The 117,500-nt window shown below is 39.4% G+C and overlaps 2 protein-coding genes and 1 long non-coding RNA gene across 3 annotated transcripts; 1 reads left to right on the forward strand and 2 right to left on the reverse strand.

Annotated features, from left to right (window-relative positions):
* Positions 1-19,211: 19,211 nt before the first annotated feature.
* Positions 19,212-66,090, reverse strand: Nme8 (NME/NM23 family member 8). Its single transcript, XM_036188892.1, has 15 exons — positions 66,058-66,090; positions 65,923-65,980; positions 65,645-65,751; positions 63,603-63,674; positions 59,858-59,974; positions 59,180-59,246; positions 57,697-57,770; positions 50,636-50,728; positions 48,330-48,526; positions 47,156-47,331; positions 32,667-32,811; positions 31,838-31,945; positions 30,947-31,098; positions 20,368-20,512; positions 19,212-19,449 (listed from the first exon to the last, which is right to left on the reverse strand). Exons 1-15 carry the CDS (start codon positions 66,088-66,090, stop codon positions 19,212-19,214), a joined length of 1,782 nt encoding a protein of 593 aa, XP_036044785.1.
* Positions 66,091-69,574: 3,484 nt separating this feature from the next.
* Positions 69,575-76,801, forward strand: LOC118583433. Its single transcript, XR_004944937.1, has 3 exons — positions 69,575-69,761; positions 70,293-70,374; positions 76,772-76,801. It is a non-coding gene; the product is annotated as an uncharacterized LOC118583433 (long non-coding RNA).
* Positions 76,802-101,636: 24,835 nt separating this feature from the next.
* LOC118583782 (probable G-protein coupled receptor 141) lies at positions 101,637-102,524 on the reverse strand. The gene has a single exon (XM_036187444.1). The coding sequence runs from the start codon at positions 102,522-102,524 to the stop codon at positions 101,637-101,639; it is 888 nt and encodes a 295-aa protein (XP_036043337.1).
* Positions 102,525-117,500: the final 14,976 nt, after the last annotated feature.

Consider the following 117,500-nt stretch of genomic DNA (forward strand, 5'->3'; position numbering starts at 1 on the left):
GAAACCAATATGGTGGAAAATTGGAAAGTAATCTACTTCAACACACAGCTGTATCACTCCTGGTCATATAACCAATGGATGCTCCACCATACCACAAGGACACTTGCTCAACTATGTTCATAACAGCTTTATTTGTAATAGCCAGAAACTGGAAACAACTTAGATGTCCATCAACCAAAGAATAAATAAAGAAAATGTGGCACATTTCTACAATGGAGTATTACCCATATGTTAAAAACAATGACACCATGAAATTTGCCAGCAAATGGATGGATCTAGAAAAAAAAATCATCCAGAGTGAGGTAACCTAGACCCAGAAAGACATCCCCCACCAGAACAAAGCTGTAGGCATTAACTGACTCTGACAGCAGGTTACCTTTCTCTTCAGAACTATAATACTTCTGAGTATTGCCTGGCTTATAATGGCCAGGATACCTTTCCCTCCTGAAACTATTGTGTTAGTTTTGCTATGAGAAAACAAAGGAATCCCACATCTTAGCCTTGCCCAGTTTCCTCTGCTTGAAAATGATAGAAGACTGAACAACTAAAATCTGCTCAAGCTCAAATATTTTAGGCTACTATACAAAAATAAATAAAAGAACACAGTAAAGATATATCAATCAATAAATATTTGCTCTAATCTACTCTGCTAAAATCTTCCTCAAATGTATCAGTGCAGAGCCTGGTCACCCTTTATGACAGGGTGTAATTCCTGTTGAGGAAGGATCTCAGAAGACCTCTCCTCTCCTGTCCTAGTCCCTCCAAGGAAACTGGGAAAGAGAAATGTTGGCCACTAGGTGTGGGCTACCACCATACATTAGCCCAAAAGCCACCAATGACCACCCATTCATGGAATCTACTGAGAACCATGATGTGCTCTGATGACCAGTCACCACCAAATCAAGAAAAAAAAATTCATTTCTCCCTATTGTTTACCTTCTTTCCCTAATTTCTGCAGGCTTTCTGGCCTCTTAGAAAACTCTCACCTGTTACCATATCACCTCTTCCTGGTTGGTGGCTTAAACACTGAGAGAGCCACCACTTCCATTCAGGATGCAGAAGGATATGATAGAGAAAATTCAGAGCACATGAGTAGGTTTGGAACTGCGTTACTTCTGCAAGACTACTAGACTCAAAGCAGGGCATTTGGAAGACATGATATTCCACAGTAAGAAGGGTGAAAGCCTTAGGTTCATTGTTGGTCAAAGTTCAAAGGTGAAGTATTAGTGTCATTGGCCCCTAGAAGTAGATATACCACAACATATACAAAACTCCTAACCAGACTGTCAAACATATGCCCACACCCAGCATTTAAACACTTTGATCATGCTACTGACTGTGTGGGTTGTATCCCACCAATTTCCTTTGCAGTCATTGAAGGAAGGGCTGAAACAGTTCCCAGCAGTATGAGAGTGCTGTTGGCCTCCAAGAAAAGCCAACAGGAGGACAGTCTGAGTGATAGACATTGTGTCCTTTCTGAGCCCTGGAGACATTACAGTACAGCTGCCACCTAGTGGCCATCTAAAAGCTGTTCCCAGCTTCTGGTTAGATAGTATAAATACCAGAATTCCCTGCAGGATCCTTAGAACTGAGTTAGCCAAATTCACTACAAATTCACTACAAAGCCCTGGCATCTCACTTTTACATTACATCTCAGAATCGGGTACAGGAATCATTTTTTATTTAATTTTTAAAAAATTTTTTAAAATTATTTATTTATTTATTTATTTTTTATTTATTTATTTATTTATTTATTTTGTGAGAGCTAGTGAAGACCACACACTAGGTCATTGAGAGTCTCTAAATACTACCCCAGTATTTCAGGCAGATTTCCCCCCAAATCCCCAGGAGATGCTTAAGCCCATTATAACATGTGGTAGAGAAGTGATCTACTTCTGAAAAGGAATGTGGTCTCCAAACTCTACTCTTTTTTTGTCAGAGTTGTAGTCCAGAGGTCAAACGTACTCCAACACCTCAGTTAACCACATCAGTTGGAGGGTCCAAGGCACATAGCCTAATCCCATAGCAAAAGAAACTCTGCCCTTAGCCTATGGTGATATTTTATCTGAGTCCCCCAATAAAGTTTATCTGAGGATCAGGGGGAAAAGCCAGCCACTATAGTAAACATAGAAGTCAGGCAATGGTAACACACACTTTTAATCCTATCACTCGGATGCAGGGATCTGCCTGGATCTCTGTGAGTTCAACGCCACACTGGGAACAGAGCCAGCAATGGCAGTACATACCTTTAAGCCCAGAACTAACCCTGAAGGTTTGGAGGTCTGTACAGACAGACAGGAAGTGAAAGAGATGGGCAGGAAGAGGAAGTGATATAGCTGGGCAGAGAGAGAAAATGTGTTGGCAGACCAGAAAGGCATATAGGTGTGGGTATACAGGAAGTAGGTCTCTTTGGAAGCTGCAGAGTTGGTGAGGTGAGGTTAGCTGTGGCTTTTCCTATTCCTCTGATCTCTTAGATTTTAATCCCAATATCTGGCTCCAGGTTTTTTATTTTGTGTTACATTAGCCCTTCTTTGACCCACATTCAGAAGGAAGCTGTCTTAGTATGGCTTTCATGGTGAAGATGTAGAGACTCAAGTGTGGAGTCCATCTGGCTCTCATGGTGAAGACTCAAATGTGGAGTCCATCTGGCTCTCATGGTGAAGACTCAAGTGTGGAGTCCTTCTGGCTTTCATGGTGAAGACTCAAGAGTGGAGTTCATCTGGCTCTCATGTTGAGGACTCAAGTGTGGAGTCCTTCTGGCTCTCATGGTGAAGACTCAAGTGTGGAGTCCATCTGGCTTTCATGGTGAAGACTCAAGAGTGGAGTTCATCTGGCTCTCATGGTGAGGACTCAAGAGTGGATCTGTCTGTAGATCACCAGGAGAAGGGAAGCACCAAGAACTTGCTGCAGAGATACAGAAAGTCACCCAACATGAAAGCCCTGATAGAGGACAGCTCCCTAACGCTCAGGAGAATGAAGCAGTAGGATTTTGGGTTTGAGGCCAGTTTGGGTTATATAGTGAGAACCTATCTATAAAAACAAAATAAAACAAAAGAGCAAACACAATATTCTGTAGAGAGAGAAAAATAATTAGTGTGACAGGGAGTTTAAAATCCATTCTTGTTGCAAGGAAAAGCTTATAGAAAGTGTGTGTGTTGGGGGTGGAAAAACATGCATGCAACGGAGGGCTGTAAAATCTCTATAGCTGGTTCTGGCTGCTGTCCTAGAAGTCAAACTGCAGAAACAAGAGGAATAAAAGTTCAAGGCCAGACTAGGCTTAATGGCAAGTTTCGGCACAGCCTAAGCTGCATATTGAGATCTTGTCTCACAACAACAGAATGGTTTTCTGCAGTGGATAGCTGTTCCGTCTATGACCTTGAAACACTGCCCTTAGAGAAGTAGCAGGTAACTGTCCTCACTACCTGAGACTTTGAAGTCCCCACCCCTAGAGCATGGCTCAGGGCTACCCTTAAGACCTGAGACACGAGCAAGCTGCTCTTCTCCCCCTGACGGGTCTTGGATGCTGGGACAGTCTCAGGTGGAAGAACTGTGTAGGACCCTGTCTCACCTTTCCAGGACCTTATGACAACTCCTCTCTTCTGTCGTGTGTGAATTTTCCTTTCTTAATAAATCCCTTTGCCCTTTAAGCAGACTCCATGGATTTCTTGCTTTAGTTTTCTTTTTCTCTGCCCCAGTATTCCCATTCACACACTCAAAGGAAATAATCTGTACCCAAAGGCTATGTAGTCAATGAGTAATCTCTGAGTCCTTAGAGCTCAGGGTCTCTATGGAACACTAAGGAGCATAGCGGAGGTGGGGGTGGAGTGGAGGGCAGCTACAAGCACTGCACCAGTCCAGTTATGATAGGGAGGGACTGAAGCTTCCAATTTTCCAGTAAAGTCAACCGAAGAAGACCTGATTCACTGCAAAGGCTCAGCCAATAGATCTTCCCAAATGGATCACGTGTGCGCAAAAGAAGACTCTGGGAAAAGCTGCTTGAGACACTGAGCCCGATACAGTTCTATTTACATACCTGGTGAGAAGGGAAGAGGGCAATCAAAACATTTCAAAAGTTATAAAAATGCAAGTCAAAATCCAATGGTGAACTGACAACACGAGACATGGAAAACACAGGGGCTACAGGCAGAAACCTGAGAGGTAATAACACAGAGCAGGCACAAGGGAGGGCACACACAGCCTATGTGGTCTTTTTTTTCCACAATAATTAGATGATTTTATTTATTAAAATATACAGTTGTGTATTACATAACACTTTTAACCAAGAAATTTTGTATATCCAATGGTAGTCCCATAACATTACAGTGCATAGTGACTGTTCCAATTAGTATAAGGACAATCTAAGAGATTCTCATAGTACCTAAACCATCTAATCCCTGGGGTTTTCAGCCTTTTGCCAACAGAACTCCCTTCCCCCTAGCAGGAGTCCTCTCAAGGCCCTTCCCTAAGAGCAGGACCCAAGGCCAGCATAGATATTACAGGGATCCCAAAAGCAATGTGGCTCCAAAGACAAGGTCACATTTCAGTCCTGCAACAACCATGAGGGGGTTGCAGAATACAAGCAGCATGGGGGAATGAGTTCACTTCCCCATTAGAAAGTGAGCAAGCTAGAAGACACCTGACCCACAGATGATGTCTGCTCATATCAGCTCATGCTGTTGACCAGCCTGGTCATGGCTTCTGCTGGAGACATCCCTATTACCCCCTCAGGTAGTCTTCTATTCCTCAGGAACATTCTGCGCCTTTGGCTTTAACTCTAATTAGTCCAGCTTGAACCTGTTGGGATGCCCAGAGCCCTCTCCCTCTCCTCTTCTTACACTGCACAGTCAGGTATGCTGAGACTGATGGGAAGCACCCCAGGCTGTTGCTAGTGACACAAGTGTCCTGCCCAGCATCCCCTGGCTTCACCCTGAAGATGATCAGTGTCCTGTCAATCAGGGTCTGCACACTAAGTTCAAGTCACTGCATGACGGACAAGCAGGTAAAATGAAATCACAGCTGCTGCTGGACTCCTTCAAATCCTCGACCTCCACTAAAATTGAGGCTGCATTTTCACCACGCCCTCACTTACAGGCACTCCAATGCTGGCACACAAGTGCTAAGCTTTAGCTTCTCTCTATGACTCCTTCAGTCCCCAGGTCTCCACTGTTACTGAGGCTGCATGTTCATTAATGGTCTCTCTTGGCCTCTCATAGTGCTGCTCTGCATGACCCATTAAATCCTGCAGCTCTCCTGTCACCAAAACTCATACATATCACCAAGTTTGACTGCTGGCTTGAGATGCAGAATTGATTGGTCCTCTCTAGACAACAGCTCTGTGCTGACCCTGAGGAAATACTTCCAGATTTTTTCAGCTCAGTGATGCTGGTCTCTTGTTAATCATACTGGGTTTTTCATCGCCAGGTAACCAGCAACAATCATCCCTGTAAAGCAGAGGTCTTGCCCCAGTGGTTCTGGGGTCTTACTAATTATAACTAATTCTTCCCCAGCAGATCAGAAACTGCTGTACCCACTTGTGAAACAGGACAATGCCCCTCAGTGAAGGCTGAGTCCATGTGTCAGCAGTAGAGAACAAGCTCAAGCCAGAAAGGACTCTCCACCCAGGAGAAAGCAGAGTAGGGTTTATAAAACTACAACTATATGCCATAGCAGGGGCAGGCCAGGGAGATGAGAGTTTCAAAAGTTCCCATTAACAAAGATTTTAAAAGCTTTAGTTGGCTCAAGCAATTTGTTTTATGTTGTAAAACAATGGATCTCTCAAAACTGCAGATAGGCTGCATGAGAATGTTCTGCTCAAGATGTGGTTAGCTGGGCTGGGGGACTGGGAGGAGGAGGAGGAGGAACTGGCACAGAGGCCAGGGAGGGATGCTGCTTGCTACATTTCTCTTCCATGGATTACTCAGCTTAAATTTTTATTCCACCTATGACTACCTGTCCAGTGGTCACACTGCCCACAGTTGCCTGGGCCCTCTCACATCAATCATTAATCAAGACAAAGCCCCACAGATTTGCCCTACAGGCCAATATGATGGAGGTCTCTTCTCCAATGGGGATCCTTTATTTCAGATGACTACTTATTTATTATAGGCATAAAACTATAGTTTATTTAAAGTTGACAAAAACAAAACAAACAACAATAACAAAAGCAAAGGGAAAACCAAAACAAAAATCCCACACTAATGGCACAAGAAGAAATGGTCTTTCTCTCTATGTGCTGCATATGAAGTCTTTGTACAGAAAGAGCCCTGTAGATACTCAACTGAGCATAGCTTGCCATCTGCTGGCAAAATGCAATAGTAATTTTAGGGAAGCTCTCATATTTTCAAAGTTCTGGAGCACCTTTTAGGCAATTGCAGTATGACACATAGCGGGATCATGTAGCAGCAACCTGAGCATATCCAGGCTGTTGGAAACAGAGGTCAGTGGAGTCCAGTGTGATGGAGTGTGTGAAGGAGGTAGTGAAGATGAGATTTTTACTAGACTTGTTTCTCAGCACAATCCGCAGACAACCAATGGTTGATTTACATTTTTTTTAATATACTTGGTGATCTGGAGGGGTGGTTCATCAGTTAAAATCATTTGCTGCTTATTGCAGAAGAAATGGGTTCTGTTCCTGACACTTGTGTTGGGAGACTCTCAGTGACCTGTCATACTAGCTTCAGGGCATCTGATACTTTCTGGGAGCTCATCTGGGCCTCCTTGGGAACCCATGTACATTCACATACACATTAATAAAACAAGTATTTTATTTATTTATATTTATCTCTTTCAAGACAAGGTTTCTCTGTGCAGCCCTGGCTACCCTGGAACTTGCTCTGTAAGTCAGGTTGGCCTTGAACTCAGAGACCCACCTGCCTCTGCCTCCTGAGTGCTGAGATTAAAGGCATGCATCACCATACCTGACTAAAACAAATTGTTTAAAATGCACATAGGGCCTTTTTCCATTTGAAGTTGATTTTTGTGCAGGGCAATAGATGTGGGTTTAATTGCATCCTTCTACATGTAGACATACAGTTTTCCTAGCACCATTTGTTGAAGATGCAGTCTTTTGTCCAGTATGTATTTCTGGCATCTTTGTCAAATATCATATAGCTTTAAGTGATGTATACTCACTCTTGGGTTATATTGATCTACATGTCTGAATTCCAGTTCACTTCATCATCATGCTTAACACAGCAGTTCTGGATCCTTGAAAAGGTTGATTAAAATGCTGTGCTTGCAAGTTCATATTTCTCACCATGTCATAAAAATTTATTCATTAACTTGTTCCATTATAAATGTTTGTCAATTGCTTATCTGTTGGATTTAGCAGCCTATGAGTGGAAGACACTCTTTTCCAGCTATATATCTGAGAGAGGATTAATAATATACAAAGAAATCAGCAAAGGCTCAAGAAAATGAACAACTCAACTAAAAAACTAGCTACATTCAGCTGGGCGAGATAGCAAATGCTTTAATCTCAGCATTTGGGAGGCAGAGGCAGGCAGATCTCTGAGTTCAAGTCCATTCTTGTCAACAAAGTGAGTTCCAAGATAGCCAGGGCTATATAGAGAAAGCCTATCTCGAAAAACAACAACAAAAAGACTATAGGTCAGAATAGAGTGTAGTCAAAAGGAAAAAATGGCTAAGAAATACCTTTAAAATGTGCTCCAAATCCTTAGCTGTTAGGGAAAGGCAAATAAAAACTGTTTTGAGATCTCATCTCATTGTAGCCAGAGTCCTTTAGATTAAAAATAAAATAGACTCCAAAATGCTAGCAAGGATTTGGTAAAAGGTGTTTTGTCACTGACTGTTGGTGGGATTGCAAACTGGTCCAGCCATTCTGGGTATCAGTATGGAGAAGTCTCACCAAGCCAAAAGTAGATCTACCATATGACCCAGTGATATATAACCCAGAGGACTCAGCATCCTATTTCACAGATACTTTCTCAGCCATGTTCATTTCCACTCTATTCAAAATAGTTAGAAATTGGAAACAACCTAAATGTCCTCCGAGTGATGGACTGATAACGAAAACAGAATGCATATACACAACGAAATACTATTCAGCTATCAAGAAAAATGAATAATGAAATTTGCAAGTAAATGATGGAACTAGAAAACATTACACTGAATGAGGTACCCCAGATCCAGAAAGACAAACGCCAGATGTTCTGTCTTATTTGAGTGTCCTAGCTATGCTGGTTAGTTCTATGTCAACTTGACATAAGCTACAGTCATCTCAAAGGAGGGAACCTCGACTGGGGAATCGCCTATATAAAATCAGGGTGCAGGAAGGCCTGTAGGGCGTTTTCTTAACTAGTACAGGAGGAGGAGCTGTGGCTTCTTATCAAGCCATGAGGCGCGAACCAGTAAGCAGCATTCTTCTACGGTATCTGCATCAGCTCCTGGCTCCAAGTTCAAGCCCCATTTCAGTTCCCTGCTTTGGATTCCCTCAGTGGACCATTATTTAGGATCTATAAGCCAAATAAACCCTTTCTTCTACAAGTTACTTTTGGCCATGGTGTTTCAGCACAGTGATAGTATCCCTAACTAAGACGCTGGCTCCGTATCTTTAGATATAGCATATAACCTGGAGTAATTGAAGAAATCAGGGAAGTAAAAAGGGACCAAGGGATAGTAGGGCACAGGTGCTATGATGGGGGGAAGGAAGAGGGCATTTTCACTGGATGACAGGAGGGGGAATAATGAAAAGGGGCAGGGAGAGATGAAAATAGATAACACTAGGGATGTTTGGGAAAGCCGCAGGGAAAATTATTTTATGTTTACTTGAAAATATATATCTATAAATTAGTGTGTGTATACATATATATTACAATATATACATATATTTAAATAAAATTATAACACTTGGAATGATAATGCTTCCCCCAAAAGCCATCTAGCAAAAACCTCTGTGCCAGATATGAGAAAACATCCCTTCCCATTGTGATCAGGGAAGCCCAAGAGACTCCCAAACAATGTAGATTATTGTCATTACCCTTGGTTAGCTCCCAGAAACTTGAAGGTAAGACCCTAATGCTGAAGAAACCACTTGAAGGAATTGAGCTGGAACTGACCTGAACACCTCCTCCCTGAGGACTCTCACAGTATCTAAAGGTGCTGTTAAGCTGTCAAGGATGAAAACTAATCCACAGACCCATCTCTAAGCCTATGAACCACAACAATGACCAACACAGCAAGGCATGTCCAGGAACGTGATAGTGGTACTTATATCTTGGGGGTAACCAATAGTCAACTAGTTAAACTTAAATCCCACTCAATAAGTGGGAATTTATGCTTGCTACTATAAACCAGGTCAAGAACTTGGAGTTGGACAGGTCACAGCCTTTAAAGGAGAATCTATTATTGCCACTCCCCCAAGTCAATATACTTCCTAACTGCATTCTAAATACTTACACTTGTGCACATAGATAAGTGGACTTGTTACTCCTCATCAATGAATTTTGTTTTTGCAGAAGATGGAGACCATTGCAGAAAGCCACAACTAGTCAAAATTCAGAAAACAAGCAATGATGGGTGCCCAACACCAACTGATACATCTGAAACACAATCCCTACACCTAAGACTCCAGGAACATCTTGTAAAGAGATGGAATGCTTGTTAAGGGTCAAAGGACCAGCAACCCCTCTGGAAGACTGCTGTGGATATCGCTCTGTGTAAATAAAGTTCTGATTGGCCAGTGGCCAGGCAGGAAGTATAGGCGGGACAAGAGAGAGGAGAATTCTGGGAAGTAGAAGGCTGGGGAGAGAGACCGCCAGCCGCCACCATGAGAAGCAACATGTAAAGACACCGGTAAGCCACAAGCCATGTGGCAAAGTATAGATAAGCAGAAATGGGTTAATTTAAGATAGAAGAAGTAGATAACAAGAAGCCTGCCACGGCCATACAGTTTGTAAGCAATATAAGTTTCTGTGTGCTTTCTTGGTTGGGTCTGAGCGACTGTGGGACTGGTGGGTGAGAGAGATTTGTCCTGACTGGGCCAGGCAGGAAAACTCTTAACTACAGAAGACTATCTTTTATATACAGCAAAGAATCCATATCCATGAAATCACAATACGGTCACCTAAACTAGGTCTGAAAAATGACACCAACTGACATGCCAATATATATGGGGGCATGGATCTCACAAGCCCTACCCTGGGTAAAGAGCTATGTGAATTTAATGGCTTTCGGGAGAAGGGGATTCAGTGTTTACCAGGAACAAGCACCCTGATGTATTATCCAATCTCAAGTGGTCAGGCCCAAACACATATACATCAAAGCAATACCAAAATGGAACCAGCAGTTGTAGGTTTTTTTTTTTTTTTTTTTTTTTTTGTGTGTGTGTGTGTGTGTGTGTGTGTGTGTATGTGTACAACTAAAGAAGAGGTCATGAGTTTGAGATGGAATTGGACTAACATGAGAGGCATTGGAGGCAGAAGAGGAAGTAGTGAGAATGATGTACATACAATACTCATGTGATAGTCTAAAAAAAATAAGTTAAAAATTCACTTGTAATTTAAGAAAAATGAGAAATGTTTTCCTTAACAATTCTCATGTAACCAGAGTGTACATAATCAAGTACCACTCACAACCATCATTCAGTTCCATCGAGCAGTGTTGGAGCACTATAGTTTTCAAGAGAGTAATCTATTACTAACATCAGATGGGACAGGTCATAGAGTTCTAACTTCCTAGCTCAATTGCCAGAGTACAGTCTTAAGTGGACTGAGAAGGGGGTGACATCTAGTGGCTGGGAATTGCACATGAATCTGGATGTTGAGCTCAGGAGTTCTTCACTGCAAGAAATGTACAGTTTCACCAGAGAGAGGAAAAGCTAAAACTCAATGAAAACTTTTACTTACTTCTGTTGCTTTCTCTGCAGATAGTGGCAGCATCATCATACCTTCAGGGAGCTAGCAGCAGGGTCTGCACAGTCCCATAGTGAGATTGCAAATTAAACAAGTCTCTGGCTGGGGAGATGGCTCAGGGGTTAAGTGCACTTGCTCTTGCAGAGGACCTGGGTTTGGATCCCAGCACCCACATACACCTACTTATAACTCCAGTTCTAGGAGACCTAACACCCTTTTCTGACCTCTGCAGGCACCGAGCAGCATATACATGGTGCACATACAAGTATGCTGGCAAAATGTGCACACACATGACATAAAACAAATATTTTTAAAATTGGGGTGGAAAGTGTTTTTATCCACATTCTACCTTCTTAGATTTTCTGGCTGGTAAATTTATTGTCAGATCTAATATTGTCAATTCCAAATCTTGTAAGTCTTAGAAGCTTGCAGTATTCTCTCCCAAGTCACTCCTCTGAAGGCTGCATACACACTAGACTTCTTTCTAGCTCGTGTTTCTCTTCACCTTTTGTCATTTCTTGCCTCCATCTGTCCTTGCTGAAAAATAGACATATGAACCTGTTTTGAGGGGTGTTATGGATTTTATTGTTACCATGCATAACCATGCAAGTTTTCATCTTGACATGTCTTTTTCTTGGAGGAATTTTGGTTACTGCTTTTCATAGAAGGCTGTGCCTTGTGGTTTTATGTTGATGAATACTTCCTCATTACTGTCCCAAACTTCTGCGAAAAGAAAAAACATACACTTCATAAGATAAATGGCAATGTTACAGACTAATTTTAGAGCAGTTTGTTTGGTTATAAGATTGGAGGTCTTTCATACCCCTTCATTGTGGTCGACTCTCCCTCCCCACTCCATCTCCACTATCCTCCCATCCTCTTTCAACTTAAAAATTTCCAACCCCAGTTGCCCCCCTGCTTATGTATTACCTAGGATCTGATCTACTATCCTATCTCTCTTAAGGCACCCCTTTTCAGTGGTCTATTCCAAACTTCTGTCACCTATAGGAACTTTAAATTGAATACACAAAATAATGGAATAAGGCTGAAATGCACATATGGGAGAGAACATGCACTTGTTTTTCTTGCCTGGGTTACCTCACTCAAGTGCAGTTTTTTTCCAGTTTCACCCATTTGTCTGCAATTTTCATATTTGTTAATAGCTGGAAAAAATTCTGCTGTGTATAAATACCACATTGTCATTATCCATTCACCAGTTGATGGTAATCTACAGATTCTATTCCCTAGCTACTTCGAATAAAGCAGCAATAAGTGTAAATGAGCAAGTGTCTGGGCAGTAGGATAGACAGTCCTTTGATATATGCTTAGGAGTGGAATAATTGCATCTTATGGTGGTTCTATTTTGACCTTTTTGAGGAATCTCCACACTGTTTTTCATAGTGGCTGGACCAGTTTGCCTTTCTATCAAGAGTAAATGAGGGTTCCTCTTTTCCCACATCATTGCCAGAATTTGCTAAGATTTATTTTATTGATAATAACCTTTCTGACTGGGGTGAAATTAAATTTCAAAGTAGATTTAATTTTAAAATGGTTACATCTGTTTAACATTTTAAAAAGTGCTAACTAGCCACTCATATTTCTTCTTTTGAGAATTCTTTGAATGAATCTGCAGCTTTTTTTTTAATTAGGTAGTTCATTTACTTGTTTTTTTTTTTCTCTAGATATTAATCCTTGTAGCAACCATTCTTTCAAACTATTTTTGGATCACCAGCCCCCAAATAATGACAGGGAAACTTCTTATTAGTTATAAAAGATTGGCCTTTAGCATAGGCTTGTCCCCAACTAGCTCTTATAACTCAAATTAAGCTGATTCTATTAATCTACATTTGGCCATGTGGCTTTTACCTTTCCTCAGTATGATATGTCCAACTTATTTCAAGTCTGCTGGCGAAATCCCCATGCCTAGATTCCCCTCGAGTTTCTTCTTTTCTCTGCAAGTCCCACCTATTCTCTCCTGCCTATCTATTGACCATTTGCTCTTTATTAAACCAATCAGAAAGCACCTTAGGCAGAGATACATCTTTATAGTCTAAGCAAATATTTGGCAACAAATTCTCAGTCAGATGTACAGCTAGTGAAGATTTGCTCACATTTATATCCTCACTTATTGTTTCCTTTGTTGCACAGAAGCCTTTTTATTTCATGAATTATAATTTGTTAGTTGTTGGTTTTATTTCACGAGTACCAAGAGGCCTAGTTAGAAGATTCCTTACTCTGCCTATATGTTGTAGAGTGCTCTATATCCTTTCTTCTAGCAATTTCAGTCTTAGGTTTTACATTGAGGTCTCTGATCCACTTGGATTTGATTTTTGTGCAGAATCAGAGTTAAGACTCAAGTTTCATTCACCTCCATGTAGACCTTTAATTTACCCAACATCATTTGTTGAAAAGATTCTCGACAATTGGACTCCTGGAGCTCCACCTGGAGCCTGGCCGAGGATCTCTTCATCCACTTCCATCAGTTATTGGATGAGAGTTCTAGCATGACAGTCAGGGTGTTTGGCCATCTGAACACCAGACTAGTTCAGTTCGGGCTTTCTCTCGACCATTGCCAGTAGTCTACAATGGAAGTATCATATCATTGTGGATTTCTGGGGACCTCTCCAGCACTCTGCCTATTCCTGTTCTCATGTGGTCTTCATTTATCATGGTCTGTTATTCCTTGTTCTCCCTTTCTGTTCTCGATCCAGCTGGGATCTCCTGCCCCCATAAGCTCTCTTTGCCTCGAACCTTGCCCTTCTTTACCCCCACTCACATCCAGGTTGTTCATGGCCCCAGGTGGAGCTCCAGGAGTCCAATTGTCAAGAAAGATGAGGGACTGTCAGAGTGTGGATGGTTGAGACTAAGATTGGAAAAAGCACAGGGACAAATAGCCAAACAAATGAAAACACATGAATTATGAACAAAAAGCTGTGGAGCCCCCAGCTGGATCAGGCCCTCTGGATAAGTGAGACCATTGAATAGCTTGAACTGTTTGGGGGGCACCTAGGCAGTGGGACCCGGACCTGTCCTTAGTGCGTGAGCTGGCTATTTGGAACCTGGGGCATATGCGGGGACACTTTGCTCAGCCTGGAAGGAGGGGACTGGACCTGCCTGGACTGAATCTACCAGGTTGAGCTGAATCCCCAGGGGAGTCTTTGCCCTGGAGAAGATGGGAATGGGGAGAGGGGGTGGGGGGAAGGCAGGGGCAGGGTGGGGGGGAAGTACAGGGGAACCCATGCTGATATGTAAAATTAAAACACAAATATCCGTATGAAAAAATAAAATAAATATATTTAATAAAAAAGAAAAGATTCTCATTCCTCCAGTGTGTATTTTTGTCAAAAATAGGTTTGCTGTGATCTCTTTGGCTTAGTCTGGATCTACTATTCAAATAATATATATGTGTCTGGTTTTTTGTGCAAGTACCATGCAATTGTTTCTTTTATTAATATAGCTGTGGAGTACAACTTAAGACCAGATATAGTAATAATGCCTAAAACATTGGGTTTTTGTTGTTGTTGTTGTTTTTGGTTTTTTTGTTGTTGTTGTTGTTGTTTTGGCTATCTGGGGATCTTTAGTATTTCCATGTGAATTTAAGATTGTTATTTCTATTCTGTGATAGCTAGTAAGGAGACTTTTATTGGAATTTCATTGAATATATACACTGTTTGAGGAAAGATGTCCATTTTTCACAGTATCATTTGTATTAATCTATGAGCATGAAATGTCTTTCCATCTTTTAATGTCTTCCCTGATTTCTTATTTCTCAGTTTTAAAGTTTTCATCATAGAGGTCTTTTACTAACTTGATTAGCTTTTACCATAAGGTATCTTTTTTTGGGTATTGTAAATGATAGTTTCTCTGATTTCCTTATAATTGAGTTTACCATTGGTATATAGAAAGGCCACGTATAGTAATTTTGTACACTGCAGCTTTGTTGAGTTTCTCAATTCTAAGAGTTTTCTTTATCTCTGAGATAAAGCCAACCTGACCATGGTTTGATCTTTTGGTATTTGTGTCTGTATTTCATTTTTATGTACTGTCTTGTGTGTTCATCAGGGACAGTGACATGTAACTCTCCTTTTTTGTGTCTTCACATAGTTTGGGCACAACAGTTAAGACTGGCTTTGTAAAAGGAGCTTTCTATTTTTATATTTTGGAATTTTTGAGGAGTAGTTGTAATTCTTATTTTTTTATTTCTTTCTTTCCTTGAGCCTTTTGTGTGTGTTTATAAGAACCATTTATTCTTTTGAGTTCCATGTCTTGAGTTTTGTCTGAATTATGCTTGTTAGAGACCATTACTATAAGATTGGTAGTTTGTCGGGGGACATATTATCTAGTATTTTCATATTGCTTATGTTTTTGCCATGGGATCTAGGCATTTGGAATTAGGTTGTTGGTTGTGTCTTTGATGTGAGTTTTTATCCTGTTGGACCTGGGATGGGGTGGTGACTTGTTGGTTGAGGGTCTCTGCAAAAAGTGGAGGGATTTGTTAGGAATGTTTTTAATCTGTAGATCACTTTGGTTAATAGTTTCATTCTAATAATAGTAGTTTTTTGAGTTCACGATCATAGGATACCTTTCCACTTATCTATGTACTTTTTTTTTGGATTGGTGAAAATTTACTTTGTATTTATCAGTTTGTCATTGATAAAAGCCAGCTTCAACAACAGCAACACAATATCTCTCCATATTTACAGATTAGTTTTGTACTTAAATGTTTTTTAAGACATTGACACTTTTGCTTCTATAAATCAAGACACTTATACTTTCTGCTTAAACTGAGTGCACACATCAGCCAGCGGTGAAAATTTAGGACTTCCATGTCTTTCATGAGCATGTATACTGCTCTGGGTATCTGTAAAATTTATAAATCCCCCAATACATACTAGCACTCTTGCATGCTATGATTTCCTAAGGACATTTTCCTTTAACCCCTTTCTGACCTCAGACAATCTATTATATGCCTTTTAGCCCTAATTTTCAGCCACAAACTGTGGATTTCTTAGTGAGCAATATTTCCAAGCAATACTCCCACTTTTCCAGTTGACTGGTTTTCAGCTTAGGTGAAATATACATGTAATTATTATTCAGCTGGCATCTGGAAAAGCAAAATCAGGCAAACACAATACTTTATAAAATCTCTTCTTTTGTCTTTGGAACCAGAGACTAGGGTCTGACATTGGGAACTCAGCCTAGTGTCTTCCCATGGTCATTCTCTTGAGAAGTCAATATAAGTGAAAATACCACAGCATTCTAGACCATCTTACGTTGCCCTTATATTGAATCATAATTTTCCAGGTTCCTGAAAACCTTTACTTCCAAGATTGATGAAAAATCTCTTTCTGACCATTTCTGGTAATGTTCTTCTTATGTCCCATGAGTAGGACAGGCACATGCTCCAACATTGTGTTGATATCACTGCATTGGGGATCTTCTAAATCTCTCTAGCTCCTATAACTTGATTTATCTTCAATTGTGGATATCATCTACCACATATGACCAACAACATGGTGTTTTCTAAATGACTTCTCACTTTTGAATCTTCTGTCTGAGAATTATGATCTTACTTACTCAGTGGCTGAAGCCAGAAGAATGTCTCTTCTCATTTCTTTGATACTGCAGCAGCCAATGATCAAATCCCCCATGTGCACTGCAGCCTTTTAAGAATCATTTTTATGATCCACCCATCCTAAACTCACTGTTCCCAAGTTAGTTCAGGCTTCTGTAATACTTTGCATCAATTATTGCCAAGTGTCCTGCCTGGGTAATTTGTATCTCACTTCTTCCTGCTCTACTTCCTATAAGCATATGCTAAAATCACTGTTGTTTATTTCAAAAGGCCTAGGACACATGGCATTTCCTATCTTCTGTTCTTACTGTCATAAACTCTTTCAGAATAAAGAATTATGTATACCTAGCTCTGCAGCATCTAGCAAGAGTTGAAAAAAATGAATCTTGAATGTCTAAAAGAGACTCATAATACTCCCCCCATAGTAATTTGCATAGCCACAGCACAGAAGGCACAGCAATGCAGCATCCAACAGATGATCTTTACACACTAGCATCACGAGAGTTTGTGTGTGTAGGTGTGGGTGGGTGTGGGTATGTATGTGTGTACTTAGAAACTTAAAAAGAAAACCTGAGTTCCCAAATTCTCTTTCTTGCCTCTTTATCTCTGACTTTGAAATTCCAGCCTACATTTCTGGGTATATTTCAATATTATCTTGTCTGGTTCCTACCCATGAAACATGTATACCTCACAGTCCTGCACTGAATTATACACTAAATGGAAATCTCCAAATAATGCTGCTCCTGGTGCAAAAGGAGGGCAAATACAGTTAGGAGAAAGACTTACTCTCAACAGAAGCTATAAGCTGAGTGTAGGTCTGCTAAGAAGTCTAGCTTCTGCCTTTTACTCACTTTTCATTCCATTGGATTTGCATTTGTCTGCAGGAGCATGCTTAATTCAACCATAGCTCAAGTCATATATACAATTCAGATTTCCAAAACATGAACATCCATGCCTTGATTTATAGAATTACTTTTATACATAATACTTTGATTCAGTGTTTGAATGGCCAAATAGAACATGGAACAGTGTGCTGGAAAATTTTTATCTTAACTTGATACAAGCTAAAGTCATTTGAGAGGAGGGAACCTCAATTAAGAAAATGTCTCCATAAGATCGGGCTGTAAGCAAGTATGTAGGGCATTTTCTTAATTAGTGGCTGATGGAGGAGGGCCCAGCCATTATGGGTGGTGCCATGACCAGCCTGGAGGTCCAGGTTCCGTAGAAAAGCAGGCTGAGAAAGCCATGAGGAGCAAGCCATTAAGCAGCACCCCTCTATGGCCTATGCATAAGCTCCTGCCTCCAGGTTCCTGCCTTATTTGAGTTCCTGTCCTGACTTCCTTCAGTGATGGACTATGATATGGAAGTTTAAGCCTAATAAACCCTTTCCTCTCCAAGTTGCTTTGGTCATGGTGTTTCATCACATCAATAGAAACCCTAACTAAGACAAATAGTATGCTGTTCTATCCCGGAGGGGCCTTCCTGTAAGATTTTCTTTTCTTCACAGTTTCCTCAGTTTTTTGTAGACACTGAACCTCAGCTTGGCCAAGGAATGTGATGACAACATTTCACACATAGATTGATATGTTATTGGTTATCATCTTTAAGGCTGGATTTAAGACCTGCTTAACAAGAAGGAAGCGATGCCTGGTATTGGAAACCTAGCTAACTGTTCAGTGCTAGTGAAGCCATGGTTATTGAAAGAGAATCTATAACCATTAATTTACTAAATCAGCATGATCCCTAACAACAATTCTATAAACACTTGTTTTTATACCCACAGATAAGTGTAGTCTTCACCTCTCATCAAGGAAAGTTTTCTTTGCAATAAATGTGTGTAAAACAAAGTGTTAAAGGTCTTATTAATAAAAACCCAGAGCCAAATATTGGGGTAAAAAGCTGAGAGATCAGAAAATCAGAAAGAAGCCAGCCACATTCTTACCCGCTTGGAGATCCTCTGCCAAAGAGACCTACTTCCTGTATACCCACGCCTATATGTCTTTCTGTTCTGCCATCTCATTTCCTCTCCACCCAGCTACATCACTTCCTCTTTCTACCCAGCTCTGTCACTTCCTGTCTGACTGTACAGAACTCCAGACCTTTATGGTTAACTAGTGTTGAAATTTGAGGCATGTACCACCATGCCTGGCTCTGTTCCCAGTGTGGCTTTGAACTCACAGAAATCCATACAGATCCCTGTCTACTGAGTGATAGGATTAAAGGTGTGTGCTACCACTGCCTGACTTCTATGCTTACTATAGTGGCTGGCTTTTCCCCCTGATCCTCAGATAAACTTTATTGGGGGTCACAGATAAACTATCACCACAGATAGGGACCAATGCAGAAAACCACAACCAATCAAAATGCAGAATTATGGAGCCTAGACACAATGGGTATATCTACTAAACACTGTTTGAACTTAAGACTTAGAAAACATTGTGAAAGAGGAAGTAGAGGATCAGGGAGTTTGCTGTGAGGTTGTGTCTCACATCAATTGGTTGTCCAGTGCCAAATGATCAGCCCTGAAAACATATATACAAGCAGTATTACATGGACTAAACAGCTTACATTTAGGAATATTTGTATATACAAATATGCATGCAATAACAGTAGGAAAAGAGGCCATAAATTTGAAGGAGAGTCAGAGTAGGTATAGGGGATGGTTTGGAGGGAGGAAAGGGAAGGTGTAATTATATTATAATCTCAAAAATAAAATTAAAAAAGAAAACAAAAGTCATTGAAGTGTACACTTCATAGTACATACTCTAGTGTTCTTCCACATCCTCCTCATTTTCCTCTGTGAACATATTACTGATGGTGGTTTCTGCTTCATATATGTTAGTTGCCCCATGGACAGCATTTTTCAAAATGTCTATTCCATATTTGGCTCGGAGGGAATCTGGGGAGAGTAGTTTTGCTTCTTCTGGGTCTACTGGACCTATCATACGTCTCCATTCTGCAACAGCATTCCACTTGGTCAGAACCATGATTATAGACATGCCCCTGAAAATAGCAATTCTTTTAGAAGGCCAGCTCCTTCAAGGATTGAATACAGGGCTAAGGAAAGAATGCTTCTGGTCTATTCAGAACATTTTCCACTAACAATATGATCCTGTGCTTCCTATAATTTCTCCCTTTTCAAGAAATTTTGTGTTATTCTAGTGCTGTAATTTAATTCTAAAGAATGGATGTGAATGGATTTATAGTTTTATTACTTTGGAGACCACACAAACATTGTCATGGACCCAGGACTTTTGCTTCAGGTCCACCCTTCAGGCTCTAGTCCTATAGGGGTTGCCTCCATTGCAAAAAAGCATCCTGCACAGACTACCCTCCTTTCCTAGATGTGCTAGTGCAAAGATGTCTTACCTCAGCTCAATGCAAAGCCACTTGTACAGCCAGTCTAATTGGTCATCAGAAACTTTGGTCATCTGTAGAGCACCCTGACCTCTTCCTCCTGCCCCTCCTGCCTCTCTGTCCTGCCTCACCCTCACACAATTCTCTAAATACATATTCTGAATCATGAACTCTCCCCAGATGCATCTGAAGCTTTACTTTCTTAGTGTTCATGGTGCAGGTTCTCAGTCATTTTCCCTTCCTGTGAAGTGGGTCTCATGGTTTCCTCTTCATTTTACAGAAAAGGAGATTTAAGCATAGTTCTGAACTGGCTAATCGAGAACCTGAACCCTGCCAGCCTCTACACGTAGTATGTAGAACTAAAGACACAGAAAGAGGGAGGGACAGAAAGGAAAGGAAGGAGGGAAGAAATTGTAAAAATAAATAAATTTTAAAAGTTAACAAGGTGTCTTTTCATGAGGCAGATTAGACAGAAAGCTGTTAAAAAATAATTTGTGTTTCCCAGTTTCTAGAGTGTACAATTACCACTTCTACAATACAAACAACCACATTTCAGAAACTTACGAAGATAAGACTTCCAAGACATTTTTATAAAAGTCTTTTCCTGTTATTTTGAAATAAACTTTGTTTGCATGCTCTGGAATCAGGTGCATTTCCTTCAGCAAGGTCAACTCAAATCCTGCCTCTTTTATGGTCTTCAGGATCTCCACTAAGGAAACAAACATTAGTTAACATTGTAGATCATTCACTCCATGTTCATGGCATATTCAAGATCAAAATACCAGAGGAAAATAATTGTTCAACTTGCATCTCATGGTTTATATATATACAAAATTGTGTACAATTAAAAGCACCAAATTAACAGCCAGAAGACCTTCAGAATTTTAGCATGAATGTCTTGCTTTGATCAACTGATGTAGAATCAAAGGGAAAAGGAGATCTGCTGGCATGCTAAGCATGAAGACATATTTTCATCCTTAGGTCCCAAATTCCCAAGAATGTCTTATATGATCTGTACTGGGGAAGAGCCTAGGTGAAAATTCTTGTCTGAAGTGGAAAGGTGTGCTGAGTGCATTAATACACTGAATCCTGCAAGAATCTCATCAACAGTCTGAGCATTGAAGTCACATTCTCCGGACCAAGGAGAACCAACAGAAAGACTTGGAGCTTTCTAGTAAAGGAAGAAGAAGGGTGGGGAAAGACCGGATTCAGGAGAAAGAGGGCAGGGGAAGGGAAAGACACAGCTGAAGGAAGTGTACCTGACTCCAGAACATGCAAAGGAAATGGGAAAGAAATGATTTATTTTATTTACTCCAAGTAAAAACACTCAGAGATGCTGGGCTGGGAGGAAAGGTGAGTGAGACCTAATCTATAGAAAACCTGAAGAATGCTAGCCCTTTCTTGCTGGCAAGAAGACAGCTAGGATGTACCTCAGGAGACCGTCTGATAACAAATGTGGGAGTCCAAAGCATACAACAGAAATGTGCCAATCCTGTAAGTTTATCATAAGAAAATGATATTATACAGAGTAATGTGTATGTTGCTAAGCCACAGTCTAAGAAACAATTATTTCTGGATTCTCAGGGATTCTTAGTTTTAGAAATGTTGATTTTTGTGATAGGCCTGAACAGAGCAAGCTACTGTCACAAAGCAGTGTGTCTTAGTTGGTGTGTTACTGCTATGATAAAACACCACAACTGAAAACAACTTGGGAGGATAGGGGTTACTTCATCTGGTTCTTCCACGTCACAGTCTATCATTGAAAGAAGTTAGGGCAGGAATTCAAGAGGCAGAAAATAAAGCAGAAACCATGATGTTGTGCTTCTTACTGGCCTGCTCCCCATGGCTTGCTCAGTCATGTTATAGTTCTTAGAAAACTTAGGACCATATTCCCAGGAGTGGCACTTCCCACAAGTTAGGCCCTTGCATGTCAATCATCAATCATCAATAAAGAAAATGTCCTCCAGATTTGCTTGAAATCCAATCCATTGAGGGTATTTTTCTCAATTGAGGTTCTTTATTCTTAAATGAATCTAGCTTATTCAAGTTGAGAATACATGTCAGTACAATTAACCACTTGCCAACTTGACCCACAAAGACATCACTATCCAACCACAACCTTCCTGGTCCACAAACACATCACTATCCAACCACAACCTTCCTGGTCCACAAACACATCACTATCCAACCACAACTCTCCTGGTCCACAAACAACACATCACTATCCAACTACAACCTTCCTGGTCCACAAACACATCACTATCCAACCACAACCTTCCTGGTCCACAAACATCACTATCCAACCACAACTTTCCTGGTTCCTTCTGTCCTCCAGATGTCATGTTAACATTAATATCACAATGTCAAACATCACTACTCTTAAAACACCCAGTCTTCAAAAACTCAGTCTTTAAAAAATATCCAGAGTCCCAGACTTTAAGCCTCTCTAAAATATCCTGTCTCTCTAAGACTTTAAAGTCTCTCTAAACTCCAAAGTCTCTTTAAAAGTTCAAAGTCAACTGTGAGCACCTGTCAAAATTTTAAAAATGAGGTAAATATTTTCATACTACAAGAGGGAAGCATCAGTTCACAGTCACAGTCAAATCAAAGCAAAACAAAGTTTCATGGTGTAGAAGTCTCAGTGTTTGATGCCTAAGACCTATTCACAATCCTCTGGGCTCAAAAGAGACCCATGCCTTCAAATTTGCTGTTTGCGGCAGAGGACAGCTTGTCTCATAGGCTCAGGCCCACTCCACACCACACATGCTGCTGTACTTGGTTGTTGTCCCATGGTACTGTCATCTCCAGAATTCTGAGGTCTCTACTGCAACTGAGCTTCACCTTCACCAATAGCTTCTGGGCTCTTTCAGGGACTCTGACCTTGCCACATGGTGCCAAACCTCAACTTCTCTCAGTTATTCCTTCAATCCTCAGGCTTCTACTGCAACTGAGGATACACTTTCACCAGTAGACTGTCACTATGTCCAGCCTCAACTATTCTTCATGACTCCCTTCATAACCTTCAAAATCAGTAATACCTGGGAGACCCTTACACATTATCAAGTTCAGCTGCCAATACAAGTTTCAGCCTTGGCCACTATTGGATCATGGCTTCTATGTGCTGACCCTGTAGAAACACCTCTCAGAGGATTTCACCCAGTGACGCTGGTCTCTTCTCAATCACTGCTAATTTTGTAGCACCAGCTAACCAGCACTAGTTGTCCCAATAAAGCAAAGGTTTTACTTTCATGGTATCAGTCTCTAATCAATTACAAATGATTCCTCAGGAACAGCTGACCAGATACCACTGATTCTTAATACAAAATATCATACAAACAGTCACAGCAGGGTCCTTGCTTTCTCCTGACACTTCACAGGCCAGACCTCCAACATCTACATTGCTCTCAACATTCTTATTTGCCAAGATGCCACAGAATGGACCATTAAGCTCTGAACTTTTGATTGTTTCTCCAGCCCAAAGCTCTAAGGACCTTTCACAATCCTTCCCCAAATATGTTGGGTTCTGTCAAACCAATAGTCCATTGTCTGGTACCAATTTCTGTCTTAGTTGGGGTTGATTTTACTGCTATAAAAACACAATAAGACACAGCCAGTCCTCTCCCACCCAGAAAGTCCTTCCTCTAAGACCCAGGCCCTGGGACATAGCCAGTCCCCAAGAACCCCCACACCTCTCTGCCCCAGGTGTTGGCCAGCAGGGAAAACTCCTGGGACCAATCTTCCCCACAAAAACCTCCCATTGGACCCTACAATCTACAAGACCCATGCCCTACCCCAATATCCATCTGCCTGAGACCCCAGTAACTTCTTGAGACAAGAAATCCACCAGTTCTCATTGGACCAAGAATGACTTCCTGAGCCACAGAATCCATCAGCTCTAACTGGACCAAGAGCCCTGAAAAGACCAAGAGCAGCTCCCTGAGTCACAGAATCAACTAGCTTGAATTGAGCAAAGAGCAGCTCCCTGAGAAACAGAATCTGCCAGCTCCAATTAGATCAAGAACTAAGATTGGACCCAAGGGGCCCACTGAGACACAGAAACAACAAGCACAGAGTGGACCAATAGCAGCTTGCTCAGACACAGACACCTCCTGCACCTATTACAGAAAAAGATAAGTGGACATCAGTGCAAAAACACATACAACAACATAAAGAGCAATATGGTATCACCAGAACCTAGCCCTCCTACAACAGCAAGACCTAAACATCACAATGTAGAAGAAGCAGAAGAAAGCAACCTTAAAAAGAGCTTCATGAAGATGCTAGAGGCCTTGAAAGAATGAAAAATTCCATTAAAGAAATTGAGGAAAAGACAAACAAAAAATGGAAGAAATCAATTAAAAAATTGAGGAAAAGACAAAAAATTGGAAGAAATCAATACACCCCTTAAAGAAAGGCAAGTAAACCATGAAATAGCAGTAAAACATGTGAAGGAAACAGTTAAAGATCTGAAAATCGAAACAGAAACAATGAAGAGGACACAAACAGAGGAAATGCTAGAAATAGAAAATCTGACTAAATGAACAGGAAACACAGATGCAAGCTAGCCAACAGAATAAAGGAGATGGAAGACACTAGAGGATACAATAGAGCAAATAGATTCATCAGTCAAAGAAAACATCAAATCCAAAAAAGTCATAACACAAAATGTCCAGGAAATCTGGGACACCATGAAAAGGCCAAATCTAAGAATAATAGGGATAGAAAAAGGAGAAGAATACCAACTCAAAGGCACAGAAAATATATTCAACAAAATCATAGAAGAAAACTTTCCCAACTGAAAGAAGGAAATACCTATGAAGATACAAGAAGTTTATAGAACAACAAATAAACTAGCCCCCCCAAAAGTCCCCTCCCCACATAGTAATTAAACCACTAAACATACAAAATAAAGACAGAATATTAAGAACAGCAAAGGAAAAAGGCCAAGTAACTTATAAAGGCAGACCCATCAGAATAACACCTGACTTCTCAATGGAGACTTTGAAATCCAGAAGGACCTGAACAAATGTAATGCAGACACCAGGAAATCATGGATGCCAGCCTAGACTAATATACTCAGCAAAACTTTCAATCATCATAGATGGAGTGACCAAGACATTCCAAGAAAAAAAACAGACTTAAACAATACCTATCCACAAATCCAGCCCTACAGAAAGTACTAGAAGGAAAATTCCAACCTAATGAGGTCAGGTACATGAATGAAAACACAGGCAATAGATAATCCCCAGCAGTAAATCTCAAAGAAGATAAATATATTCACACTACCACCAAAAGATAACAGGAATTAACAATCACTGGTCATTAATATCCCTTAATATCAATGGACTTAATTCACATATAATTAGACACAGGCTAACAGAAATGATACAAAAGCAGGACCCATCTTTCTGCTGTATACAAGAAACACATCTCAACTTCAAAGACAGACACTATATCAGAGTAAAAGGCTGGGAAAATCTTTCTAATCAAATGGACTTAAGAAGCAAGCTGGTGCAGCTATCTTAATATCTAACAAAATGGACTTACACTAAAACCAATCAAAAGAGATTGAGAAGGACATAACATACTCATCACAGGAAAGATCTACCAAGATGAAGTTTCAATTCTGAAAATTTATGCCCCAAATACAAGAGAACCCACTTGTGTAAAAGGATATTACTGAAGCTTAAATCACACATCAAACCCCACACATTAATAGTGGGAGGATTCAATGCCCCACTCTCACCACTGGACAGATCTGCCAGATTGAAACTTAACAGAGAAATAAGGGACCATACTGACGTTATGACTCAAATGGACTTAATTGATATCTAGAGAACACTCCACCCTAACAAAAAAGAATATACCTTCTTCTCAGCACCCAGTGGAACTTTCTCTAAAATCAACCACACAAATGGTCACAAAGCAAATCTCAACAGATACAAAAAAATTGGAGTAACCTTCCGTATTGTATTGGAACCCCATGGCTTAAAGTTAGACTTCAACAACAAAAATTACAGAAAGCCTACAATCTCATGGAAACTGAATAATGCTCAACTGAATCACCAATGGGTCAAGGAAGAAATAAAGGAAGAAATTAAAGACTTCCTAGAGTTCAATGAAAATGTATGTACTACATACCCAAACTTATGGGACACTATGAAAGCAATGCTAAGAGGAAAATTCATAGCACTAAATGCCCGCATAAAGAAGTTGGAGAAATCTCACACTAGTGACTTAACAGCACATCTAAAATCTCTAGAACAAGAAGAAGCAAAGTCACCCAGGAGGAACAGATGCCAGGAAATAATCAAATTGAGAGCTGAAATCAATAAAATAGAAACGAAGAGAACAAAGAATCAATGAAACAAAGAGTTGGCTCTTTGAGAAAATCAACAAGACAGACAAGCCCTTATCCAGACTAACCAAAGGCAGAAGGAGAGCATCCAAATTAACAAAATCATAAGTGAAAAGGGAGACTGACAATGAGGAAATTCAGAGAATCATCAGATATACTTCAAAAACCTGTACTCCACAAAATTGGAAAGTCTAAAAGAAATGGACAACTTTCTGGATAGGTACCACATACCAAAATTAAATCAAGACCAGATAAACTATTTAAATAGTAACTACTAAGGAAATAGAAACAGTCATTAAAAGTCTCCCAACCAAAAAAGCCCAGGACCAGATGGTTTCAGTGCAGATTCTACCAGATTTTCAAAGAGTTATAACCAATACTCTTCAAATTCTTCCACACAATAGAAACAGAAAGAACATTACCAACCTCCTTTCATGAGGCCACAGTTACTGTGATTCCCAAGCCACACAAAGATGCAACAAAGAAAGATAATTACATAACAATCTCCCTCATGAACATTGATGCAAAATTATTCAATAAAATACTGGCAAACCAATTCCAAAAACACATCAAAACATTATCCACCATGATCAAGTAAGCTTCATCCTAGAGATACAAAAATGGTTCAAAATACTAACGTCTGTCAATACACCATATAAACAAAATGAATGAAAAAAAAAACATTATTATTTCATTAGATGCTGAAAAAGCCTTTGATAAAATCCAACACCCCTTCATGTTAAAGGCCTTGGACAGATCTGAAGTACAGAGAACATACCTAAAAATAATAAAGGCAATGTACAGCAAGCCAACAGCCAACATCAAATTAAATGGAGAGAAACTCAAAGCAATTCTACTAAAATCAGGAATAAGACAAAGTTGTCTGCTCTTCCCATATTTATTCAATATAGTACTTAAAGTTCTCCCTAGAGCAATAAGACAACAAAAGGAGATCAAGGGGATACAAATTAGAAAGAAAGAATGCAAACATTCGCTATTTACAGATGATATGATAGTATTCATATGTGAACCCAAAAATTCTACCAGGGAACTCCTACAGCTGATAAACACCTTCAGTAATGTGGCAGGATATAAGATTAACTCAAAAAATTCAGTAGCCCTCCTATATACAAATGATAAATGGGCTGAGAAAGAAATAAGAGAAACATCACTCTTTACGATAGCCACAAATAATATAAAATACCTTGGGGTAACTCTAAGCAAGTGAAACATCTGTATGACAAGAACTTTAACTCTCTGAAGAAAGAAATTGAAGAAGATATCAGAAAATGGAAAGATCTCCCATGCTCATGGGTAGGTAGAATTAACATAGTAAAAATGGCAATCTTACCAAAAGCAATCTACAGATTCAATGCAATTCCTATCAAAATCCCAAACACAATTCTTCACACACCTGTAAAGTATAATACTCAACTTTATTTGGAAAAACAGAAAACCCAGAATAGCTAAAAGAATACTGTATAATAAAGCTACCTTTGGAGGCATCACCATCCCTGACATCAAGCTCTACTATAGAGCTATAGTAATAAAAACAGCTTGGTATTGGCATAAAAACAGACATGTGGACCAATGGAATTGAATTGAAGACCCTGACATTAGCCCACACACCTATCAACACTTGATTTTTTTTTTTAACTAAGAAGCCAAAACTGTACAATGGAAAAAAGAAAGCATCTTCAACAAATGGTGCTGGCATAACTGGATGTCAGCATGTAGAAGATTGTAAATAGATCTATATCTATTGCCATGCACAAAACTCAAATCCATGTGGATTAAAGACATCAACATAAAACCAGTTACACTGAACTTTGTAGAAGATAAAGTAGGAAATAGTCTTGAATGCACTGGCACAGGAGACTACTTCCTAAATATAACACCAGTAGCACAGACACTCAGAACAACAATTAATAAATGGGGCCTCCTGAAACTGAGAAGCTTCTGTAAGGCAAAGGACATGGCAAATAAGACAATACAACAGCCTACAGAATGGGAAAAGGTCTTCACCAATCCCACATCTAACAAGGTCTGATCTCCAAAATATATAAAGAATTTAAGAAACTAGACATTGAAATAATGAACAATCCAATTAAAAATTGAGCTATGGAGCTAAACAGAGAATTCTCAAAGGAAGAATTTCAAATGCCCAAAAGACATTTAAGGAATTGCTCAGCATCATTAATTATCAGGGAGATTCAAATCAAAATGGCACTAAGATACCATCTTACACCCATCAGAATGGATAAGATCAAAAACAATGATGACAGCTTATGTTGGAGAGGATGTGGAGCAAGGGGAACACTACTCCACTGGTGGTGGGAGTGCAAACTGGTACAACCACTTTGGAATCACTGTGGCAGTTTCTCAGAAAATTGGGAATCAATCTATCTCAAGACTCAGCTATACCACTCTTGGGCATATACCCAAGGAATGCTCAATAAAACCACAAGGATACATGCTCAACTATGTTCATAGCAGCATTATTCATAATAGCCAGAACCTGGAAACAACCTAGATGTCCCTCAACAGAAGAATGGATTAAGAAAATGTGGTACATTTACACAATGGAGTACTACTCACAGAGAAAAAGAATGACATCATGAAATTTGCAGGCAAATGGATGGACCTAGAAAATATCATCCTGAGTAAGGTAACTGAGACTCAGAAGGACAAACACAGTATGTACCCACTCATAAGTGGATACTAGTTATAAAGCAAAGGATAATCAGGCAACAACCCACAACTCCAGAGAAGCTAACTAACAGGGAAGAACCAAAGAGGGGAGCATGGAATGCCCTGGAAAGGGGAAATAGATGAGCTCTCCTGAGTAAACTGGGGATGAGGAGAGGGCAATGGAGGGTAGGAGATAGGGGAAGAAAACATAAGGGAATGGGATGGTTGAGCAGGAACAGGGAGGGAGGGGGAAAGCAATGAAAGAAAAACCTTGGTAGAGAGAGATATCATGGGGATAGAGAGAAACCTAAGGTGCTAAGGAAGTCTCCAGGAATCCCCAAGGATGACCCAGCCTGGACTACTAGAAATAGTAGAGAGGGTGCCTGAACTGAACTGACTTGCCCCAGAGATCAGACCAGTGAACACCCTAACTGTCATTACAGAGCTTTTTTCCAATGACTGATGGAAGCAGATGCAGAGATCCACAGCCAGTCACTAGACAGAGCTCCAGGAGTCCAGTCAAAGAGAGAGAAGAGGGATTCTATGAGCAAGTGCATCAGGATCATGATGGGGAAACATGTAGGAACAACCAAACCAAAGTAGAGGGAAATCATGAAAGTTGGATCAATGGCTGTGGAGCCTGCATGGGACTGAACTAGGCCCTCTGCATGATGAGACTATTGTATAGTTTGATCTGCTTGGGAGGCCCCCTGGCAGTAGGAATTAGAATCCATCTCTGGTGCATGAGCAGACTGTTTTGGAGCATACTACCTATTATGGGACACCTTTTGCAGCCTTGAGGCAGGGGGAAGGGCTTGGACTTGCCTCTACTGGATGTGCCCCCCCTATGGGAGGCCTTCCCTTCTTGTGGATGGGAATGGGAGGTGGGTTGGGAGGGGGAGGCAGGGAGGAGGCAGAAGGAGGGAAGAGGAGAATCTTTGATTCGTGTGTAAAATGATTTGAAGAATTTTCTTAATAAAAAAAAATGAAAAAAAAACAACCACAATGATTGAAAATAACTTGGGGATAAAAAGATTTATTTCATGATATACTTCTGCATCACAGTCCATCATTGAAGGAAGTTAGGGTAGGGACTCAAAAGGCAGGTTTGAAGTAGAAGGCCTAGAAGAACATTGTTTACTCACTTGTTCCCAATAGCTGACTCATGATCCTCTTTCTTATACAATCCATAACCATCTGCCTAGAGGAGGCAACACTCACAGTAAACTCATCCCACTCACCTCAATAGTTAATCAAAAAAGTGGCTCTTCATGCATGAGCCATCTTTCTTGGCCTAGTTCCAGACCCACAGCCCAAGAACTACCCTTCCTAGTTAAGTCTTTGAGCCCTCTTTGTGCCAGGGCCACCTTTCCTGGGAAAATCACTTCTTCCAATTAGCACCCCTCAAACCCTCTGCCATCTGCAAACCAACAATCCTAGTTCCAAATCCGTATTTTTAAAGCCTTTTTATATGTAAAATCCCTTTGCCTGGCCTAGCTCTATATCCATGGTTTGGGAACCAGCTTCCTGATCCAGTTAAATAGCTCATCAACTGGATTTACCTGGCCTAACTCAAGTCATACATCTCCTGTACTGGCCCAATCTAAGGAAAGCTAGACTATTATATCAGATACACAACCAAAGGAAGAATTCCACATGCCTGGGTTAGATCATTAAAACAAAACAAAAACAACACAAATAGTCAAAGCAGTATGTCCCCCATCAGACCTACTAGTCCTGCAGAAGAACCCAGGAGGCAGAATTTAAAAGAATAATCATAAACTTCACCAAATAACTCAATGAATTTAAAGAAGATATGAATAAACACTTCACTTAAGTCTATATTGATAAGAATGAGTACTTGGGTAATGTCCAAGAAAATATAAATACACAACTGAATGAAAGAATAGAGATAAGTCAGGGTTTGAAGACTGAATTCAATAAAGAAAAACACTGAAGGGAACACAAGCCAAAATAACAATAAAATTGAAAAACTTAATATCTCAATTAGAAAATTAAGGGGGAAGAGCTTCTTGTAGAATGAATCAAACAGAAGATAAAACGTCAAGACTTGGTGATATAGTAGATGCTTACATCTTTGTTCCTGAGTCACGTGAGGCTTTATCAAGGCCAGCGTGGCCTGAGGAGGGAAGAACTCCTCTATTTCCTTCGCTGCTGCTGCCTTTGAACTGCTTCCATAGAACTGGTTGATAGGAAAATTTCCTGTGGCAAACTTTACACAGAGGCTTTGAAAAAGAGGCGAAGTCAAAAATGGAATGTAATATAGCAATGTAATGTAATAGAATACTACTCATTTAATTTGCTTTAAAAAAATCATGCAACAGCACCCATTCCAAATCCACGTACAGTGCAAAAGGAAGTAATTAGCCAGTGACTTGGATATACTATATCCTTTCAGGGAGGTAGCAGATATTAGAAAGGAAATACATGAACATTTAAATCCCATTGTTAATGGGTATTACCAAGGAAAACTAGAAGAACAGGATCCCTGAAGTAAAAAGAGACCTGGACTAGAATCCTGGCTAGCTCCATGACCTCACTTGGTAAAATTAAAGTTCTTTGTATAGTGGTGTTAAGGTTAATCTTGATTTTTCTCATCAAAATTTCAAAACTCTTAGGATCAACTAAAGACGTTGTAGCTATGACCACAGCTTTAATCAGGGTCATTTGTCACAAACTGTGGTTATAGTAGATATTTCTTTCAGTAAGTGAGATGAACCATTAGCTGGGTTCTTAGTTTCCAGGCCCACATCAAACATCCCACCTTCTCTTGCAAAATTATAGTCGTTTTCAAGCTTATATTAAACCAGATCTGTACAATAAGCAGTCAATTACTCCACCAGATACAGGAGCTTTCATGAGTATCCCTCTCAGACTAACACTACGCTTCCTGTATCTTCAACTTAAAGAGAAATTAAACTGCATTGCATGAAAAAGGGTAGGGAGCCATGGTGTGAGCAATACCTCTCTGGATGAGATGCAAAAGCTTCCTCAACAGTTTTTGGTCCCATTAACTGTTTCCAATGTTCCACACTGTTTTCCCTCAATAGAACAAGGGCATAAGATGGATTGCTGTTAGGAAAAAAAAAAAAGAAAAAAAACAAAGGTTAATAAAAGAATCTCTTAGTAGCTAGTGATACACAGAGAACACAAGTATAAGTGTTGTTAAACTGACTGCAGCATGTCAAACAATCTACAAGGAGTCCAACATTAATATATGTTGGAATCCACACAAGAACATACTTACATGAACTGGGAAGAAAGACAGAGAGGGAAGGGTAAGACCCCAGTTCTTTAGAGTGGTTTCTTCCAGGCTGCCATGTTCTGGTTGGTTGATGGAACCCTGCTGGGTTTTTGATTCAGCTGCATTTCAGTTACTCCTCTAGAAACCAGGCAACTTTCTAGCATCTCATTTCTTCTCCATGATGTATGATATTGAAGGTTATCAAAGCCCCCAAAGGAGTAATTAGACTTGCTCAAGCAGTCAGACAGTTCTCAGTTTGGACTTGGGAGATGTTGTCCACTCTGGAATTCTGCACCCAACTCTACTGGAAATTGATATGTGTCTGTGTCCATGGGAATTATTATTTACCCTAACAATGTTTCAGGAATGGAGAGGAAACAGATATTTGAGCAGAGAATGAGTACAGTAACAAGATTGTCGAAGACATAGACCAGGAACTTGTTTATAGAATTTAGAAGTATGCCAAATCAATAAAAAGGTAGCTTAAGAAAAGGTTGAAATGAGTGGGAAGTAGATCACAACTCTTTCTAACTCTGAACACTGCTTTACCTGCACGTGAATGCCATAAGTTTGTTAAAATACTCTTCATTCTCATAGTTCTTGCACACTGTTCTGGCTTCTTCCTCTGATAATGATATTTGTCTCTGCATTAGTATGGTGAACCCTTCATTCTGAATAATTTTCAAAACGTCATCTAAATAAGAACAGTCATGACAAAGTAAGTTTCAAACTCACAGATTTCTGGCTATAAAAACAATTCATGGTGCAGCATTGTGAGGTATCTTATGTGTCTAATTATCTTGGGAAATGTAAAAGTTCACAAAAACAGCTTCTTAGGTTTCAAGATGAATGACCCTATTTTTTCCTTTTTTTTTTTTTTTAGATAGGGATTCTCTGTATAGTAGCCATGGTTGTCTTGGAACACACTTTGTAGACCAGGCTGGCCTTGAACTCACAGAGATCTGCCTGCCTTTCCCTCCTGAGTGCTAGGATTAAAGGTGAGAAAGAGGAGGGACTGTAAGAGTGTGAGACCAATTGTTGAGACCAAGATTGGAAAAAGCACAGGGACAAATAGCCAAACAAATGGAAACACATGAATTATGAACCAAAGGCTGTGGAGCCCCCAGCTGGATCAAGCCCTCTGGATAAGTGAGACAATTGAATAGCTTGAACTGTTTGGGAGGCATCCAGGCAGTGGGACCTGGACCTGTCCTTAGTGCATGAGCTGGCTGTTTGGAACCTTGGGCTTACACAGGGACACTTTGCTCAGCCTGGAAGGAGGGGACTGGACCTGCCTGTACTGAATCCACCAGGTTTAAATGAATCCCCAGGGGAGTCTGGGCCCTGGAGGAGATGGGAATGGAGGGGAGGGTATGGGGGGAAGATTGGGGTAGGGGTACGAGGGGGGAGGAGAGGGGAACCTATGGCTTATGTGTAAAATTAAAACACAAATATAATAATAATAATAATAAAGAAAAAAGTGTGTGCCACTACTACCTGGCAAAATGGCAATTCTTAATGTATCAATTATAATGTTGCTTCAAATTTTCCTAGCACATAGTAGTTACTCACAAATACTTACACAAAGGAGCCTCAGGAAGTAATTTCTTTTGCTTCACATGTGTCATATATATGCAGATATGTGATGACTTCAGTGAAAACGGCCCCCATAGGTTCATATATTTAAATGTTTGGTCCTAAGTTTGTGGAACAGTTTGTGAAGGATTAGGATGTATGTCCTTGTTGGAGGAGGTATGTCACTGGGTATGTGTTTTGAGGCTTAAAAGCACATGCCATTGCCAGTTAGTTCTCTCTTTCTCTGCCTCCAACTTGAGGAAGGATGGAAAATAAAACATTTTCCATCCTTCCTCATGCACAGTATAGAAATGAACCCATATGTGGTATATGACATGTAAAAAGAATATGCTGAGATGTTTCTGAAAGAGGTACCTAGGAAAAATCTTCCTGCTCTGCACTAGTTTTCTGCTTTGCACAGCTTAGGACATGATGCTGGAACTTGTAGACACCACTGGATAAGCCAAAAATACAAAGCTCAACTCAGAGCCCAGTCATTATTATGCCTGCTTGATAACTTTTTACAATCAGGTTCAAAGAGTATCAAACTAAGGAAGGCACACACTAGGACAGCCAACTACTACTCCAAGTAAGCATAGTTTCATTAGTTTCAGTAGCATGATGGATTGCCACTATCAACTGCCAATCATATAAACCTAAACAGGATCAAAAATTGAGACTAGAATCAAACCAAGGACCAGAAGAGTAGGATTTCTGAGAAATAGTTTCAATTTTCTTTCCCCAGTTTATCACCATCCCAGCAACTTTAAGCAGCACTAAGGTCCCTGAACCATGACAGCAAACTGTTAGTATCTTAGCTTCTATTAAAATTCATAAAGGAAAGAAAACCGATTTTGTTTAAGCAAAAACATTTCATATACTCTTCAAAAAGATGAGCTTTATAGCATTGACTGGGGTATATTTGCTTTCTTTAGAAAAATGGAAAGAATGTATCAGTTGTCCAGTAATGGGAGTCAGGAGCTGAAATGCAGTCCAAACCAAGGCATCTGATGTAGACAGTGAAATCATGTTAAACATTGTTGAGTGAGAGAGGGAGGGAGGAAGGGAGGGAGGGGGAGGAGAGAGAGAGAGAGAGAGAGAGAGAGAGAGAGAGAGAGAGAGAGAGAGAGAGAGAGAGAGAGAGAGATTGACTTGAATTTGGGGCAAGTCTGCCTAGGAGACCTGGCAGAGCACACATGGGAGGAGGAAGGAGTCGGAAAGTTGAGAAGCTTTCAGACACAATGAACAATCTGTTGAAGAGGTGTCAATGCAGGGGAACAAAGAAGCCAGGAACAGCTAAGGGTACTAAGATCCCATGGAGGTTTTTGGTTTTATGAGTATGTCACTGAATTATGTTAATTGATGTGTTGGACTATATCCCTGCAGTAACCAGGAAGCTTCACTCTTGGGGGAGAAAGCAATGTTAGGAGAGAATAAGGGGCATCTGCAGATAGACAGTCTGTGATAAGCAGAGATGGCATACATGGAATAAAAAAGGGCTAGGGATATGATGAGTCATATACAGCAAAGAGTTATCTCTTTCAGCCAAGGATGATGCTTTTTCATTTACAGAGTAATAAGGGCATGAATAAATGGAAACTCCCTCAGCTTTTTACTGCTACCACTATTCAAATCTGCAAGTCCTGAGAATCTTTCTCCCACTGCAGAAGAAATAAAGTCTTCTCTCAGAGGCTAATTCTCACACCTCTGCTACAGAAGTCATTTCTGCCTGGCTCTATTCATAGTCAGTCCTTCAGCTAATTAGTCACATGGCACAATTCAAATAAAAAAGACTCAAAAGTGTAGCTCTAAGATGGATGATATGATGGGGAGCAAGTGATCCTGGTGACACACGCCACAGCTTTAGCTAAACTCACAGCATTAATCTCCTCAGAATAGTCCTACTACCTAGAAGAGTATTATTGGCCAAATGCCAAGCTGCTGAGTGTGTCTTGAACATATACATATTTTATTGATTTTCCATAAACAAACCATAAAAAATAATTTACATAGCATTACATATTGCAAGTCATATAGAGATCATCTAATATACACAGTGGAATGGATGTATGTCACAAGCAAAGGGTACACCACTATGTATGGGGTTGAGTATCCTGGGATTTAACATTCAGAGCAACTCTGTAGCCATGCCCTGAAAACGCTGAGGGGGGAGTGACCTCAGGAAAGAACATTTAACCACTGCCTGAGCAAAACAAATAAATAAACGAGGTGGACTTCTGAACGTTAAATTGTGTGGTATGAAGATCATATCATATCTTTAAAAAGATGCTCTAAAATATATTCAGGCTACATTTAGTACTGCCTTGATTTTTTTGTTAAACTATTTATATTTTTTGAGGTTATTGTATAATTATATTTCCTTGTTTGGGGTTTGGAGGAGGTATGCTTGGTTGGTTAGGTATTCTGATTTGTTGTTGTTGTTTATAGAGAAAGCAAAAGAAAATGAATTTGGATGATGAAGGAGGTAGGGAGGATCTGGGAAAGGTGGGGGAAAGGAAAGCATATGATCAAAATACATGTGTGAAAAAAATTAAGCCAATAACAATAAAAACCTCAAAGAAAATGAAATACTTAGGTGATTTTTCTGGGATTATTTTGTCTTCTGTCTTTCAGATGAAACAATTGAACATCAAAAGTCAAGACAAAACCAAAACCAAAATGCACTGGAGACAGTACTGACTGCCTGTCAGGACCAAAGTGAGGTCTGCCTAGGCTCTGGGAATAAATAACTCTTTCCTCACAAATTCTGTCAGATGAAACTAAAATCACACTATGTTTCCGTGGAGTGTTCAATATGCATACACGCAATACTGGTGGGAACACATAAAAAGCCTTTGAAAATGACATGCTTGCTTTTAGCATTATTCTATCTCAAGTAAGAAAATATGAACTGTTGGTCATTTTACTATTGTTTTATATGTAATCTATAGACCAATCACTAAAAGAAATATATAAATTGTACATACATTCTTACAGTTAAATTAATATGATGCACTTAAAAATTGTGCAAATTCTAAAAGAAAGCAGGAAGGAGGAAACCAACAATTCCAAATTGATAATGACATTTAATTTAAATGCCATAAACACAGCAATTATAAGACAGATGCTCAGACTTAATTTGGTTCTAAGACTATATTCTGTGCTAATTACTGGTAAAGAGACCACATGATAATAGAAATGGTTGACAAGGTTAGGTACAAAATGTAGAGAAGGAGCTATGATATCTTCAAGGAAATAAAAAGAAACAATAACATAAAAAAATGCTGCTACCATTGATGTTACTGCACTTGCCCCTGCCACCCCACCCTTAAGGAACTCTTCCTCAGATCCTCAGCTGTGCCACTCTCCTCCAAGCATGACATGGCCATTGCTGTCTCAGAATCAGAGCACTGTGGTCATCATTAAGACTGGAACAGGGGAAGTCTCATAAAGCTCACGAGATCCAGCAGGTCCACAAGATATGAGATCCTGCTCCTAACAGGTTCTATTACAAATAGTTACAAATTCAAGGAAGGGAAATTCTACCTTGGTATAGACACATATGCATTGCCTCTTCTCCTGTAGCTAATGCCAATAAAAGCCACTGATGCACCAAGTTAGACTTGGATGTAATCATTTATTCTGTCTGTAATTGGTGTCTTTACTAGGGACAAAGGGAAATAGAATGCTTAGCAGAAGTCATGCAACACCAGTGTATATCTGAAACCTTAGGTACAGCTGAGCCCTGTATATCATTTCCTACATGTATACACATAAGAGAATAGCAGATATTAATTGTAAAATAGAACCAATGTATTGGGGGAAAGTTTCTGAGACAGTTTCACTTTATAGCCCATGCTGGCTTTGAACTCATGGTAATCTTTCTGTCTCAGGTTCCAAACTGCTGAGATTTCTTGAGTTAGCTACACCACCCAGCTAAAATAAACAAAATGTTTAACAACTTATTAACAGTGGTATAAATGTTATTTATAAATGATCTTTCTCTGAATACATCTGTGTGCAAGGCTCACTAAAACACTCCAACTGATATCTGAGATGGCCACTGAAAGACTAGATGGAAGGCAGAAAGCTGAATGCATCAAAGTATGCCCAAGAGGAAAACCAATCATTTTTTAAATACAACCAGAAAATTCTCCAAAACTAGTTTTGTTTTTTTTTTTTTTACAGGAAACTAATTTATTATAGACTTATCCAATCTAGGGAAAGGGCAATCAAGCAACTGTAGCATGTTCTGCCCTCCTTGTCTCACATAAGGAAAGGTTATGTCTAAGAAAGACTTTGAATTGTTCAGTCCAGGTACTCAGGTCCAATAGCATCTTAGTTTTTATTAGAGGATGAACAAGTGTTCCTCCTACCAAGTTTAATAACAGTAAAGAAATTGAAGTAATTTTAAAAAAAGGAGAAGGGAAGTCTAAAAAGGAAAAATCAGAGGTGAACTGATACACACATGATTTAGAGGCATCAAAGGATCAATAAAATTGGCCGTTTTGCCACAAGCCGAGATGAATCAGTGAATTAATGATACATTAACAAGAACTCTCCAAACTGAAATGTGAAACAAATGAAGTAGCAGAGGACAATGTACAAGAACTGTTGACCCAAACCCATAATGACTGTACTGGAAGTAAAGAACCAGAAGAAAGAACTAGAACCAAAACACGAGAAAATTATAATAGCTAAGAATTATGTTTAATTAATGATTGAAAGCTGAAGAACACAGAATGTGATAAATTCCAAAATGCTTACACCTATGCATACTGTCTTCCAACTGTGGAAAAATAAACATAACAAGAAAACCTTGAGGAAGGATCTAAAATAACTTACCTACAGAACAGGGTAAGAATTACACTGTTGTCCTTGGATACTGTGACAGTAAGATAGTAGAGACTGTCTAAAGTTCCGAAAATAATGTACTAACCTAGGATCCTGGGTTTGGTGAAATTAGGCATCAAAAGTAAAGTACAAATAAAAACATTTGTATACTGTGGGATGTTTATTTACATTGTGGGAAGATGTGTCATTATGACTGGTTTAATAAAAAGATGCATGGCCAATAGCTAAGCAGGATAGGCTGGGCAGGACTCTTGTCAGAGAGAGGAACTCACAGGGTCAGAATCTAGGCATGTGGGAGACACCAGCAAGACACTGAGAAAGTTGGACATACATTATAAATGAAAGGTAAAAAGCCCCATTGCAAAATATGGATTAATAGAAGCAGGTTAATTAAATTATAAGTTATTTGGGAACAAGCCTAAGCTAAAGGCCAAGCTTTCATAAGTAATAAGTCTCAGTGTCATTATTTGGGGGCCGGTGGCCAACAAGAAAGTCTGACTTTATTCTCAGACATACAAACACAGACAGCAGGTTTCATGAGTAGGTAGGACTGGAAGGAATATTTAAGGAGAAGGAAAATACTGTATTAGGAATTTAAGTACATCTACACTAAAAAGGAGAGACATATGAGAGTAAAAGTGAAGTGCAATAACAGCTGGTACTTTTCAGATTCTCCACTCAGGGTCGGCATTCAGCGCAGTATACTTATGGTCAAGAGGTGAACAAAATGAATTGCTTCCAGGTTAAAAGGGGCAGAACCACCTTGGGATTCTCTAATATCTGAACTACCTATCAAAAGTATAGTATTATATCAAGGATGGGGAAATAGCTGAACAGGTAAGAACACTTGCTGCTCTTGCAGAGGGCCAGGGTTCAGTTCCTATCACCCACATTTTGAGTTATGATTGTCTGTAATCATGTAACTCTAGCAACCAGAAAGTCTAGTGCCCTCTTCTGGCATTCATGGATACCAGGCATGCACATTGTGCACAAACAGATGTGCAAACAAAAAAACTCATATACATAAATTATAAATCAATTTAAATTTTAAAAAATGGGCATAGCTGAAAGTTTTCCTGTCGTGGGTGATATCGTTCTGTGTGCTGTGAATATGTGTTGCTCTGATTGGTTGATAAACAAAGCCATTTGGTCAATGGTGAGGCAGAATAAGGTTAGGAGGGACATTCTAACTAGAGAGGAGGAAGGAGAAAGTCAGAACAGAGGAGACATGCCAGCTAGCTGCCCAAGGAGCAACACGTAATGGATGCAAGTAATGCCACGGAACATGTGGCAAAACATAGATTAATAGAAATGGGTTAAGATATAAAAGCTAGCCAGCAAGAGGCCTGCCATAGACTATACAGTTTGCAGATAATATAAGCCTCTGTATGTTTACTTGGGTCTGAGCATCTGTCAACTGGTACCCTTAAATTTCCATGAGGCCTAAAAGAGTGTAAAAAGGGCTTCTAAACACACAAAAATGGAGTTAAAAACAGCTCCCTCGTTGTGTCTCTCAGGCAAGCTGTGAGCTACAGTATGACAGGTTCACAGAGGCATGTGGGCTTGACTTGCAGCATGGCAAATTACTTCCACAGTACACAGAGGCATCTCCTAGTCACGCTGTATGCTGCATGATGGATTTAGCTTTTGCTAGTACAGACCAAAAAAAAAAAGTTTTCTGGGCTACACGCTGCTTTAATGGAGACAGACCCACTGCTTCTGAAAGCTGATGGTACATATAGCCCGGAGTTGGAGGTGGATTACCTCTGCCATGTTGAAAAGCTGAAGTGGGTGGAGTCACCAGCCAAGGCTTTTTGTCCTGGCTATGCAATTTAGCAGTTTAAAGTCTCTTCTGGCCAGAAAAGAATTATACATTCAGATGAGATAAACCCTAAACAGTTTACAATGTATGTAAAAATATACATAGGCTTAAAAGAGAGGAGAAAAGGAATATAGACAGTTATATAAAGAAATAGAAAAGTGTTTAAAATAAAGCCTTTATAGAGAAAGTAAAAGTAGCATAAAAATAAGCCATGTAAAGATGGATATCACAGAGAGAGTCTGGATTATATTGTCTTTAGGATTTTTAACTGTAGAGAGACATTTGATTGTAAACACTGCTGGGTTAAATCAATATATATATATATATATATATATATATATATATATATATATATATATATATATTTAAGACAGGGTTTCTCTGTGTAGCTTTGTGCCTTTCCTGGAGCTCACTTTGTAGACCAGGCTGGCCTCAAACTCACAGAGATCTGCCTGACTCTACCTCTTGAGTGCTGGGATTAAAGGTGTGTGCCACCAACACCCGGCTCAATATGTATATTTTAAAGATATCTCAATTTCAAAATTTATGTCTAAGGATACGTTGCTTTGGAAAAGAGGTTCTGCTTTTGTTTCCACAGAAGATGAGACCTGTGGATTGCTTCTAGGCTAATATGGTTTGACCAGCCAAGACCCCCTGAAAGGCCTCCAATGACACCATGGCCCAGATGATCCAATATCCAGAATGGTTTCAAGGCAACTGGCTCAGACAATGCAGCCTCACATGCTATTCCAGTCAGGAGTTGACCATAATTCTTAATTTTCTCAGGATTCCCATAGAATACAGTGCCCTTTATCAGCAGGAAGTAGCCTAAAAAACTATGCTCACATTCCCAAAAAATGGATCATGGATGTTTGTCTTTGTTTAGATTGTTGGTTACAAGTTGTTATTGGTCATAGTCAATATCTTTTTAAAAGAAAAAAGGGGGATATTATATAGAAATATATGATAGAGATATGATAAGATACAAGAATGGATTGTTGAACTTACTTTTAAAGAGCAATGTGTTTAAAATGTTTTACATTGGTATAGATTTTAATTTATTGATACAAATTTAAAGTTAAGTTTGTTATACTGTATGTATATTTCTACTCTTGTTTAGGGTATTATGTTTGTATAAATCATTTAAATTGTAGTGGATAATTAAGAAATACATAGTAATAATTAGTCATCTATGATAATCAAACTTATAGTCATGTTAGTTAAGTTTTCTAGGTATACATAGATATATTTCAGTTAGGTAGGTAATCTTCAAACACTTCAAAGACCTACAGAATATGGCATTTAAAATGTTTTAACAACATAGACTTTCCTAGACAGTGAGACACATCTGCTTCTAGCAGCAACAATTTACTTCATAGAGAAAGGTGGGCATCAAAGACACTCCATACGGAGTTTATCTTCTTCTTGGCAAAAGTAGCCATTTGGGCAAAAAACTGTTCTTGCCTAGACTGCTTGACAAAATGTTGAATCAACTGGACATGCAGGACCCATAAGAAGGTGACCACTGAACTTTGCAAGGCAAAATGGTCTTTCAGGTTCCTGCTTTGCAGAAGAGACTCCCAGAGATTCTACAGGACACAGAGAGAAGTGACTAAGAGACTAGACCTATCAGCTGAAGATGAATGTCCCAATGCTGCAAAGGAACTTTGGATAACTGTACAGACAGGCAGCTGTCACTGTCATTTCCAGAGTTTTGGAAGTTGTTTACAATGCTCTTCCTGTTTACTGAGGTAATATTATATCCTTCACAGGTCTTAATGCAGTTGAAGACTAGATAGTTATAATGGTGGTTTTCCTTGGTTATGATAAAGATGAGTTAGATATGAAACCTTGGACTCACAAATATAGGATAAATAAAATATTTTCTTTACATTTGCCAAATACAAAGAGACTAGATATTGTAACTGTTTGATAACTGTTTTGTTATATATAATTGTTACTATGTCAAAGTTAAAACTTCCTTTTTTAATTGAACAGAAGGGGAAATTCTGTGGGATAATGCTTTTGTACACTGGTTTAATAAAATGCTGATTGGCCAGTAACCAGGCAGGAAGTATAGGCAGGATAAGCAGACAAGGAGAATTCTGGAAAGAGGAGGGCTGAGTCAGGAGACACCAGCCCACTATCCAGAGAGAGCATGTAATGGTACCCAGGTAAAGCCACAGAACATGTGACAATATATAGATTAACAGAAATGAGCTGAGTTTAAGTGTAAGAGCTAGTCAGTCATAAGCCTGAGCTAATGGCTGAGCAGTTTTAATTAATATAAGCTTCTGTGTGCTTACTTGGGTCTGAGCAGCTGCGGGACTAAGGGACCATGGGGCCGTCAGGCCACAGGGCCATGGGAGCCAGGCAGGACCAGGAAACTTCAGCTAAAAATGAGCATAGTGTTATTTCAAGGTAGACTTAGATTAGCTATCGATGAGTATTTCAAATTTTAAGGTAGCCATTAAAATGTGTTTAACAAAACATATTTGAAATGTGCACTGGTCAGCTTGAGGTGCTGTGAAAAATATCAGAGATTCAGTGGATTTAATGACAGAAGTATATTTTCTCATAGTTCTAGAAGTTCTTGTAGAAGTGCAAGATCAAGATGCCAGAAAGTTTGATTTCCACTGAGGTCTGCCTTTCCAGCTTAGGGATGTGTACACTTTTCCTGTGGACTTGCATGGTCTGTCTTGGGTATGTGTGGGTGGAGGGGAGTGACTTATCATGCCCTATCATACCATGACAGCATTTTCTGTAGAGCCCTGACATCAATGCCTGTGTAGACTCACCTTTATGATATCACTTCACTTGAACAAATTTCTTAAAGGCTCTGTTACCACATGCACTCACTTTTGAGGTGAGAAGAATAAGTTTCTTAATATATGCAAAGAAAAGAGGCAAAAATATTTTAATGCTCATTTAGAATGAAAGAAGACAGAAAAAAAGACATAAAAGGGAAAGAAGCCAAGAAAAATTGCAAAGAATAAGAACCAATTACAAACATAATACCCATTCATCAGCTTTATAATAATGTAAATGATGGTAATGTGCCATTTAAGTTGGACTATATTAAAATATTTTTCTATAAAATACATTACTATCAATATCTTCAAACAAAACCTCAGAGAAAAATATAAGCCACATATATGAGAAGCACTTAGGCTCAAAATATACAAAGACATCAGAAAGTTTAATAATAAGAAAACAAAAAATACAAGCTAAAAACCTAATATAATGATTAAATTAGAGCATTTTTTATTATTTGAAATATTAAGCATCTCATTGTGGTCAGGCACATTTGATATCCACTCCTGTAGCTAATATCAAAAGATCTAAAGAAACGCACTATAAAGGAAGATATAGGCATCACTAGTATGCATCTCAAAAAATGCTGAGCCACATACACATTATGAGGAACTCTCAAATAAGGACAGCAATAAAGTATCATTGTTTGTCTACTAGCTCAGATGAAAAATGACATGACAAAGGCTGACAAAGATGCAGGCTAAGAAGAACTCTTAGCCATTGATAGTGGGATAGAAAATTGTATGGCTACATTGAAGTGCACTCTGGCACAGTTAAAATACAACTTTACACATAATCCATGAATCATGGTCCCAGCTATTTTCCTAGTTAAATTCAAAGCTTGTGTCAATACAGGAACCTCTGTATGAATGTCTATGGCAGTTCATTCGTGAATGTGAAAGAAACTAAAACGGGGCAGAATGCCCTTTAATAAATCACCCGAAGAATCCCACTGCATTCTTCCAACTGAATATTATTCAGCAACAAAAAGCAATGAGCAGAATCCTAGTGGACACTGATAATTGGAAGAAGTCAGTCTAAAAGGAATGTATGCTGTGAGATTTCAATGGCATTGTCCTGGAAAGTTAAAACCTTCCTTTTGAATAGAAAAAAAGAGGAAATGATGGGAATATCTATGATGATATTTTATTTGTATTGAAGTGTGATTTTATTTGTATATTAATAAAGTTGCCTTGGGGTCAGAGCAAGCCATAGCAGAAGCTGGGCGGTGTTTAGTGCATGCCTTTAATCCCAGCACTTGGGAGGCATAGCTAAGTGGTATCTCTGTGTGTTCAAGGATACAGCCATCATGGAGACACACACCTTTAATCTCAATACCAACCATAGAAGACCTGGAGGTCTGTACAGACAGGCAGTGATGAAGAGGTCATGTGGTTAGGTTTACAACCAATCAGAAGGCAGAACAGAAAGTCTATAAAAAAAAAGAGAGAAAAACACAGGAAGTAGGTCTCTTGTGGGGAGGAAAGAAAGAGCAGCAGTGAAGGGTGAGGTTTTCAGCTCTCAGCTATTGCTCTGACCTCTTGGCTTTTAACTCTGCAACTGGCTCTGTGTTTCTTATTTAACAAGACGCTTACATCTACAAATGTCTTTCTGTGTGCTGTGAATATGTGTTGCTCTGATTGGTTGATAAATAATACTGTTTGTTCAATGGTGAGGCAGAATAAGGTTAGGTGGGACATTCTAATGAAAGAGAGATAAAAATAGAGATAGCAATAGATAGAGATAAAGATATAGATAGATAGATAGATAGATAGATAGATAGATAGATAGATAGAGGAGAAAGACAGAGCAGAGGAGATGCCAGCCCACTCCAGAGAGCAGAATGTAATGGCACATAGGTAAAGCCACAAAAAAATGTGGTGACATGTAGATTAATAGAAATGGGCTGTGTTTAAGTGTAAGAGCTAGTCAACAGTAAGCCTGAGCTAATGGCTGAGTAGTTTTAATTCATATTAGTCTCTGTGTGTTTACTTGGGTCTGAGTGGCTGTGGACCAGAGAGGACCAGGAAAACTTCCAGCTACACAAACAGAAAAGACAGCAAAGAGCTCAGATCTGGCAAAGTGTGCACAAGAAAGAAAAGCACAGTGACTTTCAGGCCTGAGACTCCATGCAGACCTAATCTGCAAGAGAATAAATGACATCGTGCGTTTCTCTCCACACCTGGATTGTTTGCAACCAGGAATGAAACTTCAAACACTATGAACGTTAATTTAGGTGTAGTAATAATATTGTGGCATTAATTACAACATATAATAATACAAGATGGCTACAACAAGACAAGTGGGGCAGAAGCACAACTCTGCACATGGGAGCTACAGGGTAGGTTAGTGGTTTGCTAAAAGTTTTTCAAAGCATTAAGTCTATTAATTTCAAAAAGCAACATGGTGATGATAAAAAATCCAAAAGGAAAAAAGTACAAAAAAAAAGTAAAACCTCCCAAACAGAAAATCCCAGGCACAGATGACTTCTCTATCAAATCTCAGAAAACATTTAGGAAACATTTGAAGTAAATAACATTCTGTCTCTTCCAGAAAGCATGGGAGGAAAGACTTTCTTTTCCCTCATTTTAGAAGTACCACATTATTTTGACACCCAAACCAGATTATCATAAATGAAACCACAAATATCTCCCACATATACAGACACAAAAGTGCTTAAGAACACATAAGAAGCAAGCAGGGTATGCAAAGATGGTTCAATCTTCAAAACTTAAAGTAATCTATCATATTATCAAATATAGAAGAATACATAGTTGCAGTAGATAAATAATAAATTGTTTATAACATGACAACACTCATTTACAGTAAGACATACTATCTACTCAGTCTCCAGCAGTGCAAAATAAAATAAACATAAAAGCATTAACAACAAAAAAATAAAATTCACCTTAAGCCACTTAATATGTGAAAAATTTTCCTTAATCAATAGCTAACAATGAAATAAATGTTACAAAAACTGAACCTTTTGCCTTAAGATATGGTGTCTCACTACTCCTTTTCAATATTAGCTCCTAATCAGCATCACACAGACACTTCAGCTTATACAAGGAGAAAAAGCAAAAGAAACCAAGGCACATGGATGTAAAGAAAGAATGTGCATGTCCCCCAAAGCAGATGACTTAATGGCATTTTCAATGATTCTGAGTCCTGTTCAGGGCATTTGACAATCAATGTCTAGAGACATTCACGTTGTTACAATTTAGCTTGGAAAGGATGCCCCTGATACCTAGAGGCAAAGAGTGATGGTAAGCATTTGACAATGTAGCATATGATGACCTATGTACCCACACACTCAAAAAGAAAATTACCTGGCTCAAATATTAATAGAGCTAGGGCAATACAGTATTCTATGATGGTATCTCTAATACCGTGTCAAAGCTTTTATACAAATGTTTCAAGACATCAGGCATAAAAAATGAGTGAATGAATGAATGGTATTATCTAGGACCTCTATTCTCACTTTGAGGCATTTGCTATGCTGCATAACAATGGATCGGGTTTAAAATGTCCAGCAATTAGAGATGTGGCTGTAGCCCATTATTAGAGAGCTTAGCTACAAATATGAGAGTCTGAGCTTCACCCCCAGTACTGAAAAACAGAAAAGCAAATAAAAACTAACACTCAGAGTCCTAGGCACTTTGTGCATGCTTGCTCATCTTAGCCTTTTGATTTTTACAAATGAAATAGACCTGGTACAGTATCTGACTCAGGTCACACTACAGATCAGCTTTTCCCAGAACTCTATCCTGAGCTGAGGCAGTGCAGTCTTGGGGTAGTTGTCCTGGCTCCTTGTTTCCTTTACGGCCCTGACAATGGTGAGATAGACTCTAACAAGTCACAGACTAGAAAGTACTTAGTAAGCTCTTCAGCTGTTTTATCCATTATCATTGAGTACGCGATAACAACATTCAAATCCTACCCACCAAGCTCTTATTTTGTGCTTCATCCCTACCTTTGCTTTCCTCATAGACATCCGGCCGCAGTAACGCCAGGGTCTTTTGTATGTTCTTGCTTTTCATGGTTTTGAAATCAGGAAATAAGATGTCAATCCACTGAGAAACCTTAGACATATCATCCTCAACATCGCAAAACTCAGCTATGTGTTGTCGTTCCAAGTAGTCTTGCAAACTGTTGAAATCCAAAATATAACCTAAGATTATTGTAAGTTAAGATATAAACTTGTATGAAACCATGTATGATAATGAATTAGAGCTTAATAACATATACAAAACTTCTTTCTTCCCATACATTATCACTCTGAAAGTAGCTCCCGCTGCTTCCAAAGCCCTTTAGCATCCACTGAATCCTCTTTTATGTTGTTCTGTCCTTTAAACTAAATGACATCATAACCTTGCTCAGAGGTACAACACTTGGGTAACATGCAGGCTTTAGGTTCTAGACCCAACAATACAATAGAAAAACAAATTCTAGAATTACCTGCTACCTAAGAAATATGAAATGACCAGAAACCACAAGAAAAATTCACATTTTTGAAAGCAAGGAGGAAACATCTTGTGATTCCCTGACAGAAGCTGCAATAGCATTGGGACATGGAACAGCAGAGGACCTAGCCACAGAGCCTTCTACTCACAAAACTCATTCAGGCCCATCCTGCAAAACTGTTGGATCAAACTACACCTCTTAGTCTTTAGCAGAATAAAAGTCATGGACAGAAACACATAAAAACAGCGTTCTGAAAATTGCTTTCTCATTTAGAAATATCTAGAAATCTATTACCAAAATATACATTTATTTTGTTACCATCAATTTTATACCAGTAAGAGTCTTAAGTAAAAAAAAGAGTCTAGAAGATTGAAGAAAGTGTGCAGTGTTGGAGGATGGGCAGGGTTGACTAAGTCAATGCATGGTTCTGGTGTCCCCTCTAGGCCTGAGACAATGAGGCCAGATGGTGTGCCAGGCTTAGAAGGGTCAGCAGGGACAGCTTTTCCCTTTCTAATTTTCTTGGCATAAACCTTCAGGGAAATCCCCTATTTTCTGAGCATATAGTATTCTAGGTTGGCTGAAAGGAAAGCTTGTAGTACCTACATAAGAATATTAGGTTGTGAGACATTTGGGCATTATGCTCCATCAGCTAATGACACATTGTAATGTCTGGCCCTAGCTACCTGTCCCGTTTCTTCTTTGACACCATAGGTGCAAACTTAACATGAGTCTCTTCTGGATACTCAAATGGTTCTTCATCTTCTGCATCAGACTGAGGTTGAGTTTCTTCCAGAAAAACCTCTTCTTCTTCTCCTTGAGATGTAATGAGCACACAGCTCAGGCCGCTTGTTACAAAAGATACAAAGTCTTCAAAGTCGGGCTACAAAAGAAGATAAGAAACTGTTTCCCTCTGGATCCCAGTGCTGGATCCCAGTGCAGGGGCATTAAAATGGTGGCCACTGTGAAAAAGCAGTGAAATCTTCCCCTTCATGGTCATTAGCAATGTTATGTTACCCTTCTAAACATTCTATTTTCAGGAACATTTTTGCACAATACACATTTACAGCCAGCGGAAAATGATTTGAAATCGTGTATACAACTACTTCCCAATACTAGAATGTTGCTAATTCATCTGAAAGGTTAGTTAAAACACCTTTAGCTGCCTATATACTCTTGGAAATGAGCTTTCTCTGGAGCATGATCCAGAGGTCCAGACCTTAAAGAAAATCAATTCTCTCCCCACAGCTGTCATTGCTAATAGCTCCCTAGCTAAGGGTGGCACTTTGTGCCCACCTCCCCCATCGCTATGCTAGGATTGTGTCTGGCTTAAGCTTGAAGAGTTCCTATGCATGGTGTCACAGACAAACTTGATGGCTTTTTTGTTTTATTTTGTCTTTTTTGGTTTCGGTTTTGTTTTTTTTTTGAGACAAGGTTTCTCTGTGTAGTTTTGGAGCCTGTCCTGGATCTCGCTTTGTAGACCAGGCTGGCCTTGAACTCACAGAGATCCACCTGCCTCAGCCTCCCAAGTGCTGGAGTTAAAGGCTTATGCCACCACTGCCTGGCTTTTTTTTTTTTTTTTTAATGAGGACACAAGTTAGGTGGGTAGGGTAGAGGAGGCAAACCTAGAAGGAGTTGGGAGAAAGGAGAGAAATGAATAAATATGTTGTCAAAAATCCTCAAAGAATATATACAGACACACATGTGCGCACACACGCGCACGCACACACACACACACACACACACACACACACACACACACACACGGTGGGGGTAGAGAGAGGAGATCTTTTGGTGCTCAATCCCAGGATCTAATTCAGTAGCTGTCATGGTTGATCCAAAATGTTCCCCAATGGCCATGTGCTAAATAAAGGCTTGGTCACCACCATTTAATTGCTTCTGAAAGCAATGAAACAATTAGGCGGATGGCCGTTCAGTTACTGCGTATTTTCCTGAAGCAGTTAGCAGGGTTCTGATATACTCTCAATCACTCTTTGTTTTGTGTCTTCATGAAGTGAGCAGCTTTCTTTCGCCATGATCTCCTGAATGGGATGCTCTGCCTCACCACAGACACTAAAGGTATGGGTCCAGACCATTATGGAATGAAATGTCTTCAGTCATGAGCCAAAATGAAACTTTCTTCCTTTTCAGTTGACTTTCTCAGGTATATTTGTCACAGTGATAGAAATCTGACTGACATAATAGCTTCTGAGTGACATTCCTAAGATGTTTTTTTCTTAAAAGTTCCCAAGTATTGGTGACACAACTGGCCAGAATCTTTATTTTTTATATGTGGAAACTAGGGCCAAGAGAGATAGCTGGAATGATCAGTAGAGCTTTCTGTATGAGTAACACACTCAGGATTCTCTAACAATCTTCCTGGATATGCCTATCGAGCACCTAAAAAGCGGATCAATTTCTAAATGTTATTTAGTTTAAGTGAATTTAAATTCAAATAGCCACATGTATTTACTGTCCATCACATTGGCAGAGTGCTTTTAGAAGACAGGTCTCCCTTTTACAGTCACACCCACCCTCTTCGTTAATTTTTTTTTTTTTAAACACTGTCTTTACCACATTCTTCCAGAAAGAAGACAACTCGCTTGAGTATATATAGCCTTAGATGCAGACAAGGAGTGGGTTACAGCATCCCTATGTACCAGATGAAAAGGAGTACTTTCAGCCAGCTCTGAAAATTGATGAGAGATGACTGGCTCTCCCAGAGAACATAGCAGAAAGAAGTCTTCAACAAAATAAATGATTTGATTTTGCCTGGGTGCTACTGTTTCCACTGGAGATATTCCCAGAGCCACCATCATTGGCATCATCAAGATATGGACATCATCAAGGCACCAAAAGTTTATTCAGTTGGTTATACTTACTAATTTTCTATTCTATAATGTAAACTTATAGCAAACACTGCAATTGAATATAAATGTGCATGTATAAATATGTAAATGAATACACGGTGTTTTCTTAAAAGCCTTCTTACCTGGTCTGCATTATGAATATAGAATTCCCTCACTAGCTCTTCAGGGAGAAACATGTTGTCATGTGCTTCTATGATAAATCCTTCTTTGACAATCTTCAATTCAGGTAAGGTCAGAAGCAAACATGACACAGGAAAACATGTAAAAGAAATGAGGGTTGTTTACTTCAGAACTTAATAACTACCTAGTTTTAATCTTTTCAGGTAAAGACCCCAAGAAAACCTAAATTTGAAGTGGCTCAGAAATGCATAAAGGGGTTCCTTTGATACCCCCTAGATGTCCATGTTTTTAAAACTTCAATAGAAGATTTCAAAATATTTTTATTACAGTGGACTACCTCAAAATTTGAAATACTAACATAAAGGGATGTGGAAAATAGGAACATAATTCTAAGAAAATACACACACATACACACTTCATATAATCTTTCTGAATTATTCATAAAACTGAAATTTAAAAATACTTTTCAACTATGTTGAAAACTATTTTAGCTTCTTTTGTTTCCGTGTTTCCATTTTTGAAAGCTAACTCAATTGAAACACTAGATCCCATGATATATTGTCTCCAGGAAACATACCTTACTAGTAAAGGCATCCACAGACTGAGAGTCAGATGATTAGAAACAATCTATCAAGCAAACAGTAACTGAAAATAACCTGACATAGCAATCCTGATATCTGATAGGGTATATATAAAGCAAAAAATAGTAAGAATAGATTTCTTAAAGACATTACATATTTAAGAAGGTGATTATTTGGCAAGAATATAAGCCAATAATAAATATACATGCACTGAATGTTCAGCCTCAGATATTATGGAACAAACACTAATGGAGTTCAAAGGTCAGTTTGATCATGATATAGGTGATTTCAGCATCCCACTCTCAATTTCAGATTCAGCATTCAAACTGAAAATCAACAATGAAACCTCAGAGCAAACAGCTATGCAACCGTGGAGTAAGCAAGGAGAAATCTGGGAAGAGAAAGAGCAGAGTCAGGAGTTGCCAGTGAGACACAGAGGAAGCAAGATGTGAAGGCAGAACTGAGAAAAGGTACCAAGCCAGATGGCTAAATATAGATAAGAATTATGGGTTAATTTAAGTGTAGGAGCTAGTCAGTAATAAGCCTGAGCTAATGGCTGAGCAGTTATAATTAATATAAGCTCCTGAGGAATTATTTTATATGCAGCTGAGGGACTGTGCAGCTGGGTGGGACACAGAAAAACTTCCAACTCCAATTGGCATACCAACATGGGGCTGTTGAATTTCCACAAGGCCTAAAAGAGTTTTAAAGGGGCTTCTAAATATACAACAATGGAGCTAAAAACAGCTTTCTACTTCATGTCTTATGCAGGCTGAGATATAGAGACGCCAAGGTACAGTATGGTGAGTTCATGGTATGCAGGCTGAAATAGCATGGCAGATTCCCACCATGGTACACAGAGGCATCTCCCCGTCATGATGTATGCTGCGTAGTGGATTTAGCTTTTGCTAATACAAAAACAAATGAAATGACAACAACAAAAGAGGTTTCTGAGCTAAATGCTGCTTTAATGGAGGCATAGACCTGAGAGTTGGTGTTATGCATGGCTCCCAGAGCTGGTGGTAAATGTACCCCTGCCATGTTGAAAAGCTGAGGTGGGTGGAGTCAACAGCCAAGGCTGCCACTTCTGTTCTAACCATTCTTCAGTTTAAAGTAATAGATTCACAATAAGACAGATTCAGATGGGATAAACTCTAAACAGTTTACAGTGTGTGTAAAAATGTACATAGGCTTGGAAGAGAGAGGAAAGGGAATATAGACATTTATATAAAGAAATAGAAAGTTTTATAAAAGAAAGTCTTTAAAAAGAAAGTAAAAGTAATATAAAAGATAAGCCATGTAAAGATGGAACTCACACAGAGAGTCTGGATTATATTGTCTTTGGGATTTTTAACTGCAGAGATACATTTGATTGTATAGGCTACTCAATTAAACCAGTATGTATATTTCAAAGGTATCTTGACTTCAAAATTTATGTCTAAGGATATGATGCTTTGGAAAAGAGGTTCTGCTTTTGTTTCCACAGAAGATGAGAACCTATGGATTGCTTCCAGGCTAATATGATTTGACCAGCCAAGACCCCCTGATGATCTCCAATGACACCATGCCCCAGATGATCAAACATTCAGATTGGCTTCAAGGCAATTGGCTCAGACAACATAGCCTCACAGACTATTCCAGTCAGGACTGAACTATAATTCTTAATTTTCTCAGGATCCCCATAAGATTGCCAGCACCCTCAACCAGCAAGAGGCAATATGAGAAGCTATGCCTAAATTCCCAAAATATTGCTCATAAATGTTTATTTTTATTTAAAGGAGGTTTATTATAAGTGCAATCTCTTTCTAGAGAAGAAAAGAGGATACTATAGATATTATAGGATGAAAGGGTAGATTATTGAACCTACATTTAAAGAGCAACAACTTGTTTAAAGATGTTTTATATTGCTAGGGATTTTAGTTTATTGATATAAATTTTAAGTTAATTTTATTATACCATATGTGTGTGTATATATATATGTATATATATATATATATATATATATATACTCTTGTTTAAGGTATTGTGTTTACATAACTCATTTAAATTGTAATGTATAATTAGAAATACAGATTAACAATTAGTCATCCATGATAATCAAACTTGTAGTCATATTAGTTGTTATCTAGATATACATAGATATATTTCAGTTAGGTAGGTAATCTTGAAACACTTCAAAGACCTACAGAATATGGCATTTAATATGTTTTAGAAAATTAGACTTTCTGGACAATGAGACACATTTGCTCGTGGCAGCACCAAATTACTTCAAGGAAAGATGATGGGCACCAAAGACACTCCTCTTCATGGAAAAAGTTAGCCATTTGGGCAAGAATCTTTTCTTGCCTGAATTGCTTGACAAAATGTATCGACTGGACATACAGGAGTCACCAGTCAGACACATAGGAAGCACGATTTGAAGGCAGAACCAAGCCAGGTGGCTAAATATAGATAAGAATTATGGGTTAATTTAAATGTAAGAGCTAGTCTGTAATAAGCCTGAGCTAATGGCTAAGCAGTTATAATTTATATAAGCCTCTGTGTGCTTACTTCAGGGATGCAAGTGGGAGAGATCTGTCCTGGCCAGGACACAGGGAAACTTCCAGCTACACATGGTCCCATCAAATTTGAAACCCATGGTAAGAAAAATATGGTAACTACATAAATTCATTGATACTAGACAATATACCCTTGAATGTTAATGACTCACTGAATCAACCAAATAGGAAATTTGTAAAATTCCTGAAAATAAATGATGGTGAAAGCGCAAAATCCCAACATCTTTGGGATATAGCTAGGACAAGTATAGGTGAAAACTTTATAGCTATGAATGTTTACAATACAAGTATCTGGGGAAGAGAGAAAAAGAAATATCTGAGAATTCTCAAGAAAATAACTTACAGTTGGACCTCATGCACAATCTATATGAGAGTAAGAAATAGTAAGGATCAGGATAGATATCATTAAATTGGAGACTATAACAACAATATATAGAATCAATCAAAGACTCATTTGTCTGATAAAATAATATGGGAAACCAAGATAACTAAGAGAGAGAGAAGACCTAAATTAGTAAATAAGAGATGGAAAAGAGGAATTTACTACAGATGCCACTGAAATGTAGAAAAGCATTAGTGAGTTCTTTGAAAATTTATATTTCAACAAAGTGGAAAATTGAGAAGAAATGAATAATTTCCTAGATATGCATTACCTATAAAAATTCAATCAAGAAAATATGAAAACTTAGATGAATCTATACATCAGTAAGATTGAAGTAGTAATAAAAAAACTGCTCAACAAATACAAGTTCAGGTCCAGATAAATTCTACCAAACCTTCAAAGAAGAGCAAATATTAATGCTTCTTAAACTGACGCTTAAAAGAGAAATGGAAAGAATATTATCAGTAAATTCACACTCTCTGGGGCCAGCATTGCCCAGATCCCAAAGCAGGATAAAGATACAACAAAGAAACAAATCTACAGATCAACTTACCCAGGGAATATAAGCATGAATATTCTCAAAGTCTTGCAAACTTGTAGTTAGAAGTTTTCCTGTGTCTTGGCCAGCCAAAGGTTGGGACAAATCTCTCCCATTTGGGTCCCCCAAGTATACACACAGAGTCTTATATTAATTATAACTTCTTGGCCATTAGCTCACACTTATTGCTAACTAGCTCTCATACTTAAATTAACCCATAATTCTTATTTATGTTTAGCCATGTGGCTTGGTACCTTTTCTCAGTGCTGCCTTATAATCTTGCTTCCTCTGTGTCTGGCTGGTGACTCCTGACCTTTTCCTCTTTTCAGCATTCTCCCAGGCTGATCACCATGCCTATACTTCCTGCCTGGCTACTGGCCAATCAGCGTTTCATTAAACCAGTGTTCAAGAGCATTATCCCACAGCACAAACTATATTCAAAAATACGTTAAGAAGTTCATACATCATGACCAAGTAGATTTCACTGCAGGATGCAATGTTTATTCTACAGACACAAATCAATAAGTGTAATTCAGCATCTAAATAGAAGAAAGGACAGAAACAACATGATCATTTCAATCAGAGTAAAGAAGGCTTTGACAAGCTGAATATCCTCTCATAAGAAAATTCCTGAAGAGACTAGAGATAGGAGCACATCCAAGCATAGTAAGGGATATCTATGAAGAATCTATAGCCAACACTATGCTAGCCACAGAAACAATGAAAGCATTGCCTCTAAACTTTGGAATAACACAAGAGTATCCACTATCTCTACTCTTATTTAATGTAGTGCTAGACATCTATAGCTAGAAATCTTAGATAAAGCAAGAAGGCATGAGAAAAAACAAAAGGAATTCAAGTAGGAAGGAAGATATGTCATCCCATTTGTAAATGGCATGACCTTATACTTAACCTTGCAGACTCTATTAGAAAAATTAGAGCTAACAAACTCCAACAAAGTAGCAGGGTGCAAAAAAAATCAACATAAAACTATCACTAGCATTTCTACACACTGATAATAAACCTGCCCCTCCCCGTGCACCCCCCCCAAAAAAAAAACACCCAGAGAAAACCTTATTAAAACAAAAAGAAAACACCTAGGACTAACCTAACCATACAGGTGAAACAATATCAATACAAGGAATACCTTAAGACACTAAATTTAAAAAACTAGAAAGAAGACACTAGTCACTTTGACTTTTTATAGGAAATATTTGCCCATCTGCATGAGAATCAATTACACATACATCTGAGGAACTATGAAAATTGTATCTTATAAATATTTCCATATAAGGCATACTATAAATTACATTAATGTAAAAATATACTTTGGGTCTAAAAGAAAGCATTGAATGGTTTCTTAAATTGTCATGCATTGAAAAGTGCCATTTGTTTATAAAATACAAGAAAAAAGCAAGTTAATGTGAGTTTATAACAACATTGTATCACTAATAGCTAAAGAAAAAGAACATTTATAACAGTACTATATAGCATCTAAAATCTTGAAAGTTTCTGTAGGGTGGTAGTAAGGCAGTTAATTCAAGAAAGATACAGGAGGAGATGAGGTCCTATGCCAGCAGCTGTGTCAGAGGAGCAGCAGGTGGCAACTGAAGCTCAAGGTATCAGCCTGCTACAAGGAAACTCTCTCATGGGTCAACCTTGGTTAGGCAAGGCCATAAGACTACAGACTACAGAATGTCTTTTACTCATGCTGTACCTTTACATGTTTGCTGTGGCTATCTTTCTCTGGTACATGGCATGGAAAGGGTGTGGAGAGATCCCCACTGCTTGTAATGTAGCATGTTCATCCCATGGAAACATCCCATTCTACTGGGCATTTTAATCTGTGGATTATGATGAAGATGATTCCTCCCTAAGTTGTACTGTGTAATTAATAATAATAATGATAGCTAATGCTGAGTTTTGATGAATGGAAGTAAATGCAAGGAAATATTATACAGCTAGGGCCTATAAGTTTTACCTAAGGAGCTACATAGATCACAGTTCAGGAGCCAAACTGGCTCTAATTCTCTTAATACTGGAAAATGCAGTCACAGGTTTTGGTGTGCATCATTAGGTGAAACAAAGCTTCAAAATAACTTCAGCTTAGACCAGATGCTTTGATAATAGTTTTAAGATGAATAACCCCAGAAAACATTCTAAAGTTCACAAGGACACATAGCTGAGTTGTCTGATTCATTAGGCTAAGGTTGAAAATACAAAGCAGCCCGATAGCTGCTAGCTGGCATACTTTTTTTTGCTATGACTGGTTGATAATCAAAAGTGATGAATAATTCCTTTTACCTATTCCTGACCTCAGTTTTCTGATATAAGAAACTATTGATGAATGGTTATATACACTGAAGATTCGAAATTCAGCTGACTAACTTTTTTATGTATAAAAGTTTAGGTTTGTGACTCCTTTAAAACTCTTTATAATTACCTGTCAAGATAGATATTATGTGATTGATCCTTTCATTGTAACCACAATGGCTGAAGAAGAGTGATCCTTGCTTGCTCATGTTCTATTAATCTATAACAAGTTACTTAGATGTATGGGTTATTGGGATGACTTTGTTTTTAATCATATAAGTGAGACAAAAACATGTTTTACCTATATTCATTATAGTTATTCACTTGAAAAATGGGATGTAACCACATTGTGATTCATGTATTGCCTGAAAGATTTTGTGAAGGTATATAAGCTGTAGAGGGAAAGAAAAAAAAAGAGAACAATGGAGAAGAATAAAGAAGGAAACCATCAAGAGAGTATGTGAGTGTTTTTTTCCCTAACCTCCACAGATAGAAAAGTCTAGTACACACTGACACTGTGGATTTCCCTTTGAGCCCTGTGCTGCCTGGAGGCTGGTCCCCCAGGCAGCAATAGTCTTTGTAAGACAGAATACGCAAACTCATTTAGTGGGAGCTAGGAAGAACAATTCAGTGTTTTCATAAGGTATTATTTTGCAATTAATTTAAACAACTTTTGGTAATTATTGCTTACCTTTTCCTTAATTTCTATATGTTTTCTCCTGAGTACAGCATCAGGTTTGATAATAACCATATTATAAAATTCCCCTAAGAGAAAAACCAAATGTTAATCTTCTTGGTTCAGAATTCAAGATAATGAAAGATCTGACAATTAGAAATATGAACTGATAATATCTGGATTTCTAAGGAGACATGATATGAGTATATGGGCACTATAGTTTTGACACAATTTTCATACATTAGAATCACACCTGTGGTTCCTATCAGTCAGTATTAACAGTGAGTAAAGCTTCAATCTTGCACTTTGCAGATACAAATCACAAACCAACAGAGCTACCACATAAAAAATGGACTCTTACTACAAACTTCCTGTGCTGGTTGTCTTAGTTACCTTTCCTGTTACTGTGGTAAAGTGCCTAACAGAAGTGACTTTCAGTGGAAAGAGTTCATTCTGCCTCACAGATCAAGAAAACTGTTCTCCATGGTGGGGAAGCCAAGATAGTGGAATGTTGAGGCAACTGGTCATATTACATCCCCAGTCGAAAAAAAAGAGTGATGAATGAAGGCTGTTGCTGAGCTATTGGTTCCATTTTATGTTCTTCAAGGTTCAACACTGGTAATGGTAATGGTACCACCTACAAGTGGGCAGGTCTTCCCACCTCAGATAAACTGAATAAGGTGATCCTGCACTGACACCCACAGACACTTCTATTCTGGGTGATTCTAGATTCTTGCAAACTGACAGTTAACATTACCCATCACATCAGATCACTGAGTGTAAGTTACTCTTTGCCTTTACAACTCCACAGAGAATGAATACACACACTCATGTGTATATGTGCTAATGAGTATAACACAAGCACATGAGTATTTGCACACACATGTACACAGTCAAACAGATGCATACACAAACACATAGAGCTGTGGTTCTCAACCTTCCTAATGCTGTGACCTTTTAATACAGTTCTTTCATGTTGTGGTAAGCCCCAATTATAAAATTATTTTCGTTGCTACTCCATAACTATAATTTTGCTACTGTTACAAATTGTAATGTAAATATCTGTGTTTTCTGATGGTCTTAGGAAACCTCCATGAAAGGGTTGTTTGACCCCCAAAGGGGTCATAACCCACAGGTTGAGAAACACTGACATAGAGACTCCAGAAAAGGCATGGCATTTTCAACTGAGATTAAATCAAAAATACTGAATTCAAAGAAGAAATTACTTTTGCAAGGCCTGGAAGGTGAAAGATGAACTGGAAACTGGATCCCAGATCAGTTGCAGAAGATAGGAGCACATGCTCCTGGGTAAGAAATGAAGCATCTTTAATCAGAAATCAAAGGCATAAGGCAAGGGGAACCAAAGATATGAGACATTATGCAGAGGAACAGCCCTGCACTGTCTCTCACTGATATAGCAGCTCTTCATTGCTACCATAATGTAGTAAAGGGGCACATGTGCAGAAGAGGCACTGGACTCCCTTACTCTATGACTTACCAACACTTTCATACTGTCCTTCTCCCAGCTCGTCTTCAGATTCATCTACTAGTGGAATTTCCACATACTATGAAAGAGAAATGGAAATAGAACAGCCCCCTTAGTCTGATAGTCAAAGAATGCCAGAAATTTTTTTGATAATAAATAAAAGCCAGAGCGAATAAAAGGTAGAACACAAAAGCTCCTGTGATTTGCAGTGACAACATGCTTCCCAAGGAAGGGGTATTATGTCAGCCCCTACCTAAGTATGGGGCATTATAGTTCATGTACAGTGCCCCCGAAGAGCCATATATGAGAGGCTAAAGCCCAAGTCTGTGTTGTTAGTGTGAGATGGTGGACAATTTTTAAGTAAGGCCTAGTTGGAGCAACACGGTTCATTTGAGACATGCCCTTGAAGGATCTCTTCCTCTCCTCTTTCTCTTTCATTTCCCAGCTCCCATGAGTTGAGCAACTTGTTTCACTACCAACTGCCTTCCCTGATGTGCTGTCTTGTCCTAAAGCATCAGGAAGGAAGGACAATGGAGTCACAGGAGCCTAGCCATACCTCTCCGCTTTATAAGCCAACTGTCTTGGGTATTTTATCACAGTGACATAAAGTAGCCTGCCACAAATGCTGTAAGAAAACATAAACTAGGATGCATTTCAAAAGTTACAATAGCCATTCATCAATAGTATTACCTGAGGAGGGGCCATTTCACCTGCTATAACTTTCCTCTCTTCTTCTATCAAGCCAATGACCTTTCTATTGATAAGTGGTGCATTTGCACCCTGAATCTTTGCAACAATTTTACCATTCTACAAGAGAAAGGAAAGTATAAAGAAACTTTTCATTTTCATATGAAGTCAATAATTAACATTTACTCTGGACTAAGTTCCCTCTCCTTGATCCTATTTCCCACCACCATCCTTTGGATACAGTTCACTTTGATTTGGTACCATCAGCAATTAGAGTTCCACACTTTGTCTGTCCTCTATACAAGGCATGGCTGCATCCCTACCTCCTTGCAGCATCCTTACTCTACCACCCAGGTCTGCAACCCCACCACCTACAGCACATCACTGCCCTATACAAGCACTCACAGAATACCTACCTCATTCATCCTTGCTTTAAATGTGAGGGATTCTAGACAGGGCCTTTAATTTGATCTAATGATGTTCTAATTTTCTTTATGTGGCCATGCACACTGACCAAAGGCAATTTGGGAAGGAAAATGTTTATCTGTGTTATGCTTCTCTACCACACTTCATCATTGAGGGAAATCAGGGCAAGAACTTGAAATAGAACCCATAGAAGAACTCAGTTTGCCAGCTTGTCCTCAAGCTTGCTGTGGTATGTTCTGTATGTTACATGTGTTACTCTGATTAGGTAATCAATAAAATACTTATTGGCCAGTAGCCAGGCAGGAAGTATAGTCAGGACAAAGAGAAGAGAATTGGGGGAAGTGGAAGGCTGAGGCAGAGAGAATTGCCAGCCACTGCCATGACAAGGAAGATGCAAGGTATCAGTAAGCCACGAGCCACATGGCAAAGTATAGATTAATAGAAATGGGTTAATTTAAGATAGAAGACGTAGTTAACAAGAAGCCTGAGCCATTAAGCCAAACAGTTTAAATAATATAAGTGTCGGTGTATTTATAAGTGGGCTGTCAGATTGTCGGGGCTTGGCAAGACCCAGAGAAAACTCTCCAGCTACACAAGCTTTCTTATACAGTTAAGGACTGCATGCTTAAGGATGGTGCCACTTACAGGGGGCTGGGCTCTTCTACATCAATTAATAATCAAGCCGGGCATGCACAAACACATTCACAGCCCAATCTGATTTAGGAAACTCCTCAATTAAGACTCTCCTGTTAGATGAATGTTGTGTCTGGTTGACAATGAAAACTAAGACAGATGCCACACCCCTTCGTGTTGAGCCACAGCAGCTGGAAAAACAGTAGCCAGCCCCTGCATCTCAGCTTGCCCTGCACCCCCTGCCCTCGATGTAAGAAGGGATTCCACTGGGCTAAGGGGTGGTAGAAGAGCTTGGGGAACTCAGCTTTAAGCAATTGTTCCACTCTCTTTGGTTTTGTAATTCCAGCAACTGGTCCTGCACTTTCATCTGTCTTTCACCTTATATAAACTAAGCATCTGTTTATGGACATAGAACCAGGCATGATGGCATGGAATGAGAGGCCTTGTATCTAACCCTATTAAATAACAAACAGAAAACCAGAAGACCCACAAAAGCACAGACACGTGGAATATCAACCCCATAGGTACCAATAAGGGAGGTTTAGAGCACCCAGAGCATCTACAAGGACTTGTTTGTAGATCAGCTGAGATACTACTCAATATCAGGAAGTGTTTCTTGCTTTAAGATATGAAGGATGATAAGAGATCATGAAGGGGGAAGTAAAAGACAGGAAGTACACTATGCAGAAAGAATAACAGATGCAAGGGCATAGGCTTTGCTGGAGACATGGCAAGTGAGAAAGCCCTCTGGGAAACTGAAGCTGAACCCAGTATGCATGGTCTCAATACCCAGAGAAATCCAGACCATATGGAGCCTTGGGCACCTTGGAAGGAGAAGACATCTCTCCCTCAGTCAAAAATCACTAGAATGCTACACTACAGACTGTGCTCACGATTAACATTATTTTTTTAAGATTTATTTTTATTTTGTGCATGTATTCATGCATGAATGTGTGTGTGTGTCTGTGTGTGTGTGTGTGTGTGTGTGTGTGTGTGTGTGTGTGTGTGTATACACATGAGGTCAGCCTGGAGCTGGAGTTACAGGTGATTGTGAGACACTGTTGTGGGTGATGTGCACTTAACTGCTAAGCCATCTCTCTAGCCCTGCAATTAAAATTCCAATTGTGAAGTTTATTTTTCCGGCTTTATAGAAGACATTGGAGGGAGCAAGAGAAGATGTCTGTCTGAAATTCAGGTGTAGGTCTAAGGATTCTCAGTCCGATACCAAACTGACAATTCTCTTGAATAGAACTGTTCTGGCTGAAACTTGCTAGAAGGAAGTTTTCGTCAGCTGAGAAACCTACCTGATTAAAGAGGTCGGGATTGGGAGTGTTTAAGTAACAAATGGTCAGCTGGAGGGCAGTTTTGTAAGTAGGGAATATTATTCTTCCCTAAGTGGTTTTGATCTGGTGTGTTCAGAGAAAAAGTGCCTGAAGCATGACCACGAGTGGATGAAGTATGCTGGGAGGAAGGATCCTTGATGGAAAAGAGACTAGGAATTCACAAGCCAGGGCAGAATGAGGTGTCAACATAGGTAATGAAACCTGGAGGGGACAGGGGAACCTGGGTTTGAAAATCAGACTTTGAACCACACGCCAAACTGTGACATTAGGAGCAGAATTTACTAAGATCTGAAGTGACAGAACTGGGGTGGGAAACTAGAAAAGTGATCAAATTAGTGGATTCTAACAAACAAAGGCAAATAAAACAACCGAAGTATGAGTGATAGGAAGGAAGAGAGACATCTACTTTGCTCATGGTCTGACAAAAATCTGAAGAAAACAGAAGTCACCACTTCTCGGCTTCAGGAAGAATGTTCCAAAGCAGCAAACCTTTCCTCTGTGAAGTTTCTCATCCTGACTCCTTAAACTGCAAATAGGCTTGGTGGCATCAAAACTATCACTCTAAACAAAGACCATACTGCTTCAAAAGCTGAAAATACTATCCATCAAGAACATGATATATTTTTCTTCAACTAAATCAATAATTTGCTTGAAATAGTTGCAAGAGCATTATTTAACAGAATTTAGAGCTTGTATTACAAGAAGCGCTATTAGTAATTATTTCTATATGGAAAACTAAGCACCCTCACCAGAAGGTTCACCAAGTGGTGTTTACCTCTGCCCATGGTTCTCTTGATGACCACGGGATTGAGGGCTTAACTGTAGACTGGTTTTTGGAAATGACGTTTATTACATTGTTTTCTGACTGTTGCAGTTGTGAGTCCAATGCAAAATATAGGTTAAGTACCGACAACTGTAGAGAGGAAATAAGCTCACCCCGCCTCCCCCTGCATAGAAAGCAAGGAGAACAACTTGGGAGTAAATTTTCTACACTATTTCTAAACATTTGTAAATACAGAGATGGGAGCAAAATGCAATAGAGAGACTGATTAGTCAAATGCTTTCACAGAAATCCATGAATACTTAGAATCAATTCTTTCCTGCAGCTCATCTGAGAACAGTTACTCACTCCAGTAAATGCCGACTTGTCTCTTTTCTAATCAGCTCAGTATGTGATAATCTTAACAAGCTCCCCAAAGGCAAATTATTAAATTTATTACCAGACAAACAGAGATAAGGCGAACATTGTGCAATGACTAGCACCAGCAAACAGCCCCATGGTGATTTTCCCTGCTACCTACTCCTTCACAAGAATCTGACGAGGAGATGATGGATGCTATACTTACAAGACTAAAGAGGAACACAGGCTCACATTTATCTCTAAATGGCTGCAGAGTCACAATGCTGTCAGCTTCAGCCTGGAGGATAAATTATTTTATACAATAGCGTCAATATTTTATACAACAATGAGAAAGCAATATCCACACTATTCTGGGTCTTACGTTCAAATGATATAGAGATATACACAATTTTCTGGAGCTGCACCATTTTCTGGTTTTGTAATAGTTGCATTAAGGACCAGACTGCACGCATTAGCAACTCAAGCCTGTGTTATTTTGGTGCCTACAGTCAAACTCACCTCTGTTTCTACCTTCCTCACTGCCTGGTCCTGCCATTACTCTTCCAATCCAGCCCAAGTGTCCTTGATCCAAAGAATGTCTCTTCCTCCCTCCTGACAGGTCACTTCTGGCTCCATATTGTACTTGACTGTCCCTCACCCAAGGCAGACTGTCTCTTTCATACTGTACCACAGGCAAGTGTAGGCCTGCCTCACTTGCTTTGTTAAGAAAGCAATGATTTTCCAACTACATGTAACTCCAGCTCCAGAGGATCCAACACCCCTGGCCTCTTGTACACTCACACTCAACATACATGCACCCATACACAGACACCCCCTCACACACAGTAAAGACACAGACACAGACACACACACACACACACATACACACACACACACACACACACACACACACACACACACGCATGCACACACACGAGCACAAAATTAAAAATTATGAAGAAAAAAGGACAGAATGTTTCTACAGAAGGGGGCGGCTAGTTGAAACCATGTGAGGTCAGGAAGCAAACTGACTCCAAGGTGTGTTGAAGGGCGGGGAAGGTCTATGCTCAAAACATGCAGTGGATGGAGGTTTCATGTCTGCTCAAAGACTATGTAGTTTAGAGATCTGGAGTACACTGTTTGGGCAGTTTATACCTGGCTGACTCAGGTATGCATCTGTCTATTAGAAATGTATTTTAGGTTCTCTGGTAGTCCCATAAAAGAAACAGGTGAAAATAAAGTAATAAAATATTTTCCCTAACTCAATATTAGTTCAACATGTAGTCAATGTAAAAGTATTAATAATGTTTCATATCTTTTTCCATAATAAGTCTTAAAATATATTATTTTATAAAAATTATATTTAAAGCATATTTTAGTGATTAATATTCAATGAATAATTAATCAATAATTGGCCTCTAATAAAAAGTAGATTCACATAGCATATTACATTTCACAATAATTTAATTCTGTAATATCAATTTTTAAATTTTTTAAATTTATTTGTGTGTAAGGGAGAGAGAGAGAAAGGCAGATAGACAGACGAGAAATAGAGAGATTCTGTCTCTACTTTCATCATCTGAGTCCCAGAGAGCAAACCCGTGTCATCAGGCCTCTCAGCAAGTGCCTCTATCCACTGAACTAGTTCAACAGCCTTTAGTTTTAAGATTAGATTAATTAAAATTGAAAATGCATTTCTGTAATTGGTCTAGATAGATTTTCAAGTGTTCTGTTTAAACGCTAAGGCATATTGAACAATAAAATTCTAACCAATTGTTAACTGGATATAGAGAAATTGAATACAATCTGGTTAAATGAATTTGACCATAGTATTTAATCTCATCATTTTTTATCACCGACAGGTAAAAAGAGAAATGATTTCCTCTGAAACATTTGTGCATACACACGTATTTCTGGATCTACTCCATTGACACCCAGGACATAGCTTCCCATCTTCTTAACCTCAGGCACATATATTAACCATGTCGTGAGGTAAAAGAAATGTCAACAGATATATGTCCATTTTTATATTTTTCTAAGTTTTGCAGTCATGATGGTTTATCTCAGTCAGCACCCCAGGAATTAGGTAAAATCATACTAATTCTCAAACTGGAAGAACTAAATATATAGTAAAACTGCCAAGCAAAAATTGTTTGTTTAGAGTGAAGACTGACAGGTTGCTTAAGTTAAGATAATACTTGAAGTACTTGGGAGTCCTTAAGGCCCTAATGTAACAGTAAACAAGTTGAATGGAAATGAAAAGCTTACAACTGCAAAATGAAGAATCTCATCCTCATTCAGTTCATTTTTCAGTTTTCTGAATAAAGCTTGCACGGCTTTGCAAGGTCCACACCAGGCTTGGTAAACATCAATCACTAGAAGATGGTGACATTTGTCAAAAGGCAGAGTCAAAGGAGCTAGAGGCTGGGACAGTCCCATCCCAGGTGAGGAGGAAGGCAGCTTAGCAACACAAGAGTTGAATTCTGCAAGGTGTCCCCGGTGCTTGGGGACAAAGCCTGGATGCGGACAGCAGAGAGCCCCGGTACCTGTTAGGCCTTTGTTCAGCAACATGTCATCCCACAGGCTCTGACTATTGATGACTGACTGTGAAAAGCAAAACACTGTAAGATGTGGCAAGTGTCACTGCACCAGATACAGACCCGCTCGCGGGACAGACCCACCTGTAGCTGGATTTCACGCTTTTTGCTTGCCATTTATCTACTTCTGTGAGAAAAAGGAAGAGAAACATGAAACACGAGGGAATTTGAACACTATTATCTTTGTATACCCAAACAAGGTCTTCATGTACGTTCCAATTTCCCTTTAGAAAATACTGGCCTGCTCAGACTGGCCTCTAGAGAGGAGTCAGTGTCATAGGCAGACTAATGCATGCTGGGAACGGATTCTTCCAACAAACAAAAGAATGTAAGAATGTTAGGGGGTTCTGTTTAAAGTTATAGTCTATGTGTGCGTGTGTGTGCTTGCACATGTGTTCGCTGTGTATGTGCTATATGTGTGTGTGTGTTTAACATGTAAAGTCATACCGTGTGTGTTGTATGTGTGCGTTTTAATATTGTAAAGTTATACTATGTGTTCTATATTTTTTTAAATATTGTGATGGTCTCTTGCACCTTCAGTTGAACATGTTAATTGGCTGTGTACATACTCTTCAGAGCTGCTCACTCCAAGGTTATTGAGTTTTTAGAATAAAATCACGAATGTTCTCCAAAGCACATCATGACTTTTCCTTGCGTGTTAACACCAAGGATGGGTAGTAGGCGTTAAGGTGAAAGAAAGGGATAGCCTCTAAGACTACTTCCCAACGAAGGTGCTATGTACCATAGCAAAATGGGCCCTCTCAGCTAGACTGGGGCCTTAAAGAACATTTAAATTGGCTCTCCGTTTGGAGTTTATGGCCCTTGCTTGGTAGGAAGAGCCCCTGAAATTCAGTACCTAGACTGCTGAGTCAGGCCCAGGCTGAGGGTGGTAGGGCTCCTACTGTGCCTTCTTCCCCAGCAGGTCCAGCTAAAGGAGGGGATGAGGGATGCCTGGTATCACCCCCTGAAAGATGAAGAGCAAAGATGCCAACGTCCAGTCCTCGAGGCCTGGTCTGCCCTTTCCTTCCTGTGGTGGCGGCTCGAGGATCCTGCTCACAGCAGGTAGAACTGGGCACCAAACCCAAGAGCAGTTGGCGTCTAAAAACCCTTCACCACTCCTGCGACAGCCCCGGAAATATGATTTCCATCTCCTCAAGACCCCTCTTTTCGCTGCTTCCTGCTGAGCTGCTGTATCTGAGCCTGTCCTGGGTGTCCCCAACCCACACATACACACCCCACCCCCGCACTCCTCAGCATTTCTGGTTTCCAGGGAGGCTTCCGAGCAGACCTGACCACCTCTCTCCTGGCCTTTGGAGCCTTTGGGACTGGCTACGCCTTGCAGTGAAGGACACAACTTCCTCAAATTGGAGCAGAAGATGCGGGCCTACCTGCTACTCTGACTCTCCACCTTTGCTGAATCTACCCTCGAGTCCGCTCCTTCTCCACTTCCCACCTAGGAATCAGGCTCACAGAACTGTTTGGACTATTTCAATTTTTAGACTTACAAATATGTTGCCAAGAGGCTAAAAGCCACAATACAATTACCAGAAAAACAAGGTCCATCAATCCAGCAATCACTTACTATGTATACTTTATCTCAAGTCTGCAGTTTCTCTACCTATGCAGCTTTCTTTGGACTAGGATCCAGTCCACAGCCCATGTACTGTCAAGGAAGCATGTATAAACTGCTTATTCCGCCGGGCGGTGGTGGCGCACGCCTTTAATCCCAGCATTTGGGAGGCAGAGGCAGGTCGATCTCTGTGAGTGAGTTCGAGGCCAGCCTGGTCTACAGAGCGAGACCCAGGAAAGGTGCAAAGCTACACAGAGAGAAACCTTGTCTCAAAAAACCAAAACCAGAAAAACAAAAAACAAAACAAAACAAAATAAAACCTGCTTGTTCCAACATTCCCAACAAGAGAAGAAGAGTGAATGAAACATGGTATGCCTGCATTGCTAAGTATTACACTGATGTGTATGTAGGGCTACATACTGCTATTGGTATCTACAGGTGCTGACACAAACACACAAAAACTGCCAAGTTAAATTTTTAAACAAGAAAAGAAGACAGTGAACAGTGATGAGAATAATGACATTTATGTGTAATCAATCTATATATTTCCAAACCTTACCTATTTCTTTAGAAAAGTGTGTTATTTATTTGTGCACTTATTTTCTCAATACTTTTTCATATTCCAGGTGCCACGCAAGTCAAAATATAGTTAGTGTAAAATGTAACTATGTGTGTTTAAGAGGAATACAGTTTTCATCTGGGGTTGCAGCAAAGTTGTTAGGTCAGAAAAGCTGTTACATGTGTCTGCTGCATTTGGATACTGACACAGAAAATTGTACTATTACTTGTGTAATCAAACACATTAACTCTAAAGAAATAAAGCAAAAGCAATGTAAATGATGCAGAAAGAGAAGGTGATACTGAAGAGTGCCACGTTGAAAGGTGGTTAAAGATTGCAGACATGGTGTACACACTGAAAATATATTGTCTGTTTCTGGTGTGGTCATTCTTGCATTTCCATTTATTCAGTATTTTATGTGAATGTATGTCTTTTTGAAAAGCAGTGGAAGGCATACCTATGAAATGTCTATCTTGATATTATCTCCAATTCTTTTTGATTGTCCATGAATTCTTTTCCAGATTCATTTTAATTTCAGGAAAGTGAACTTTATCTGTTTTTTTTTCATCTACATTCACTTACTTTTCCAGGATCTCTTTTCCCCCCTAAGTTAATAACCTCCCCCTGCCCCCCAAAACATCATGGTGTAAGCCTTTCCTTTACTAGATGACTCAATTTTCTTCAAAAGATATTTTCTTCTCTATCTTTGGCAAAACAGCACAAACCTTGACACTGAAGGACTCAGAGTAAAATGTCAGCTTTACATTTCCCTTGCAGGCTGACCTGAGAGCATGTCTACACACTCCTTCCAATACTACTTCTCCCAAGCTCAAGTGACTGCCATGGCCATGTGTTTTGAGATCCACACTGTAAAAGACTAAAGCAAGAACTTTGTTAAAAAGTGGGCGTGTGTATGTGCACCTTCCCTATTTCCTTTGGTTGTTTCCTCTTGAGACAAAACTTGATAACAGTGTAGGATTTCCAAAGATAGAAAATGTGCCAGGAGGGCCATAGCCCAGCAGAGTGCTTGGCACACATGCATAAAGCCCAGGCTGCATCTCAGTGCAACCAAAAATCAGATATACCAATTATTGGGCTAGCTGAAAGTGAATTTCCTAACAAAACTTTCACAGAAATTCATGGATCCATAATTCCTAAAATACTAAAAATAGTAAGAGCTTAGAGAATATTCTGTTTGCTAATACTATTTAACTTATCCAATGAATTCTTGATCTTTTCACCTGAATGTATTCTTCCTGAAGTCCTTATATGAATTTTTCACTTTTTTATGTTTATAAAAACATTTTGTTGTTTATTGTCTCTAGTTGAAGCTCATGATTAAAAACGCGTAGTTGCAACTTCTCAGGATGTCCATCAGGTGGCAGTATACACTTCTGCGGCCATGACAAGCTGTGCAGGAGGAAATCGCACAAAAAAAAAAAAAAAAAAAAAAAAAAAAAAAATCTCTGATCAGGTGCTGCCTCCAGGGCTCTGAAGCTTCTCTTCCTGTAGTACACTGAGGATCGACTGCAACCTGGGACTCTCGGCTCCTACACCAGGGCTTTGCATCAATTATCCTGTCGTGGATTATTTTACCTCCCTGTAATAAAAGGACACCAGTTGGAGGCAGCAGGGCATTCCAGCCATTAACCTTCCCAGGTGACACTGAACCCCATGGTCCCAGGTTCTGTTTGCTTGCTTGCTTGCTTGCTTCCTTGCTTGCGTATTGGAGAGAGAGTCTCACTGCATACTCCAGGTTAGCCTCTTCTTGGCACAGTCTCTTTGTGTCATTTCTCTCTTCAAAATATGCAATAAACTGCACACTCAGTGTTTAAATACATTATTATGCATGCGGGTTTATTTAGAAATGCTTTTCTTCTATTCGATCCGACTGCTCTTAGCTCACCTTTCTGCAGTGCATTGCATGTTCCTAAAGCAAGAATCACTTTCTTGATCACAATTTCTAGAAACTCACCACCAGTTAAAGTAGCTTAAGGTGACCCTTATTGGGTTTCCTTCAAAAGCAATTATGCTCAATTGTTCCTCATGCCTATATAACCACAGTTCTTTAAGCCAGCTTCTAAGCCCTGGGAGAATTGAGCTAGTAACTTGAATGAATTGAGAATGCATTTTTGAGTGTGAAAAGATTATTATCCTGAATCTATGCCATTGCTGTTGATGAATTCTCAGGAAGTCCAAAGAACTTCTCATCTTATGGTTGTGGAAATTGAGACCCCAAACTGACAAGACAATAGCCCAAATAATAGACCAGGTAGGTGTGTCTTCCCTCACATGTCACCTCCTGCCTTTCAAGTTGAGAAAAACTGCTGCTGAGATGCACAGTACATTGCCTTCCCTCAGGGTCCCCACAACTGTGACTCCATTTTATTTATTTTTAATTTTGGTAGAGAAACCAGAGTCTTCATGTTACAGCCTTCTTTTTTAATCGTTTATTTTTATCTCATGTGTACGGGAATTTCACGTGTATGTATGTCTGTGCACCCAAAGCATATACTTCCCGCAGAAGCCAAAATCCCCTGAAATTGGAGTTACAGATGGTTCTTAGCCACCATGTGGGGGCTGAAAATCCAGCCCAGGTTCTCTAGAAGAGCAGCAGTGTTCTTAACCACCGAGCCATCTCCTCAGTTCATGGCCTATCCTTCTCAGTCACACTGGGAATTATGCAGTTATAGTAGCTTCACAGGCCATATGACAGCTAACCAAATAAGAATGGCCAATCCGATTTTTTTCAACTATTTATTGAGCATTGTACTTTATCTTTTAATAACTGTTCTTTCCATGCGCCAATTTAGTGAGTAGGTTGATTTTGGGTGTTTTAATTTTTAAGGTTCTATATGCATCTGGGATATTAATATACCTCTAGAAATTAATATTCTGTCAGATATGTATGATGAAGATCTTCTATAAATCTGTAGTCTATCTCTTCGCCCAGTTAATTTTTCCTTTGCTATAAAAGAGCTTTCTCTATCATGTAATCCCTTTAGTCAATTCTGGTATTATTTTCTGAGCTGTTAGAGTATACTTTCAGAAAATCTTTGCCTATGCCTACCTAAATCATGAACCATTTTCATCTGTTATTTTTAAGAAGTTTCAAATCTTGCTTTAGAGTATTTCATTTACTTCGAATTTGTTTTTGTTCAAGGTGAGAGATGGGAATCTGATTTCATTCCTCTGGGAGGATGTGCATTCCTCATCTCATTTGCTGAAGAAACGCCTTTTTCCAGTAGTATTTTTGAACCTTTGTGAAAAACAAATGGTTTTAGCTGTTTACATTTATTTCTGGGCCTTTCTTTCAATTTGATTGATATATGTGTGTGTGTGTGTGTGTGTGTGTGTGTGTGTGTGTGTGTGTTTATATGACAGTTTCACATGGATATTTTTCACTGTGTATCTGTAGAAGAATTTGAAATCATGTATTTTGAGATAACCAACACTATTCTTTTGCCTTTAGATTACTTTGGCCATTTGGGTCTTCTTTATTCTAAATGGAGTACAGGTGTGTTTTTTAGCTTCTGAAATTTAGTGTCTTGGAATTTTGACAGAAATTTTACTGACTCTATATTGAATTTGGTAACATAGCCATTTTCATAATATTAAATCTTCTTTCTGTTCCACTAACATGAAAAAAAAGAATGGCCAATCAGAAATGCTGTTCATCTTCTATACATGTTTATACAGTCATGCTCCTCCCACATCATCTCTTTTATTCACCCACTTTGGGAACCATAAGGCAGAAGGAGTTCTGTTCTTATATCAGTGGTTTTTGGCTTTTGTTTGAGAGACAAATCTTTGTGTGTTCAACCACTGGAATTGCATATTTTGCTTGGTAGATGAGAATTTTCTAGTCTAGCCTGATTAGTTCATTTGTATAGAAAAGTACATTCTCATCCCAGCAAATCTAAGATTTAAAAAAAAATCATCATTTTGCTGCTTAATAAACCTTCCCCCTTACACACATACAAAATATTTGAACATGTATCTAAAAATGAGGGCCTATATTTCATAATAACACTTTTCTGCATGTAACATGAAAGCCAAATTTTAAAAAATGTTTAGTAGTTTATTTTTCTAGGGGGAAAAAGAAATGCAGATGTAGACAGTTTAAGAAAGATGGCTTACACCCAAAACACCATCAAAATCCTGCCTATTAGTGATTCCTGTTCCCTGGGGTCTCCTGGTTTCAGTACCTTTATCCTTGATTAATTATAAAGGAAAATGTCAATAAATATGATGTGGTAGGGCCCAGGATAGGTGTTTTCCATAGATACTGTGGAAATGGAGGCTCAGGGGAGGCTTTCTGAAGGAAGCCAAGGGTGTTTCAGTGGGTCCTGGAAGGTAAGGAGACCTCACATAACATTTCCCTGCAGAGAACATGCATGTCCTGAAGACAACATGAATGTTGAATCACTTCACTGGGAGGCCAGGCCATGGGGTGCAGCTAGGTCAGCAGAGTGATTGTCTCCAAACAGGTAGGAGCTCCTCTGAGGAAGCGAGAATGAACCCCAATAGAAGTGAACCCAGTGAAGTATTACGCAGTGATGTAATGATTTCTGTAGTTTAAAAATCTACTCTGGCTAGGAACCAGAAAATGTGTTGGAAGCGAACGGGGAGAAATGAAGAAAACACAGCCAGGGAAGGCAGAGGAACAATCAATTTGGGAGAGAATGCTCGCTGTGAGGTAACAAGGAAAGGTAGCAGAAAGCATGGGTACTACCAGAGGATGGGGAGCACTTGATAGGTGTCTGGTGTGCCCCCAGCTGCTGCAATGCTGGGATGCCATTCCAATTCCAGATTGCTCCAATAAGGCAAGCTACTGGAATTTTGCCTTTGTTCTCCAAAGTAAATATAATTATGTTTATATTGTTGTTTATTAAACATGCAAAGTATTATGTTTTTTAAAAACAATGTGTATAGCTTAATTTAAGATACCTTATTGCCAATAAATGCTAATGTTTCCTTGTAACATGAATTTTATGGGAGTATCCAGCCACTTTCTGATTGGGTTTAAGGTCTGACCTGTGAAATGGGACCTGTGAAATATCTGACATTGTTGAAGGATACAGGTGACTAGATAACCCTAGGGAAAACCCCAATTCTATCATTATGCTAAATGAACATCAAATTAAAATGATTCCTAATGACTTATTGCTACACCTGCAGGTCAGAGCATATCTTAACCCTTATAGGAGAAGCATTTCCTTGCATTAGATGGCAGTTAACTCAGAAAAACCTCAACTGGTCAATGTACAGACAGTAAGGGACTGTGAAATGCTCAGCCCTAAATGGGACATTAGAGTCACACCCCTATCCCAAGTCTCAGGAGTCTTTGTAGAAGAGGAACATATTGTAAGAGATGGAGGTATTCGATAACATCAAAGATATGGCATTTTCCATCCACAACAGGACAGGTGCCATGTGCACTCATAATGATCATGACAGCATGCACAAGACCTGTACAAACTCCAGCCAGGCAAAAACCTCAGCATAGAGTTGGGGGAAAGTGAACCAGAAATCCCACCAGTAGCTGAACAGCTGGTATTTTTGGCTTCTGGGTGAGGAAGGTCAGTTTTCTTTAATGATGAGATCCCTTGTAAGATGACCACACACCAGTGCTAACTATACTCCCAGTACTATGTGGGCAACACAATTGGGAAAGGAGGAAGAGGAGGAAGAAGAGAAGGAGGAGGAGGAGAAGAAGAAGGAGAAGAAGGAGAAGAAATTTGAAAGTTGTGGAAAGGATGGACGGGATAGGAAAGTGGGAAGGCTAATTAATAGTGGAGATTGCGGGGGGGGGGGAGCATGTTTTCAGAATACATTGTATGGAATGCTCAAGTAATTAATGAAATTATTGGGGGGGACTGACCACAAAGGAGTAGACAGATCCATAGAACAGAAGAAAGCACTTAGAAATTTTTTAAGAGCTAATGGTATCTGGAGTATTAGAACAATTGCACAGACAGACCACACGAGATTGCTAAAACCTTCAATTTGGAAAAAAAAGAAAAAAGGAAAGTTATTTAAGCATGTAACTCCAATTAGATGGGTAGATTATGTAATTTATTACTGAGAAATTCTCCATATAGGAAAGACTAAATAAAAACAAACATTTGGCCAGATGTGAACTGATTAAATGAGTAAATACTTCATCTTATCTAATTTTCAAGTTCAAAATATTTATGGGTTTCTTAAAATATTTAATTTTTTTGTGAAGAGATATGCTTTTTTCCACACTTGTAGGGTGTAATAGCATCGGTGTTTACAAAGTATAGTATTATTAATTTTTAATAAAGAATGTAATTGGATGCTTGTTTTTAAAACATTGGCTTAATTTTTGTGTAAGAAAATTGCTCATGGGCTGGAGGATGGCTCAGTGGTTCAGAGCACTGGCTGCTCTTCCATAGGACTCGGTTTCAATTCCCAGTGCCCACATGACAGCTCACAGCTGTCTGTAATTCCACTTCTAGGGGATCTGACACCTTCACACCCATGCACATAAAATAAAGTTTAAAAAATATTTTTTAAAAAAGGAAAATTGCTCAAATGTCTGGATAAGCTTTTTAAACTTATTTCAATGCTGAAAATACTTCTTCACATGAGACTATGACTTTCAAAGGAACAGAAGAAAGGCTGTCTGTGTTCATCCTGTCACAATATAGAAGATATTCCATGTCAGGAGACTGTTCTGTGTTCTTTCAGTGTCTAGATCTCAATTGGTTTCTCTACTCAATTAATCAGGGTACTTTATAGTTAGTGAATCATGGTGTGTGTAGGGGATCAGAACATTTTGGAATTTTTTTTTAACAGAATAAGAAAACTTGTTCTAAAAAAAAATTCTTAATTACTTTTAAAAATTATTCATCTCATTTGCTTGTTTGTGTGAATGTGCATTCACAGTAGTGCCAAGGTCCTGTGTAGAGATGTCAGTTAGAGGACAACCTGAAGCATTTGGTTTTTTCCTTCCACTATGTGCATTCTAGGGATCAAACTCAAGTCAGGCATGGTGGCAAGGACCTTTGTCCACTGAGCCATCTCACCAGCCTGAATATTTATTATTGAAAGCATTTTTACTTGTCTACATTTGATATACTTCATAAGTTGATCTCATCCCTCTTATGCTGCTGGAGTAGAATACCACACACATACTAGTTAATTTGTGAAGAAAATAAACTTATTTTCTACAGTTTGGGAGTCTTGCTAAATCAATATCAAGGTGCTAGCAGAGGGCTAGGGGCTTTCCTATGGTAACCACATGGTTGATAAGGGAGAGTGTTGGGGACACAGAGGTCCTTGCACTCACAGAGAAACACTATGAGAACCAGGAATGTTAGTCATGCAGGTGGAGGGGTCTCCTTAATAGAGGAGATACAAACCAAATACCTGCATTCCACCCAGAAAGCTGAGAGAGGAGGTTGTTAACGACTTGGTGACCTTTTGGCTAGCTATGGAGGCAGACCTCACCCACCTTTTGCTATAGAGGAAGACCTCATCCAAATTTCCAAGAATGATTATTCCAGAATCTTCCCTTGCTAGACCATTATTCACCCTTAAGGGAGTTGTCACACGTACTTTATGGCATACTGGCCTCTGTGCTTTCTGTCAGAGACCACACTAGTTTCCAGGTCTTTTAGCTGTAGAACCAACCCTCATGGTCACATGTACTGTGTAGAAGAGTCTCTGTGTAGTCACACCTTAAGATTTATTGTGAATCTGGATATTGTGGGATATTTGTTTTGCTGTGTGAGTATGTACCTTTACCAAGGCACCTTCTGATTGGTTTAATAAAGAAACGAATAGCCAATAGCTAGGCAAGAGAGACTAGAAAGGACTTCTGGGCTAAGAGCAACTCCAGATGAATCTAGGGGCACAAAAGAGTTACCAGCCAGATGTGGAGGAAGCAGAGTGGGCAGTATGGAGATGAGGTGACCGAGCCACATGGCAGAATGTAGGTTAACATAAATGGGTTAATTTAAGTTATAAGAACTAGTTAAGAACAAGCCTAATCTAAGGCTGAGCATTCATAAATAATAAGTTTCTGTTTCATTATTTGGGAACTGGCTGTCAGTACAGAGAAAGACTTGCTGAACCTGGAATTGGACTGATTATACTGATTTTTGCCTGGAAACCTTTTCCCAAATTGTACTGTTTTAAATATGCTGACACTGAGTCACCTGATATTAGACTCCCTGAAGTCAGATCCAGGTTAACGAAGTCAATCTGCACTGGGTTTTCCCTCTTATTTCTTTGTAGGATTCACTTCTCTGTATGACACCTGCAAGGACCCCCTCAGGAGAGCACGAGCAATCACAAGCCCATAGGCCTGAGGGGAAAGGAGTTAACCTAGCCTTTTGTAGAGAACCATCCCAGGTAACACAAGGCCATGCTTGAAAAAGAACAGAAGTCAATTCACCAAAGCTGGCATTCTCAGGAACTTATTACATCTCAACACTGTCACATTGGAGGTGGACTTTAGTCCTATACATAGAACTTGAAAGGACACATTGAAACTACAGAATATCTAAGGTCCATTTTCATTAAGTCATGATTGACTAACACTAAGGAACAGATTGAAGATGAATGATATTCTGTATTTAGGGGTCTGTGATTTGTTAAAGGGTGCATACAAGTGAATACCCTAACTGTCATCACAGAACTTTTCTCCAGTGACTGATGGAAGCAGACACAGAGATCCACGGCCAAGCACTATACAGAGCTCCAGGAGTCCAGTCAAAGAGAGAGAAGAGAGATTCTATGAGTAAGTGCATCAGGATCATGATGGGGAAACATGCAGGAATGACCAAGCCAAACTAGAGGGAATTCATGAAAGTTGGATCAGTGGCTGTGGAACCTACATGGGACTGGACTAGGCCCTCTGCATGGTGAGACTGTTGTGTAGCTTGATCTGCTTGGGAGACCCCCTGGCAGTAGGATCAGAATCCATCTCTGGTGCATGAGCAGGCTTCTTGGAGTCCACTACCTATTATGGGACACCTTTTGCAGCCTTGAAGCATAGGGAAGGGCTTGGACTTGCCTGTACTGAATGTGCCTCCCCATGGGAGGCCTTCCCTTCTTGTGGGTGGGAATGGGGGGGGGGTTGGGAGCGTGAGGCTGGGGGGGCAGGAGGAGGGAAGAGGGGAATCTTTGATTGGTGTGTAAAATGATTTGAAGAATTTTCTGAATAAAAAAAAAAGAATATTCTTCAGAGTGGTTTAAAAGCAAAATCTGCTTCATCAATGCTCTTAGTTTTTGTTTATCTGAATTTTTAACATGAAGGATATTTTTCTCAGATATGAACTATGTTAATGCTGGTGGGATTTGGCGTTGGCTTTTCCTAGCAAATTGGAAGAACTCTCTGGCCTGGCTTTCACAGTTGTGTTGTCGGTGTGGCTTCCCTGTCTCTAGTTCCTTTAATTTGGTTGTTTTTATGATCTTTGTCTTAAGACTTCTGCAGTTTTTCTAGCATATGCTACAGGATTGATTTGTTTCCTCTGCTAGGGTTTAGAGTGCACACTGATACCTTTCATCTTGTTTGAAATAAACATTTTGAATGTTAGAAAAAGGGTGCATACAAATCTGTTATCATTACTAGAAGGTGGTGATAATTAATTTAGTTTGGGTATTTATCACCTGGTTTTGCTGGAACCAAGGATGAAGAGGGTTTGGGGCAAGGTGCACAACTGAGATATGTCTGTATAACCAGCTCCTGATGAGAGACACTGAGTAGCTTTGCACACGTACAGTGTTGGAAGAGCTTGAGACAAGTATGCTTTCTATTACCCAGAAATGGAAGAACAAAGATGCCAAGAAGGACATTACTTATAATGAATATGTAATTAAAGGTATTATGTATTTCTTGTGTTTCAAATAAACGAGTGAAATTAATGCCAACATTTAATTTTTATTTATTTTATTTTATATGTATGTGTGTTTTGTCTGCATGCATGTCTGTATACTGCATGCATACTTAAGTGCCCACGGAGGCCAGAAGAAGGTGTTGAATATCCTTGAAACGGAGTTAAAGATGGCTGTGAGCTGCCATGTGGGTGCTGGGCATTCAACCCTGGTCCTAAAGAAAATCATCCAGTGCTCTTAACCAGTGAGCTTTTTCTCCAGCCACCTAACTTTCTTTTTTTAACTTTATAGATTGGTTTATATGCCCAGAGAATTTGACGAAAGCATCTATACAAAACTGAAAATGCCAGACTGAAGTTACAGACTGCATGTAGTCAGCATGTGGGGGCAGTAGAATACACAGCCCAGCAGAGTATATAGTTTGAGAATGAGGACATCCAGGAACATCAATATTTAAGAACAGGTAGAATCCATAAAAGTTATACAAGAAAACTACAAGAAATCACCAAAACCAGCAAGAGGAGAAGATGTCAGAAGTCATAGAATGATGCAAAAAGGCAGAAAACTTAAAAAATGGGCCAGTCTTAAGTGTAGTCATTTATAGCATGATCCATGAAGCCTGAGCAACAAGGTCACAGAGTTGATATGATCTCAGTTGCAGCTGAGTCACATGGGAAGATTGCCCAAGAAGTGAATGTAAAAGTAAGAAATGGAGCCAGAACGAATAGTGCTTTCTAGAGTCTATGGAGTGAAGGAAGGAAGAGTCAATTGCCGAGGAAATGAGGTGGTAGAAGGCTTGTATAGTGTTAATAAGGTGGCATCAGTTTGACTATTTGAATCCGATTTAGCAGTCACTGGAGGAGAGGTTGGTGAACTGGGAGACAGATGAGAGGGCACAGATAGAGGGGACAGCCTCAGGTGAGAGGAATAGCATTTCTTCCAGCAAGATCCAAAACAGCAACAAACAAACCCAAAATCTCTCTGTGGTCTATTTTCTTCATTGTATTCATTTCTAGTATATCTATGCAAATTATTTCTATTAAAAACACCTTGACAGATCCTTGTGGTGGACAAATGCTACCAATAAAAAAAAAAAATCCTGTATGCTGGGCAGTGGTGGCACACGCCTTTAATCCCAGGACTTGGGAGGCAGAGGCAGAAGGATCTTTGTGAGTTCGAGGCCAGCTTGGTCTACAGAGTGAAAGGCACAAAGCTACACAGAGAAACCCTGTCTCAAAAAAAAAAATCTGTGTATAAAGGCTATATTGTATCTAGTTCAGTCTATAACCCCAATTATTTAAAATTGAAAATGCAAGATAAAAAGATTAAGGCATCCACATTATGCTCAGATAAATACCAAATAAAAATAACATATTATACATGCAATTCTTAGACAAAATACTCCCAGACATCAGTGAATATAGCTAGTCATGACTGTCAGTTTATAATTTCATTCTCCCATGCTCCTATCTTCTATATTCCTATGTGCATATATTCTTTGCTGCATATGTTTTATATATATATATATATATATATATATATATATATATATATATATATATTTCTCTGTACACACATCATTTATCAGGTGAATTCACTAAACCTTTATGTTTGTGTCATTTTGGTAAAAACACAAACAAATATTACTAATAGAAAGTGACCTGTTGAGTTTTGCCCAGATAGAAATTAAGATGCTGGGGTTGGGGGGATTTATTTCTTTTGTCCATAGGGAATAATGTCAACAAATCAGTCAACTTCCATGCATTTATGGCTGCTTTTTGATAGTCCTTTGCCCCAGGAAATGTTTCCTGTGAAGTCTCCATGAGGCCATATGGATTAACCATGGTCCCTATTGGCTTGGCCAAATTTCCTGATTTCCCATTCCACCAATGTTTTTGCTGCAGATTAAAACGTTTTAGTTGAAGACTTCTGTAGAGGTTAAATGATAGAAATTTATAATCCCTGCTTATGGTGAATATTCAGTATAATATTCAGTTGTTAACTATTTCTGTGCAGAGATATTACTGTAAACAATTTTTCTTAGTGTTTCTGTGTAGAATTATATTCCTTTTAAAACTTGCAAAAGCATCATTTAACAAAAGTCTCTATCATCAATTAGTAAAAGTAGAATGGGGGGAAAGCAGCAGATGGCCACTGCTGCTGTCCTCTGTCACTGAGTCATTGGTCACTAAACAAGAAAACAAAATTTGACTACAGCCTTTGATTTTAGGTCATCTTAACACCACTATGTCATCCGAGACAAATCACTCTTTCCACAGAATAAGAAAGGTCATGAATACCCGTGGCATATTGTTCTGTATTAAATTGTTGTGCTCCTCACAGAGATATAGTAACAAAGTTGATTTTATTCTCTGGCCTGACACAATAGAAAAAATAATGAAATACAAGAAACAATGATTTTAAAGACATTAACTAGCCATAAGCAAAGAAGGGTGGTGATCAACAGGCAATAGTAACCAAATGAAATGAGTTCCTCCTTCCACACTCCCTCCCCCCAGGGAACTGCTTCCTCCTGGACTCCTCCCCCCCAATTCTCCTCCCTTCACTTCCCCCCTGAAGTTCCACTTCTGCTGTTCCCAGCAAGTTGAGGAAAGGAGAATACAGAAGTACAGCAGGAACTCTGTTCGGTGTTCACAGAGTTGGGAGTGGCACATGATCCTACCAGGCATGTTGAAGTACTTAACGTGGTGAGTGTTGGGTGGAGAACTCAAAAATCACTGGCTGAGTACTGGGAAATTAATCACTGAGGTTGAACACAGCTGTGAACAACCTGGTTAATGAATCTTAGAACTCCTAAAAGGACTAAACTATATTCCAGGAAAAAAAAAAAATTATAAAAGCACCAAACAGTCAATATCCAGCCATGTAGAATTTCCACTAGATGCCATTGAATTTTTAAAAAAAATGACAGATACAGGGCTGGAAGGAGGACTCAGCAGTTAAGAGCACTTACAGCTTTACCAGAGGACTAGAGTTCAGATCTCTTATCAGGAGGTTCACAAATGTCTGGGACTCCAGCTCCAGTGGATCTGACATTCCCTTCTGGCTTTCATGGGCCATACCTCCACATGCCATATGCCACACATGTCCATACCTCCCCTAAACACACACACAAAATCCTTTAAAAAAATTATAGATGCATGTCTAAGCAGGAAAGGAACATAATGAGAAGCAAAGTCAATCAAGAGAAGCTAATTCAGAAGTGACATTGATTCTGTGCTGTGGGATGTTCTGTATGTTAAATGTGTTGCTCTGATTGGTTAATAAATAAAACACTGATTGTCCAGTAGCCAGGCAGGAAGTATAGGCAGGACAAGCAGAGAAGAGAATTCTGGGAACAGGAAGGCTGAGTCAGAGAGAGATGCTGCCAGCTGCCGCCATGACAAGTGAGATGTAAATCACTGGTAAGCCATGAGCCATGTGGCAACTTATAGACTAATAGAAATGGGTTAATTTAAGATAGCAGAACTAGATAAGAAGAAGCCTGACATGGCCATACAGTTTATAAGTAATATAAGTCTCTATGCTTTTACTCAGTTGGGTCTGAGCAGCTGCAGGACTGGCAAGTGAGAGAGATTTGTCCTGACCAGAAAAACTCTAGCTATAATTCTGAGACAGCAGACAAGGTCATTCCTGTAGTTTGGATCTTAAATGTCTCCCCAAAGCCCACCTGTTATAAAGTCTTGACCTCCAGCCAGTGTTACTGGAACCTTTAAAAGAAAGCTGTCAGGTTACTGACATGTACTGAGGGTTGTCAGTGGACTAAAGATCACACCATCCCTTCAGCATGATAGTGGACCCCACCCTCTTAGCATCCCCTTCACAGTTCCTGCACAAATAGAATGTAAGCTGCCTCTTGGATTTGTGAACATGCAGAGCTGGCTGTGAGTAACCACTACATATTTCCTCACTGAATTCTTTTAGGTGGAAACTGTCTTGAAACTGAACATTATGTATCGCCACTAAAGTACTTGTTGGTGTTATAGGCTTGAGCTTGTGTAAGAAAATAGAGGGGAATAAAAGGAGAAAAGTAGACTGGTAGTGAGAAAGTCTTTCTAAAAACAAGAAGGTGGTGAAGGGAAACCTTTAAGAAGATGTAATAAGATCACACTACAGGAGACCAAACCCCTGTAATATATTCCATCTGAGCCGCAAGAGCTACAAAATGAGCTCATACAGAATTCCAAAGAAGTGTATTTTTGTTGTATATTCAATGATTTACCTAGTCATATAGAAATTATCCACCATTTTTAACATCACACCATTTTACTTCACAACCAAAGAAATGGTGCAATTATTTTGTGTATTTAATCTCCAGTGATTCTGTATGCTCTCAATATTTCCAAAAATTCTTAGACAATGTATATTCTAAGTTCTATGCTTCACAGAATTGTCATTGTTCCTGTCCTCTCTCCATCCCACTTTCCTATGTTGCATTTATTTGCCTAAAGTAACAATAACCTGAGATCTTATAACTTTAAAATGCTTCCAGGCACTTACATAATTTTCACCTCACAAGAATATCCCATGACAAAATATGTATGTAATTGGCCTCAACTTCTAGACTCTAAAACACAAATACAGTACTCAGAGATATATTGACTGCTTAGCCTGAGATAGGTCTACTCATTCTAGCCTTAGATTGAATTCTGAAGCCCTGTATGTCAACAAAGATACCACTACAGAGGCTCAAGAGACCTTATTTATCTTTGTAGGTAATTGTACTTCATTTTATTTTATTAATTTATGTGTGGGGGTATTTAGCCTGCATTTATGTCTGCATACTTCTTGTGTGTTTGGTCTCTTTAGAGTCTAGAGAGGATGTCAGACTCCTTCAAATTGGAGTTATGGATAGTTGTAAGACAACATGTGGGTGCTGGCAATCAAATGGGGTCTTCTGGAAGAGAAGTCAATACAGATCAGTCTCTAAAGTCTTGCAGGTCTTTTCTTATTGGTGAAATTATTCCTATCAAAAACCTTTTCTAGAAAATTTTGCCTTTAATTTCAACTGATCATGATATACATAGAGGACTTTTCCCTTCAAATTGAGCAACTAGACTTTAATCATTGGACTTTGAATGAAATCAAATTTTACTATGTAGTCAATATGTTTTATCTATCAAATGCATGGCCTATGACATTTGCTTTCATCTGTCTCTCCAAGCACTGGGTAAAGAAAACTAAGAATCTGTGTGCGTTGAAGAAGACTGTGTCATTCAGGAGGCCACCCTTTGTCCATTGCCACAGGCTAGCCTTAGAAAACACCAAGGCTGCTGTGTTTTTAAAAATTCCTATGCCAAATACAGTATTCATGAAGAGGAGTCCCATCAAGACACAGAATAGAGGAAAATTGAAAGTAAAGGTAAGGCTCCTGTAAGATACTAGACTGTCCTCACTATGGCCTAGGAATGCCAATTTAGATGATCCCAAATTCCATTTTCCAACATGGTAACAGTTTGATGAATTTTTGTAGTAACAGGACAAAGAAAGTAATAAATGAAGGCACCCTTTCAAAACATGGGTGGATGGCCAAGTGAAGAAACCTCTATTATAGGTCCCAGATACTACCTAGATAATCTTGGTCTTTGGGTTGTTGGAAACTAAGGCTTTGTTAAGTTAATATATTTCACTAACTTTTATCTGTTAGTCATAGATACTGTATCCAAAACAAAGGTGGGCAAATGTCCTATAATAGTGTCCAATAGGATTGAAACATTCCATCCTACAGGAAGTTCCTTAAGCAGGAAAGTAAAAAACTTGAAATAGCTTCAGGAAGTCCCTGAAACTGACCAGATTCACAAGGCCCCTCCCTGACAGAATAAGCAGAAAAAGCTGGAAAAACCCCTCAGAGGAAGGGAAGATAGTGGCAAAGGAGATTCTTAAGAGGAGAAAAGCTGCAAAGAAGACTCTGAGTCCAGGCCAGCTGCCTGGAAGAGGTTTAGACCAGAGTCACTTGGAAGGAAACTCTCCAATCTATTGAGCTGCCTTTAGTTTGTGCAGTGTCATTCAGGTTTCTTAGCTTTCATGAGCCCTGGCCCATGCTAGGGTGGACCTTGGTGATGCAGCTGTCCTTGAGTCATTTCTGTTCCTGTAAGTCACCCCAATAAAACTCATTGGTTTACCAAGCTGGACTTGGTGCTGTCCATATTTTGTTCAATCGTGGGATCCCTATTGGGGGTGAGTAGATGTGTGTTGCATCTCCTGATGAAAGATCTTATCACACAACAGCAAGTAATGCTATTTAGTGGTTAAAGATAGTCCAAGATAAACTGTAATTAGGATCTGGAGATGCAACATTCCCACCTCACCACAGTAATCAAAATTCTAATCGGTTAACTGACCATGCAGAAGGTTCAGTTGAAAGTGTAATTTCTTTCTGAGAACTTTAGTTCACAGGAGAAAAGCAGATGATGTACAGAACTGAGGAGCATGGTGGAGTGTATCCGCTGTTATGGCTACATAGAGAACAGTTTCAAAGTAGGTGGAAAATCCTCAGTCTCTTTCTATCCATCTATCCCTCTCACTCAGTCTTGGACACAGAAGTCCTAAAAAAGAAAAATCAAAACCAAACTAGATTTCTAAAAACCAAAAGCACTGAAATAGAATTGAAAAAAAAAATGTCTTTGATAGCTAATAACTATACTGCACATGGCTGAAGAGACAAGCTGGAATACATCTCAACAGAGGCTCCAGAACTTACTTAAACAAGTAAGTCCAGAGCCATAGCCCTTCTCTCTCTCACATACATTAACTCAAAATAGACCACAGACCAAAAGGTAAAACACAGAAATAGAACCTCAAAAGTGAGCAGAAGAGAGAGGTCAGGCAACCTGGGATTGATGGTTCCTGAAGACAAGAGGAAATAACTCATAAGGAATGATTCCATTAAAGTAAAAAAAAAAAAAATCTACTTTGAAAGAGAATAAAAAGACAAGTAGACTGGGAGAAAATATTTATGCTAGATATAATTGATTAAGTATGCATATCTGCAATATATGAAGAATCTTTAAAAATCAACAATAAAAATATTTTCAAATGAACCCAAAATTTAAACATGTATTTCATAAAAAGATACATAATATTACAAGTTAATTCATAAAAAGATGTTCTGTGCCACATGCTAACCTGAAAATGCAAATTAGAGGAACCAGAAGGTACCAGGACACAGTAAGTATGATGGCCAAACTCCAGAAGTCCAAACAAAGAAACTCCTGCTCATTGCTGGTGGGGGATAAAATGATACAGCCTCTTTCTAACTGCTAACTGCAGAAATTGAAGGCATTATAAGCAGCTCATTACAAAATAAAACTCACTCGACCCTATGATACAGCAATCTGCTTCCTTAGTATTTCCTCTGATTAGCTGAAAGACCACAGCCACGTAAAAGCCTATATGGAATACTCATAGTAGCTTGGAAAGTGATTTTTCTCCAGAACATGAGTAGATAGTCATCAAAGTGTCAGAATAGTGTTTGATACTAAAAAGGAATGATAATACTTACCATAAAAAGATACTAGGAACACTTAAGCTATAAGGCTGTATGCTTCATAGTCCCAGTCATATGAGTCTGAAAATTGTACTTAAAAAGATAAGTGGTCCAAGGGTTAGGACAAGGGAGGGATGGATCCAGAGAGCCAGAAGATTTTCCCACTTACTTTGAAACTATTCTCTATGCAGCTGAAACAGTGGATGGTACCATCATGAAGTTTCAAATCCTCTGGCACATATAAAACCAAGAGTGAACTGTAATAGTAACTGTAGGCTTTGAGAGGCACGGAGAGCAATATTGTTACATTGATGTGGTGAAGGTACCACTCGAGGAAGGATGCTGGTGTGGTGTAGGGGTGGAAATATGTGAGGGTAAGAGGTAGATGGAACTACTATACTTTCTCCTCAAGCTTTCTGTCAACTGGAAACTGCTCCCAAACAAGTTCCCAAGTGAACAAATAAGATTTATGCCAGGCAGTGGTGGCACACGCCTTTAATCCCAGCACTTGGGAGGCAGAGGCAGGCAGATCTCTGTGAGTTCAAGGCCAGCCTGGTCTACCAAGCGAGTTCTAGGAAAGGCACAAAGCTACACAGAGACACCCTGTCTCAAAAAAACCAAAAAAAAAAAAAAAAAAAGATTTACATGAAATGAATATCCCTGTGTCTCATGGATCACATGTTGTAACTGTCCTTCTCACAGGCCTATCATTAACAGCACTGCAGGTGCCTCTCCACTGAGTAGAGGTGGTCACTAGCTTTGCTTTCCTGTCCCTAAATCCCTTCTGAAATTTTCAGAGGCAACATTCAAATATCTGCTACTTACAACTTCATCTAGACTAACTGAGGAAGCCAGCTGCCTTCTTTATCACAACCTTTAATCAAAATACTTTCCTAAGCTAAGATCATTTGTTCCCTTAAGAGAAAAACGTTTTCATAGAGAATAATGTCATTGCTAGAAGTCTTCTAGAATGAAGGGTTTCATAGTATCCTACCATATATCCTCCTTTGAAAATTATCAAGCAATTACACTAAGTATATTAATTCATATTTAGGTCTTCATGCTAGCGATAGCCCACATATATAGCATCAGTACTATGCAATTAGCTTATTTTTTGTATATAAATAGAAAATTTTCCACTACTGTTACCAGACTTGTTAAGGTCAGAACCTGAGCCTTGACAGCCCTACAAGCCAGTCTGGCTTACATCCTCAGTAGGCCAATTAGAGGAAAACAGAAAAGGGAAATTTATTCAATGCAGCCACATGAGGAGGAGCAAATAGAGATTGGGTGACTCCATGTTTACTGTCAGAGTCCTGATATAAGGCTGAGGTTTGAATAGAGGACAAGAAGTATTTACAACCAAGCAGTCCTGTTCACAGTGTGGTCCTGCTCGCCACTGACTTATTATTGTCTGAGCTCCAGCGTCTCCTGCAAGATGGTCGAGGAGTTGTCAGAACTGTGTGAGATATCTTTCAGAGAGACAGGTTCTTCTTCTGGCTGGAACAGACTTCAATTTCTTCCTTCCCTCAGCCTGATGTTCCTGGGTAAATTTCAGTGTCTTGGGGACCATTGCTTCAATAGTCTGGCCATTTAAAGTAAGGACACAAGTGTCTTCCTTTGTAATGTCTTTGCCCTGCCTTGCTACTCCCTCGGCATAGCAACAAATCATCCTTTTGTATGCTCCCATGTTCCATGCAACAGGAGTGTACTCCTGTGCTCCATGCAACAGGAGTGTAGTGTTGGCTGTACTGCATGCTGCTCCCGTGCTCCATGCAACAATAGTGTGGTGTTGGCCATACCACATGCTGCTCCCGTGCTCCATGCAACAGGAGTGTGCTCCCATGCTCCATGCAACAGGAGTGTGGTGTCGGCCATACTGCATGCTCTGCTTTAGGCCCTGCATGTTTTTCTCTTGCAGTTTCTCTCATTTCAAGCAACCTATGTGATCTTTCTGCTTGATGAGCTCAGTGGAGAGATCTTATGGCAATCAAAATTCTAAATCCACTTTCAAGGTGGTACATGCACATTTGAAATGGTGGGTGCAATAATTTGTCTTTTTAAAAATAAATTTCCTGTTGTTATTTTCACTGTGTGCATTTATGTGTGGAAATATTACGTGGGGGTGGGGGAAGGGGCCAGAGGTGCCACCTGATGTCAATAGTTGGACTCAAATTCAGGTCCTCTGCAAGAGCAGTGCTTGCTTTTAACCTCTGAGCCATCTCCACAGCTCAGCAGAATGTGTGATTAGCCGTCTTCAAAACCAGAGTGAGTTATAAGAATATTCTCTAACTGTAATTTAAAGGGACCTCTTATAAAGTAATAGTGAAAAAAAGGGAAATTGTACTCACTGCATGAACTAAGCTATGTGGGGATATTTGATACTCAAAATGAAGAAGGTTGCTATTTACGAAAGATGAGCTTAAATGAATTATAAAATAGATGCATATTTTTACAGTAAAATTCTGGCAAAGAAAGAGAAATTTTTTTACTCATTCCCTGTATTTGTTAGAAAAAAAAAGAACTTGAAAGAGGAGTGCGGACATGTTAGCAACAACCAGAAGTCCCTGCTAGATTCTCAGTGCTCTGGAGTTTACACCGGAATTGAAGCCTTATAAGTCTTGTACAATGGGGAAGGGGAAGAAATAAGTGAGTCCTCTTCAAGGCAGGCATACCAGACCATGCTTATCTTTCATCTAGCACCAAGAGTTTGTTTCTACTGAAAACTCAGCCTCCTCTCCCTGCCCTGTTATTTGTTTAGATACAGTAACATCACAAAAGCCTTTCCTTCATGAGAAGATGAAGATCATGCACAGATGGAGAGAGTGTAGCCTGTTTCTCTATTCCTTCTGTCTTAAGGCATAGGTTTAAGCTCTATAAAATTCTAGTGAACTTCTTTAAAAGAAGTAGAATGCAGGCTGTATTAGTAGTGTAACCTAGATGGATAAACTTGAGGATGCTGTTCTTTCTAGAAATGTGGGCAAGAATAGGGAAGTCATTAAGGGACATGATGTACCTAGAGATTAGCACTACCTGATCTGCAGAGGCAGTACAAAACACAGTGGCAAAAGAATCTAACGAGAGCCAGGCTGCCAGCAGGAACAGTTTTCTGGGAAGGATGCAGGCAGCTGCTGAACTGTAATGAGAAGGAAGGGAAGAATTCTCAGTCTCTCTCGTCCCACTAGATGGCACCTCCTGACAATGGTCAAATCCAACAAGATGCCAGATAGCAAAAAGCCACTAATACAGGCATTGAGGCCAGCCTATTGCTTAGAGCAAGGCAAGGCAGAAAGAGTGCTGAAAAGATGTTATGGAGGAAAGAAACAACACTTATGATTAGAAGACTCATAATCAGAAATATTCAAACACATTCATCAAGAGACTGACTGAGATTCTGCCCATGGGATAAAGGTCTAAAGCTAACGACCCTGAAAAACAAGCTCATGGGACTCCTGGGCCAAACAGAACTGCTTTGGAACTCAGCCAAGGAGTTTGCAAAGGGGAACTGTTCATCGGGTTCCTCCTGTGAATCAGAAGCTAGTGGTCACTGAGATAGCTGCCTCACATGTCTTTTCTTTGTGTAATTCCCTCTTCTGGCTCCACATCCTCCTGTGTCCCCCTCAAGAACTCCTCTCGAATTTGTGGCCTCTTTTATAATCATTATTTTTACAAATACACACACACTTGTATGTGCATGGGTGTGCCTGTGTGCGTGTATAATCTATAGCTACCTGAGTCCAGTTAGTGTTGCTCATGGGTACATGTGTTTAGGGTTTTGCACTTAGGGTTGGGAAACTCACTGGGGTCTCAACCCTGAAGAAAACTGATTCTCCCTCCCTAGGCAGACTTGGACTGACTGTAGCTCTTCATCTAAGGACCATGGGAAACCCACTTCCCCTGTCAGAATTGGCATGTTGTAACTGGTACAGTCATGACATATGTCATGCACAAGCAAACCTATTGTTGAAATTCTCTGGACACAGCATCCTTGTCTTGTCTAGAAGACACTAGCTCCCAGAAGTCTTCCTGGCTTTTACAACCTTTCCATCCCCCATGTCCCCTGAGCCATAAGTGTAAGGGCTGTGTTATAGATGTACCAGTTGGGACTTTGAACCCCATGTTCACTTATTCTCTGCATTTTGTCCAGTTGTGGATCTTGGCAGTGGTTCCCATCTGTTACAAAAAGAAGCTTCTTTGATGAGAGGTGAAAGCTATAGTTGGCTATGGGTCTACAGATATTTATAATGTACCAGCTAGTCCTTGTCATGGTTCAGAGGTTTCACAGCTAGTTATGACTGTTTATTACATTTTCCCCTTTGCAGCTTGCCTAACACCTTCCAATACTGCAAGAGATAGTCCCCAGAGAGGAGGCTTAAGGTTAGTACCACTTTGATTCCTCTAAGTCCTGTGACCAGACTGTTTGCTGTCTTCAACAACAGGGTCTTACCTTCAACTCTGGGAAGCAACTGGGATAACAGTAACTGTCTGTATTGTTTGGAGTCACTTGGACCCTCTCCAACCACTCTTAAGAAAAGAGTACTTTGCCTGGGCACTAGAGATTTTTTTAAGACAGTCTGTAAATACTGGAGTGAACATTATCACCCCATGTGGGAAAACAACATTTAAATCACACACACACACACACACACACACACACACACACACACACACACACCATGAATTTTTTAAATTTTTATGTGTGTGGATGATTTGCCTGCATGTATGTCCCTGTATTGCTGTGTGGCTGGTGCCTGTGGAGATAAGAAGGCTTCAGATATCCTATTACTGAAGTTATAGATAATTAAGTCACCATGAGAGTGCTGAGAGTTGAACCTAGGTCCTCTGATAAAGCACCCAGTGCTTTTAACTGCTGAGCCATCTCTTCAGCCTTAACGTATGTATTTTCAAGTAAGTTTATCAAAGGTTGCCCAATGGCTTTTTCAACCCTTCTCAGTGTTATTCGCCTCTCCTCCTTTTTCTGTTATCCTCCCTCTTCACAGCACCTGTGCCCTCCTGTGCCCTCTCTAGAGGCCCTTCTCCCCTCATCTTACCCCATGGTCCCTTACTCACTTCTGTGTTTACTCCAAGTTACACATTCAGATCTCAAGGTCCAGAGTTAGGATCCACAAATAAGAGAGAGAATGTGACAGCTGTCTACCCAGGTTTGGGCTACCTCACTCAGTATTATATTTTCTAATCCATTTCATGATTTCATTTTTCTTTACAGTTGAATAAAATTCTACCGTATATATACTACATTTCATTATCTGAATATCAGCTGACTGATGTCTAGGCTGCTTCCATTTTGTATCTATTTTTAGTAGAATGGCAATCAATATGGCCAAACAATTACCTCTGTATCGAGGCACATTAATCTTTTATTCTTTTAAAACTTCATACTGATGTTATCCATATACCACTACTTCCCTCCAGCTTCCTCTAGTGCCCCTCACCCAACTGCATCCCAACTTCAAGCCCCCCTTTTTTGTTGTTGCTGTAAATAATAACACAATGTGTCCAATTGGTGATGCCCATATGTGCATAGGTATGGGGTCATGCAATAGAATGTGAGCAAACTAAGAGCAGCCACATCTATAAAGGAGAGTGACTCTTCCTCTCCTAGCAGCCATCACCTGCCAACATCCCCCCAGTCAAGCCTTGAAATCCCACATCCCATTCATATTGGAATTCCGACTACCTTGATTGTGTGCAAATTTTGTTCAGGTAACTACAATTGCTATAAGGTGATGTGTATAATAGTTGTATCATGACCAGAATAAGTCAATATTTTGTAGCTTCCCTTCATAGCCATAGCTCTTACATCCTTTCTTCCCCCTCTTTTGAGATGTTCCTTGAGCCTTGGATAGAGGGAGGTTGATAAAGATGTCCCAATCCACAGCTTAGCACTCACAGCGACTTACATGTGACACTTTGACAAATTATGACTCTCTTCACTAACCACTACCTACTGCAAAAAGAAGCTTCTTCAAAATCGAATATAAACAAAGAATTAGAAAGCTATTTGACAGAATGATCATTTAGCAGAACAATACTAGATTGCTCTAGAGCCCACGATCTTCCCAGTCATTGGCTTCTGACAAGTTCCCAGTACAGTACCAGGTATGAAATCCTTATTGTGGAGCAGGCCGCAAACCCATGCATGAGAACACCCGGTGTGGACATCCCTGCACTGACTTCCTTCAGTGACGGACTCTGATGTGTCAGTGTGATCCAAATAAACCCTTTCTTCTCCTGGTTGTTTTCATTGGTGTTCTATCATAGCAATAGAAACCAAGTAGGACACAAAGAACAAAAGTTATCACACTATGTTTATAGAGCCTTTAGGACATGCTGGGCATTGCTATTTGTGTTGTGTATAACCATGTGAGTTTTATCTTAACTATCTGATGTAGGTTCTATTTTGCATGGGGTGGGGGAAGGGGAATAAGCAACAAAAAATATGGCTGCAAACTTTCTGTAGAGAAAGTTTTGTGAGCTCACTTCTGAATGCTCTCTGGATGATTGTACCAGTGTTCTGTCCATTTAGCATGAGCTGTCTTTGATACTGAAAAACAGCTAAGTTAGGATACTCTGTATTCATTAAACACACAGTCTTTGAAGACTTTAGCATAAATGAATAAAAGATTGTAAAATACCTCATGGATAATATTATATTGGTTATATCTTCAAGTGAAAATATTTTAATTAAGGGAATTAATAAAATTTTTATCTTTCTAATTTTTGGTATTATTATTACTATTATATTTTCATTATTTAAAACAACTTTCAAATTCAAATATATTCTGATCATGTTCTTTCCCTCTCCCAAGTTCTTCCATATCCTCTTCCCCTCCTTAGCCACCCAACTTTAAGTTCTTTCCCAAAAATCAAACAAAAACACAATATTAACAACAAACCTCCCAAAACCAAGGGAAAAAATGAAACCATATCAAAAACAAAAACAAAAAACCCCTAAACACTGTAACCAAATAAACACACACACACACACACACACACACACACACACACACACACACACAACTCCCTCTAGAGTCCACTTATATGGTACTCAACTACTCCTGAACATGAGGCCTGTCCTGGAGTGGTTGATATACCCAGTGTCACTCTATTGGAGAAGACTGATTTTTCCTCTCCCAGTAGGCATAAGTGATATTTAAGTTGTTAACTTGAGCCTAGTGGGTAGGTTTTCATTCATTTATTTATTTTTTAAATATAACAGGATAAACAATAATTAAAACAAAAATTATCACATCTTGGTTGCGTAAGGCAAACTAACAGAAGGAAAAGAGCCCAAGAGAAAGCACAGGAATCAGAGACCAACATGTTTGCACATTTAGGAAACCCATAAAAACACTAAACTGGAAGTTGTAACATATGCACAGAGAACTTAGTGCATACTCATGCAGGCCCTATATCTCAGTCTCTGAGTTCATGAGAGCTTTTGCTTATGTTGATTTAGAAGGCCTTGTTTTCTACATGTCCTCTCTTACCTCTGGCTCTTATACTCTTCCTGCCTCCTCTTCCATGGGGCTCCTTGACCTCTAAGAGGAGAGATTTGATTGAGACACCCTGTTTAGGACTGAGTGTTTAAGGTCTCCCGCTCTACATAATATCTTACTGTGGCTCTCTGCTGTAGGAAGAAGCTTCTATGCTGAAAGCCGAATAATCATCGGTCTATGAGTATAGCAGAATATTGTTAGAAGCCATTTCATCACATTTTTTAGACCAGTAGTGTAGTGGGTAGCCATTCTAGCTTTGATCTGGAAGTTCCAACCCTCATTGAGGCTTCGGTAACTGTCACACCTACAAGGCAGGGCTGAGAGGGGACCCTGAAGATGCAAGATTTGGATGGGCCACCTCTCTCGGTTCCTGGACCCTGGACGCTGGAGGTAGACTGAGTAGAGTTCTGCAGAGAACACTGTGGGACTGAGCTAGACCTTTCCCAGACCCTGTAAACTATCCCTTCACTTGTAAGTTACTCCACAAAATAAACCTCCCTTTTAACTATGTGGAGTGGCCTTAATAATTTCACCAATACAGTAGTATTTGGTTTTACCCTAGGTCCTTGGACTATCTAGTCTCAGATTCATAGTCATCCAAGAAGTGTCAAGTATGTGTTCCATCTGGTAAAGTAGGCCTTAAGTCTAATCAGTTATTGGTTTGTTAGTCCCACAAGCTTTGTGCTACCATTGTCCTAGAATTGTCTTGAAGGTCTTACACAATTGTACTTAAAAAGGTTTGTGGCTGGGTTGGTTTTATGTTTTTCTTTTGAGAGCATGCCGGGTATGCTCCTGTACCAAAGATGCTGGAATATAGAGGTGAAGGCTGTATGTAGGCGCCTACTTGACGCCTTCATTTTTAAATTGTGTAGGTACCGTCAACAATGGGGGCCTTGCTGTCAATTTGTAGAGAACAAACTTCAGTCTTTGCAATAGCCTGGGTTATTTAGGGATTCCTGTGGGGCCCCAGTTAGCCAACAACTCAATTAGATATATGGCATCAAATTTTTAAATTATATATGTGGTAATTATCTGTTGCTGCATAATAAATTATTCAAAAATAGAATACTTCCTTGTTTCTCATAATTCTATTTGTTTATTTGGTAAGGTTTCCAGTCTGTGCTATCCTGCTGTAGCAACACAGAACAGACTAAGACACAAGCCCCAGATACTGTTAACTGATAGTGATTCAGGAGCCCATACATAAAGAACTAATGGTCTATACTTAGCATGACTTACAGTTTTTATCCAATCCCCAGTTGTCCCCCTTGCAATCTACCCTAAAGCATCAAGATGTTTCCATGGACTATCCTATATTTATACCCCTACTACTCAAGCTTCTGATGCAGTAAAAGACACAGTTCTTGTTATCTTGGAGAACAGGCAGTGATGTGTTTGTTATTAACAGAAACTGGAACAGAGACTAGCAAGTGACTTATAAAACTCAGATATGGTGCCTTATGTAGAAGTTTTACATATATATGTATGTATGTAGTAATACATATGGTTAATATGCTATAAAACATTGTATATCACCCAAGACATAATGGTCAAAGGAGCCATTTCTACTTCCATACAAGAATCTAGAAGTGGCTTAACTGAGTTGTTCTGCCTCAGGGTCTCTCATGATACAACAGTGAATGTGCCAGCCCAGTAGGCAGTTATTTCATGGTTTAATGGGAAAGAATTCACAATCAGGCTCACTCACAGGGTTGCTAAGAAGTCTTAGTTCTTTGCCATATGGGCTTTTCCAAAGCCTACAGCATTCCACGGCTTTCTCCTGAACAAATAATCCCAGTGAGAAAGATAGAAGTCACAGCCTCTTTGTGGGCTGTCATGGGAAGTGGCATCCCTCTACAATGTCTACTCTGTTACAAGTCAGCAGAGGAGGTGGAAGGGCTTATGCAGTGACATGACTATTTGTGGGTAGTAGTCATTTGGCATCCCTCTGAGAGTCTATCATATTAAAACCAGTCATGGAAATTCACATACTAGTCAGCTGAATACCAACTAAATCGCTTGCAACCATTGTGAAAACACTAGTTGTTAAGACTATCAATCTTAAAAGGAGTAAGAAAATGTAATTTAAGTATGCTGATCTTGTTTTGTAACAAAATTATAAAACATTTGGACTATCGTACTTCAAAGTGTAATTAATAATTATAGTGTTAATAAAACAAGTTTTATGGACAAAAATAAGCATTTACTTATATCTTGATTTAATGATGGATTTAGTAGTAAAGCATGACATAAACATTGACCAATAAGATTTCAAGTCCCTAATGTATATTTCTACATAAATAAAAAAAATATGTGAAATTTTGGCTCTTGTGTTAATATTATTTTTGCATCATTGTGACCAATACCTATAGCTGGAGTTTTCTCCAGTCCTGCCTGGCCCACAGTCAGGAAAAATCTCTCTCACCTGCCAGTCCCTCTGCTGCTCAGACCCAAGCAATTAAACACACAGAGACTTATTTTGCTTATAAACTGAATGTCCATGGCAGGCTTCTTGCAAAATGTTCTTATACCTTAAATCAAGCCATTTCTATTAATCTATAAGTTGCCATGTGACTCGTGGCTTACCAGTATCTTACATCTCACTTGACGTGGCAGCAGCTGGCAGTGTCTCTCTGGCTCAGCCTTCCACTTCCCAGCATTCTCCTCTCTCCTTGTCTCACCCATACTTCCTGCCTGGCTACTGGCCAATCAGTGCTTTATTTATTAACTAATCAGTGTAACATATTTAACATACAGAACATCCCAGAGCATTTGCCCTTTTCTTTTTTTCAAAAAGGAAGGTTTTAACTTTCACATAATAAAATTACAGATAACAAAACAATTATCAAGCAAGAATTACAGTTATGCTATCTAGTCTATTTATAATAACTAGTCTATTTGTATTTGGCAAAATTAAAGAAGATATCCTATCTATCTTATATTTGTGAGTCTAAGATTACATATCTAACTTATCTTTTATCATAACTAAAGAAAATTATAACTATCTAGTCTTCAACCACATCAAAGACCTCAGAAGGATATAATATTACCTGAGAAATGGGAGAAGGACACAAGCAACGTTTGGGAGTATTGAGAGAGTTGACAGAAACAGCTGGAAGCCTGCACAGTCATCCAAAGTTCCTCTGTAAAGTTGGGACATCTGTCTTTAGCCTGGAGGTCTAAAGTCTCTCAGTAACTTCTCTGTGTCCTGTAGAACGTCTGGCAGTTTCCTTTGTGAAGCAGGAACCTGAAGGATCATTTTGTCAAGCAAAGTTCAGTGGTCACCTTCCTATGGGTCCTGCATGTCCAGTCGATCAAGCAGTCCAGGCAAGAACAGTTGTTTGCCAAAATGGCTATTTTTTCCAAGAAGAAGATAAACTCTATATAGAGTGTCTTCAATACCCATCCTCCTCTCTGAAGTAAATCTGGTGCTGCCAGGAGCAGACATGTCTCACTGTCCAGAAAGTCTAAATTTTTAAAACATTTGAGATGCCATATTCTGTAGGTCATTGAAGTGTTTGAAGATTATCTATCTATCTGAAATATATCTATGTATACCTAGAAAACAACATGACTATAAGTTTGACTATCATAGAAGACTAATTATTAATGTGTATTTCTTAATTATCCATTACAATCTAAATGAGTTACATAAACATAGTACCTCAAACAAGAGTAGAAATATGTATATGTATATATATATATATATATATATATATATATATACAGTATAACAAAATTAAGTTTAAACTTGAATCAATAAACTAAAATCCATAGAAATGTAAAACATTTTAAACAAGTTGCTCTTTAAAAGTAGATTCAATAATCTACCCTTTCATCCTATCATATCTATATCATATCCCCTTTTCTTTTTTATGAAGAGATTGTATTTATATTTAACCTGGTTTAAATAAAAATATTGTTTTTTCTCTGTCCCATACCAGAGGGCTCTTCTGATTTGGGACACAAGAATCTATTAACCTTTTCTTTTAGCAATATGTCTGGGTTTAGAGAAAGAATGAGCCAATTCCATCTCCAAAGCCAGCTTGGTATATTTGGGAATTTGGGTGTAGCTTCTCTTACTACTTCCTGTTGGAGGTGGGTGCTGTATCTTATGGGGACACAAAGAAAATTTTAGGATTATGGAGTAGTCCATGAGGGTGTATCATCTGAGCCAGTTGTCTTGAAACAGTTCTGGATGTTGGATCATTTGGGCCTTGGTGTCATCGGAGACTTTTCAGGGGGTCTTGGCTGGTCAAACCTGATGTATCTTAATCTGGAACAAATCCATAGCCTCTAGCTTCCTGTGGAAACAAAAGCAGAGCCTCCTTTTCAAAGCAACATATCCAAACATCCAAATTTTGAAGTCAAGGTATCTTTAAAATACACATATTGTTTTAACTCAACAGCTTTTACAATGAAATGGTTTTTTTGTAGTTAAGACTCCCAAAGACAACACAATCCAGATTCTCTGTGTAATATCCATCTTTATATGGCTTATTTTTTATACTACCTTTACTCTCTCTTTAAAGACTTTATTTTTTAAAAACTATTTGTTTATCTAACTGCATATATTTTTTCTCTCTTTTAAGCCTATATACATTTTTACACACATTGTAAACTATTCCATCTGAGTCTGCTTTATTGTGAACCTCTTGCTTTAAATTGCAGCATTTGTAAGACTGAAATGGCCCACATGGCTGCTAGCTCCACCCTCCTCAGCTTTCCAACATGGTGGTACATTTAACCACCAGCTCTGGGAGCCATCAACTCTTAGAAACAGTGGGTCTATGTTTTTATCAAAGTAGCGTGTAGCCCAGAAACCTCATTTTTTTTGTACTAGCAAAGACTAAATCCACCACACAGTGTAATGTGCTGCTTGTAGACGCCTCATTCCTGCCATACTGCCTGTCAAACACACACACCAGCAACCTGCCATTGTAGCTCACACCCTTAGACTGCCAGTAACTTGAGAAAGAGAACTAGGAAGCTGTTTTTAGCTCCATTTTAGAATCTTTCTTTCAGGTTTTAGGTGGAAACTCTTGCCCCACATTGGGCACCATTTGTAGCTGGAGTTTTCTCCAGTCCTGCCTGGCCCATGGTCAGGACAAATCTCTTTCACCTGCCAGTCCCGCAGCTGCTCAGACCAACATATTTAACATACAGAACTTCCCGTAGCAAATACCCAATACAATAACTTAAAGGATGAAATGTTTATTTTGGTTCTTAGGTTCAGTGAATTCTCCATGGTCTCTTCCCAATGCACTTGGGAAGAAAATGTGAGTCAGGAACACACAGTGAGGATGTGTCTTCCCTTCTTAATAAACAAAAAGGCCAGACCAGAGGGCTCAGTGCTGCTCTATTTCCTTCAGCTTGGTCCTTCTGCCCCAAGTTTCCAGAATTTCACCAAATAGAGGCCAAGATTTCTAGTACATAAGCTTTTGAAGGGGCCACTTCATATCTAAACCATAACATTATTGTTTTCTGCCCCCCCTCAAAGTCTTTTGTCCCTATCACAATGGAAAGTATACTCTGCCCATCTTCAAGAGGTCCCAGAGTATTCACAGTTCCAACAGTGTTCAAAAGCTCAAGTTCAAGGCTCAGAAGATGGCTCAATGAGCAAGGGAACTTGATGTGAGGCCTGGAGACCTGAGTTAGATCCCTGGAACCCAGACAGTGGAGAAGAGAACAGACTAATAACATCTAGTGCATGCATGTACACACACAAACACAAATTCATTAATTAATCAGTTAATGTAATTTTTTAAATCCTAAGTTAAAGATCTCTTCTGAGAACTAAAGTAAACTTTTAGCTATGAGCGTCTGTAGAATTTCTTTTAAATTGCCTTCTGAGCGTGCATTGGCATGGAGTAAATAATCCCACCCCCCAAAAATAAATGGGGTGATAGCAAGAAGGATAGGTCCCAAGTAAAACTAAATCCCAGCAGAACAAACATTAGATTCTGTATTCCATTTCAAGTACCACATGGTGGCATGATCTAATCTCCAAAGGCTTAAGCAGTCCTCTGCTCATAACCTTAAAAGAGAAACCCACATACACTGTTATATTTTACTCATTTATTTTTTAGTTTTATGGTGTGTGTGTGTGTGGAGTGGGGGACAGTTCTCTCCTTCTACCATGTAGGTTCTGAGGATCAAGCTCAAATGGTCAAGCTTTGTGGCAGCATCTTTACCTACAGAGTCATCTTTCCAGCCCCTTTAAAGATTGGCCTTGAACTTGTGATCCTCTTGCCTCAGACTCCTCAGCCTATCCTACTAGAGTGTATCAGCGCAGTTGACCACATACTTTCCCTTGTCTTGTCTCTCTTGTTGCTTCCCATTTATCTGGACACACATTCAACATTCCTGGGATCACCAATTCCTGAGGTCTCTATGGGAGCTCAGATTTGACTTTAATTGACCGGACTCCCAGAGCTTCCTTTGAAATCTTGGTCTCATCTTCCCATAATTCTTGTCTTCTGGAGCCTTGCAAAACCAATATTCACTATAACCTAGCTAAAAGCATCCATAAAAAATGTGCCATCACCTAAATGCTGTACTGCCTTGACCTTTCATCCACCAAACATATTAATATTAGTCCATCGTCTTTAAACAGTCCGACACATGATTTCAGGACATGAACAAATGGAGGCTTTGTCACAATTAGCACAGACAGCATCAGGTACAATTCCCAGGGAGTACCTACTGTCCTCTGAAACTTTATAGGCCTGTTCCTAAAAGTCAGTATCTCTTATCAGCATTTTGGTCTTGTGAGTTCCCACAGAATCAGTCATTAAACACTACTCATAACATTTCAGACTCTCTCTAATCAACATTTTTCAGTTCTTCCAAAATAGTATTTCAGAAACTCCCTAACTATACCCCCCCCATTCTTGCAAATTCTACCCACCAATCAGTTCCAAAGGCCCAATAATCATATATGATCAGGCATAGAAATAACAATGACTCTGTGTTCTGGAATCATTTTTTCTCATGAGTCACTTTGTGATTTTGTAACTAAGTAACAAATCAACTTAAAGGAAGATTTATTTTAGCTCATAGTTTGACACCATGCACTTGAGCAAGATATCATTGTAGAAGTTGGTGTATGGAAAATAGCCATCTTCACCTATTGGAATAGAAGAAGCATAAAATAAGAGAGGAAGAACCTTTGACCTACTTCCTTTAGGTAGGTCTTGCCTCCAAAAGATTCCAGAGTACCAAAATGGGAACCAAGCTTTCAATACATGAGCCTTTTCAGGGTATACTTCATCATCAAATCATAATAGCCTGTTGTGGAATATTATTTTAAGGGTGTTATATTTGTTTATGTTGTGGAATATTTGTCTAATAATGCAAAGATGTGTTGCATTCTTTTATGTTGCATTTGTTCTACTGTGAAGCTGTGATACCGTGCCTGTCTAAAACACTTGATGGTCTAATAAAGAGCTGAATGGCCCATAGCAAGGCACAAGAAAGGATAGGCAGGGCTGGCAGGCAAAGAGAATAAATAGAAGGAGAAATCTGGGGAGAAAAAGATTGAGAAGCAAGAGGATCAAGGAGCCAGAAAAGAAGAGGCCAGCCACCTTGCCACACAGCCAGACTTGGAATAAGAAGGAAAGAAAAGAAATAAAGATAAAAGCCCAGAGGCAAAACTGAGGCTGGACATTTATAAGAAAGTATAAGCCCCCATGTGGATTTATTTAGGAGCTGGATGGCTGGCTCCCCAAAGAGCAAAAGAGCCAAAAGAGTAAAAAAAGAAAACCAACTACAATAGCCCCATCTTAAAATTATACTCCAAAAGAGGCCACTGAATTAGGGAAGGAAGAACTTATACTCTGAATCCTACATGTTAAGCATTCTTTTCTATCAAATCCATGGATAGGATTATCTGACCCAAAGGGTATTTTGGAAAATCATAAAAAGCACTCTATGGCCTCAAAAGTTTGTGCCTAAAAGTTTTGCAAGCTCAACTTAGATCCAGTTTCTTGATGCCTTTCCCAATGTCTTTCACTGCTGTTGTATTGAAGGTACATCAGGAGGTAATCTCTGCCTTCCAAGTCCATCCTGTGCCTTGATCAGAATGAACGTGTGCACACCAATGTCTAATCTCTTGGAAGAGTTTCCTCTAACTCTCTTGACCACTCTGTTCAAGCTAATGATCCCCTCCCAATACCAATATCACAGGAAATTGTAAGTTGAACAAATTAAGGCAACTTTAGAGCCCTGTTTATCTGTAGATCTTGGTAGACAGGAATGGGGGAATCAAATACATTCAGAGCAAATTTGATAGAGTTAAATCCATCAAGGGTACTGGAAGAACCAATAGATGTGATTGACTGAGTGAGTACTGCATGAAATGGAAAAAGGAAGGAATTGTGTGTTTGATTGTTATAAAGCTTAAAAATAGAATATATTCTGGGATATATTTAGGGCCTGTAAGTATTCTCAAAGGAAAGAGGGATGGCTATGGTTAATTAAGTTTTTCTAAGAAAACAGTTTTGGCAAAGAGAAATCTAAAAATTCAAGAACAGAGAGCTTGGAATTTTTTAAGATGTAAACAGCACCTCACCTATTCAACTGACACGTTTTTACCATAATATTCTATAAAACAGTGACAAAAAAGCATAGGAAGGTCTAATGGATGATGCCACCTATGAAACACAACATATCCAGACAGCAGAAGGCCGTTAAAGCAACACAGATTTCATTGTAAAGTATTAACTTAGAATTATTTTCTTCTGGATAATTTTGAATAAAATATACCCTGAATGCATGGTGAGGTATAAAGCAGACAACTATGACTATCAGGAAGAAGAAGCTCTTGATTTGGGCTCTGTACTCTTGATGGGCCCACATATTGGGCCAATAGTCTCTTATCAAACACAGAATGACAGCCAGCTGTATCAGAAAGAGGACTAGAACGGTTGTCATCATAATGGCAATCATAGAATAGTTCAAGTTGATGATATCCGTACAGTTGAGAGATCTGTGAAATTCAAAACATCGCTGTTGTTCTACGTAACTTGGATCTGTGCCGTACTGTAAAAAAAATATCGGCAAAAAGATGAAGCTTCCCACCATCCAAATAATAATACTTAGGACCACGGCATGGAACTTCTGTAACTGTTGCATTTGGAGTTTCTTAAAATAGATGAGTAACCGAAGTGTGACAATGGCCACATAGAAAACAAAGGTAAAGTACATATGACCATATATGACACCACTAACCACTCGGCAGGTAAAAGACCCAAGCTTCCAGACTGCTGAGAGATAGTAGCTGAGGCGGAATGGCAGAGTAACCAGGAGGAGGGAGTGCAGCACAATGATGTTAATGATGATCGTGGCAATCGCTGATTGGCTATTCCTTTTGAACATCATGCGTGACATCATCACTGTTCCAAGGCTGCCTCCAAATAAAACCACACTATAGGCTGTTGCCAGAATTGTTCTGCAGTAGGCATCACAGTGGTCTTGGTCCACACTTGAGCCATTTGACACGGTGGTTCCATTCATCACACCCATGGTTTGTCATGAGGAAATCAGATCATAAACTGCTAAATCGAAAGTTTTACAAAATTATGATTGACATATTAAAACTAGGCAATCATGTACAAATATTAAACTTTTCAATCCTTGGTGGCTCTCAAAACCTTGAGATCATACAAAAGAAGTACTATTGTAGATTCTACTCAGTAATTCAAATAAACTAGAGACAAGAGTGCATGAAAGTAAGGAAGGAAGTTGAGTTTGGTTGTAAAGTTCAGAGCTGTGCCCCTAGGCATTCAACAGCCAGATATGTTCATGTACACATATCAGGACAAGGAGTGGCATGAGAGAGAAATATCTATGTAGTATGTAAAACTCAAGAGCCCAAAACGCCCTCAGTAATTGAAATGAATTGTGAGTGTTGTACATGTGTGCTCACATGTGTGTGCATGTATACCTGTGTGGAGGTCAGTTAACCTCAGGTTGTCTTCCTCAATGACTCTCCACTTTAATTTTTGAGACAGATTTTCTCAGATCATCTGGGATCTGCCTTTCCAAACCCTTCTCCCACCTCACAGAGCTGGGATGACAGACAAATGCCTCCACATCTAGCTTTTACACAGACCCTGAGGATCCAGGCTCAGGCCTTCCTGCTTACAGTGAGCTTCTTCCCAGCCCATAAATAGAATTTAAAGGTAACATATTTATGTTACACAAAATAATAAAATTTAAGTGAAGTTGGCATCAGTAGAAACCCAGTGCCCATCAGATCAGATTTATAAATACAACCCCTCGATTTTCAGGCAAATGGATTTATAGTAATGTAGAGAAAACCCACACAAATCATGTCATTATCATACAAGGTGTGTCAGGTGACATTTGAGATTATTTTCTGGGAGTGGTTTTTGAGCAAGAAGCTCCTCAGCACACGTGGGTCCCTTGGACCTATCTATTTCTGCTTAAATCAGGATCCTTTCATGCACTGGTGTGTTAGATTTTGGTGCTATTGGAGGATGGTTTGCTTGGTTGTTATTCAAGTTTATCAAGTAGGAGAGTCTGAGGGGCAGATCGTGAAGTGAGCAACTGAGGTGGCTGCCAGCCATCCGGCAAATACATGCAGTTCTGTATTTAGAGACTGAGAATGGGCCACGGGCCACTGCAGATTCAGGAGCTTCCACTGCAGAAGGAGGAAGGCTGTGCTGGCTGAAGGAAATGCTTATTTGGACATTCAGTGAGCTAGTTTGCTTCAGACAACGTTATGATTTAAAAAAAATCATGATTTTTAAAATTAAGTCATAAGATGTAGTTTTAGCACTTAACTTTTATTCTGTCGCCATAGATAATTAGGATATTTAAAATTGTCACTGAATCAATATGTATTTAAGAAACATCTCACTGTTTAAAGTGACAATAATCTCTCGAGGCCTCTGTACTAACATTATGAGACCCAGGCATTAGCAGCTCCAGCTTCTGGCTGAGGCTCTGAGTAGAATTATTTGTGTCTGAGTGAGAAGTCATTCACATGCTAAATCTAAACAGTTTGGAGATTTTTCTGCAAATCTGATATTTTTTGGAGAGAATAAGCTATTTTTTAATTTGTTTGAATCTATCATAGTTATTGCCTTCAATAAGATTTTAATGTCAACTTAAAAACATTACAACTTCAATAACAATATGTTTGTTGACAAAATGAGCATTTTAATAAAGTATATAATATTTGCCTACTTTTGTGTGAAACTATGTATTATATGATATTAAAATCAACAAATACAACATGAATTTAGTGTTTAAATTTTGGTCTTTTTCAAATCTAAGGATATTTGATTTAAGTTTGAAACTAATTTAAGCAGTTTTGAAATTTATTTGAATTTGAATTTATAAATTAATTTGAAACTAACAAATCCTAAATTATCTTGCAGTCCCATAGCTTAAATGTCTGTCTATGTCCTAAGACAGAGAGCATGACAATAGAGAAAGAGATCTTTAAAGAAAGGAAGAACAGAACGTACTGCATTTAAAAAGGTGAACACAAAGGCTAATGAGCACTGAGTTATTCACCTGGTCCCTGTGTAATATTTTTAATAGGCAAGATGACTCAAAGTGAGAATTGCTAATCCATACACCATGTCACTCTTAATTTCATCCCAAATTAAATTGCTCTGCAAATTATTTTCTATATCTCTGCCAAGAGTACAAGAAGGATTGTGCATGATAACAACTAACTTCCTGACTGCATGTTTTTGTTTGTTTGTTTGTTTGTTTGTTTGTTTGTTGGTGTAATAGATAAACTCTGTTAAAAATTTAAAAAGAAATAAATGAATAAATAAGTAAATAAAGATTCAATTACACCAAAGAACTACCTCAAGACTGGCTTCCTATTGTCTCCCAGGTTGAATTTCTTCATCAAAAATAAACAGCTACGACAAAAAAGGAGGAAAAATACAAAAGATGTCAAAGTAAAGGATGTTTGGAAGTCATAGCGACTCATGCTAAGAAGAAAACATAGGAGAAGAATACAGTACTAAGTAAAGTGCTGGTGGTCGGGGCTACTACACTTTCTTCTTCCTAGGCACACAACTGAGTAGTATTTCTCAGCCTTCCTTTCAGTCAGGTGAGGCCATGTTCCAGAGATTGTTCCAGAGGACATGGTCAGGAGTGGCATGTGCTGCTGAGTTCCTTCTCTCCCCAGCAGACTGTCATGAAGAAAATCAGGACAACTGTGTTAACAGGTTACCTATTGGATATGATAGAGGCTATTATATCCCGGTCCTCTAGAAGCATCTTTGTGGTGCTGGAGACAGCATGACTGAGTCCCTTTCTAAGCCTGTTTCATGTATAAACAATGAAGTTCTGCTTTGTTGCTTTAGTGATTATTGGGAATTTAATAGTCAATGTAGTTTAGCTTGCCATATCATATATATGTGTACATTTATGTAAATATGTATATGTGTAAAGTATGTAGTTTAAGTCATTATTTCAAAGAAAATTAACATAAAACACAGGGATAAAGATATGCTATTAAATAAATATAGTATATTAATGTGCTTCAAAAAGAAATAGAATATTAAGTGCAAAAAATAAAAATAAAAAAAGGTGGACAATTTGGGAGAAGGTACATAAACAGACAATGGCGAGCAGAGGTAATGGAGGGAGACAGTGGGGGAGGGGACAGGTAAGAGCATTGCAATGTAATGGTGCACATGATTAAAAATATAACGAAACATTTCTATGTGTGCTAACTTAAAAACTAATAGATCAACAAATAAAAGAACCTAACAGATTTCCTGACATCTTACGTGTCTTCCTCTATAATGTACACGAAGACATTTCACATGACATACAAGACTTGCCCTGCCTTTTATTATTTCTCAGAAACTTCCTACATTTTCTCCCAAAAGTTTACATTGTAACTACAATCCCATTATCCTTCAAAAGCCTATCATTAATTCTGGATATTTCTTTGCTCATTAAAACCAAGTACCAAAACTTCCTTCCACCAAAAACCAAAGACCGCCACCTAAAGCACTTACCTGCTCCTTTCCGGTTGTGATTGGTCCTGGTGGGAAAGCCCGAGGCACTGTGGTCATCTGTTGGGTCTATACCAAAGCAGGCAGTAAAAGCAGTTGCTGGAATGAAGACTGTCCTAACAGAGCAGTCAACAGACCCACGAGCAGGGTCATGAATGGAGGGACTAGCTCAAGCCATGCACTGAAGGCTCAAGAAGTCCAACAGCCGAGATGCAGAGTCGAGATAAGTCATCTGAGCTCAAATGGACATTTATCTCTATAGTGGACAGATTCAAAACTGCTCCTCGGTGGAGAGACTTTCGTTTTCACTCCTAATGACTTCTTGGCAAAATTAAGCTGAAAACTGTAGAGGGATCTTCCAGTGCGGTTTCTCATCCCCAAATGTTCTGTACTCAGAATGAAACCCTGTACAGCTTTCTCACTGGTGGTATCCCTGCAGGGGTTCTGTTGTTCAGAGGCTTCCTCCTCCCAGGCAGGCTGCTTTGTGGAGAGGTGATTCTCTTGAAGACTGGCCTTCCACTGCTGTAATTTCTACCGAGGGTTTGTTTCTCCCAATGGTCCCATCTTCATACATGAGTTGTCTCACCCTCTGGCCTAACCTCACAGTCATCTTTAGCTCTCCTAAGATATCGAAACATAATGTAAAACAAGTGTGAATTTAATACCAGAGAAAGATAAAAGGGACCAACACACCTTCAACAGTTGTAGACAGACCTGCCCCAGTCATACCAATCAATGTTCTGCAGAAACTAAAAACAACTAAGATGCTATTGGCTGTAATGCAAGCTCCTTAAGGCCTGCATTCGAGCATCAATGGAGACTAGTTTCAAATTGTTTTAGAAAAAATAAACTTCACCTCTACCTGTGTCGTCTGCTACTCAAAATCATCCAACAGTGCTTATTACTTTGAAGATGTAAAATTACAGAATCTACGTGTAACAGACCCTTTTGCTTAATTATTTAAATAAAACTTTAAACAAAGGACAAAAATTTGACTCTCACTAAGAAAGTGAAAATTTTACCAGCTCAACTCAGCTAGGGAAAAAAAAAATCACATGGAAACAATTTTCAACCAATTGCAAGCGTCTCTTTTTAAGTCAAATTAATTCATAAAATACAAAATCTGGGTCACAGCCAAGATTTGGATGTATTAATCTGACAATCCTTATTTTTCAAATAAAATCTGTTTCTGGAATCTCTACGCTAAAGTATGTTCCCATAGAAACGGGGCTGTTTGGCAGTTGCTTGTATGAGGAAGGAAAACTGGGAAACAGGTTCGATGCAACCAACAGGAGAGAATAAAAATAAAACAACAGCAACCTAGAACTATGCACTGAGCACCTCTTGTTCACACTGCTGGCGCAGATTTCTGCTAAAATGTGCATGTTCTATCACAGCAGGAAGAATGCAGCAACCTTGCACAGTCTCCACCCACAATCAGACTCAGCCTTTGCTCCATGCAGACATGAGAATTCTTTAAAGAGAAACAGCAAATCTCTAACCTGTAGAAGTAATTTACTTCAGGGTAACACAATCTTATTTAACAAACAAAGCCTCTGAACCTTCAGAGCTGAGGACATTATCACAGGCTGAAGAATTAGTTAAGGGCAGCCAAGGAGGAAAACTACAGCTCTGGTTCCAAAATAGCATCCCCACTCCACAAGGATTCATGTTAGGAGGGTTTCTGTATGCATGGCCATTAGTTTGTTTTCTACTGTTTACTTTTATATTCGGATTAACCTTCTTTTGCTACACAAAATGAATACTTTTTGAGATTTTTAATACAAGTATATTGTGGTTTTTCTTGGATTTTGCTGGTTAACTTTTCTGGTATCCTTTCTCCCCATTCACCGTCTCCTTCTTCCTTCCAAATAGTCACTACTGTTACTATATGCGTGCACACACGCACACACGCACACACGCACACATGCACACACGCACACATGCACACTGTTTAGTAGAGAAGAGACAATATTTGCCTATTTGGATCCAGCGTATTTATCACAACACAATGATTTAGAATCCTACTCATTTCCTGAAACTGACAGGATTTTATTCTTTATTACCAAAACACTATTATGTATATTCCTCATTCTCTTCATCCCTCACTTGCTGTTGGGTGTGTAGGCTGCTTCAACCTCCTGGCTATTGTGAACACTGCAGCTGTAACAAAATGTGCTGGTGTCTCTGTAGCATGATGGCTTGGATCCCTTCTGGTGTATGCTCAGGGTGCTATGTCTGGAAAACATGGTAGTTCTACCTTGAACATTTTGAAGGACTTCCACATGGATTCCCATGCTGGCTGCACCAGCATCTACAGGCTCTTTTTCCCTCAGCATCCCTGCTACCATTACTGCTGTTTGTCTTGTTGAGGACTGTGGGAAGCTTGAGATAACCTCTGAAACCTTGGTTTTGTAATGGAACTAAATGTTTAAATAGAAATACTTTTAAAATCCCATAAACTCAAAATTCATGTTTTAAAGACTTATTTATTCTTATTCATGTGTCTACATGTATATACCTATATGGGTCTGGATACATTTGGAGGCCAGAAGAGAGTGTTGGATCCCCTGAAGCTGGACTTACAGGCAGTTTTAAGCCACCTGACATGGCTATTAGGAACTAAAAGTTAGGTCCTCAGGTTTACAGTAATCCTCTTAACCATGGAGCTATCACCCCAGCCCTCCAAATTCTGATGTATAGTCTCTCTTCACCTCACAGTCTAAAGTCTACTTTGGACATTAATTATTAGTTTGTCATTTTCAGAAGACAAAGCCAATACATCCTCATCAGGCACAAACAGGAAGCAGATGTCTCTAGAGGAGCTGCTATGTACCCTTCTATAGAACATGTCTTTTGAGATGTCCCTAGGATAGAGCTGGGTGGTGGTGGTGCACACCTTTAATCCCAGTACTCGAGAGGCAGAGGCAGTCAGATCTCGGTGAGTTTGAGGCCAGCCTGGGCTACAGAGTGAGTTCCAGGAAAGGCACAAAGCTACACAGGGAAACCCTGTCTCAAAGAAAAAAGAAAGAAAGAAAGAAAGAAAGAAAGAAAGAGAGAGAGGGAGGGAGGGAGGGAGGGAGGGAGGGAGGGAGGGAGGGAGGGAGGGAGGAAGGAAGGAAGGAAGGAAGGAAGGAAGGAAGGAAGGAAGGAAGGAAAAAAGAAAAAAGAAAAAGAATAGGATAGAAATCACCCACCATGGTTGTTATTGCTAAACTGCTGCTTGGAAATGTCCTTGGAAATTGGTGACAAAATCAGAAACTAATCTCGCAGACATATTTACATTCTACGTTATATCCTAAGAAATGCCAGCATTGGTGACCTATGTGATCATAAATGCCCAGAGACAAGGTCATCCTGGATCCTGGATGCAGTGTAGGGGACGTCAAGCATTCCCCATGCTGGCTGGAGTCGGTGTTCTCAGTTTCTGTCATTTATCTCTCTAAGTGTGTGTGCACATTCATTGTGCCTCATGCTCTCAGTGGCAGAAACAAATTTTCTATTATAAAGATATGAGATTTGGAATGAGGAGAATAAACAAGTTACTCTTCTTCTCTTTGCAGATGAAAGCTTGAAGAAGCCCAGTGTCCCTCTATCACCTCCTCCCAAGGAAGATGCCCTAGGCTAGAACTTTTTAATATCCTCAGGAGTCATCCAAAGTATATTTTGAAAAAACATATACTTTGGCTGATTTTCTAGTATATATAGGATAATATACACTAGATATTTATATTCTATATAATACATATTTATTGTTTTCAAATAATAAAACCACAGTTGAAACACCAAAGTCTTCAGTAGTTATGAGTCATGGATACTCATCTTTAAATATGTGCATATGCCCAGTTTGCTCTCCCCTCTTGGGAGCATCACATGATCAGATTTTAGGACCAGGTGGAAACTATTTGGGAAAAAACTGCCTGTACAAAACATGTAAACATTTTAGTGACATTATTCTCTACAGCCATAACTATTGGGTGGCATTTAAATGGTAATAGGTTTTGAATAGGTGGGAATGAGATGGTAATTTGACAATACTGCCTTATTTTGTATAATGGATGAAAGATATGAGAACCATAGATTGTGACATCAAAGGATTCTATTGAGAACAAATCGTCCATGAATACTGCAGGTTAGCGGGTATCTTTTCCTGGCAGAGTGTTCTTTACAACTGAAAAGAAAATAAGTACATTTTAAAATTTTTATTTCTGTGTATATGTGTGTGCATATGTGGTGAATGTATGTGTGATATGAGTGCATATACATCTGTGGGCATAGATGTGGACATACCATGGAAATAGAAGGACAACCTATGGTGTTGGCCCTCAATTTCCACCTTCTTTGAGACAGGGTCTATATTGTTGTCACCGGCTGTATGCGACAGGCCAGCTGGCCATAAAGGCTTCAGGGCATCCTCATGTCTCCACCTCCCATCTCAGTTGACATGGGGTCTGGTAATTCAGACTCACTTCCTCACATTTGTATGGCAAGTACTTTACCCACTGAGCCATTGTCTCAGCCTAAGAATAAAATTTAAGTAGAGCCAGAGAGAGATTTGACATTAGACCTGTGGGAAAGTTCTGCTGAAGAAAGAGATCAGACCTCAATTCACAGGATGCCATGCAGCCCTTGATTATTCTGCCCCTGGAGTACACTCAGGTCTTTATGCACTGCCCTCTCTGCTTGGAGTGGTGTTTTTCTCTAGTCTGCTATTAGGTTGTCCTTTGTCATTTTGCTCAGCGATGTTACTTCCTTGGGGACACCATCTCTGAGTGTTACAGTGTTGTGAGGCTGTTTGGGTCTCTGCCACACTGCCCTGTTCACTTTCTTTATGTGTGATTCCCACCTGCAGCTTTATGATTCATTCATCATAGCTGTTGCCCAGCTTCTCTCCTGAAATATTCTGCCCTCGGTCTCTCGGTGGGCTTGGCCTCTGGCATTTTGAAGTCTGAGTCAGTGCCAAAATTTTGAGAATGAGAAATAGCTGGTTTATCTACAACTCTTTAAAGATACATTTCACAGGACCATAAGCATACTGCTTATTGTTTCCTAGTGCTCAGATGAGTATCTAGCATAGAGTTCCGACATTAATTCAATCATTTAAATCAATGTATAACTGTATGTAATCTTCTAAGAGTGGCTGTGGGATAATCTCTTTCAGTGATAATTTAATAATTTCCCACTTCATTCTTAAAACCTTTGTGGGGCTGGAGTTGAATGTGAGAGTTGGCATTGGTCTACCATAAGAGGTTCTACCATATCAAAGTTCCTCATTTTTCTTTTATTATCTTTTTATTGAACAAATTAAGACAATATATTTTGATCATGTTTTCCCCTCCCTGAACTTGTCTCCCATCCTACCCACATTCCTACACAGCCTGGTTTGTGTTCTTAAGTTTCTCATTTTACAGAAAGAAACTGAGCCAGGAGGGATAGCCTGAGTTAAGGCTATACAGAGGGCCTGGCTTGGAGGCTTGCAAGTTCATCCTTTTTAACTGACCCACACCACTGCCCAAGATAACAGTCTCAAAGCCACAATAGTGGATGGTTGCTCCTCCATATTCTAAAAGATCTTTTCTTTTTCTGTAGGCTATTGATCTCTTAACATTGTGGAAGCACTCTGAACATGAACATTTTCAGTAAATAATGAGGAAGCATTTTGTTCAGCAGAGACACTTACGGTTCTTTTTGATTTCAGATCCTTAAATGTTCTATGAGAATCATCTCCATGTCTTGGGACTCCAGTTCGATTTCAGTATATAAAAAGCAGCTCACCTCTTAAAGTGACTGTATGATGTTCTTAGCCCCCTTTCTCTTTTATTCTACTCCACTATAAAAGGAAGCTATTATTTCCTCAGAGCAGAGCATGGGAGAGAAATGGGCAGTTTAGCTAACACATGAGATGTAGCTCAGATCAAAAGATTAAACCCAACAGTTTCCTGAGATGCTAATGATCTTAAGATTTTACCATCTTGAGGGAGTTCAGTTGAGGTAAGATTCACAATGTATCTGATTAAGGAGACTTGGGCAAAAGTCGCAAACCCTTTTTTAAGGGTATAATAATACTCAGAAGTGTCTTAAATGCAAGTGTGTGTCACTGTAGTGTTTTAGAAAAAAATCAACCTCCAAAAGCAACATTTCTCACCATTTATTGTGCTTATAAATCATCTGGGATCTTAATAAAATGGAGACTCTGACCCAGCAGTTCTGGATTCTGTATCTCTAACTCAGCCCCAAGAGACTTGTAAAATACTTACTGCTCCATGGAGTACTACAGCTTGCGTAATAAGAGTGCACCTCACCATGCATATAGTAGCCATTTGCACACATATCTATTTCAAACAATCATGTAAAATATAACAATTCTCTTCCTTAGTCACAGCAGCCACATTTCAAGTGTTCTCTCAAAGAGAAAGCACAATTTTTAAAAGAGATTTATTTTTCTGTGTGTGAGTGTTTTGTCTGTGAAACCCGAAGACTGTGTTAATAAAATCAACCTTAGATCAGGGGGCGGACAGAGCCAGCAACTAGTTGACAGGAATTTGCCATAGAGAATATGAAGGAGCTGGGAATACAGATAGAGAGATGCACAGGAAGGAAGAGGGAGAGACTTGGGGTTTCATGAGGGTGTTTTTGGTTTGGGGTGTTTGGAGAGGCACTCTCTTGCTGGATCTCCCGTCAAAATAGAGGGTCAGATGGTTGCTTCTTGGTCTCTCTGAGCTAGCATTTTTTTCACCTCAACATGACTCCTGAGTCTTTATTAGTAAATAGAATGATAGATTTAGTTAAAAATTACATTTGATGGCAGCAACTGAACCCCCGTGCTGGCTTTCAGAAATCCTGTCAGGCCCTAGTCTGAGCAGCAGGGCACTTACTGCAGGGCCTCAGGCCACAGACAGTTAAAATATCAGTAGACTCAGGTGTAGCCATTAAACCAACAGAAAAATTAACACCCTAAGCACAATTTTTTAAAGATTTATTTATTTTTATTTTATGTGTATGACTATTTTGTCTGTATATGTGCATCATGTTTGTAACAGAAGTTACAGGTGATGATGAGCAGCCTTTGTGGGTGCTGGAAACCAAATATAGAACTTCTTCAAGAGCAGCAAGGGCTCTTAACTACTGAACCATCTTTTCAGCCCCCAAAGTACAATTTATTAAATAATTCCTAGTCTCAGTTATTTCCCTTCAAAAACTTTGAAGCAATTAGGATCTTAAGAGACTTGACAAAGCATTCAACGAATAAGAGATTTCAAGATGGACATAGTCAACACAGAGCATTTGCTGGGATGAAACAAAATAAGATACCTTAAAACTGTCCACTAATGATGGAGATGTGCTCAGAGTAAAAGAATCACTGAAGCTAGAAAAATATAGGCTCACAGAAAGGGTTTTAAGATGAAAGATTTTTGCTTATTTATATGATACAACTAACAAATGCCTGTCTTATACAAGCCAAGGAGATTAGTGAGGGCTATCCAATCCAAATGGGCCCTGCAGTGGTGACCTACTTTTTACATTGATAGTTCAAAGAACTCAAAGAAATACCCTTATCCATTAAGGATTCCATCTCCAATCCTGCAGGTCCTGAGCTTTCAGAGAAATCTCACAGTTCCTTCTATCTAAGTAGAAAAAAAATTACTGTGTTTTGATTACACCAGTGACTCCAGAACTCCAGGTTCTTTTTCAGTTGGAATGAAGAACAATTTCACTAATCACATTTAACTTAAAATTTCACAAGTCCCTTTAAAAATAAATCTTTTCAAGGAAAGCTCAAACCCTATAGGATTTTGCCAGTCCAAACTGGACACCTTGTTCAGAACATTAAAAGCTGTTTTAATTAAGTGCACAGGCCAGCCTCCTTTCGAAGGAAATAAAAATCACATCATTTGTCCTTGTATTAGTAAATGAAAAAGCACAGCAAAGCTTATAGTCCTTTGCGATAAGCAGGATGGATCACATTTTCCCACTTCTGCAGCATGAAAGCCCACTCAAGAAAGCTGGCATCATCACAGGGAGACAGGGTTTAATTTCCCCAGGGCAATGTGCTGCCTCAAATACTCTTAGAACATTGCCTTCTATATGGCTCCAAATTCCTACCAGACCATTGTGTCACTGTGTTATGCAATGGACAGTTTGACATGCCACTTGAATTGGACTCTTGAGGCAAGTGGGCCAGCTGGAATTTGGGTTCAGATAGGTACTATGTGACTTCGCACAAAACCCAGAATCCTTGAATCCTTTTATTTTAAAAAATAGGCAGTACATAATCTTGTTACCTGGGCTAAGGTTTTTTTCAAAGGAAGACATGTGAATCTGTCGGGCACAACAAATGTGTCATGGTTTCCTAGGATGATCATGTGGTAATGCCCCCCCCATTCTCTAAGCCTTCTTTAAGTGCACAGCTAGTGGTTGTTTTCCCTTAAGGAATAAGGAAATATACATATGACTCAATGGTGGTTCCATATGTTCCTTGGGGATGCCATAGCTAAGTTTGGCTCAAAAGTAGGCACTAGAGAGAGAATGGGACAGGAAATGGACCCCATAAAGGAGATGCTTCAGGAAGCCACTCCTCAGAGAGACAGCTAGGTAGAAGGTAGCAGGTTCACAGCATGACATACCCAGAAAGGCTGGATCTGGGAAGAGGAAGGAAGCAGGTAGAAACAAGATGGGGGATGAAGGGAGGCAGGTAGAGGCAAAGATTCTGAAACGTGTTCATTCGTGCACAAGGAAGTGAAAGAATGGGCAGAGGGTTGGGCAAAACTTCAGAGCTTTGACCCAAGTCAGCCACTTGAGTGGCTGACAGCATGGCAGTTCCTTATCACCTGTGCAGAACACTTTTGGTTAGATCATGTCACTATCATGTCAGGAGACCTGGTCTTCATTGGCATCATTCTTCTAAGCATTAGGGTACCACACAAAGGGTCCTGAATGACCTGTATAGACACCTAAAGACAGGAGCTGATATTCTGGGCTCTAGAGCAAAGTAGAAGCAGAGTCAGAGCTTGGCAGATAAAAACCATTAACTCAGAAGCTAGCGAGATGTATTTGTGTCACACATGTCCTCCCTTCAGTCCAGTCTGATTATGGTCTGAGAATTACAGCACCAGGTACAGACCTAAGATACAGAAACAACTGTGGAAAAGTCTGGGTTATGGAAATGCACCATGGAGATAATGGCCCCAATTAGTATTGATAATCAAGAGATGTCTTCACACAACAACACAAATACTATGGGTAAAACTTTTTATTCTACATAACCAGAGGGGATGGCTTCAAGGTAAGTTACCCCAGACCACACAAGGATGGAAGAACTCAGGGTTGCTTATCCTGTGATCCTTGTTCACTTTGTTTTTTAAGACCAAGAAGGAAGAGGAGGAGGAGGAGGAGGAGGAGGAGGAGGAGGAGGAGGAGGAGGAATGGGGCTGGAGAGGTGGTTTGGTAGGTAAGAGTGCTTACTACTCCTTCAGAGGACTCAGGTTCTGTTTTCAGCACCAACATGGAAGCTCACAACTGCCTGTAATTTCAGGTCCAGGGGAATCTGATGCTCTCTTCCAGCCTCCCTGGGCATTAGACATTCATGAGTGCACAAAGAGACATGCAGGCAAACACTCATGTGTGTAAAAATAAATAACCCTTTTAAAAGAAGAATAAAAAGAAGAGAAGGAAGAGGAGGGATTGGTTATGTTGATTTCTTGCCTAGCAATAATTTCTCTCCCCACATACACATATATATGTCAGGTAGTTCATTTTACACAAAAGAAAAATGGGTAAAAGTCACAACATTGATTTCTATGTGACCCATATCCTCTTTGTCAGAGCTTCTTCATAAAATCTAGTGAGAACTACAGACTCTAGGCTGAAAATGTATGCCCATGAAGCATATACAAAACTTGTCAAATAATTTCAGGAGACCCAAGGGCTTTGGAGGCAGAAGATAGTGAACTATTCTCAAGAGAGTGACACTTGCCTGTTTGGTTTCCAGTAATGTTCTCCTGGTTATGTACATGTGCATCTTCCCTTTACTCTTCAGAAGACTTTGGCATCAAGGTTTCCAGTGGTGGAACTGGGACACCAGCCCATCCACAAAAACTTCAACCTACAACCTGTCCTGCCTTCAAGACATTCTGGGGCAATGTTGGCTCAGAACTTGTGGGAATGACTAACCAGTGACTGGTCTAACTTGGGGCCCACACCATGAGAGGGAGCCCATGCCTGACACTGCTTGGATAGCCTGGAACTGGAAGCTGGATGGCCCAGAAATCTAGGGTAGAACCAAACATGACTAGCACACACACACATCAGTGAAATGATTCCTAATGATATACTAATAGATGGATGTCTATCTTAATCATCAGAGAGGCTTCTTCCAACAACTGATGGGAGCAGACACAGAAACCTATAGCCAAATATTAGGTGGAGCTCTGGCACTCAGGGAACCCTAAAGAAGAGGGAGAGGAAGGCTTGTAGGAGCCAGAGGGATGGATCTATGACACCAGTAGAACATGACCCATAGAATCAACTAAGCAGGGCCCACAGGGGCTCACAGAGACTGAATCAGCAATCCCAGGGCCTGCATGGGTCTGCACCAGGTCTGCTGCATACATGCTGTGATGGTTAGCTTGAGGTTTTCGTTTGACTTCTAACAGTGGGATTTGGAGGGTCTCTGACTCTTTTTATCTGCTCTTGGGACCCTTTTCCTCTTACTCGGTTGTGTTGTCCAGCCTTGACATGAGGGTTTATGCATAGTCTAATTGAATCTTGTTATACCATGTCCAGTTGATACCCCTGGAAGGCCTCTCTTTTCTGAAGGAAAACAAGGGAGCAGTGGATATACAGGAGAGAGGAGGTAGTTGGCAACTGGGAGGAGGGGGAAGGATGCACAACTGCAGTCAGAAGTATTGTATGATGAGAGAACAAATGAGAGAGAGAGAGAGAGAGAGAGAGAGAGAGAGAGAGAGAGAGAAAGAAAGAAAGAAAGAAAAGGAAGGAGAGAAGAAGGGAAGGAAGGAAAGAAGGAAGAAAGGAAGGAAGGAAGGAAGGAAGGAAGGAAGGAAGGAAGGAAGGAAGGAAGGAAGGAAACCTTGCCACCTAAACAGGAAAAGTAATCATGTCATGTGATCCCCAATATCTTTTTTTAACTTTTTAATTTCAGACACTGTTTTGCAAAATAGAAACTCGAGTATGCTAGATGTCTTTTTCTCAGACATACAATAGGAACATCAACTCTAACCCTAGGTTTGAGTTCTGCTTTGTAGCTTCTGAAAGCTTGGTCTTCAATGATCTGAATATCCAAGAATACATAGTGGAGCACTACTCCAGATCCTGCAGACAAAGTGAGGAACAGGGTTTTGTTCCTCCTCCCAAGAAAAGCAGAATCTTGAGGCCTGTGGGTATTGAAGCTGAATACCAGCTGATATTAGTTCATGATCCTCTATTCCTCAGCAAACTTCAGGTCTTGCCAAGACTGTACTCCTTTTCT

This window comes from Onychomys torridus, chromosome 5 (genome assembly GCF_903995425.1).
Source record: "Onychomys torridus chromosome 5, mOncTor1.1, whole genome shotgun sequence".
NCBI classification, from domain to species: Eukaryota; Metazoa; Chordata; class Mammalia; order Rodentia; family Cricetidae; genus Onychomys; species Onychomys torridus.

Bases quoted from the DNA above. Each gene is read 5' to 3' on its own strand.
- LOC118583782 (XM_036187444.1), bottom strand. From the start codon at position 102,524: ATGGGTGTGATGAATGGAACCACCGTGTCAAATGGCTCAAGTGTGGAC.
- Nme8 (XM_036188892.1), bottom strand. From the start codon at position 66,090: ATGGCAAGCAAAAAGCGTGAAATCCAGCTACAG. The intron at 59,247-59,857 runs GTAATACTATTG...TCTCTTTCATAG, and splicing joins GTGAAATGGCCCCTCCTCAG to TATGTGGAAATTCCACTAGT. The intron at 31,099-31,837 runs GTATTGCTCACA...TCTTTTTCAAAG, and splicing joins TTTGCATCTCATCCAGAGAG to CCTCTGTGTAAAGTTTGCCA.